The sequence below is a fragment of the Tachyglossus aculeatus genome, chromosome 11, assembly GCF_015852505.1.
Source record: "Tachyglossus aculeatus isolate mTacAcu1 chromosome 11, mTacAcu1.pri, whole genome shotgun sequence".
NCBI classification, from domain to species: Eukaryota; Metazoa; Chordata; class Mammalia; order Monotremata; family Tachyglossidae; genus Tachyglossus; species Tachyglossus aculeatus.
The window spans coordinates 51,092,303-51,236,481 of NC_052076.1; the positions used below are offsets into that span (position 1 = coordinate 51,092,303).

General features: G+C 43.6%; 1 long non-coding RNA gene across 1 annotated transcript; it reads right to left on the reverse strand.

The window, feature by feature from the left end:
* Positions 1 to 30,213: 30,213 nt before the first annotated feature.
* On the reverse strand, positions 30,214 to 90,115 carry LOC119933983. The gene is made up of 3 exons (XR_005452827.1): positions 89,968 to 90,115; positions 37,589 to 37,786; positions 30,214 to 30,245 (listed from the first exon to the last, which is right to left on the reverse strand). It is a non-coding gene; the product is annotated as an uncharacterized LOC119933983 (long non-coding RNA).
* Positions 90,116 to 144,179: the final 54,064 nt, after the last annotated feature.

Here is a 144,179-nt window from a genome sequence, read left to right on the forward strand (position 1 = left end):
CCTCAAGTGATATAAAGGTGAGATCAATTGAATACAGCTAATGGAAGCAGAAGTAGACTTAATTCTCCTCTTAATAGTGATATGTACATAACTCTTATTCAAAGTAATGAGAGCTAGACCCAGATTACTCAGGGGGGAATTTGATCGGGGGTGTTTTTGAGTGAGTACGTAAAGTGTGAGATCATGTGGATTTATTTTGTTTTAGAGCGTAGTTTCTTCAGCTCCTCTTAGCCCAAACTAGATTTTAAATCTTAATCATTTTAGATTTGGCAACTGATGAATCAGAACCTGAGTTGAAACAGCTCCTTTATTGCATTCTTTTCCAGAAAATACCTTTGAAAAGTTTGAAAATGACTCATATAGGCAACACACTCTCCCCTTGTTTACACCATTGAACTGCAAGCCTCTCAAAGGCCTGGGCGCTGCCTTTGCTCCTTTTGAATATTTTCCAATTGCATGGGTCAGTGATCTGTAGTTTACAACATACTCTCAGTGAATAATAATAATAATAATAACAATTATGGCATTCGTTAAGTGCTTACTGTGTGCGAAGCACTGTTCTAATCAATCAATCAATCAGTTGTATTTATTGAGCACTTACTGTGTGCAGAGCACTGTACTAAGCGCTTGGGAAGTACAAGTTGGCAACATACAGAGATGGTCCCTACCCAACAGTGGACTGGGGAGGTTACCAGGTGATCAAGTTGTCCCACGGAGGGCTCACAGTCTTAATCCCTATTTTACAGATGATGTCACTGAGGCACAGAGGTTAAGTGACTTGCCCAAAGTCACACCGTTGACAGTTGGCAGAGCTGGGATTTGAACCCATGACCTCTGACTCCAAAGCCTGTGCTCTTTCCACTGAGCCATGAATACTAGTTGATGGATAGAACACTGTCCAAGGAGTTGTATGTAAGGCAGGAATATTAATACTTTTTCTGCTAATACAGTGTTGCTTTTATGCCCTTTGGAAAATCACTCAACCTCTGTCTATCTAAACTTCCTCATCTGTTCCTTGGAAATAATGATCAGAATCCAAGGGCCTGAAGGAATCCTGAAGAGTGATGGAGGCTTTGGACAGGACCATATAAACTATCCATAATATGAGAAACCCTCTTATTTTTGAAAGACCATGTAACAAAGAGACTCTGGGGCCTCTTTTGCTACCTCACAAGGATATTTTTAGAACTTATGAAAGGCATACCCATAATTTATTAAACCTCTGTCTCCCTTGCTAGATTGTATGCCCATTGAGGACAGGGATCTTGCCTGCTAACTCTATTGTACTCTCCCAAGAGCTAAATATAGTGCTTTGCACAGATTAAGTGCTCAGTAAATACTATTGAATGATTGACGATGTTTGCCCATGTATCGGCCTTGTTGATAGTGACTTGCCCTCTTAACTGAGTTAGTAGCTGTTTATGATGGACCAATAGAATATTGTTTGTTGTCCTATCCTTTCAATACAGGCTGTGAAAGGGTGATGGGCTGGTAAAAATATTTCATGGGTTGTTGCATTTTTATGTCATCTACAAGATGGATATAAATACTGAAAAATTAAAGGACTTTGTGGCCTATTTTTACAACCAAACAATAAGGCATTTTCAACCAGTTGTTTTGGTTGTGTGTTATATGAATCAGCTGAAAATGATCAGTTTGAGGCCCCTTCAGACATATTTTTTGGCCCTTCCTCCTGATTGACTCAGGTGTTATATTGATTGGCAACTGGTGTTTGAGGTTACTGGTGCTGAGCTCTAGGGGCCATCCACCCAACAGCTCCCAGTTATTCCTCTTGGATCCTAGAACTGCCATGAGGACTTTCATGGTGGCAATGCCTCAGGGCTAAGGGCAGAATAGCCCAGAATGCTTTCAGGTGGGTTGGCGTGTTGGAATTGAAGCTTTGGAGTGAGCTCTGAAGCAGCGGCTACTGGACCCAACTCTGAAATCATTATACTTGCCTGCACAGCACTCTTCCCACAAATGCCTGCTTGGTACCGAGGGTTAGAAATGACCTAAACAAATTCAATACTATGAGAGAGAGAATTTGGTGACATTACAGAGACATATCAGTTATGTCATAAATTACCCTTAAAGAAGCCCTGTAATTGGAATCTGGCAGCTATTGTTCTCTCTACTCAAAATGACCTGCCTAGATTATGCCATCATTCTAATGTGATTATGCATGCAAATGATGCAGACATTTGTACCATTTACAATTTGCCTGGAACTGCTAAAGAGACTGGCAAGTAGACTTCGACAAATTGCAATTTGAGGGTTTAAATATGAACTTTTATCAAATAGCATTCATCCATGACTAAGTAAATACCCCATCAGATGACAAAGGCAAGACAAATATATACATACCAATCGCATAAAAATGATGTAGCCATTTTTTATAGTATTCGTTAAGCACTTACTATGTGCCAGGCACTGTACTAAGTGCTGGGGTAGATACAAGCTTATCAAGTGGGACACAGTCCCTGTCCCAAGTGGGGCTCACAGTCTTAGTCCCGTTTTACAGATGAGGTAACTGAGACAAAGAGAAGTAAAGTGACTTGCCCAAGGTCTCACAGGATGCATGTGGCAGAGCTGGGCTTGAAACCCAGGCCCTTCTGACTCCCAGACTCCTGGTCTATCCACTAGGCAACGTTGCCTCCATTTTTGTTGGAAATTCAGCCATTTCACTTTAGTTTTTGCTTATCTTTCTGGGGTCTTCAGTTCCCTCTTGCCTTCAGAGCAGGGCTCAAATCAGGATTTCAACACTGTTGAAAGCAGCATCTCCCAAACTTTCTGCCAAGGATTCCTTTGGGTGGCTGTCTCTTCCTTCTTTTAAGCCTAGGATTTCCTCCCCATTCCTGTACCACAACCTTTCTTTTATAATCTCTCCAGAAACTTGTTTTACTCTCTTCTCCCCAGGACATAATTCCAAAGCTCTGCTGCTCCCTTTCTCTCTGAACCAGCATCTGTTGTTTCTACCCTTCCTGCCATGAGGGACCTCCACATTTTCCAGACTCCACTGGGAGGGTTCATGGGATTGTGACATGGGGACACAGAGCTAGTAGAGATTTACAAAAATATTCTGGTCCACCTTCAATGTGGAATACAACTCAACTGCTTCAGAGAGGTGAGGATCTAACTAATCAATCAATCAATAATGTTTATTGAGTGCTGAGTGCAGAGTATTGTACTAAGCACTTGGAAGAGTACAACAGAGTTGATAGACATGCTCCCTTGCCCTCAGTGAGCTTACATTCTAGAGGGGGAGCCAGACATTAATATAAATATGTTATGGATGTGTATATGCGTGCTGTGGGACTGAGGGTGGGGTGAATATCGTGTCCAAAGGGTACAGATCCCAAGAGCATAGACAACGCAAAGGGAGAGAGTCAGGTAAAAAGGGGCTTAATTGGGGAAGGCCTCTTCAAATCCTTTTAACTCAGTTTAAAGGAATCAATACACTTTGAATGTCATGGTTGGGAGGTTCTTCTCGTGTCTACGCCTTGACCCAATTTCTGCCATGTAAGCCCATCTTCTCTTGGTTTGTCCTCAACAATGGAGTTGAAGAACATCATTCCCTTTGAACTGACCACCACATGCATTTCAAGAGCATTATTATTAAAGACAATGAGATCTTTTTGGTCTGGTGAAGCTATGCACTCTTCATTTAGGCTGAAAATTACTTTACTTACCTATATGACAATTCTTACTTTCCCACTTTTTCTTTTAAATTCAGTAATTTGGGCTAAAAGGAGCCCAGCTTCTCCTTTCCCTTGGCTGTAGTTTTATTGCCTTGGAGTTGCTTCTTCTGGCAGGGGATCACACCTACCTATTCTGTTGTATTATTGTCCCCCAAGCACTTAATGCAGTGCTCTGCTTTGCAAATGACAAGTGCTTAATACCACTAATTGATTTGGTAGGTTTGACTGAAGCAACACTGCTTAGTGGATAGAGCAGTGGCCTGAGAGTCCGAAGGTCCTGGGTTCTAATCCTGGTTCTGCCATGTGCCTGTTGTGTGACCTTGGGCTGGTCACTTCACTTCTCTGTGCCTCAGTTACCTCATCTGTAAAATGGGGATTCAGAGTGTGAGCCCCATGTGGGACAGGGACTCTGTCCAACCTGATTAACATGTATCTACCTCAGTGCTTAGAACAGTGCTTGGCACATGGTAAGTGCTTAACAAGTACCATAATTACTGTTGTTGGCAGAGCAGCCTTCAAGTGTTTTTGTGCTAGCCTCCTGAAGGGCCATGGCCATTTGAGCCATGTTAATGTTTTCTCCTTAGGTAAAGAGTCTCTTGAGGAATCTCTCCATCTGTTCTAAAGCTTTGACTACAGCTCAAGGCAAGGTGGAGAAGGAAAATAAATGAAGAGTTAAATGATGGTTGGCTCAAATTGGAGACATTCTTCTTATCAAGTTGCATTAATTTAAGACCATTATAGAGTCTCAAAAATGTTAGGCTAAATCCAGAATTTGGCCACATGTACTAATTCAGATTAGCTTGGGGTTCTTACTCATGACATTGAGGTGAGGAGTGGGTGTTTTGCCTCAGCATCATTAGACTGAGTAATAGTGAGCTTTGATCGTCCCATTCATATCCTTTTTTAGAAAAAGATCACAAAGGCTAGGAAATGAAAGGATGTACCAGCTGTGTAATGTTCTTTGGTGTTTTCTGAGAATTTACTTGAACACCAGAGGACAGTTTGACCATTTTGAGGATATATTAAATACTCCAGCAAAGTTGTGTCCCTAATATATATGTATTATATATATAGTCCATGACAGATTACATATCCTGCTGAATGGAATTGTTTTTTTTCCTCCATGTTACCTTTTTTCTGTGCTCTGAATACAGAGAGTAAATAATATGTGGTAGTTACTGCCCATAAATGAAGCAATTACATCCAATACCACTTTTCTCTCAGGATTTTCCAGCATTTTTCCTGAAATCCTTTATTGACACTGCATTTTAATCCAAAGTCATTTGAGAGAAGCATCTACATTACACTAACATTTTCTTCTCAAATGAATATAAGAAATGGTAGAGTGGATAGACTAAAAATATTCAGATATTTTTCTGTTCTGGTGGACATTTCACATGAACCTTCCAGGCCAAAAAAAAAAAAATCCTTATGCAAATAAAATGGGAATGCAACCAACTAACAGACTGGTTGCCAAAATATCAAGATAATTTGATAATGCAGCTGTGTGGCATTAGAGACACCAGGTTTTCTAGGTCAGATATTGTGATTTTATTTTTATAAATCTCTTAATGTTCGCACTTCCCCTCAAGACCAACTGAAAACAAATCCTCTAGGGGGCATCTTTTTTATAATAGTTTATAAGGCCCACTTATATTCTGTTAACCTTACATATAGCGATCCGTTTTCATGATAGTTTTTAATCATGTTAAATTTTTTTCTCAAATTTATCATTTCACATGCTGCATCAAGTCTTAGAATATTGAAAATAAAAGCAAGGAAATAGTTTAACAGATAAAACAGAATGTCATTTCTAGTAACTTAAAATAAAATAACTGACTGAATCATAAACACATGAGTGCCAGATAATACCATTTTGTTATGAAACACTTCAAAGATGTGAGGTGAGAAGTCAGGCCTAAACAAATTAGGTTTCCCTCCCAGATGAAGGTCTGAAACTCAGCGCTTATGTCAGACAGACTGATTTAGTCATTCCACTTGAGATTCTCTTTTAGGGTGTGATGAAACATTAAAAATCTTTCATAACATGTCTGTCTTTTGTCCTTCAAGTTCCCTATTTCTGTTTTTCCCATATGAAATTGGAGAGCATCAAAGGGTATCTCCTTCCTTGCCACAAGCTGATCAATTCATCAGAATCAAAGTCTGTGGTATCCTAAGTGTTGTGGAACTTCTGTAGGCCCGTTATTAATTTCTCCCATTCATAAGTCCACAGTCTCTTACTATACCCTTCAGCTTGCTCTACCCTTCATGAAAAACAGTCAATGAGCCCAACTTTGTGCTCAAAGGGTCGGATCTAGAGGTCATTCTTCTTCCCAACAGCAAATGTTACTCATTCTGCTACCTCTCAAACCACAAGGAAACTTTTTAAAGCCTTGATGGTGGCTAGTAAAGCACCATTTACTGCCTCCCTTTGTCTTCCAGAGTTTGCCTTGTAATTTCCAAATTTTCACATTTTTCCATCCTCCATATGAAGAGGGAAGCCTAATTCAGCCCTCAGTGAACTCATAGAATTCACCTTAAGGTGTTAAGGATCACTAAGGGCTGTAAAGACTTTTGTAAATTACAGCCATGAAGAGAGCATGGAGAAAAATCAATAAGTAATGAAATAGTACTGTCATGAAGTAGCCAAGAGAGCATTGAATGGGGAAACCCCAGAAACTCAGTTTCATTTTGTCAAAATATAAAAGAAAATGTTCTGGTGTGTTTCTAGAAAATTACCTCACCTAATTACCTTTCCATCTACACCCACTTCTTTGGAGAAATCATTTGCTCCCATAGCTTGAACTGCTATCTGTACGTGGATGAATCCCAAATCTGTACCTCCAACCCTGATATTCCTCCTCCTCTGCAGTCTTGTATATCCTTCTCCCTTCAGGACAATCTCTATTTGGAAGTCTCGCCCACATTTTAACTTTACATGTCCAAAATAGAATCTGCATCTTTCTATACAAAACCTATCCTCCCCTTGACTTTCCCATCACTGTAGATAGCACCACTATATTCCCTGCCTCCTAAGACAGTAACTTTGGCCTTATCCTCAACTCATCTCTCTCATTCAACCCAAAGCTGTCACCAAATCCTGTCAGTTCAACCCTCACAACATTGCTAAAATCCACCCTTTCCTCTCCATCCAAACTGCTACCACATTCTAGACTGTTCTCCCCCTTCTAGACTTTGAGCCCATTGTCGGATAGGGACCATCTCCATATGTTGCCGATTTGTACTTCCCAAGCGCTTAGTACAGTGCTCTGCACACAATAAGCACTCAATAAATATGATTTAATTAATTAATTGATTAATTAATCCAAACACCTACTGTATCTCACCTTGATTAGCTTTCTCAGGGAACCCCCTGCTTCCTGTCTCTCCCCACTTTAGTCCATACTTCACTTCGCTGCCTGGATCATTTTTCTACAAAACCATTCATTCCATGTTTCCCCACTCCTCAAGAACCTCCACTGTTTTCCCATCCACCTTCACATCAAACAGAAACTCCTTACCATTGGCTTTAAAGCATTCAATCACCTTGCCTCCTTACTTTAATTATGAATTCCTACTACAACCCAGCCCGCATGCTTCAATCCTGTAATGCCAACCAATTTCAATCTCATCTATCTCAGGGTTGATCTCTCACCCACATCCTGCTTCTGGCCTGGAACTCCCTACTCTTTTGTATCCAACAGATAATCACTCTACCCACCTTCAGAAGTCCTATTAAAAGCACATCTCTTCCAAGAGGCCTTCCCCGACTAAGCCCTCATTTCCTCTTCTCCCACTCCCTTCTGCATTGCCTTTACACTTTGATTTGTACCCTTTACTCACTCCACACTCAGGCCCACAACCCTTATATACATATCTGTAATGTATTTATATTAATATCTGTCTCCCCCTCTAGACTGTAATCTCCTTCTGAGTGGGGAACATTTCTACTGACTTGGTTAACTGTACTCTCCCCAGCATTTAGTACAGTGCTTTGCACACAGCAAGCACTCAATAAGTATGATTGATTGAGTGATTCATTAATAGGGACATTTCCCACTCGATTTCCCTCCCCAAAGCTGTAGTGTCTCATTCCACCAAATCCTTCCCAACCTTTCGCTTTACCACAATGCAAGAATGACAATAATTCACCCTCCTCCTGCTTAGATGCTTTTTGGACATTGGGTTTAAATCTCAGCCATTGCCTCAGTGCCCAAAGATCCCTAAATCCTTCAATCCTAAAGCTCGGTTATGCGCACTGTCCTCACAAGTGGCAAGATCCATTTCCTGTGGCATTGTGCTGTACTTCTGAACTCTGGCCACTTAGCTAGAAATGTTCCTGCAGGACATTATGGGGTGTGTGACTTTGATCCTGGATGTTGATACCAAGGGTTTGCCCCTGATCCATAGATTACTACATTCTGAAAGCTGAGAGCATCTGGAGTAGGCGTAATACCTGAAAGTGGTTTGTTTCAAAAGGAAATTTGGTCAAGTTGAAAGCCCTGAGCTGAAATGAGCTTTTCCGACTTTGAGGCTTGCTGTCATTTAAACTTGGGAGGTATTTCATGAGCATGTTCTTAAAATGTGAATGATCTGCCTAAGATTATAGGATTGATTAAAGATTATGGCATATGTGAACAGAGGGAGGAAAGAAGCAAGGAAACGCAAACAAATCCAGTTGAACTTGCCAAGGAGAATCTACTTTCATCTAGAGCCCCGGATGGAAGGTCCCATCTACCCTTTCCTGTTAAGATCAGTCCCTTTCTCTATTTTCATATCTGTCTGGCTTGTAAATGAAGCAGTCACTGAGGTGTGGTGATCTGCCAGCTTCCGCTAAAGGTCTAGATCAAGGAGAAAGGAGCCATAAAGATGTCAGAAGGGAATGGATTGAGATGATGGTGCTTCATTTGTTTTTTTGCATGTAGCCCTTGGCTCTTTCTTCATTTCTCTGTAGAATGTTGAAAACAGAATGATGCCCCTGGGCTCTCTTCAGGGTCAAACTGTATCATTCCCCAGCCATGGGTGTTGAAACTGGAAGAAACAGAAAATGTGGAGAGAAAAAAATGGAAACCACAGTCTGAATCATGTAATGGCCTATCCAAAGGATTTTCTAAAGACAGCTACCTGGGGACTGGGGAGATGGAGATTTTATTCTTCTAAATGCAGTTAAATATCTCTTTTAATCTTCTTGAACCTCCTTCCTAATCCTTCTTCATGAATCTTTTAATGTCTACGGGGTCTTCCATAGATGAGCAACAAGGCACTAACAGTGGCATGAATATTATTGGATTTGGACTCTGATACTAGTGCAAACCATTTTATTAGTGCTTTATTTATATTTTAATTCTCAGCAGTTGGCATTCTTGATGTTGTAAGCACCTTGAGGGTAGGGATTGAACCACTTATTTCATAATTTTTAGTGATACTTGTTAAGCACTTACTCTGTGTTAAACAGTATACTAAACGCTGGGGTAAATACAAGTGGTAAATACGGACCCTGTCCCACATTGGCCTCACAATCTAACTCCGAGAGAGAGCAGGTATTAAAGCCCCATTTTTCTAATGAGTAAACTTAGGCACAGAGAAGTTAAGTGACTTGTCCAAGGCCACACAGCCAGCAAATGGCAGTCATGATTAGAACCCAGGCCTGTGCTCCTTCCAGCAGTCCATGCTGCTTCTTCCAAGTACCTATTATAGGGCTCTGCATACATAAGACACTCAATAACTGTGATTGATTGATTGATATATTATTCTATTTGGCCACGTACCCGAAGAGGAAATAGCCAATTGCCAAATTATATAGCTACCAGTACAACCACTTTATAACCTTTATTCTCACTAGGCTCACTTAACAGCTAATATGTAGCTGTCCTTCAAATTCACAGATGATGCTACTGACAGTGACATTGATACATTTACCACTTGCAGCAACTATCACTCTTCTTGAATCTGTCTCTTCATATCCTGATCTTCCCAAAGTCTTCATTCAAGGGAAAAAAACCTTTCTTTTTTAAGGTATTTGTTAAGCACTTACTATGTGCCAGGCACTATACTAAATGCTGGGGTAGATACAGACTAATTAGATTGGACCCAGTCCCTTTCCTGCGCATAAGGCTCACAGTCTTTATTCCCATTTTACAGATGAGGTAACTAAGGCACAGAGAAATTAAGTGACTTCCCCGAGGTCACACAGCAGACACGCGGCGGAGCCAGGATTAGAACCCAGGTCCTTCTGATTCCCAGGCCTGTGCTCTATCCACTAGGCCCCATTCATTGCTTCTTCTTTCTTGATTGTACATGCCAAGTTAACCGACTACTGGTGTTGTTTCTCATTGTTCTGCTGCTCAGCCATATTGCTCAAGACCATACTTCAAATTGCCTTTCAAAAGTCTTTTCTGTGAGTGCCCTGTTTCTTTTGGCCAAAGAGCAGCTGCTCAGACAGTGTGCTTCATCATCCATCCTCTTCATGTGGCCCATACAGCAAAGGAGGATTGACTCCATATCGGGCAGACCACATTCCAGAACTTCATCGTCAGTGAAGTTTGATATGAAATGTAAATTGAAGGTAATATTGATCGTGGCCTCCGCCTTTCCACAGGATGGAGGATGAACAGAAAGAAGCCAAAGAGTGGGCAGTCCCAAGATGCCATGCCCCCAGGTTAGGGCCCACCTAGGACAGGGCAACCTCCCCATCTGCCCTTGCTTGAGAGAAGTCCTACCCAGATGGGAGCTGGGGTGGAGAGCCATCTACATTTACAATACGTAGGACATTGGCAAGGTTATGGCCATTTTTGTCCTAGCACTGTTTCCCTGGATCAGCAAGATGCCAGGGGACTGGGCCCAGCTGAGAAGCAGTGAACTATTGCACATTTTGCATTTGATCCTCTTAAAATGTTGAATTAGACCTCATTTCCTTCTATAATTTATTTGATTTGTTGTCATCATCATCATCATCATCAATCGTATTTATTGAGTGCTTACTGTGTGCGGAGCACTGTGCTAAGTGCTTGGGAAGTACAAATTGGCAACATATAGAGACAGTCCCTACCCAACAGTGGGCTCACAGTCTAAAAGGGGGAGACAAAACCAAACATACTAACAAAATAAAATAAATAGAATAGATATGTACAAGTAAAATAAATAGAGTAATAAATATGTACAAACATATATACATATATACAGGAGCTGTGGGGAAGGGAAGGAGGTAAGATGGGGGGATGGAGAGGGAGACGGGGTGGAGAGGAAGGAAGGGGCTCAGTCTGGGAAGGCCTCCTGGAGGAGGTGAGCTCTCAGTAGGTCATTGAAGGGAGGAAGAGATGTGTTTTCCCCATGTGTTCTCAGCCTGTCCTGGATTAGAAAGCTCTTGTGGGTCACGAATCATGCCTGAGTCAGTGTCTGTGTATTCTTCCCAGCACTTAGTACAGTGCTTTGCACATTAGAAGCTCTTAATAAATGTTCATTGATTGATGGATGAAACTATACAAAAGGTCAGTGGGACTTCTGTGGTCACTTCAGTCAGAACACCATTACTACTTCGCAGACCTTCAGTTCATATGAAGCCTGATGTACCATTGCTGAAGCTGTCAATCATCATCATCATCATCAATTGTATTTATTGAGCGCTTACTATGTGCAGAGCACTGTACTAAGCGCTTGGGAAGTACAAATTGGCAACATACAGAGACAGTCCCTACCCAACAGTGGGCTCACAGTCTAAAAGGGGGAGACAGAGAACAAAACCAAACATACTAACAAAATAAAATAAATAGAATAGATATGTACAAGTAAAATAAATAAATAAATAAATAGAGTCAATCTCATAAGCCTCATGCTAACCTAGTAAAATTGGTTTTCTGCTTTTTTTTGGTTTCTCCACGCATCATTGGATAGAATACTGCCGTGTTAGCAGATTTTTGTAACCATATTCAGCTCCTTATTGCCGAAGAAAATCTTGGGTTCTGTGTCAGGCTTCCATGATGCAAGCTCGTACATAATCCCAGTCATCTTCAGGCATATAACAAATCCATATGTTTACTCCAAAAGGTGATTTATAACCATCTACATGTCTTTTTGGATAAGTGCCTCCAGAGCATAGTCATCAGCTACAACAGCTTAACAAATACCATAAAAAAAAAAACAAAATTTTTAAAAAAAAACAGTTCCTGAATGACTGTGTTCACGGCCGGTTGAATTGAAAGAGTTTCCTAGTGAATCAACAGTGCATTTCAAAACCAATTTCCAGATCCCTTGACACAGCCTCAAAAATGAGAACATTGACCAGTTCAAACAGAACAGACTCAGCCTTCCTTTACTCCAGCTGAACGGGAGAAAGTGTGGAACAGTTTGTCTTCGAAGGGGAGCTGGCCATCCAAACTATTAAGGTCAAGAATTCCAGTGAATTTCTTAGGGAAGCCAAATTTGCTTAGTGACTTTTAGAGTCCTTGTCTGCTGATCTTTTCAAATGTTTTGTAAGCACTGAAAATGCAGTACAGAGATTTTGTTTAGCTCCCTGAATCTGGGGGGATGCATTTTGCTCTATTACAATTCAGGGAGTGCCAATAGTTAAGAATATCCTTCAGTAATATTTCCAGAAAGAGTCTGACCAGACATCTCCAGTGGAGATCCTTGAGGTTATTTCCAGGGAACTCTCTTGCCTTTCTAGACTGTGAGCCCGCCGTTGGGTAGGGACCGTCTCTATATGTTGCCAACTTGTACTTCCCAAGCGCTTACTACAGTGCTCTGCACACAGTAAGTGCTCAATAAATACGATTGAAAGAATGAATGAATGATTACAGTGGCATCTTCGAAGTCCTCTGGCATGTCTTCCTTATTTCATATATGAAAACTATCCCATGTAGGCATGTAAGCTTTGCCCCAACCTTGCTTGAGGATTTTTTGCAGGCATACCATTTTTGTGGTTTTGACTGAGGTAGTGACTTTTTCGAAAGAATGTTGCAAAGCCCATGCTTTCAAGTAATAAAACTCCTGCTAGCTCCACCCCACCCCCTCCTCTACACTCACCTCAAATCAATACTCAAATGACATATTCACCTTCACCCAGCCCTTCCTTCCAGTTGTTCAAGTGATGACATTGCTAAAGTAACGGGTTGTTATATAGCACACTTTGAAATACATCATCACTGATTTGGACAAGAGGCCACTAATTATGAGAAAAACCTTCTGCTGAAGCTCAACTCTACTCAGGAGAAATTAGAAAAGATGTATAGTAGACCACTGCCTGACTGAAAGCCTGTGGTTTAATCCCTCCTGTCCCAGCCCAAGGCCCAACTAGAGAGAAGCCAACACATGACTTCCATTTAGGCCTGAACTCACTTCTAGGAAAACTGGATATCTCCTGTGTGATTCAGTGCATATACGCAGATGTCCCTCTAGACTTTCGAGCGGTCAATCAGTGTTCCAACTTGTACTTCCCAAGCGCTTAGTGCAGTGCTCTGCACACAGTAAGCGCTCAATAAATATGACTGAATCAATCAATCAATTGTATTGAGTGCTTACTGTGTGCAGAGCACTGTACTAAGTGCTTGGGAAGTACAAGTTGGCAACATATAGAGATGGTCCCTACCCAACAGTGGGCTCACAGTCTAGAATGGTTGATTCATTCATTCATTCAATCGTATTTACTGAGCGCTTACTGTGTGCAGAGCACTGTACTAAGCGCTTGGGAAGTACAAGCTGGCAACATATAGAGGCGATCCCTACCCAACAGCGGGCTCACAGAAGATGTCCCTATAGACTATCAGGATTTTTGGTCTTAGGGAATCCACGGGGTCGTCTTCACCTACCTGATGGAGCTATAGTCATCAGCTTGCCTGAAGAGGCCCAGAACCAAGGAGCAGATGAGGGTCCTTTTGGAGCGGGCATCATCCCACCCCATCCCATCCTTCCATCAACCGGCGGGCATCACCCCACCCCATGACGATGATGATGATGATGATGATGGCATTTGTTAAGTGCTTACTATGTGCGAAGCACTGTTCTAAGCGCTGGGGGGATACAATGTTATCAAGTTGCCCCACGTGGGGCTCACAGTCTTAATCCCCATTTTTACAGATGAGGTAACTGAGGCTCAGAGAAGTTAAGTGACTTGTCCAAGGCCACACAGCAGACTTGTGGTGGAGCTGGGATTCGAACCCATGACCTCTGACTCCAAAGCCCGTGCTCTTTCCACTGAGCCACGCTGCTTCTCTACCCATCCTTCCATCAACCGGCGGGCATCACCCCACCCCATCCCATCCTTCCATCAACCGGCGGGCATCACCCCACCCCATGATGATGATGATGATGATGATGACGGCATTTGTTAAGCGCTTTCTATGTGCAAAGCACTGTTCTAAGCACTGGGGGGATACAATGTTATCAAGTTGTCCCACGTGGGGCTCACAGTCTTAATCCCCACTTTGACAGATGAGGTAACTGAGGCTCAGGGAACTTAAGTGACTTGCCCAAGGTCACACAGCAGACTTGTGGTGGAGCCGGGATTCGAACCCATGACCTCTGACTCCAAAGCCCGTGCTCTTTCCACTGAGCCACGCTGCTTCTCTACCCACCCTTCCATCAACCGGCGGGCATCACCCCACCCCATCCCATCCTTCCATCAACCGGCGGGCATCACCCCACCCCATGATGATGATGATGATGATGATGACGGCATTTGTTAAGCGCTTTCTATGTGCGAAGCACTGTTCTAAGCACTGGGGGGATACAATGTTATCAAGTTGTCCCACGTGGGGCTCACAGTCTTAATCCCCACTTTGACAGATGAGGTAACTGAGGCTCAGAGAAGTTAAGTGACTTGCCCAAGGTCACACAGCAGACTTGTGGTGGAGCCGGGATTCGAACCCATGACCTCTGACTCCAAAGCCCGTGCTCTTTCCACTGAGCCACGCTGCTTCTCTACCCATCCTTCCATCAACCAGTAGGCATCACCCCACCGCGTCCCATCCTTCCATCAACCGGCGGGCATCACCCCACCCCATCCCACCCTCCCATTGACCGGGCGCGACTCGACCTATGCGGGGGCCTTACGCAGGTGAAGCCGTATTCACATTTACAGAGTTTTATTGCTGGGTAATGCCCAGAAGTTTGAGCAGTTGTGATAGACAGTTGAAGAGCATGGGCCTTACCCTTGGAGTTGGGATCATTCCAAGGAGTGGTGCTATCATCCTACGCTAGGGGTCGCCATGCTAATGCCAGTAACCTGGCTACTTTCTCCTCCAGGATGGCTACTACCAAAGGGTTCTTGGCTCCAATTAGCTCAAGCTTGTACAAACTATGTTGCCCAATGCCTATCGCTCGTTATATGTGTCCATTTGCAGCTATTTCAAGCACTACAGGTATAGAACAGAGTGCTCTCTAAAACATTTTCTGGCACCAGATTTATTTTCTTAAGCGCCGTCTGCGAATAGGTATTACCGTCGATCAATTATTCTGGACTAGAAGTGATTCCAAGGTGCGCGTAGGCCAATTTCACCGAATGGAAGCTTCTTAATGGGAAGCCCGCCCCAAATTCCGGTTCTGATGGGTACTGCTGAAGACTGATCGGCTCAACCCGGGAGGAAATTTAGTGTTGTCGATTTTTCACGGTCTGAGGTTAGAACTTCTTTTGAGTGCTGATTAATGATTTAATGTCTACCTCTCTCTGTCTTGGTGTGTAGCCATCTCTCTCTGGGTGTCTGGCATGCTCACATTTATTCAGATTCAGAGTTTCCTACCTCTCTCTGTCTTGGTGTGTCGCCATCTCTCTCTGGGTGTCTGGCATACTCACGTTTATTCAGATTCAGAGTTTCGTAACAGGAAATTTGTCCACACGCTCTAGACCACCAGTAGGTATCCCAATTTCCAGCTGAATGAGTAAGGTAGAGATGTTGCTTAATATTTTTTAAATGGTATTCATTAAGCATGTACTATGTGCCAGACACTGTGCTGTTATGTTCTAGATTAATCTAGAATACGTGCCTTTCAGCAACTGAATAGATGAAATACTAGTTAAAGGATATTGTTTTCTAAAAGGGTCATGTGTGGAGATTTGAAGTGAAATGCACCCAAGTCTGCTATAATGTGTGTTTTCATTCATTCATTCATTCAATCGTATTTATTGAGCGCTTACTGTGTGCAGAGCACTGTACTAAGCGCTTGGGAAGTACAAGTTGGCAACATATAGAGACAGTCCCTACCCAACAGTGGGCTCACAGTCTAGAAGGGGGAGAGAGACAACAAAACAAAACATATTAACAAAATAAAATAAATAGAATAAATATGTACAAATAAAATAAATAAATAGGGTAATAAGTACAAACATACATACATATATACTGGTGCTGTGGGGAGGGGAAGGAGGTAAGGTGAGGGGGAGGAGAGGGAGAGGAAGGAGTGGGCTCAGTCTGGGAAGGCCTCCTGGAGGAGGTGAGCTCTCAGTAGGGCCTTGAAGAGAGGAAGAGAGCTAGCTTGGCAGTTGTGTGGAGGGAGGGCATTCCAGGCCAAGGGGATGACGTGGGCCGGGGGTCGACAGCGGGACAGGTGAGAACGAGGCACGGTGAGGAGATTAGCAGCAGAGGAGCGGAGGGTGCGGGCTGGGCTATAGAAGGAGAGAAGGGAGGTGAGGTAGGAGGGGGCGAGGTGATGGACAGCCTTGAAGCCGAGGGTGAGGAGTTTCTGTCTGATGCGTAGGTTGATTGGTAGCTACTGGAGATTTTTGAGGAGGGGAGTAACATAGCCAGAGCATTTCTGGACAAAGACAATCCGGGCAGCGGCGTGAAGTATGGATTGAAGTGGGGAGAGACAGGAGGATGGAAGATCGGAGAGGAGGCTGATACAGTAATCCAAACGGGATAGGATGAGAGCTTGAATGAGCAGGGTCGTGGTTTGGCTGGAGAGGAAAGGGCAGATCTTGGCAATGTTGCGGAGGTGAGACCGGCAGATTTTGGTGGCAGCTTGGATGTGAGGGGTGAACGAGAGAGCGGAGTCGAGGATGACACCAAGGTTGCGGGCTTGTGAGACGGGAAGGATGGTAGTGCCGTCAACAGTGACGGGAAAGTCAGGGAGAGGGCAGGGTTTGGGAGGGAAGACAAGGAGTTCAGTCTTGGACATGTTGAGTTTTAGTATGGATTTTAGCTAAAAGTCTATTCGGGAACATTTAGCCAGCAGCACAGATCCGTTTGGCTACAGCAGGCATGGTGTTGGAAGAATCTGCTTGTGGCTTCAGAGTGAGCTTTCCTTAATAGACACTTTGCAAGAACAGAACCCTATTGTTAAGAGAAGGGGGTGTATGTGTTGGGGTTTTTTTCTAACAAAAATGGAAATTCATTGGGCCATTCCAAATTCCCGCCTAACTTCTAATAAATCCACTATCAACAAAATTGTATCCAAGAGCACATTTACTCATATTTAATTAGTTCCTTACAAACTCTGCCCTCTAAGAAGTATGCTTAACAAGCCTGCTCACTTTGGTGGGCCAACCAGAGAAGGAAATCTTTGACTGGACCTTCAAATTTGGGGCTTCTTTTTTCTGCACTCAAACCTTAGGAAGGCACCCTTTACAAAAGCTTCTTGGATAATTGCTGCTGCCAGGAGGATTGACCTGGAAAGAGATATTCCCTGAGAGAAACAAAGCCTTATGGTTTCAGAGCAACTAAATTGTCCTTAGAAGCAATCATGGAGAACACTGAGAAAAAGCCAGTTAGAGCTCAAGAATATTACAGAACCCATATTTCCTTTGAGATCTCTATGGCAAACCAGTTTCCATTGTCCGCTACACGTCTAGAGAAACTGGATAATAACTATGTTACTTATTAAGCGCTTACTATGTGCCAGGCACTGAATTAAGTGCTGGCATGGATACAAGCAAATTTGTTTGGACACAGTCCCTGTCCCACTTGGAACTCACGATCTTCTTAATCCCCATTTTACAGATGAGATAAATGAGGCACAGAGAAGTAAAGTGACCTGCCCAAGGCCACACAGCAGACAAGTGGCAGAGTGGAATTAGAACCCTTGACCTTCCAACTCCCAGGCCCGTGATGTATCTACTGCACAGCGTGGCTCAGTGGAAAGAGCACGGGCTTTGGAGTCCGAGGTCATGGGTTCAAATCCCGGCTCTGCCAATTGTCAGCTGTGTGACTTTGGGCAAGTCACTTAACTTCTCTGGGCCTCAGTTCTCTCATCTGTAAAATGGGGATTAAGACTGTGAGCCCTCTGTGGAACAACCAGATCACTTTGCAACCTCCCCAGCGTTTAGAACAGTGCTTTGCACATAGTAAGCACTTAATATAATAATAGTAAGCACTTAATAATAATAAAGCACATCATTATTATACTACTTCCCTGAATGATGTTGGTGACCCAGTAAGTAGAAAACAGTGACAGTGACTGAATGGACAATGCAAAACACCTTGGTTTTAAATTTATTATTTTATGGTCTTTCAGAATGATACCAGCATGCTGCTGGTGAAACTCTATACCAATTTCTTTCCTCATGCGTAATTGAGCACTTATTGACCTAAAGGGGTGGTACTTGCATATGCTGAATTGACTAAAACCAAGAGCCTGGCCAAATATCTAGCATAGCATACTAGCTATACTGAGCTAATTTAGCCTATATTATAGTTCCTGATCCCTCAAAGCAGCATGGCTTCTTGCTCACAACTGCCAATTCAGTGGAATACTTGGAAGAACTGTAGGAAACAACTTGGTAGTTCTCAGGTAGCTTATGGAAAGAGGTTGGTGAAGAGCAAAGGAAGACCAAAATGATATAATAATAATAATAATAATAATAATAATAATAATAATAACAATAATAATAATAGACCCATGAGGGGCTCTGGTAAAGGAAAAGGAGAAGCAGCGTGAATCAGTGGAAAGAGCATGGGCTTTGGAGTCAGAGTTCATGGGTTCAAACCCTGGCTCTGCCAATTGTCAGCTGTGTGACTTTGGGCAAGTCATTTAACTTCTCTGGGTCTCAGTTACCTCATCTGTAAAATGGGGATTAAGATTGTGAGCCCCCCTTAGGACAACCTGATCACCTTGTAACCTCTCCAGTGCTTGAAACAGTGCTTTGCACATAGTAAGCGCTTAATAAATGCCATCATCATCATCATCAAAAGGGAATATTGAAGAAAAATGGGGGGGGGGCAATTCAACAAGGAATTAGTCTTGCTATAGGATTGTTCATTCATTCAATTATATTTATTAAGCGCACACTGTGTGCAGAGCACTGTACTATGTGCTTGGGAGAGCACAATACAACAATAAACACATTCCCTGCCCACAATGAGCTTACAGTCTAGAGGGTTATGAAATGTTGTAGGGAAGAGCCACTCCTTTCTTGATCATATATGCCAGGCTGATCTAACATCAGCAGTTGACTCCCAATTTTCAACTGGGATACAGCATTTTCTGAGGTTTTGTTTTACTGTGTCCTAAAAGTTTCTTCTTCGTTCCTGGCTTTAAGTTTTCCAGTTTTAGGTCACCATACAGCAATTGCTTGGGTATCTTACTGCCACTCACGTTCTCCACGTAGTAGCGATGGTTCGCATTGAGCTGTCCACACTCTCACATATGGTCTCCTTGTGCCCAGTAGCAGGGATCACAAGGCAGTTGCTGGGGTTGGAGGTGCAGTCTGGGACGATGAGATAAAAATCTCCAAGTGCTCACTGCTCATCTGCTTTTTAGAATGAGGCCCAGGTTCTATGCAGACGCTCTGAGACCCAGAGTAGATTGCAACAAGGGAAGACACTCCTTCCCCTCCGATTCGGTCAGCATTTGTACAGTGAGAAAGAGAATTCCCTCCACCATTCGATTCCCTTCGGAATAAGAGCGAGACTATCCTACAAAGACTCCCTCAAGCCGCTGACATGCAAACAGAGAGGCTGTGTTGTTGCCAGCAGTGATTCCAGAGGGTGAAGCTCTAATGCCAGATCTTTGTTGTACTCAGAAGGTTAAAATGTCTCTGTGGGGATTCTTCCTTGTTTCCAATACGATCTCTGCCAGAGAAGGCTTTTACAAAGAGGCTGAAGCCTGTCTGCTTACCAAAGCTGCACCTCGACTCAGCATTAAGTTCCCTTCCTCCTCCCATTCAAGATTTGGGGGCATCCAGAAAGTCATGCATTGGTCCAGGTAGCAAACCAGCCATTGGAGGATTTGGCTAATTTCTCTTCTAGTCTGAAAAGCGCTCCCTGGAATAGCACCTAAGCAGAAAGCTGGTCTCCACCCTGCTTGCCAGAGGTCAAGAGCCCATCTTGTTGCCACCGTGACAGAAAGGGAGAAAAACTGAAGAGAAATCGACTCGCAAAGCTTCTGCACCAGTTTCCTTTTTGGAGATCTGAAATCTTGAAGCGTTACGTCAAAGCTTTTTCCGAATGACTTGATGAGAGGTTTTTGTTGTTTTGGTTGCTGCACTCCCGGGACTCATTGGAGTGGCAGGATAAAAATTAATTAGAGGCTGTTTGGAGGGGGCTTTGCAAGATAGCCTAAGGCTACACTTCAGTCTAGTTGTTAGAAGCAATATCATCACCGCCTCCTCTCCCAGCGCTTGGGCCTGCACCGGTGCGGCCGGGGGGAGCCACAGAACATTCAACACAGACATCAGAGCAAAGACTTCCTCCCAGAGAGATTACTTACCACAAAACCAGGGGATCTACCTGCTGACAGCCCCAGAAATATGTCTTGTTTCATTTTCTGGTTTTTAAGAGAGGTTACAGATGAAGCTTAGAGAATTCTGATGAAATATCCAGAAGAGGAAAAGCTCTCTCCCTCCCTCTCCTTCTTTTCCATGAATTATGCCAATCAGGTTAGGCAGGGATGCAGATGGTGAGGGAGAGAGGAATGCAGGCATCTTTCCATCACTGGTTTTCTGGTGGAGATGGGATCGGTTGAAGGGGTCATGGGGAGATAAAGGTGATGAAACCCTCTCTCAAACTGAAAGGAAAGAAAGCAGCCTGGCCACCCAATTTTATTCTCTTGTCACCTGCTCCTCACCCTTCTGTCTCTTCAGCCCCCACTGCCCTCTTTGCTGACATCTCCCCTATTTCACTTTTCCTTCTCCAGACCTTTTTCTCGTTTGGATTCCCTTCCGTGTCACCTCTGTCCACACTCAGCTGCAGCAGCACTCTCTTGTGAATGAGAATGCTTCTGCTTTCTGTCTGTGCTATTTATATGACTTATAAAGGTGATGTGAGACTAACAAAATCTGCTGCATTTGGGCAGACATTTTGATGAGAGAGTGGGTCAAGGTCTCAGGGCTCTGTTTCCGCTGCCCTCTTATCCATGAATCAGTGGTATTTATTGAGTGCTTACTGCCTGAAGAGAACTGTCCTAAGCACTTGGGAGGTAGAGTTCAAGAGTTGGTAGACACATTACCTGCCCACAGGGAGCTTACAGTCTAGCATAAATACAGTCATTCTCCTTTGCATCTCCCTTTCACAGGGTGAAGCTTCAGGGCTCTTTTAGTTCTATTACACTTCCTTGAGGAGTAATCTATGGCCAAGGCCTTATTCCTAAGTCTGTATTTACTTTGAATTTTGTCTGTTTGACGTAAGGCTATCTTTAAGACATCTTCTCTTGTTCCAGAAGCTCTCCTTGGCTTAAATGCAAGCTCAACATTCACTTTGAGGCCTACACTCAGACATTCTGAACCAAGTCCAGTCCGACAAAGCTGAGCTTGGCAACACTTTGGTTTTTTCATTTTTGGTTTTGGTTTTTGGGGGGGTTTTGTCATTTGTTAAGCACTAACTATGTGCCAAGCACTGAACTAAGTGCTGGGGTAGATGCAAGATAATCAGGTTATGGACACAGTCCATATCCCAAATAAGCCTCACAGTCGTAATCTCCATTTTATAGATGAGGTAACTGAGGTCCAGAGAAGTAAAGTGACTTGCCCAAAGTCACACAGCAGACAAGTGGTGGAGCAAGGATTAGAACCCAGATCCTTCTGACTCCCAAGCTCCTGCTCTATCGACTAGGCCATACTGCCTCTCTTTGTTTTGTAAATAAACTTCTTGGATTCACTTTGCAATGGGTTCCACCCCTCACCTGTTGCATCCCTGTACCCCAGTAGGAATGTAACCGGCAGGAATGGCAGGGTATGGGCAACACTATGCAAATGACTAGCACTAGAATAAATCTTTCAAGCAGGTTTCCACCCCTGGAATCTTTGTGCCTGAACCAAGGCTTGTCCATCAGTTGAGGCAGGAGACTCCATCATTGGACACAGATTGTGTCCAATCTGATTAGTTTATATCTGTGCCAGCACTTAGGACAGTGCCTGGAACAAAGTAAGCACATAACATATACCATTAAAAAATATTGGTGGTCTTGTGGACCATCAGAAGAAGCAGTTCCGAGGAAAGTTTTGAAGCATTATCTAAGCCTGCTTTATTTTCATAATTTTAAAGGTTCTATATTGGATCCAGTAATAAAGGCTCCTAGCTACGATAGTCTATTGAGCAGTTGGCAAATGATGGTGATGAAAATTGGACGGGGTCAATTCAGAGACGTTCTCTTTAGCATTTCACAATTAACAGACTCAAAGGTCTTCTTGTTGTTTAAGGAAGACCACATAAGGACGGTTGTGTGGTCTTGTCAAGCAATGGACACCATCTCAATTGACCCTGTAGTTTACTTATTGGAGGAACTCTTCAGCCAGTGCGGGGAATCAGATCTGGAGGATTCTTGCACTGATCTTCCAGGTTATAAAAACAAAACAATGATTTCGTCTCCTATCTGGTCTAGAACAGAGGAGTGCATTCAGGACATGCAAGTCATGCCAGTGCATGACCAGGCAGAAATCCAAAAATTCAGCAATGACCCTCTTCAATACAAAAATGACCCTTGATTTTACACATATTCTTTATACTTTCTTTGAACTGAGGCAGTGCAGCAATGCCCTCTAATCTCATGTTATGCTATGTTAGAGTTGAATGCCTTTTTGGTGATTGCCCTACTATTGTGCTTTCTGTCTGACAACATAGGCTTGTCTTAGGAACATCCGTCTAGGCATTTGTATTAAAATTGTCCCAACAGAACAGCCATGATGGAAGTGAGAAAAGGGGACCCAGCAGCCTTGATGCTGCTTTGTTAGCAGGAAGGTGGATGGAGGGTGAGGGCATTTGGGAGGAACTCTAGGAAATTAAAATAGGACCCCAGCAGAAACAGTCACCCTTCTCTAGGTAGGTGGCAAAGATACTGGCTGGAGCTATTAGTGTCCCGTTTCTGTTCTGTATTATTATTATTATTATTATTATTATGGCATTTGTTAAGCACTTACTATGTGTCATGCACTGTTCTAAGTTCTGGGGTAGATAATAATAATGATGATGGCATTTGTTAAGAGCTTACTATGTACAAAGCACTGTTCTTGTTAGATACAAGATGTTACTGTTAGATACAAGTTAATCAGGTTGGACATAGTCCCTATCCCACTGGAGCTCACAGTCTTAAGTAAGAGGCAGTAGGATTTAATCCCCATTTTACAGTTAAGTAAACTGAGGGACAGAGAAGTTAAGTGACTTGCCCAAAGTTACATGGCAAGCAATTGGCAGAGCAAAGATCAGAACCCAGGTCCTCCGACTCCCAAGTGCATGCTCGTTCAAAGAAGCCATGCTGCTGCTTATTATTATTGTCATTATTACAATTATTGTATTCGTTAAGTTCTCTGGGTGCTGCAGAAGTTAAGGGGTCTTTCAGTGTAGCCTACGGATAAATGGCTTACTCAATTAATGATATTTATTGAGTGCTTACTGTGCTAAATGCTTGATAGACTACAGTTCAGCAGAATTGGTAGACGTTCCCTGACCACAGGGGGATAGATAAATCAATCAGCCAGTCAATCAATTGTATTTATTGAGTACTGTACAGGGCACTGTACTTAGTACTTGGGAGAGTACGATATAACAGAGTTGGTGGATCAATGTAAATATATAAATATAGAGCACATATGTATTTCCGTATATATTTTAGGTTCCTTCTGTTACACTCTCCTTACTGCTCGACTTTAAATTCCACCACACGCCTTGAAGACTTATTTTTATTGGAAATAGGCCTGTTGGACTGAATAAAATAGTTCAGTTCACGACTTCTGTCTTGAGTTTTCATCAGCTGCAATTTAACCCATGAAACTGAGAGTGCAGAGTGATTTAGATTTCTGTAACCATCAAAAAGTGTTCTTTACATTTACGTTGCACTGTTTGTCTTCAGAGCCTTTTACAGTGTTAGCTATGTAACCTTCCCCTTGGAATGCTGGCAGCAATTAAAATCCATAATTAACAGAAGGGAGACTGAGGGAGAAAGGTCAAGGGACTCTCCTGCAACCAGAGGGCAAGCCCTGTTAGAGCACAAAGTAAAAGTGAGCAGCCACCTCCTGATCACTTAAGGGTGGAAGTCGTAAGATGGGTGGTCTCTGAGCATAGATACCTGATAAATTGGAGGGTCAAAGAGGAAGCTTGAATAGAGCTAAGTCCTTCGTCCTTCTTCATTAAGTGCTTTCAAAACCAACAAGTTGGTCTCAAAAAATCAATCTGTCCCTTTATAGGCAGCCACCATATCAGAGAATCATGGAAATTAAAGACGGACAAGACCTATTAAGTCATCTAGATGATTCCCCAGAGTCCAGGGTATGACTGTTCCCTTTAGTGTGTTTGCTTGTGCTTTGTCAGGCCTAATGGATGTAAAGAAAGTAAAGGAAATCATGGCTGGCCACTGTGATGATATGGAATGATGGGAATATTCATCTAGTCAGGTGCTGTGCCTTTGGCCAACCTTCTAAATTCCCAAAGGCTTGGCCTAGTGGACACGGGAACTACTATAAAGGGAGAAAAAAGAACTGCTCTCTCCTTTTAATTGATCATGCTAAACTGGCACCTCTGCTCATCTAATTATTAGCCACTCCAGCTCGGTAGACTTAGATGGGAAGAAGGAAAATATGAGCACCAGAATTAGATTTAAAAAACTAAACTAAACCAAATCATATCCTAAGGATCACTACTTTATCTGTTTTAAGTTTTATTCCATGTTTGATTGGTAGTAGCAAATGCCTTCAGAATCCTAACTCCTAGCTCATGCTGGAAATGGAAGAAGGTGCATAGTACTACACTTCTGGAACCCTGAATCCCAACAGGTATGAAAATCATTTAACTGTTCAACAATCAGGAGTTCTGGAGAAAATCGTATTCCTTTATCACTGCACCCAGTTAATGAGTCAAACCCATAATTTTCAGGGGTGAGAGATCCTCCTCCTTGCCATTGGCTTTAAAGCACCTTGCCCCCTCCGACCTCACCTTGCTACTTTCCTACTAATAATGATGGCATTTATTAAGTGCTTACTATGTGCAAAGCACTGTTCTAAGAGCTACTACGACCTAGTCCACACACTTTGTTCCTCTAATGCTAACCGTCTCACTGTGCCTCAATCACATCTATCTTGCCATCAACCTCTTGCCTATATCCTACTTCTTGCCCTCCCTCCCTCCTCCTATCAGACAGATAATTGCTCTCCCCAAATTCAAAGCCTTCCCTAAGCCCTCCTCTCCTCCTCTCCCACTCCTTTCTGCATCATTATTAGAGAAGCAGCGTGGCTCAGTGGAAACCCAGGCTTTGGAGTCAGAGGTCATGGATTCAAATCCCAGCTCCACCAATTGTCAGCTGTGTGACTTTGGGCAAGTCACTTAACTTCTCTGAGCCTCAGTTACCTCATCTGTAAAATGGGGATGAAGAGTGTGAGCCCCCCGTGGGACAACCTGATTGCCTTGTATCCTCCCCAGCGCTTAGAACAGTGCTTTGCAAATAGTAAGCGCTTAATAAATGCTATCATTATTATTATTATTATTATTATCATCATCACCCTGATTTGCTCCTTTCATTCATCCTCCCTTTCATCCCCACAGCACATAGGTATATATTTTTATAAATCTATTATTTATTTATATATGTATATTAAGGTCTGTCTCCCTCTTAGGCTGTGAGCTCACTTTGGGGAGGGAATACGTCTGTTGTTGTATTGTACTCTCCCAAGCGCTTAGTACAGTGCTTTGCACACAATAAACACTCAATAAATATGATTGAATGAATGAATGAATGAAATCCTCAAATGGGAATAAACAAAAGCCAAAACTAAGAAAGGGGAAGGACAAAAGGAAGGGGAGAAACAAAGGAAACAAAGAGGGACTTTTTGTACTTAAAAACCTTGACCCGGTTGAGAATATCACTGGAATTATTGTGTTATAATCAAAGAACCTATTCTAAGACTGCTGTCACACTGGCTGTGACCCTTATTATTTGTAAAACATGAAAGGATCCATTTTCAATTTAGTGGTATTCATCGTGCACTTACTGTATGCACAACACTATACTAAGGGCTTGGGAGAACACAGTACAACAGAGTTGGTATCATGCAACAGAGTTAGTATCATGCCTGGGTAGAAAACGATGCATTATCCAGAATCCTGGCAAATCGTATTGTTCATGTGGCTAACATTAAATAACTGAAATATATCTCCCAAGATGCCACCTTCTGGGTCAAGACTTCAGGATGCAAAGTGGCTGAAACCATTCCCCTTGACTTAAACATTTAGGCCAAGCAACGTCTCAACTTTAAAAGAAACTGAAGTTGGACTGACATGATACGAGCACTTTCACTTCTGAAGGGTTCTCCCTCCCTCACCCTAGCCCTTTTCTCTTTCTCTCTAAGACATTATCTCATCTCAGCATTGCAGCTTTTTAAGTTCAATGTCAATAGCTAGTTAGAAGAGGCCAGGCAGGTCAGGGATTAGGACTCCAAACTGTCCTTGACGTCTCTCTGTAGGTTGATCTGCAGTTTGCATCAGCCCAATAGAAAAAAAAATCCGCTCTTCTCTATCTGAGGAAAGATCGGAACAGGAAAATGTCAGTTTTCGAGCTGACAGAATTCTGATAAGAATGAGCTGGAAATGAGAGAGAGTGAAATAAATACTATCACTCTAAGAAGTTTTTAATTTAATTTTTTTTTTGGAAAATACACTATGTGTATGTGTTTTTCACCCACAACTTTTCCATTCTGAGATTTCTTTCCCAAATATCTTTAGTGCGAGAAAAGCTGAGTCTATTTTTATTTGATTTGATTTTTACAGTCTTTCCACAACCTTTTAAAGATTGGGAAGGGTCAGCCTTCCTGGCCTGGAAGCTGTGAACGCATTGACTCCCACAGAATTACTTATAAGCACTGAAATAGTTTCCACTTTCAGAAGTATCTATATATATTTTTGGAGTTAGAGACAATTTGAATTCTCAGGCTTAATTTAACAGACACAGGATGGAGCTCTACAGATGGAAATGCTTTCAAAGTGAGATGACCTCTCAATCCAAATTTAATACCTACAGAATAGAGGTTTAAGATAATAATGGGAATTGTTTCTGTTTCCTTATTTTTTACTTATGCTGCAACTTTGATAGTAAAGGAAAGAGCTAATGTTTTCTGGAGACAGGGAGAAGTCTTCTCCAGTTAGGATACAGTTTTCAGAAGGAAAACCTAGGGGGTCAAGCCATTTAGCCAGAGTTAAATTATTAATTCAGAGCCAAGTGCTCCCCATTAGGAGGAAACTGAACTTCCAGGATACCAAGGACCTATTTAGTAAGATGGGTCTTTCTGCTCACTAAAAAATCCCTGATTGGCTAACGTTTCTCATACTTACTAATTCTAGAGTTAGAGTCCCAAAAGATGAATTCTGATCAAGACCAATACTCTTGACCTTGGGGACATCTTCCTTTTAAAAGGTTGAGGGAGCTGAGACTGACCAGAAAGGTTTTTTTTGGCGGCGGGGGGGAGGGGATCTTTATTGGTTTTTTAGGCACTTACTATGTGCCAGGCACTGTACTGAGTGCTGTGGTAGATACAAGCTAGGCAGGTGGGACACAGTATGGAATAATAATAATAGCTGTGGTATTTGTTAAGTGCTTACTTTGTGCCAAGCACTGTGTTAAGCGCTGGGGTGGTTACAGGTAAATCAGCTTGGACATAGTCCCTGTCCCATATGGGGCTCACAGTATTAATCCCCATTTTTACAGATGTCATAACTGAGGCCCAGAGAAGTTAAATGATTTGCCCAAGGTCACACAGCAGACAAGTGGTACAACTGGAATTAGAAGCCAGGTCCTTCTGACTCCCAAGCCTGAGCTCTTTCCACTAGGCACTGTGAGCCCACTGTTGGGTAGGGACTGTCTCTATATGTTGCCAACTTGTACTTCCCAAGCGCTTACTTAGTACAGTGCTCTGCACACAGTAAGCGCTCAATAAATACGATTGATTGATTGATTGATTGATTCTCTCATTATGTTATGAAAGGTTAGGAAAGAGAATTATGGGAAAGGAAGCACAAAAGAGAAAGACACAGAGAGAAACTGGCAAGAAACTGAGGGAGAGACATCAGCGTGAAGTAGACAAATTAAGGGGCACAAAGATCTTACCTGGGAATGAAAGGGCTCATTTTTTTAAATATTCTTTTTGTTCACTCTTTGAAAACAGTTCCAGAGTGTTTTGTGGGTTGATCAAGAAAAAAATCTTTGAATCTGCCCTTGAATTCCTCCAGACCGACTTTTACTGAGGATACAATTTTGCCTGGAACTGCTTACCGATTGATGTCTGTTTTCACTCCTTACTGTCAGTGACCTGGCTTCTGTTATCAAGTCAAGACAGGGAACTAAGGCAAATAAGTAGATCATTGAGGAAGAAACTCACTCTGCCTGAAATAATCAGATAAATTGGCCAAACTCCCATTGCAATTTCTTCAGTTTTACTTTGTCAGTGGAGACCCATTTGATGATGACTTTTAGCTGAATTTCTTTTTTTCAGGATCAAGCTTGAACTTTCCTGAACTTCGATATGGCCGAGCTTATTTTGGCCAAGTCCCTGGGTTCTTAAGGTTGGAACTTAATTTATAAATTATCAATCAGTCAGTGGTACTTATTGAGTACTTACCATGTGCAGAGCACTGTAATAATAATAATAATGATGAAAGCATTTGTTAAGCACTTACTATGTGCAAAGCACTGTTCTAAGCTCTCAGGAGAGTACAATGCAACAGAGTTGGCAGATGCATTCCCTGCCCACAAGGAGCATACAGTCTAGAAGTTTAGACTACAGTCTAAAAAGTTCCTGCATGGTTGAAAAGCTCCAGGCGGTCACTTCAGAAGAGTGTAAGGAGAGATCCAGGTATTGGAAGTAGATGACCCCAACTGAACTGAACCCCAGTTTATGAAGCACAAATATCTTCTGACTTCTAAACAGGGCACGTTATAAAAATCTTACTGAAGAGTCTATGTGGGTGAGGTCACCAGTCTAACCTCAAGTCACTACCCTAAATTACTTCTGGAGCCTTATCTTTGAGCTGACACAAAACACAAATCTTTTATGAAAAATGCAGCTTTTCGTTTTCAAAGTTCTGCCTGACATCATCTTCCAAGTTAGTGTAGCTTAACTCCTAGCTTCTCCAGCAAGCCTTGCCAGTAGAGTAGAGCAGCCTGGAAGTGTACTGTTCATGGCGCTTTGGGAAGGAGGAGAGAGGCAACCAGGCTCTTTCTGAACTGGTTTGAGGCTTCCGGGAAGGTCAGGGGAGGGGCTTAGCGACCACAGCTCTTCTGCATGAATCACTATGAGCGTCTGGTGGAGAGGGACATGCAGCAAAGAGGGGAAGCTAAAAATATGAAGGAGAGAAGTAGTTGTTTCAGTGTGAAAGGGAGGCTGCTTAAGACCTTTCCTTTGACAGGCACAGATCCTAGGCCCCCAGAACAGCCTGCATTCTGCCCTAAAAGAAAAAGAGCAAGACAAGAACTTGCTGAAGTGTTAAACACAAAAACATAAAACACCACCCTCATTTTCTCTACACACACACGAACTGCCTCCCTGGGGCTCCTCTCCTCAAGGGCTCACGTTCTGGCACAAGCTCTGTACTGTTGCCAGTCTCACAACTGTTTTCAATTTCAAGGGCTTCAGGCCATGGTATTACAGGGCAAGGCTGGGTCTCTAAGAAGGAAGAAAATGATCGGAGCGCCCCCGTGGCTTTCAATAGCCCGTTTCCCATCTCGTGAAACCGTAATTAGTTTCTCCATGTTTCAAAGATGTATTTTCATCCAGAGATAAATGCACATATTGGAAACTATTCAGAGGAAACTCAGAAGGGCAGAAGAGCAGTCATGCGCAGCAGCTATAAACATAACTTCCTTTAAAAAAAAAGCCACAGTGTTTTCCAGAACTTAAGACAGCGTGTGACGTCTGAGCTGTAACATCAACAATCTCTGGAGGCCGAGGGAATGAGATGGGCTCCCTGATGCAGTCCAGCCAAGGAGTGTTCTCCGACAGGGATAGACTTGATGGACTCCTCCATGAGGAAAAAAGCATAACAAAGCAACCCTCACCTCATTTCACAGTTACCCAGTTACAAAAGAACATGGGAGGAGCCAGGTTAATTGTATAGGAATTTTATTATTCACAGCTGCCTTTTAAAAACCAAAGTATGAACTTCTAAATGCTTTTTTGGGATTTTCTTCATTTCCTCCTCTTCACAGCACCTAGGGAAAAGGTCACAGAAATCAAACCTCAAGACATGCCTGCCTCCCGTTGTATTACCGTTCAGGATAGGAGTAGGCAAGCCTTTTAACAAGCCTTGGACACCTTTAGTCTTTGGATACATCACATGATCCCACCTCAAGTCAATTGGAGCTGCATATCAGCAACTGGGAGTGGGGGAGGATGGGATGTTAGCCGTTGACTTCAGAAGGAATTATATGCAAGACTATTAGGGCAGAATTTAGCACTGGGAACATCCATGGGAAACAGAGCCAAGAGTAACAGTAAGCATATTCCTGTACATGAACCATTCCATTAATAGACATACAGCAGGGCCTCTCCCCCTATCAGGCAGTCAGTTTGGGGTGATTGCATTACTAATGTCAGCTATCGTTAGCTAAAAGAAAATTTACAGCCACAGAGGATTGGACTACATACTAACAGAGTCCTCTACAGGCTCCCTGAAATAGCAGTACGGTTCTATTCTGACCCAATAAGAAAATTGAGGTGAATACCCGGCATGTGACAAATCACAATGATATGTGTGAAGATGGAATGGGGTGTAATTAATGCCTCCATTAGGAGGCATCATCAGAGTGTCAGTTCTACGGTTCCCCCCAGGGATCCCAGCCAAAGGCGGTTGGGATGATGGAATGGCAGAGGCCAGAGAGAAGTCTCCATTTGCCTTGGACTTGGGAGTTCTATCTCCCCATATCTCCCATCTTCTCTCCTCAGCTTTAGAATCATTTATTCAATCAGTCGTATTTATTGAGTGCTCACCGTGTGAAAAGCACTGCACTGAGCACTTGAGAGAGTACAATATAACAATAAACGGGCACATTCCCAATCATGGGCCAAAGAATGACTCTTGACCTTAGGGAGATCTACGACTTACTGTAGCTCTCAACAAGACTCAAGACTAATGGAAAAAAATAAGGATGTAGGAAGAGTATTCCATTTGAATTGATCTGATTTCTAGGGTTACCCGTCTTCCCACTGCTTCTCTCTACATTTTTTTTTACAAATATTTGGGGTCTGTGTATTGGTAAAAGCTGAGTTGAGTCAAGCAACTTGCTCTCTTTGCAGTCTTGGGTCACAAAGTTGGATGAAGGCAGAGCTGCCCACCTATGACTAGGAGGGCTCTAGTTCTGTTCAGTCCACTCAGGCTTTGTTCTTAAAGCTGCTTATACAGTTTCCCGTAGGAGTCTGTAATTTTAATCAGTAAATCTCTCTCTTGATTTATCACCTCTTATTGACACAGTGGTAAATTCAAGCGGTAGGACTGAAAACTGGATCTGTTCTTTCCCTTTCTTTGCTCTGCTTCTGTTTGATTTTCTCGACCCTCTTTGGTAATTGTTCTGTTTCTGACACTATCTGCAGAACACAGCTTTGGTCAGAGGTCAGTGGACCCTACCTCCAAGTAGTATGGAATGCTCTAACTCATAGGGACAGCAACTCCAGCTAGAGTTTACTAAAACTACAGCAGACAAACCACAGACTGGTGGAACCCAGAGTATTTCATTTTTGAAAAAGTGGAAAATCAAGGTGGTTATAGAGATGTTGATTCCCTACAGCCTCTAAGATAATACAGAGATACAGTCTTCTGATTTAGTCTATTGGACTGAGCATCTAGAACCTCCTGCCTCTAGCCTTTCAGCTTTGCCACTTAATCACTCCTATTTACTGAGCACTTATTCTGTGCAGACCCCTATAATGAGCACTTGAAACAGTACAATAATCACAAGTTTGTAGACACATTCCCTGCCCACCACGAGCTTACAGTCTAAAGGGGGAGACAGATATCAGTGTAAATAAATAAATTAAATTACAGACATGTGCATACGTGCTATGGGGCTGAGGAAGGCTGTGTTCCCTCTGCACAGCTTGGTCTCTTTCTAAACATGGCAGATTCTATTAAGCAGACATTGATAGGCATTTGGGAATTCAGGAAATTCCTGCTCTTCAGGCATCTCTGTCTATAAGGTTCATTTCCAACCACATAAGTGGAAAATCCTCCCTATCAAACAGTCATTTCAAAACATGAAATGACTTTGGAGGTTAGGTAGGCCAACTGGAATAAGGCTTCTCTTCCACCGAGATTCTTGCAACACTGGGGTAAGGTCATAGAGTGGTTCTCAGAATCCATTCTCAGGAATACTATATGCCCTTCCAAGCACTCAAATCCAGCTGGATGTCAAGAAAACACTAAGGTTCTATGAATTAAATAAACCTGCATTTCATTAGACTTACAATGACTGGACTGCCCTCCTTCTTCCTAGACTGAAGGGAAAAAGTCTTAATTCACTTCATTTTTATGAGATTTAAAAAATTCTTAATCAGGTTTTGGATGAAAAGACATGCTTCGGGCCCCTTGGCCTCCTTCAGGGATGGTTTTGTCATTGCATCTGAAAGCTGATTTAATATTTTGAAAATATTGTAGAAACAAAGTACCGTCTTTCTTTCTCCCTTCCACCAGTTCTACTTCCCTTCAGTCTCAGGAACAGGCGTGCAATTCAATCATCGTAAATCTAATCAAGGCCTAGGAAACTGTCATGACAATTTGAACAACTTGAAATTCAGGGAGAAAAACCTGTTTCTTTTGAAAGGCGGACCTTATGGGAGAACTTTGACCTCAGCTAATGGATCGGTAGTGTGCTACCAATGGTGAAGGAAAGTCGGTAACGACTTATAATAACACTGAATTGGTGTGTACCTTTCTGGATGGGATTCACGGGACTTTCCAAAAGCCGTGATTTGTCCCAAGGTGCCTCAGCAGATAAGGGCTAGAGTGCAGGTCCCCTTACTTTTTACTGTCATATGCTAACCACTGGACTAGGCTGTATTGTTATTGCTGATATTTAAAATATTAAACTGAGTATGATTACTCAATCTATCAATGGCATTTACTGAGTGCTTACAGTGTGCAGAGCACTGTACTAAGCACATAGGAGAGTTACATTTAACGGAGTTGGTGGACACATCCCCTGCCCACAAGAAGCTTACAGTCTAGAGGGTGAAGTGGACAATACTATAAATTATGGATATGTACATAAGTGCTGTGGGGCTGAAGGTGAGGTGGATATCAAGTGTGTAAAGGGTACAGATCCAAGCGCCTAGGCAACTCTGAAGGAAGAGACCTCCTCTAGACTGTAGGCTCCTTGTGGGCAGGGAATGTGTCCACCAACTCAGTTACTTTGTACTCTCCTAAGGGCTCAGTACAGTGCTCTGCACACAGTAAGTGCACAATAAATGCAGTTGAATAAATGAATGAGAGGAAGTAGGGGAAAAGAGGGAGCAGTTGGTGAAGACCTCTTGTAGGAGATGTAATTGTAATAGGGGAGGATGGTGGCCTGTCATATATGGAGGGGAAGGGAGTTACAAGTCAGAGGGAGGACATGGGCAAGGAATCAGTGGTGAGATAGATGAGTTAGAGGTACAGTGAATAAATTGGCAAAATAGTTGCTTGTGTTTCTATTGCACTTTTATTTTTCCAAAGTGCTTTTGTATCAATGATATCATTCTATCCTCACAGCATTCCTGTGAGGTAGAGGAAGGCGTTATTAACCCCATGTTTTAAATGAGGAAAGAGAGGTTAGGTGACTTGCCCAAGATCACCCAGAAGGCAAGTGGCAGAAATAGATCTGGAGCTAAATCCCCTGACTCCAGATCCATGCCCTTTCAACTAACCCACATTGCTTTCCACAGAAATGGGCGAAACAATCCGTCAATCAATAAATGGTATTTTTGAGCACTTGCCATATGCAGAGCACAGAGAATTTTGAAAAAAATTTCATTTCTTTGGGCTGCTGCTTTGCCATCTCATGGGTATACACTGACTTGTTCCCATCTTCTTCCTTCCCTCACACCTCTGGGCTCAGTTTTTCCATTTCTAGAATGGAGTTTATATCTTCGATTATTGGAGTGTGGTGAAGAGAAGGGCTGTAATGTAATGAACAGGACCTTGTGATGATGATGATGATTATGGTACTTGTTAAACTCTTACTGTGTGCCAAGCACTGCTCTAAGCGCTGGGGTAGATACAAGTTAATCCAGGTTGGACACAGTCCTGTCCCACAGAGGGCTAACTCTCTTAATCCCCATTTTAGAAATGAGGTAACCAAGGCCCAGAGAAGTTAAATGACTTGCCCAAGGTCACACAGCAGAACCAAGATTAAAACCCAGGTTCTTCTGACTCCTAGGCTCATGCTGCTTCATCTCACTGCTTGTGCTTTTTGAAAAAAGCCTACATATACTCCAGGATTTCATTGAGAAACAGGCTCTTTCTAGTGGAAAGAGCCCAGGCATGGGAGTCAGAGGACCTGCGTTCTAATCCCTGTTTTACTTGCCTGCTGTGTGACCTTTGTCAAGTCACTTAACTTATCTGTGCCTCAGTTACCTCATCTGTAAAATGGGGATGAAGACTGTGAGCCCCATGTGGGGCAGGGACTTTGTCCAACCTGATTATCTTGCATCTACCCCAGCACTTAGTATAGTGCCTGGCACATAGTAAGTGCTTAACGAATGACATTTTTTTAAAAAAAGTAAATATCTTGATTTGAACTGAAACACAACATTTGTGTAAGTCTTTTCCCTTTCTTCTTTAATGCTGCATTCTCAATTTTTCCAACAATCTATCAGAGCAAAGAGTACCAACTCTGGGTACTCTTCATCCATTTAGGCTTTGCTAGAACCTGTTCAGTCTCTCATACGTGTAACTGAGTAATAATAATAATAATGATGGTATTTGTTAAGCGCTTACTATGTGCCGAACACTGTTCTAGGCACTGGGATAGATACAAGGTTATCTGGTTGTCCCACATGGGGCTGACAGTCTTAATCCCCATTTTACAGATGAGGGAACTGAGGCACAGAGAAGTGAAGTGACTTGCCCAAAGCCACACAGCTGACAAGTGGCGGAGCCGGGATTAGAACCCACAACCTCTGACTCCCAAGCCTGGGCTCTTTCCACTAAGCCACGCTGCTACTGTATGCTTGCTGAAAAATGACTTTCCTAAAAAGCTTTTCCGAAAATACTCAGTGGCCAGTGGAATTGATATAGGAGTATGCGATCTGGACCTTCTGGTTAAGATCATTAATGTGAAGTCCTATCAAACTAAAGGATTCATTGTTTGGTGGCAATACATGTTCATAGAGCTTGTCACCTCTATATCACCTCAGCCTTTCACTCTTATATCAGCTCACTGGTTTCATTGCAAACCTGCCAAGAAAAAGAGTACTGGTGGAGGAAGAGCCAGCTTTTAATTGGATAGAAGTGTTTTCACATGGTCATCTCATCATTGGTTGAAGTTCTGAGGGTGGATTAGCTAAGGCAGCTAAGGTAGTCAAAAAGAGCCATCTCTGAGTCGGGCCTTGTGATATTTTTCATGATTCCCACCTTACTCCTGGCTGTAATTGAATTAAACTCGGTGAACTGAGCAGCACCGGGCTGGGCCAGGACTTGATGGGAGGCCTTTAGCAAACCTTAAGTTGTTACTCTAAAGGAGGAAGTGGTATTGACATGAAGGCCATTTGATGTGGTTCAAATTCTCTTCCATTGTACTGCTACATTCCACCCCAGAACGGCAAAGCAAAGCGATTCCCAGAAGAAGTAATTAGCAGAGTGCATTCAGCCTTTGCGAAAAGCAGGTTATCAATCAATCAATAATAAAAAATTCAATTGGAAAAAGTTTCCACCTTGCTTTCCTTGGTCATGGACGAAGGAGGGGGCGTTCATTGGGATCATTTGGTTCATATTACATCACTTTTAACATAATAGGCCCTTATGGGGAGTGATTGGGATCAAGAATATGAACAAAATAACTTTATCTCTAGCTGGTCTCCTGTGTTCATTTCATGTGTTCAAGTAAGGAAGCGCATGCCTAATCTTGGATTTTCCCTGAGTAATTGCTTAGACATTGATCTTTTAATGGGGGACAATGAGTTAATTCACCCCCAAACCCTTCTAGTAGCAGAAAAGGAGTGATTTCTTATTGCCATCATGCTAATTGCTCTATATTATTTGTCATTAGCATAGAAATGAATATGTGGAAGATTGAACTGTATCCTTACTCTGCACAGTCTGGTAGCAGAAGAGCAAACGGATGGGGGTATTTGGAGTGGTGGGAAATTAGGGATAGGATTTACCAAAGGATTGTGAGATCAAGCATCCCTGAAGGGACATGGGTCAGTGATGACAAGGATAAGGGAAACTTGGAAGCAATGGATTGTAAGTTGTCTCTAAACAGTAGGCTCACCGTGGGCAGGCAACATGTCTACCAACTCTGATATACTCTCCCAAACACTTAGTACAGTGCTCTGCACACAGTGAGCACTCAGTAAATACCATTGACTGATAGAAGGGGCTGTTTGAGAGAGAAGTGAGAGATTGCAAATCACCATTGGGATGAGAGAGACTAGGTGGAGAATGTCGCTGGTGAAGAAAGTGAGAGAATAAACGGTGGCAGGGGTGAGCTGGCAGGGGATTTTGAGAGAGACCCAAATTCACAGAAGCTAGGAGGAAAAAACTTGAGCACTCCATTCAGAAAGGGAGAAGGAAGAAAGGACAAAAGATAGGGAGAAGTTTGGGAATAAAATCCCCAGGACAGGAGTTTGAGGATCTTAGAAGGACTCCTGTAATGCTATTGTCAGAAGAAGTTGTGGCATGGCTATGTAAACCTCTCATCTGCTCCAAGTGCCTCTTACAGTGCTGTGCACTCAGTAAGCACTCAATAAATACCATTGATTGTTCTGCAGTTTCTTTTCCTAACCCACTGTGCCACATCTTGCCACCCTCCCGTGGCCCTTTCAAGAGAGAGTTACCTTCTGACTATAGGGAACTGTAGAACGATGTCACTGAGGAGATCTAATCAGGATAGGCCACCCTCAAGGAGTGAATTCAGACTATCCCAGTGTGGGATCCAGGTTATTCACATTTCCGAGAAGAGTGATCAGCTGGTAAGAAGCCACAAACGTACCTCTGGAGAAAGCAGTCAGGAAAAAGAGGTCAGAAGGATTCCACAGAGACTCGGGTAAAGAAGCTGAGCTGAGAACACAGACCTCAGCTCTACAGAGGCCTGAGACCCCCAAGAAGTTAGGCGGGAAATGTATTTTAGGAATAAAGCCTTGGGATGGAGGGGGGAAAATGTTCAAACACACTAGAAGTTTTTAAAGTTATCTGAAAATGTCAACCATTCAGACACGTTTCATTCCTTATTGAAAGATTAGGAGTAGTTTGAACTGATTTCTTGAAGAACTCTGTTAAACTCCATGTTATTGTCTCGTGCCCCAGCACAGTTCTATCACAGACATTGCAAACATTTTTAATGTGAAATGGATGGGTACAGACCTGTGTCCATTTCGCAACTTGGGCCAAAGCTGACTCCCCAAGCCTCATGTGGTGAGTTTTCTGGGCTGGCTGTCTGGAGCTGTCTGGAGCTGTTGTCTGTTTCAGAACAGTAGCCACATAGTAATCTCCTGGGATATCGTCTGCGCTTCGTGTGATACTGTTCTTCATCTCGGGTTTATAGAGAACAGGGGTCTCCGCCTTGGGGAGGCAAAGAGCAAAGGCTTATTAGAAGCTGCCCAGGGAAAACGCTAAGAAAAAAGGAATGTAGGGGAGGGAAGAGAAACAGGAAGGGTACTGGGAAAATGTATTCACTCCATTTGGTGTCAGTGACTAAAGGATTAACTGGGTGTGGTCTTTGGTGTAAAATGAAATCATTTCCAAATAGTTTGGATATAGCAGAGAGAGAAGGGATGAAAAACGTTAAAAATAAACTGTTTAAAACAATATAAAATGAGAGTGGATACTACAAGCTGTAGCACGTCGTGGATCTCAGGAAATAGAACTCTAAAAAGTACAAAAGGCCTTCAGTGTGAGGTAATGAGGCGCATCTAATTATATTTAAGAAAGAACAGTGAGGACTACTTAGGAACACACAGCCCTCCCCTTTCTCCTCTCACAGGCCAGTCAGAATTCCAGTTCCAGAGACACCGTTATTTCAGGGAAGGGTGAGGAATTTAGAGAGCATCACGGAAAACAAGGTTGTTATTTTCCCATAACTGAAAAAAAAATCACAAGTCCTTCCCTGTCCATTCCCTTCCCCCTCCCAAAAAACTCACATCAGGAAACAGAAAAAAAAAAATCCCCAAAACAAAACAAGCACCACCGCCATGAGAAATCAAGGCAGTCAGAATGACATTTGACACCACCAGGCCACAGCTGAAGAACAAGGGAAAAGTTTTCGGACGACTGTCACTGACCCATAGTCCCTCACTCCTAACCTTGCTCTCCAACATATGTTTCTCATTTCCTTGCTTATAGCTGGCCCAAGCTAATGATATGTGTTTTGGCAGCCATCCCGTGCTTGGCATACTGCCTGCCTTGTTCTCATTGTCCCAGCTACTTACAGAAACCTCTTTCTCTGTCTCTCTCTCTCTCTTAGAAAACCAGCTTTAAAGAACAGTAAATATGCAAAACAGCCCATGCTCTGTTCAGCTACCATCTTGAATACTCCCCCCTCCACCCTAACACACCCCATCAATAAAGGCATGAAGAGACTGCCCACGGGTGAGGGGTAAGTTAAACACAAAAGCAGTGGAAATTCAAACAAATTGGCCCATTAGAGTCTTGTGCTGCTATAAATACTGAGGAGCTCAGCTATTTTGAGGGACGATGGCATGGGAAAGTTCTGTCTGGAATCTTGAATCTGTCAGAGGAGACAGATCTTTCCAGCAGACATGGGAAGACTGAGCCTTCGGCAAGCAGAATGGAGGAGGAGGGCATCGAATGTGGCCAATTCCAGGGTAGATTTAAATTGGAATGGGAGATGCCATTACATCAGGTCTCACCCTGCTCTTTGGAGCTGCCGGGCCGTCTGAGACTTGAGGCCGTGATGTCACTTGGAGTGTCTGTGACCTCGGGGAAAGAGTATGTGCTCTTTTAGTTCTCAGGGTCAGTGGACTTCTTCATCCTCCCTAAAGGAATTGGCAAAGCAGTGGAGGAGGGGTGGGAAACAGCAGTGTGTGGCATACTGGGGAGAGGCCTGTAGCAGTAGTCCAGTTTGGCTTTTTCCGTCCATCTGGACGTGAGGTCGACCTGTACTTGGCCAAATTTTTGGCCAAACCAACCCCTGAAATTTAGCACCTGACCGTGTAAATTAAGTCATCATACATACCTTACCTGCATGTGTGAAAATCTAGGTGTTATATACAAAACAAGTGTGTCCGTCCATTGTTCAGGTAAAAATTAGTGCTCCCTAGGAGATCTCAGAAATATGATGACACTCACTCTAACACAAATAGATACAGAAATAGATACAAATATGCATATGTGCTCACACGCGCGGGTGCACGCACACAAACACACACACACACACACACAAACACACACTGCATAAATAAATACCTGCCTTTAATTCTCCTGCTAACGATTGTCTATTATTACTGCCAAGTGCTACTAGGTATGCTCTGCCTCAGGACATCGAACTTCTCTTTCAAAGACCCTCATACGGTATCAGAAAGGAAATTCACGGAGCGATGGCAAGGGTGAACTTGAAATAAGTGACCAAGGGTCAGGCATTTAAATAGGGAAAAATACATCCTCCCTCTCCCATGTGCTTTTAGAATGGCATTGGCTCTTCGTGAGTTGGATGGGTCCAAGGGGTTACTGAAAATATCAAGGAAATTACCTTGGCAGATAAAAGTATAATTAGTTTGGTTTTAATAGCAGAGCCTGCAGCAGGATTTATTTCTTGAGCTGATTGTGCAAACTAAAATGCTAAGTTCACCACCTGTTTTATTTCATTACAAACTTCCATTTTGACTGAGGTGACCATATTTTCTGAAGCACCAAGTGGGATAGGAGGCACGGATCAGGAGGGAGAAAAGGCAGGAAAAGGAAGTGGTAGGAAAGAGTGCCAGGGAGTGGGGAAAGGAATGATAGAGGATGAGAGGTAAAGAAAGGAAGAGTCGGGAAAGACAGGCACGCCAAAAAAATGGAGTACCCATATCTACAGAGTATTCTCCAAGGCGGCCTTTGCTTCAAACAGTTGAAAAGGCAGCAAAACCTGCCTCTACTCCGGGCATCTATTCCATGGTGATGGTTCCTTACTCTTCTCACCACTGCTAATGTGCTGGCTCTCTTCCTCCCTTCAAAGCCCTACTGAGAGCTCACCTCCTTCAGGAGGCCTTCCCAGACTGAGCCCCCTTTTTCCTCTCCTCCTCCCCATCCCCCCTGCCCTAACTCCTTCCCCTCCCCACAGCACCTCTATATATGTTTGTACAGATTTATTACTCTATTTATTTTACTTGTACATATTTACTATTCTATTTATTTTCTTAATGATGTGCATCTAACTTTATTTCTATTTATTCTGATGACTTGACACCTGTCCACCTATTTTGTTTTGTTGTCTGTCTCCCCCTTGTAGATTGTAAGCCCATTGTTGGGTAGGGACCATCTCTGTATGTTACCAACTTGTACTTCCCAAATGCTTAGTACAGTGCTTTACACACAGTAAGTCCTCATTAAATACAATTGAATGAATGAATGAATGGCTTGCATGTCACTATCACCACTTTAGGCAAAAACGAGACTTGATGGGTCCCACCAGCCCTAATTCAGATGGCGAGAAGGCAATTCAAACTGTAGGACCAGCTCACCTAATGTGGGATGTCTGCCCATTGTAATTATATTTCCCAGAATATTATTCATTTTTCTTGTGGTTTACTGGAGCATTTTATTCTCAGGCTTGGATTAAGTCAACACCAGGAAGGCATTTTGGGACAGGATTATTTTCAGGGGTAAAATCTGTTTTTCACCCAAACCTTAGCCTTCAGTGCCCAGCTAAAATTAACAGGAATCATCCCTCCGCCACCCAACAAGAGAGACTATGGTTTTGGAGTTAGGTGCTACTAGGGCCTGTCCAGAGTACCCTGACCTAATCACTGGGTCTGATTAATGAGCTTCATTTCAGGATTCCCCAACACCTAGCCCTGCCCTCTTACCCTAATGGCATCCTGAGGCAGTTCCCATGGCCCAAGTCAACTGACAAGGTGAGGGTAGGGGGATGGCGAAAGTAGTGAGGATCCTGCTCCTTGATAGCCATTTGTGGAGAGGGGAATGGGGCAGTTTGCTATAGTTATGGCTGTTGCTTCTGCTTTTCCCCCTTGAGCAAATACCAGGGTGGTTTTAACTGAACAAGGTCTCCTCTTCCCCAAGGGCTTCTCTTGTTCCCACGAGTGTACTGGCTGGCTGCAAATCCTGAGCAGATAAGAGCAAAAGGATCAGTCCCCTCAGCCCCCCAGGCAGCAGCTGTCAGTCAGGCAGACTCCCTGATTTTGAAAAAAAGGACGCAGCAATTCCTTCTTTCACTGGAAGGGAAATGAAGCAGCCAATGTTCACACCGTTAAGAAATGTGGATGCTCAAATTTTTTATTTGTAATGGACACTTGTTTTGCCTCAAGCACACTCGGACAATAAGTCCCTTTCAAATAAGCCCAATGGACTTGGGGGATTAAAAAATATATATTTGCCTCCCTACTTAGAAAACTGCTCTGACACTAAAGTTACCTGGCATGTATTGAGAAAAAGAAGAACCACAAGTGAATTCAGCTGCCGCAGAGAGATGACAAAAAGTAGAAAATAGTAGAGTAGGAAAATAGAACTACAGAGAAAAACCATATTCAGATGAGTGAAACAATAGGAGGAGATCAAGGGATGAAAAGAGATTTTCACACTAAGTAGAAACAAGTTCGAGAGGGAAAAAGGAAACTGAAAAGAGATATGAGTTGATGGATTAAATAATGAGTCCGTGATGGCAGCATTTAAACTAAGGGAAGTTCATTTATTCAATCGTATTTACTGAGCACTACTGTGTGCAGAGCACTATACTAAGCACTTGGGAGAGTACACTATAGCAATAAACAGACACATTGCCTGTGCACAACAAGCTTATAGTCAGAGGAAGTTATAACCAGCAAATGAAGTAAATGGTAAGTGAGCAGGCTAGTGTGAGGAGGAAGATGATATTTCTGCATTTCTCTATGTATGAACCAGCCAGTCATTGGAAACTGGTGTGGAGCCTGAGGAGGACAGGTGAGTGACATATCACTATCGCAGTGTTTTGAATTCGCACACAGTCTGGAGCACCGTTGCGGTTGGCATCGCATTGGTGTCACCTCCAGAGAGTAAATGACAGTGCTCCTGTGAGGCTGGGGGAAGACCAGTGCCACCTCTGCAGCCCCATTTGGATCCAAGCAAGGGTTCCCAACATTACTGCTCCATTCCTCTGCTCCAGAGCAGCCCTGCCTCTGAGTGGGAATTCTGGACGAGGCTGGAGTGGGTCTCCAAAGTGGTGGCGGGGCGGAACAGGCTGTAGCATTAATCAAAAGGCCACAGGAAGTCCTGTGGCTGCCTCAGTCGCTTTGGCCAGCCCCTCTCCCACCGCCCACCCCCGCCACCACTGCCATGACAGCAGTCCGCAACAGTCTCAAGCAGTGTTTCTCAAACGAGGCATCAGATGCCTGTGATGAGGAAGGAAACGGAGGAGATGAATTTATATTTTAGGAGGTTCCTCTAGTCTAAAAAAAGCAATTCTGTCTCTGGTACATTCAAGTGAAGGAAGTTAAGATGAATCTACGAGTTTACTTAATCAACTACTAGATGGGGAAAGGTCATTAGGGATGTTGAAAGATGCAACATATATGCAAGTATTACAGGCAGTTTTTTTCTTCAGTAAATTATGGGATAAATATCCCATCTTTTCGTGGGAAATGAGACCCAGGACTGGAAAAAAAAGAGCGGGAATCCCTTGGAAAGAAAAGCACCCTGATTTTTTTTTTCCCCACTAAGGGGCAAAAAGCAATGTGCATGTTTTGTTCAGAGATGCAACTCACATATATGGATTATGTACAGTTGAGTTCATTAGCATGAAAATGTCAGTTGAGGTAAAGGGTAAAGATGAGGAGCCATAAAGGATAACTAAGGTAGAAAAGATCAAAAGACTAAAATTGAACATTGTAATCTTTGGAAAGAAAATATTTCTAATGTTTTGGACAATTCTCTGCAAGGAATAAAGACAAGGTTGGAAATGGAGCTGCTTTTTTGACTCCCCAAAAGTTCATTGAGAAAATGGCAAGTTATGGAAACTATTTTAGCCTAATTTTTTTCTCTGTCTAATTGATGACATTGTTCATCAAACTACTTCACTAGCCATTGTTCATCTTGGGCCGCTGGACAAATATCAGGGCAGGGGAAAGGTCCTCTTCCACTCAACTTCTGGGAATAGAAGGTTTTGCCCTTAAGTGGTTAAAATATCAGCACATTTCACTGGTCTTAGGTTTCTCATAAACATTCAGCAAAGCAATTTCACTCAATCGCACATATTAACTACTTAAGTTCTCCTCTCCAAGGATGTGGATTGTTATTTTATGCCAAAAGTCCTGTAATTAAGTTTGACATAAGCGCATGGATTAAATATGTGGTTTGGGGGCCAATGGAAGATTTTTTTTCCCCTTCTCTTCTTGCCATATGGAGACTGTAACCAAATAATGAGCAAATTTAAGACAAAAAAAAAGAATTTCCAATCTCATTAGTCAGACTGTTTATCAGGTATGTCTCGGGGCTGCTAGTTGCAAGACCAGTCTCTTTTCGTGTGTGTGTGTGTGTGTGTGTGTGTGTGTTGTTTTTTTTTTAAAAAAAGGAAAAAAATTCAACTAAAAATGCCCTAAACTCTCAGACCCAGCTGTTGATGTGCAACAAATCCAGTGTCAGGCTCACAGAGCACCCTCTGATGGACACTACCCTGTTTATGGAGCTAGAGTAGTTTGGAGTTCATTCATTTATCACCTCTGACCACATTTATGGGAATCTTCTCATTGTCGGAAAACACTTACCAAGGTTGTTGAGCATTTCTCATATTTATTAATCACATTTAATATCCACATCAAGCCATCCATTTTTCTTTGCTAATATTTTCATTTGCTTCATGGCTTTTCCTGCTCTTTTCAAATTGCAGGGTCCTTGGGTGACTTTAAAAAGGGCCCTCCTCACCTAAGCAACATAATAGGTTTGCTTAAAATTTCTTGGTGATTGCTTATGATTTGGATAGGAAAGCTCTTGTTTCTCCATTCCTAAAAGCACCTGAAAATAGCTTTTTCAAATGCTTGAGATATAAAATCTCCTCAGTACTTACCCCAAGCCAGGAGCAGAAGTGCTGAAAACTGTAATGATAAGAGTGATAATATTCATTAAGCACTTCCTATATACCAAGCACTCTGCTAAGTGCTGGAGTAGATGCAAGATAATCAGGTCAGACACACTCACTGACCCAAATGGGCTTCTCAGTCTGAGAAAGAGGAAGAACTGGTATTTTAACCCTGTTTCACAGATGAGGTAACTAAGGCATGGAAAATCAATCATTCAGTGGTATTCATTCATTCATTCATTCAATCGTCTTCATTCAATCGTATTTATTGAGCGCTTACTGTGTGCAGAGCACTGTACTAAGCACTTGGGAAGTACAGGTTGGCAACATATAGAGACGGCCCCTACCCAAGGGCGGGCTCACAGTCTAGAAGGGGGAGACAGACAACAAAACAAAACATATTAACAAAATAAAATAAATAGAATAGTAAATATGTACAAGTAAAATAGAGTAATAAATATGTACAAACATGTATACAGGTGCTGTGGGGAGGGGAAGGAGGTAGGGTGGGGGGAGAGGAAGGAGGGGGCTTAGTCTGGGAAGGCCTCCTGGAGGAGGTGAGCTCTCAGTAGGGCTTTAAAGGGAAGAAGAGAGCCAGCTTGGTGGATGTGCAGAGGGAGGGCATTCCAGGCCAGGGGGAGGTTGTGGGCTGGGGGTCGATGGTGGGACAGGCGAGAACGAGGCCCAGTGAGGAGGTTAGTGGCAGCGGAGCGGAGGGTGTGGGCTGGGCTGTAGAAAGAAGGGAGGTGAGGTAGGAGGGGGTGAGGTGATGGAGAGCCTTGAAGCCAAGAGTGAGGAGTTTTTGCCTGATGTGTAGGTTGACTGGTAGCCACTGGAGATTTTTGAGGAGGGGAGTAACATGCCCAGAGCATTTCTGCACAAAGATGATCCGGGCAGCGGCGTGAAGTATAGACTGAAGTGGGGATAGACAGGAGGATGGGAGATCAGAGAGCAGGCTGATGCAGTAATCCAGTCGGGATAGTATGAGAGATTGAACCAGCAGGGTAGCGGTTTGGATGGAGAGGAAAGGGCAGATCTTGGTGATGTTGCAGAGGTGAGACCGGCAGTTTTTGGTGATGGATTGGATGTGAGGGGTGAATGAGAGAGCGGAGTCAAGGATGACACCAAGGTTGCGGGCTTGTGAGACAGGAAGGATGGTAGTGCCGTCAACAGTGATGGGAAAGTCAGGGAGAGGGCAGGGTTTGGGAGGGAAGATAAGGAGTTCAGTCTTGGACATGTTGAGTTTTAGATGGCGGGCAGACATCCAGATGGAGATGTCCTGAAGGCAGGAGGAGATGCGAGCCTGGAGGGAGGGAGAGAGAGCAGGGGCAGAGACGTAGATTTGGGTGTCATCAGCGTAGAGATGATAGTTGAAGCTGTGGGAGTGAATGAGGTCACCAAGGGAGTGAGTGTAGATAGAGAACAGAAGGGGACCAAGAACTGACCCTTTAGGAACCCCTACAGTAAAGGAATGGGAGGGGGAGGAGGAGCCTGCAAAAGAGAATGAACAGCTGGAGAGATAAGAGGAGAACCAGGAGAGGGCTGAGTCTGTGAAGCCAAGGTTGGATAGCATGTTGAGGAGAAGGGGGTGGTCCACAGTGTCGAAGGCAGCTGAGAGGTCGAGGAGGATTAGGATAGAGTAGGAGCCGTTGGTTTTGGCAAGCAGGGGGTCATTGGTGACCTTTGAGAGGGCAGTTTTGGTGGAATGTAGGGGATGGAAGCCAGACTGGAGGGGGTCGAGGAGAGAGTTGGTGTTGAGGAATTTGAGGCAGCGCGTGTAGACGACTCGTTTAAGGAGTTTGGAAAGTAATGGTAGGAGGGAGATGGGGTGATAACTAGAAGGGGAGGTGGGGTCAAGAGTGCTGAACACTGTATTAAGTGCTTGGGAGAGTACAATACAATTTTGTAGGTAAACACAATCCCTGCCCAAAAGGATCTTACAGACTGGTGGAGGTTGGGGAGGGGGGGAGCGGGGACGGGGATGTGGAGACAGACATTAGAATAAATTACAGATGGATACGTACATGAGTGCTGTGGGGCTGGGGAAGGGGTGAATATCAAATAACTTGAAGTGGAACAAACGTAAATGCATAGGCGACGCTGAAAGGAAGGCTTAAAAGGGGAAATGAGGTCTTAGGGAAGGCCTCTTGGTAGAAATATAATTTTAGTAGGACTTTGAAGATGGGGGGAGCTGAGGTTTGCCAGATATGAATGGGGAAGGAGTTCCAGGCCAGAGGGTGGAGGTAGGCATGGGGTCGATGGTGAAGAAAATGAAATCAAAGCATAGTGACAAGATTAACATTGGAGCTAAGTGTGCTGCTTGTATTGTAGTAAGAGATCAGCCAGGTAAGGTAAGAGGGAGAGAGCTGATTAAGTGGTTTAAAGCTTATGGAAAAGAGTTTCCATTTGACGCAGAGATGATGGGCAACCAGTGGAGGTTTCTGAGGAGAGAAGAGACATGGAATGAGGGTATTTTGAGAAAAATACCTGAGTATCAGAGTGAAGTATGGACTGGAGAGGGGCAGGGAATGTGTCCACCAATTCTGTTGTATTGCACTCTCCCAAGCACTTAGTATAGTGCTCTGCACACAGTGAGCACTCAGTAAATACCACTGACGATGAGGGGAGAGTCAGAAAACAGGGAAGTCAATGAGGAGACTGATGCAGTAATCAAGTCAGAATATAATACATGCTTGGATCAACGTGATAACAGTTAGGGTGGAGAAAGGGTGAATTCTAGAGGTGTTCTGAAGATAGAACTGACTGGAGCGGTGATAGACCGGTTATGTGCATTGAATGATGGAGATGAGTCAAGTATAATGCTAAAGTTATTGGTTTGTGAGACAGGAAGGATAGTGTTTTTGTCTACAGTTATTGGAAGGCCTGGTAGAGGTCAGGGTTTGGGTGGGAAAATGAGAAATTTTGATTTAGATATATTAAATGTGAGGTGTTAACAGGACATCTAAACTGTACGCTCCTTTGGGGCAGGGAACGTGTCTACCAAGTCTGTTATATTGTACTTTTCCAAACACTTAATACCATTCATATTTCACAGACATTCTAAATACCTCATTGGAATTCTCTTCTGAATAGTCTACTTCTATGGACTCAACCTTGAATATCTTCCTTTCGGAAGTCTACAAGCCTTTTTGGAATGGTTTCGGATAAGGAAGTCCCATAAATCTCTAGCATTCTGGTTGTTTATGTTATACCACTTGCTGATCTAGACTATCCATTTTATAATAAGGTGGCCAAAACTGGGCTCAGTATCCAGATAAGGACTTGGAAACCCCCTCTTTGAGAGTTAGCATAATTCATTTAGACTTGTTACTGCTATCCTCTATTTGTATTCCCCTTAATTTTGATAATTGTTTCTTTTATTAGACTGGAGGTTTTAACTTATCTGCCGCATCTCTCAAGTGCTGATACTAAGCCCTCCAGGTATATTCTTGTTTCTTAGGTTATCTTCCTAGTTTCATAACTTACATTTCTGTTCATTAAATTACGTAAGCCTTTTACTTGGACCACGGTCCTAATGCATTCCAGGCATTGTGAATTGTACTCCCCTCCCTGTAATTAACCACTTTTATCCCCCAATTTTGTATCGAATTTAATTACCCTAGTGGGTATGTCATCTTCTGTGTCCAGTTTTCTGCAGTTACCACTCTGTCTCCAGTTGCTTTCACTTCCAAGGGCCATACCTCTTCTAAACCTTGGCTCCTTCTTTTCCTCTCCAGGAACTTTCCACAGAATTTCTAACCTTGGCAATTAGTCCCAAGGCAGCCATTTTCACTGTTTTTGCTCCTATCCTTTCAATCCTGAGAAGCAGCATGGCCTAGTGAATAGAACACGGGCCTGGGAGCTAGAAGGACTTGGGTTCTAATAATAATAATGATGACATTTATTAAGCACTGTTCTAAGTGCTGGGGAGGTTACAAGGTGATCAGGTTGTCCCACGGTGGGGCTCACAGTCTTTATCCCCATTTTACAGATGAGGTAACTGAGGCATGGAGAGGTTAAGTAACTTGCCCAAAGTCACACAGCTGACAATTGGTGGAGCTGGGATTTGAACCCATGACCTCTGACTCCAAAGCCCATGTTCCTTCCACTGAGCCATGCTGCTTCTAATCCCAGCTCTGCCACTTGCATGCTGTGTGACTTGGAGCAAGTCGCTTAATTTCCCTGTACCTCAGTTGCCTCATCTGTAAAATGGGGATTAAGGCTGTGAGCCCCAGGTGGGACATGGACTGTGTCCAACCTGATTAACTTGTATCTACCCCAGCGCATTATACAGTGCTTGGAACATAATAAGTACTTAGCAATACCAATAAAAAATAAACTCCTAAAAAAGTACTGGCTAGTAACTGCCCTTCCATTGCCCACAATCCAAACTTAAACCCACATCTTTATAGTTTTTTTCAAGACTTTACAGGTCTACTACTGCCATTTTTATCATTTTCCACTGTTACTGGGTAAAACAACCTGTAGTGTTGAATAGCATGCAGATGGTCAGCTCCTTGTGGCTATTGTACTGTTCTCTCCCAAACGGTTAGTAGAGTGCTCTGCACACACTGACTGAATGATTGATTCCAATGCTCTAAAATTCAAGAACCCTCAGTATTGCTGGTGAAGTAACCAAAATGAAACAAAACCCTCCAGATTTGTTTGCTTCAAACATTACTTCCGCTGTATCAAAAATTATCATCCATTTAATAATGACTCAAAGGGCCAGAAGCCAGACTTACTAAGAGACCACTATGTAGAGGAAATAGGAAAAAAAAATTGACTGGCACCACGAGTATTTAATTTTAAAATTCATTTTTTTCTATTATATGCAGTTGTGGTTGCAAGTATACTCCCTGGTATAACCAAGGCTTCGTCAAAATTATCCAAAGTTCAGCATTAACGTAACCTTCCAGATTTTATTTAAAACTTCAAAGAGCTAGTCAAGATACTTGGGTTGGTTTAATTGCTGAAATATTTTGAAAAATTGTATTTGCCTTTATATTCCTTGTAAATATATGAACACAGGCAACCAGAGCAAAACTGATAGTTTACAGTTGGGTTGTGCTCTTCCGAGCTCTGCACACAAGAAGCGCTCAATAAGTACCATTGATTGATGTTAGAAGGGAAAGAGCATATCAACATTTCAAAAAAAAAAGCGGGGGGATTTAAAGGTAGCTCAAACTCTGTGACCCCTACTCCTCTGTCTCTTTTGTACAACAAATCATGGACTAGAGAGCCATTCAGATGATGTGAATATGGGAAACACTCCTTGGCACTTTGGAGCCTATTACTTATAATTCCTCATGAGTTATGGAGATGAGGCTGCCATTTCACTTCCCTTGTGCTTCTATGCCTCCCTTCCGTGTGGGTATTTCTTGGCTGTACATACATGTGGCTGTACAGTATTCTAAAATAAGTACCAAGGAAGGGAGCAGGTAAGCAAATCCCGAAGCAAACATAAAGGAGGATGGGAGAGGGCAAGCGAAATGCGAACAAAATAATAGTTTTTCCACTAGGCCTGGAAAAAGGTTGATGAGAGAGTGTCAGAAAATGCTCAGAAGCAACCAGCCATTCTACTTTCAATCCACCACCACCCCCAAAACCTTATGCCAAAAATGAATAATTTATAGCAATGAAGGTAAATATGGAAAAAGTTATACAAAAATTCAAGAAATAGTATTTACCGCCTCCCTGCTTGAAATTTACATCATCAAGGACCCTGAGAGTGCAGTCACAGTGGTTCATGAGGATGTGGTTCTAGAGTTCAAGTTTGACAGCTAGTCCTGAAAGACTTATAGAGATAACAGACCAATATCTTTGGGGTGAAGGTTGATTATCAATAGTAATGCATTCTAAATTAATGGCTATGCAGAATTCCTGAAAGTTTGTCAGAGACACAAGAGGAATTCAAGGATTTCCTTAACAAAACAAAATTAACCAGAAACATATTGTCAGAAATAAAGTTAAGATGCCTGTCATTGTAGTTCTAGGGCTGGGCACGGCTTCATCCGAATACATAGCTGGCTGCGTGGAAATTTTTGTCCTTCTACAATTACATTGGGAAAATACTAGCTGTAGTGCATAAATAGCCCCTAAACAAAAATGAGCTATTAGGCTGGGCTTTAAACCTGTAGTGGTAACTGAATGTAGCAATTCTAGATAATGGGCAGGTAGTCCAGTGAATTGTGAGGTTGCAATCAATTGCAGAGAAAATTTTTAATATGTAAATGATATGATATTCTTACCAGAAGAGGAAGTTCTGTAAGAAATGTAATAGTAAGCTGCAGTTACAGTCGAGTACTGCAATCCTAAATCAAGAGCAGGGCAATTCAGCATTTGCAAACTTGCCCTGTCTGCTTGCACTGCTCTTGGGGACCAGGCTGGAGCAGAGGCATGCTAGTAGTTAAGATCTAGGAGTGGGCACAGAGAGAACCCATCTTCCCACTCTTGTTCCATCTTATGCCCAGTCTGCCAATGCACTAGGAGCACTTACCCTGCCATTGCGAGCAGAGTTCAAAATCTAGAATCCTGAGAAAAATTTCAGTAAAAGCTAACTAGGTTGTTCTCTAGGTCCCTCAGATCTCCCTTCATTACCTAGAACAACTACTGGTCTTAGAAACCAGATAATCTAGTGGGAGAAGATAGATAATAATTATTTACTGATCGGAGGAAAATGTCCTTAAATAGCAGAGCATCTAAATCAATATATACACAAGTACCACAGGAGATTGGCAGTGCAAAAGTGCTGAGATGAACGATAGTTGTGAGGATATAACTTGGGGAGAAGAAAAATGAACTAGGGAAAGCTTTCTGGAGGTGGGAATTTCAGAAGAGCTTTGAAGATGGGGCGAGTGGTGTTCTGGTAGATTTGGAGGTCCACATCAGGTAAGTGATTTCCCAAATTGCTGTTTGGTTTGGATCATAACGACTTCCTTATTCCATCTTTGGAAAGGAGATGAACAGGAAATCTTTGTTTGCCAAAGAATACAGTGGGATTTCCCTAGGAGCTGGAACTTCATAACTCCCAGGATAGCCCGGCATCCTATGAGGTGGTACCTTCAGCCTAGAAACTCCTATTGCTCTTGTGACCAATAAGAGTTGACTCAGAGCCTACAGACCAGGGTGGCAGGCAGGGTAAATAAATAATAAATAATGATGGCATTTTTTAAGTGCTTACTATGTGCAAAGCACTGTTCTAAGCACTGGGGAGGATACAAGGTGATCAGGTTGTCCCACATGGGGCTCACAGTCTTAATCCCCATTTTACAGTTGAGGTATCTGAGGAACAGAGAAGTGAAGTGACTTGCCAAAAGCCACACAGCTGAAAACTGGCAGAGCTGGGATTAGAACACATGACCTCTGACTCCCAAGCCCGGGCTCCTTCCACTAAGCCTCGCTGCTTCTCCAATGGCACTTGTTAAGCACTTACTGTGTGCCAAGCACTGTTCTGAGCACTGGGGGAGATACAAGGTAATCAGGTTGTCCCACGTGGGGCTCACAGTCTTAATCCCTATTTTACAAATGAGGTAACTGAGGCACAGAGAAGTGAAATGACTTGCCCAAAGTCACGCAGCTGACAAGTGGGGGAGGTGGGATTAGAACCCACGACCCAGATCTGACTCCCAAGCCCGTGCTCTTTCCACTGAGCCACCCTGAACTGACTCTGATCTCCCCTGAGACCATTTTAATTGTTTGCATAACTGCAAACAAACACTGAGGCAGGAAACCTTTCCATGACTTGTTAGGCGATGCCAATTTGAAAGAGGTGCTTTCAGAGACTGTTTCATTGAATATGAATTCACTGGTGACTACACCTGGAAGTATATCCGTCTTTTCCTTTTCAAAACATTTATATGCTATCAGATTGGCACATCGATAACCAGGGAAAAGCTGTCCCTGCTGCTGTTGAATACTGAATATGTGTTAGGCAACCACGATGAGTGAGGAAAAGAGCACATGTAGGAATACTATTAAAGGACTTAAAGAAAGTCTCAACTCCCATGCAGTTAATGCAAGTGCTGAAAGGAGGAGGTGAATTCAAGAGCAAATGAAGATATGGGCTGACAGTGTCTGGAAGTTTGCTCAGTGCCCACCCTTCATGGGTCAGAATGGATATGGTCTAGTCCAATGCACTATGTCGTTCATAAATATTTCTAAATATTATAGAATGTCCCAAAATCCTTCCCTTGGCATATCCAACTCCCTTACATTTCCAGAATTTGGCCTTACAAGTCTTATAAACATCCTAAACTCTTTAGTTGTCATTACTTACCTTGTGAAAATATCCTTCCTATCTCTTGAACTCCTGTACAGATCAGATTTCTGCCATTAGTGAGGAGCTTAGCAGTTTGAGTCCTCCAGGGGATTCAAACACAGAATCATATATTTGCTTTAATCCCAGTGATGAATGTTATTTTTGTTTGGCAGTCTTGGCAAGGGTGCAAATTTAGCAATGAAAGTTCAGTGTATCATTTCTAAGATGTAATTAATGCTGATGTTAATTTTTTACATAAACAAAGAGTAACCAAAACACCACATGATTTCCTTAAAAAATGTGGGCCTCCCTTTCCTGTCTCAATTTTCTTTTCCTGGATTAGATGCGGTTTCCATTGGTTTTACAAAAAAAGCTATTTTTGCTCATTTTCCTTGACTCATTTCAGCCCCCCTCCTCATGCAACAGCCTCAATACCAGAAAGTCCAGCAATGCTGACTATTAGAGGGGATTTATTTGGGCTGCTTCAGTGGTTCAGAATCCCTTCAGCTCCATTTCTTCTTGATGAGTCTGATGGCATCTCTTTAGTCCCACAGCAAACCTCATGTTGTTATAAGAAGCCAACTAACTTAATCATACCACTCCTAACTACTGGGGTTAGATTCCAAACAAAGCAACGCTGAATTTTTCCAGAATTTAAACTTCAAAATAATAGCATCCAACCTCATTTCTTTTTTTTTTTTATTAATGGAATCAGATGTAATTGCTACTGTGCAAAGTTTGAAAGCAGTTTGCTCATTTTTAATTGTGCAAAGTCAGACATAACGAGCTGCCACCAAGAGTTAGTGAGTTGCCTTTTACTGGAAAGGGAATCGTCTTACTAGTTCTGGTAACTTTCTATTGTTGCCTGGCTTCTTTGTCATCCCTGGATGTCTCCTCCCTTAAGCCTCCAGCCCATAGTTTCCCCATATTGGTTTCCAGCCTAAGTGGAAATTTACCCACTAACGAATTCTAGCGACTGCTCACTGTAATGCCTGCTTGATAGCTAGCAGGTACCTGGGAATCAAAGTGTAACACCGTTGAGCTTCAAGCCGACCTTACTAATGACCTTTCCCTTTAGCCATGGGCAGCGGGATCTTGGGATCAAACCCATCTGGCCCTGCTTTATAAATCTGACCATGTTTGAGTAGCAAAGGCAGATTCTGAGAAGCTTAGTTCCAGGAGAATCCTAGAAATTTAGGAAATGCCTCATTGGATCAGTAATGGGTTCACAAAAACCATTTCTATCCCACTTTATTTCAGAATGCTATTCAGGCTATCCCATCTCCTTTAACCACTGGGTTTAGAGTTTCATCCACATCTTCTTTTAGGCTCCAGAACCACATCTTCAGATAAGCATTGTAATTTATCTAACTCCTCGTACAATCAGCTAATTGTGGCAGCAGACACTTCCTCTCTCAGAAGGAGAGGTAAGTGGACAATCGTGTCCATAACTGTTAGGCAATTTTTGTGCTCCTTTAAAACCAGACTGAAATGCACCGCAGCTTTTGATTGACTCTTAAGGGATCATTTGCAGAGTCCTATCCCAGACAATGAGGGTGGGAGGCAAAGTGAAGATCTGATATCTTTCTGTGGTAGGCGAAGGAACTTCGGGGGAGGACCAAAAACCAGGACCCTTTTATCTGTCACTAAAACCCTGGCACATGTGTGATGAATTAATTGCTTAACAGGCTGGATCTCCTTTGGTGAATGAATCTGTGTTTGTTTACCTCAGAAAAGCATCTCCTAATCTGCCATTATAAGGAACTCAGTAGTAGCTTCTTCAGTTTTACAGACTGAATTTGCAGGGAGAAACGTGGGATTTCCCTAGACACATTCTCCACACACCGCTTTCTTGTTAACTGTGAGGATCTGGTCCAATTGGATTACATGTGCAGATAACCTCCTCAAATGCCAGAATATGAATAGTCCCTAAAATTCTAGAATATCTAGAACGGCCCGCACAATAAAATATGTATATTGCTATATACTATATATTCATTCACTTCAAAGTCTCCCTCTTCTCAACACACATGCATACACACAATCTCTCTCCCTCTCTCAAATCTCTTCCCCAAGATATCAACTGCATAGATTATACTAGGGTAGTAGTGAATGTAAACAGTGCCTAGCAGTGTTTTAAAAACGAAATCGTGGATTTCTGTCTATCAGTGGTTCGGAGTTGATTTGGATTGGCAATCCTAAAAGAAACATAATGGCTTCAATTCAGACTCCCCAAGTTCCTTACCAAATGGGAACAACTAGCCCATTGGTGTGTGTTTCCCCAGCTTGGTGGAGAGAGCGAGAAAGAAAAAGAGCAGGAAGTGCTAAAAAACGGAACAGGAAACAGATGGAAGATATGATTTCTCAAAACTCCAAGAATTCTGAGAAACCTCAGACCAGTTTGGCAGCCCAGAGATTGGGGCAGTGAGGACAAATGTTAAATTTGCACTATCACCAAAGGAAACAGAAAGGAAGAGCATTTTAAGAGTTCATCTCAGGTAAGCATCAACCTTCAGTTGAATCCAGTATGCTAATAGCTTAGTATCCACAGCAAAAGTAAAGCAGAAGATTGACACAAATAGCCAGATAATTCACCTCCCAAATTCTGAGTTAACCTAAAAATTGCCTAAGTCCTCTTCTTCATTTTGGCTTTGGAAACAGTCTAGGTGTGCAGTAGAGAACTCCACCAATCTCCCAGTTTACAGGAAAGAAAAAGAACTGGGTTCCAATATGGAAAAGAATGTGGTGACATTCTTTGCAGGCATTGAGGGCAGGGGGCAGAGAGAGAGTAAGAGACACTGACACCATAAGGCAAGGGACTGTTGGAAATGGGAAAGTGTTTAGTTGTAAACTTCATATTGACAGAAAGATGGGATTTTCCATCACCTGCAGACTTTACCCCCGGCAACCAGCAGAGAATGTTGCAAAATCCGGAGTGAAAGCTTTGGGGGCGACATTAGGGACATCATGTCAGGAACATCAAAGAATTCAAATAACTTCATTGGAATTCATCCCGGGATTTAGATTATTTGCTATAAATGACTCAGACACCAGAGTATGGAGCTGCTGCGGCATTGGGGTGAAACGATGACTGCACTGTGTCAGCCTTTTCATTTGGAAACTTACTTCGGAGGCTTTAATTTTCTTTTCTCTTGTTGTTTGGGGAGGAGGAAGGGTGGCTCAGTTTACCGATGACCAGAGAGGTTGAATCTGCTTGCAGATCGGAGGCTAAAATCTAGCCATGTAACCAACCTCTTGAAAATAAAGGCAAATAGCAAAGCTGTCCAAAAAGCGGAGACACCCCTCCCCCTTCCCTGCAACTGCATTTCACTTGTGACCTTGCACAGTCTGTGGTCAGACAAGATCCTTTGAACACATCCCCAGAGCTGCAGTGATTAGAAGTTCTTTGATTACCCAGCTCAGCTGGCCCTCGGTCCTTTATAATACAACCTCCCCCTGCCCCCCTTCCACATGCCCTCTCACCCGTTAGCACTGGCCGTTTTTCAAGTAAGAGATTTTTTTTCCCCTCTTTTCATTTTCCTATAGCGTACTAAACCTCAAGATTCAGTTAACACTAATCCTGATATATTTAGGATTTATCTGCATTATTAATTCCAGTCATGTTGTGAAAAAAGGACTAAGGCTATAGGTTGTATACAAAGTTTACTTGTTTGGAAAGAGGGTTTACCACAGGTATGAGTCCCTTTAAGGGATACCTTTTAACCCCAAACAACGTATTTTCCATTAGAAAATATTTTTAGGTGAGAAATTGGCCAAAGCAGTTTCCCTTATTGTTATTTTTTCAGTAAATATCCTATTGGGCTGATTCCTGCATTAATCTGGATTTAATGTGGATTTGAACATTTACAATGCAAAATAATTTGGGTTAAAAATAATCCCCCTTGATAAAGCTAGAAAAACCCTACAACTGTCACCATCCCTGACAGCTAGGAAGGGAATGAGATCCTTGCATATGCAAATTTCAGAAAAGGAAAGAGAAGATAAAATGATCTATATTCTGTTTTGTATTTTAATCGGCTGTTAGGGATGATTAGTGTACAGTAAGATTCGGAGACTTCAGAGACAATGCGATTGAATTCTCCTTTATTACTTACACCTGGGTCATGACTTGATGCCACTGCAGACAGCACATTTCCTGCTTGCACTAGGTAGGTCATGACTAGATTACGTCAAACTTACCCCAGGCAGAACCACAAGCTGGATCTTTCTTTCCCCAATAGGGCTAGGGGTTGATCCAGTAGTGTTCAATGTATTCAATGTTGCAATATTTGAGGCTGCAAAAAATGACCTAGATGAATGTGTTTCCGATCTACGGGGAAAAGTTTCCAAGCCAACAGACTTCAGGCACCATTGAAAAGACCTGAAACAGTTATCCAAGAATTGTTAAATGCTGATGACTGTACCCCTGAGACACACACACAAGATGTGCAGATGATTAGCCTGAAGAGAACTGTGGCGATGTGTCAGTCTACACCTGGAAAGTTCTACTCTCCCTCCCTGCTACCTTCAACCTCTCACTCTCTGTTGGCTCATTCCCTTCAAACACGCCCAAGTCTTCTCCACAATTAAAAAGCGTTCTTTTCATCCCAGAACCCCTTCTGGCTTTCATCCCATCTCCCTGGCTCCCTTACCTGTGCAAACTCCTGGAATGACTTCTTTACACCCGCTGCCTTTACTTCCTCTTCCCCAACTCTTTTCTTAACCCACTACATTCAGACTTTTGACCCCTTCACTCCACCGAGGCTGCACAATCTAAGGTCATCAATGCCCTCCTTACAGTCAAATTCAATGGGCTCTACTCCATCATAGCCCTCCTTGACCTCTCAGCTGCTTTTGAAACTGTGGGCCACTCCCTCCTCCTCTTAAAACACTATCTGGCCTCGGCTTTGCTGACCTGGTAATAATCCGATCCCACTCCTTCCTCTCTGACTGCTCCTCAGTTTCGTTTGCTGGCTCCTCTTCTGTCTCTCATCCAATCAATCAATCAATAGTATTTACTGAGCACATGATGTGTGCAGAGTACTCTGCTAAAAGCCTGGGAAAACACAATACAACAGAATTGATAGACAAGATCACTGCCCCCAGAGAGCTTACAATCTACAGGGGCAGACAGACATTAAAATAACTGTCGGAGCCCTGCAAATTCAATTCTGGATACCCTGCTCTTCTCATTTCTACATCTACTCCTTCGAGGAGTTCATCGCATGATTTCCCCAATTAACTCGAAGCAGGTAATTCCCAAACCTACCCCTCTAGCCAGAGCACTTGTCTAACCTGCAATCCCACATCTCTTCTTATATATAAGGTATTTGGTTGGCACTTGGGTATTCGGTTGGTACCTCAAAATATGTCTAAAACCAATCCACACATCTTTCTTCTTAAATCTACTCTTCCTCCTAACTTTCCTACCTTAGCCTCCCTGTTCCAGAAGCCCAAAACCTCAGCCTCATTCTCCAGTCTCCTTCAACTATCACATTCAATGCACTTTCTCTCTGAGCCAACCCTTCCTTTCCACCCAAATAGCTATCACTTTCATACATGCTCTAGTCACAGATAGGCTAGACTACTGTATCAGACTCCTCCTCCTCCTCCTCCTCATCATCATCATCATCATCATCAACATCATCAGTGGTATCTATTGAGTGCTTACTGCATGCAGAGCACTGTATTAAGTGCTTGGGAGAGTACAATACAACAGAGTTGGTAGATGTATTCCCTGCCCACAATTAACGTACAGTCTAGAGGGGGAGACAGACATTAATATTAATTAATTACTTAATTCATTAATTAAACTAGTAATTGAAATGAGTCTTGGGAAGTTTCAGGGAATTTCATTGAACCAAGGTACCCTCTTTCCAAATATTAAGGAAAAGTGAGAAATAGCTACCATTTTATAAATCTCTATTAAATATATAAAGTGTAGATTAAATTATTTATTTTAATTCCTCTATTTTCAAGTGTTTTTATGTGTATGGCTTTATTACAGTGTAAGCTCCTTGCGGGCAAGGAATGGAACATTTGTTTGTTTTGTAATTCCCAAGCATTTAATACAGTGCTATACCCACAGTGGGCACGTAAAAACTACTACTACTACTGTTGCAACAATTGTTACCACTACAACTGCTGCTACTACTACTACTATAATGACTCCCTACACACAACCAAGTATTTTCACAGAAAACATAAGAATGATAAAAATAATAGCAATTATTATAATTGTAATAATAACGATGGTATTTGTTAAAGGCTTACTATGTTCTAAGCACCGTACTAAGCTCTGGGTAGATACAAATATTAAGGTTGGACACAGTCCCTGTCCCTCATGGGACTCACAACCTAAGTAGAGGGAGGAGGAGATAATTCCCATTTTGCAGATGAGGAGACTGAGGCATGGAGAAGTTAAGCCCATGATCACACCACAGAGAAAGGGAAGAGCTGGGATTAGAACCCAGGTCCTCTGAATCCTAGGCCCATGTTCTTTCCATTAGGTCATGCTGCTAAATGCAATCACTAAATTCTGCTACGTAGATATTAGACTATGTAAGGATGCATAGAGAGAAAAAGGTGGAAAACAGAATGAAGGATGTCAGCATGGCTTTTGGCAGATTGGCATGGTTGATGACAGCAGGACAACAGGTTGGTTTTTTTTGTTTTGGTTGTTTTTAGCAAACTCAAGTTCTGTAAATCCATAGTGATATCCAGTGGTCTATATGAACTGAGTATAGGCTAGGCCTTCTCCTGCGTGTGTCTGCCTTATTGTCAGATTACCCAAGAAATTTGAATTCCATCTCCAAACCCTGGTCAAACTGGAAAAGACCCATCCAGCTTCTTAAGCACCTGAAATACCTATGAATCTTAGAACCGCACTCACCCTCAAATGGTCGGACAATAGAACCAGGACCAGTAGTGAGGTCCTGGAAGGAAGCCAGATCTCCAGCATTGAGTTAACACTTACTGTACGATATTTGGCTGCCAGGTACCTTGGAAGAATGAATAATAGTGTGATTCTTAAACTACTACATTATGGTACAAATGGGACAGATGCAATCAGGAGGAGAAAACAAACACTTTAAAAACATAGGGAAGCTCAGTCTCAAGTGATGTGATATACCAAGGAACTGATAGGAGACAAGATCAGCAGGCTGGCCAGCCTGGCTGGCAACAGTCAGTTTAGGGGTTATTTTCCTTAAGCAAAGAGACAATCTTGCTTGCTCCATAGAGCACTATTCAAAAGTAATGAGGAAACCTATTGCTAGCCCAAACCCCTTGTATGTCTCCAACAAGTTTATCAAAGAAGCTCATGTACCTTGGATTAGACTGAAAGCACTTGAGGGCAGAAATGATGCCTGCCAACTCTGTTGTATTGTACCAACCCAAGCGCTTAGGTCAATGCTCTGCACACAGTAAGCACTCAATAAATACCATTGACTGATCAATTGATTAATAATTCAGGGTTTGGAGGTGAAACCCAAATTTCATGGGTAGTCTAACAATAAGGCAGGTATACTCAGGAGAAGGCCTAGGAGAACATTGCTTCATTTCTTTCTCCCTAGCGACACATCCCTAGATCTTTCCTGATCCCAAGGATATCTCCGAAGGTAGGAGGGTTTTAGGACGGACCCAGGGTTTCAGGTTTATCTGAGGGTTGTCCATTATAATGTAAGCTAATGGAATGTGTCATTTGCTTGTTTCAAACCCAGTAAGTGCTCAGTTAATTACTACTACTACTACTTTATTCACCACTCCCTCAGCCCCCCAGCACTTAGGTACCTGTCTGGAATTTATTTCTTTTTATTCAAGTCTCTCTCCCCCTCCAGACTGTAAGCTTGTTGTGGGCAGGAACTGTGTCTACCAACTCTTATATTGTACTCTCCCAAGTGCTTAGTACAGTGCTCTGCATACAGAAAGTGCTCAATAAATATGATTAAGTGATTACTACTACTGCTACTACTACTACTATTGCTTCTACTACTTTCTCTTTGAACTCTGTACCCCAGTGGAAACATGTCTGACAGGGACAGGAGAGTATGAGTGGCACTATAAACACTAGCACCAAGGCTCTTCTGTCAGTCTTGATGGGAAACTCCGTCATCATCATCCACCATCATCTTCATCAAAGTGTGCCTGGAGTGGCTCTAGGGTTAGCAGTTGAACTGGACCTTCCTCAGCATCTCTGAGAGTTAAAAGCTCCAATTGGCAAAGGAACTTCCATAGCCTTCTAACGACCCTTCAGACCAAGGGAAGGCATAAGTCAGGTCAGAAATGAATAGATTCTCTGAACCCTCTCTAGTCCAGACCAGTTGCCTCCACAGCTAAGCTATAGTATTCATTCATTCATTCAATCATATTTATTGAGCACTTATTGTGTGCAGAGCACAGTACTAAGCGCTTGGGAAGCACAAATCGGCAACATATAGAGACGGTCCCTAACCAACAACGGGCTCACAGTCTAGAAGGGGGAGACAGAAAACAAAACAAGTAGACAAGTGAGAAGCAGCATGGCTTAGTAGAAAGAGCATGGGCTTGGGAGTCAGAGGTCATGGGTTCAAATCCCCGCTCTGGCATTTGTCAGCTGAGTGACTTTGGGCAAGTCACTTAACTTCTCTGTACCTCAGTTGCCTCATCTGTAAAATGGGGATTAAGACTGTGAGCCCCACATGGAATAACCTGATAATCTTGTATCCTCCCCAGTGGTTAGAACAGTGTTTTGCACATAGTAAGTGCTTAACAAAGGCCATCATTATTATTATTATTATTATTATTATTATTATTATTATTATTATCAGAATTAATAGAATTATAACTATATACACATCATTAATAAAATGAGTAATAAATATGTACAAATATACACAAGTGCTGTGGGGAGGGGCAAGGGGTAGGGCAGAGGGAGGGAAGGGAGTGATGGGGGGAGGAGGAGGAGAAGAAAAGGGGGGGGCTCAGTCTGGGAGGGCCTCCTGGAGGAGGTGAGCTCTCAGTAGGGCTTTGAAGGAAGAGAGCTATTTTGGCAGATGTGTGGAGGGAGGGCATTCCAGGCCAGGGGAAGGACATGGGCCAGGGGTTGATGGCGGGACAGGCGAGAATGAGGCACAGTGAGAAGGTTAGCGGCGGCAGAGGAGCAGAGGATGTGAGCTGGGCTGGAGAAGGAGAGAGGGGAGATGAGGTAGGAGGGGGCGAGGTGATGGACAGCCTTGAAGCCCAGGGTGAGGAGTTTTTGCCTGATGTGTAGGTTGATTTGTAGCCACTGGAGATTTTTGAGGAGGGGAGTAATATGCCCAGAGCATTTCTGGACGAAGACAATCCGGGCAGTGGCATGAAGTATGGATTGAAGTGGGGAAAGACAGGAGGATGGGAGATCAGAGAGAAGGCTGATACAGTAGTCCAGACGGGATAGGATGAGAGCTTGAACGAACAGGGTAGTGGTTTGGATGGAGAGGAAAGGGCAGATCTTGGCGATGTTGTGGAGGCGAGACTGGCAGGATTTTGTCACGGATTGGATGTGCGGGGTGAATGAGAGAGCGGAGTCAAGGATGACACCAAGGTTGCGGGCTTGTGAAGGATGGTAGTGCCGTCTACAGTAATAGGAAAGTCAGAGAAAGGACAGGGCTTGGGAGGGGAGATAAGGAGCTCAGTCTTGGACATGTTGAGTTTTAGATGGCGGGCAGACATCCAGATGGAGATGTCCTGAGGCAGGAGGAGATACGAGCCTGGAGGGAGGGAAGGTGAACGGAGTGGAGATGTAGATTTGGGTGTCATCAGTGTAGATAAGTTGAAGCCTTGGGAGCAAATGAGTTCACCAAGGGAGTGAGTATAGATGGAGAACAGAAGGGGACCAATAACTGATCCTTGAGGAATCCCTACAGTTAAGGGGATGGGAGGGGGAGGAGGAGCCTGCAAAGGAGACTGAGAATGAATGGCCAGAGAGATCAGAGGAGAATCAGGAGAGGATGGAGTCTATGAAGCCAAGGTTGGATAGCATATTGAGGAGAAGGGGGTAGTCCATTGTCGAAGGTAGCTGAGAGGTTGAGGAAGATTAGAATAGAGTAGGAGCTATTGGATTTAGCAAGAAGGAGGTCATTGGTGATCTTTGAGAGGGCAGTTTTGGTGGAGTGTAGGGGACAGAATCCAGATTGGAGGGGGTCTGTGGGAGAGTTGGAGTATAGTACTTAGTCAAAAGCCATCCCTGAATTCCACAAGCTTAGAAGCAAACTGTGAAATGTTAACGCACATCTTGTCAGATTAGCTGGTAGTGTGAACAAGATACCAAGATTCAGGTCTCAAATTAAGGGTTTGAGTCTGAGAGACTTGTTTCACGGAAAAGAGACTTGAATTTTCTGTCATTCTCAACTGCTGGAGGGGCTTCATCTGAAACACCTTCACACCACAATATTTAACAAATATTAAATAATTATTATTGTTTCAAACCATCTTGTAAGATATATTTACCAGGAATGAGGCTTCAAAATGAATTTTCTTCACAGGCCTTGAGGAACTGTGAAGCAGTCAGAGAAGGAGTATTAGACTTTGAGCTGTAGTGTCATACAGACATGAGATAAAAAAAACTGAGCTGCAAACGATAATAGATCTTGCAGGGAGAGGCCGGAATTATCATTCAAAGGCCAGACTATGAGGGCAGCTAATTTGGGAGGGGCTGTGGCTCATGCACTGATCTCCTTAATTACATTCACTTCTGCAGAAAGATAATGTACAATGTGTGGGGTGGGCTGATTATACATAATCTGAGAGCAAATCATCAGCAAATTCCAATTGTCTCTGTTTCCAAAAATTAAAATTACATCATTTACAACCTCATGAAAAAAATCTCAGGCCTAGACCAGGAAATCATTTCACCGATGTAGGCCGCCAAAGGTATGGCCGGATCCCTGACTCCAGCTGTGGAGGACAACACCAGTGGCGTACATTGCATTAACACTGGATTTGAGCCATGATTGGCTATTGAAAATGCAATGTTAGTTGACATGGCAGTTGGGATCCAAGTTGCGTGACCTTGGGCAAGTCACAACTTCTCAGTCCCTCAGTTTCCTCATCTGTAAAATGGGGATAAGCTCATTGTGGGCAGGAAACATGTCTACCAACTCAGTTATAGTGTACTCTACACACAGTAAGTGCTCAATAAATATGATTGATTGATTAGATTCCTGTACTCCCTCCCTGTTAGACCGTGAGTCCTATGTGGGAAAAGGATTTTGTCCAAGTTAATCATCTTTTATCTAACCCAGTGCTTAGTATAGTGCTTGGCACATAGTAAGTACTTAATAAATATTATTATTATTATTGTTAATTCTTGACCCCTCTCTTAGGTTTGAAGACTCAGTATTGTACTCAAGTAAAGGTAGGACCACTGTTGAGCATATGGAGTGTATGGATCTTTTCTGGTATAGTACCTTTTAATGTATCACTATCTCAAAAATAGCATTCTATTGCTTGACACATAGTAAGTGCTTAATAAATATTATTATTATTATTATTAATTCTTACCCTTCTCTCAGGTTTGAAGACTCAGTATTGTACTCAGGTAAGGGTAGGACCACTGTTGAGCATATGAAGTATATGGATCTTGTCTGGTATAGTACCTTCTAATGTATCACTATCTCAAAAATAGCGTTCTATTGCCAGCTCATGATTAGCTTGCCATCCACTGTGCCCCTTATATCCTTTTCTGTCCAAGCACCCAAAGCTAGTCACCATTTTGTATTTCTGCATTTTCTTTTTCTTCCTTTTGTGAATTACGCTGTAGTTAAGGGATCAGCGAACTTCATCCCATTGGTTTGCAAGACCGCACACTCTCATCAGGGTCATTTTGATTTCTAATCCTGTCTCGCTTTCGTTGATATACAGTAAGGTACCACCATCAGGCAAAAGCAATCTTTATCAGGCACATGATGAATTGGAAATAGGGCCTCCCTTCCCTACGCTCCTCCACCCCCATCCCAGAACAACACCAAAATGGCTAGTTGTATCCCAAAATACATTAATGTGCTTGTCTCCTTTTCTCAACCTTTGGGCTATTCTTACCATTTGTCATCTTATTGAGGCCCCTCCCTTTCAACCACAGTTAAATGTCTCGCACACACTGCCCACTCATCCCTCCTGTTCCATTCTGAAGAACGAATCAGAGCCACATTAAAAGAAGTTGAACTACATTCAAGAAGCCAGGGAGACTGGCATCTGTAACCGCTCTATGATCCAGAGAAAGCTATATCCCGACCCAGCATCTGCCCGGCTAAGCAGACTGCTTCCACAACCGAACAGTGTCCCAGCTACACACAAAGCTCAAGAGAGATTCGTCAAGTGAGGAAAACCCAGTCATCAATAAGCAGCTCTGCAGGGTCGGTCAATGAACTGCCTTTCAGATGGTTACCAGCCACCGAACTGGTTCTCCAGCAACAATCAAACAGTCTTTAGCTGCTATCAGCCATTTCCATCACCTCTGAGACTGGCAGTTTTCCAATAAAGCCAATATCCCCCTCCCCCAGGGTAAGGTCATCAGCGGGAGGTGGGCATTGTCTTTTTACTCCAGCAATTTGACAACAATGTTAGCTTACACTCTATTAGCAAGCAGCTACACCCTGACCCTTGACCCTGACATTGACCGCAGAGGGTCTCTGGTAAGGTAGACCCCCGGTCATTTAAGGTGGACTGACACAGTTCTATCACTCTGCCCTGATGGTTAGCAAAAGGGAAGGTCCATCAGGACTGATCATTGTGTTGAATGACACAGCTGGAGTCTGTGATCTTCCCTGTTCCCAACAGGAAGTGTAAGTCATGAAGTGCAGAAGCACATCAGAGCTGAACCTAAGTCTTCAGAGGTGAAAGTTCAGGAACGTATCCATTTCAGGAACGTATCCATCAAGCGACTGTCACACAGGGCTGTGGTGGAACCCGTCCTGGATTCTGAGCTTTTACCCCGGGGGATGACAGTTTGTCTTCAGTCATTCCTGCTCCATAATGAAAAGCACAGACCAAAACATAGCTTACAAAATACAAAATAATAGACTAAAATGAACCTTATATGGGGGTGAGAGATTGCAATGTATTTTATAGTGAGGGAATTAGATGAAGTGTTATGCCAGGGTAGTTAGGTTGAAATATGTATTATTCTAGGAATGTTAGCTTGAGATGGGCTTTATTCCACAGTTGTTAAATTAAGATGTGCACTTCACCGCAGGCATTAAGCCTGAAATGTGCATTATCGCAAGATTGTTAGACTGAGATGTGTATTACACTAGGGCGGGAAGAGGGGCTCTAACTCAAAATGCACATGATTCCAGGTTCTAGAATGGCTCTGATATTACAGGAGTTAAAGAAATAAGGGGTTAAAATGACGGGGAAACTTTCAACATAATGTTCCTTCCAAACCAAGCTCTCTCAACTCTTTCTCCCCCTCCTCAGGCTCCCTCTTACCCAGACAAACAATCTGCCACTTTCCCTGTTGAGGACTTAAAGGCCTCCCCCATCAATAAAAACATTAGCTCACTAAACAGTCTGATGGCTTTTCCTTCCCAGGCTTAACCCTTTGGGAGCTGGGGTTTCCTTTGGATTTGTAAAGATATTGATCACAGATAATGTTTGCCTTTCTAACGCTCTCTTCCTTTAGACTTGATGGATAGGTTCAGGGCTGCAACTAGGCAGCAAATTCACCACAGCTACCCAGGGAAAGGGGGAGAGAGAGCCCGGGAAGTCTTCAATAGTTAGCGTCATTTGAAGTCTTTTCAGTGGATGGGCAGATAGGGACACCATCACTTAAGAAGAAATGGACTGATCATGGTGGCTTTTAAGCAGCCCACGAATTGACTTGTTGATTTTGGCTTTAGGGCCTCCTCAGCCTACATACACCTCCACTATCATTCTGTTCACTTCTGTTAGAAGAGTGCAGCACATGAATTTCTAATTAATTAAATTCTAGTTCACTTTGGTGGCAGTGAGTTTTACCAGATAAGCCTCCTTTGTGTGCTTTGGAGTCACTTTCTCCACAATATTTCTATCGAATATGAATGCGAATGAAACCATTGTAGATCAATACGGGGATTGAGTTACCTGGAGAATGGTGGAGGGTTGTATTTGTTAAGTGCTTATTATGTGCAGTCCTTGCCTCTTTGGTTTTCAGGTCAAACTGCTGAGCATTTAGATCATGAGGAAATTTACTTTCACCCAGGGTGTCCTTTCTGAATTCCATCCACCCCTACCCTTCTTTTTTTTTTAATGGTTTTTGTTAAGCACTTACTATGTGCCAGGTACTGTAGATAGATACAAGCTCATCAGGTTGGACACAGATCATTTAATTGTATTTCTTCTGACGATTTTGACACCTTTCTATATGTTTTGTTGTCTGTCTCCCCCTTCTAGACTGTGAGCCCGTTGTGGGTAGGGACCGTCTCTATATGTTGCCGACTTGTACTTCCCAAGCGCTTAGTGCACTGCTGTGCATACAGTAAGCGCTCAATAAATACGATTGAATGAATGAATGAATGTGCCAAACACCGTACTAAGCAGTGAGATAGGTACAAAATAATTAGGTCTCTCATGGGACTCACAGTCTAATTAGGAGGAAGAACAGGTATAGAAACCCCATTTTGTAGATGAGGGAACTAAAGCACAGAGAAGTTAACTGACTTGCCCAAGGACACAGCAAGGACGAGGTGGACTTGGGAATAGAACCCAGGTCCTCCGACTCCAAAGCCCATGCTCTTTCCCACTGCTGCTGGTGGCACTTGTATGTTTGGAGGGTTTTTTTAGCTAATCGATATCACAAAGATGGCTCTCCATCCCCAGTGTCTGTTTTCTGTAAAGATGACCTTGAAGCTGGATTACTATATTAAGGGATTCTGAACTATCAGCCTAAATGGCCAGTTCATTCATTCATTCATTCAGTCGTGTTTATTGAGCGCTTACTGTGTGCAGAGCACTGTACTAAGTGCTTGGAAAGTACAAATCGGCAACATCTAGAGACGGTCCCTACCCAACAACGGGCTCACAGTCTAGATGGGGCGATGGACAACAAAACAAAACAAGTAGGCAGATGTCAATACCAACAGAATAGATAAATAGAATTATAGCTATATACACATCATTAATAAAATAGAGTAATAAATATGTACAAATATATACAGTTGACCTAGAATGGGTCACAAAACTTCAGCCTCACCTATTTCGCCAACTAGCAGTTTTTCACTTTCCACAATTCCTTAGGACCTGATGGAGCAATTCGCATTCTGCATTGGGTTACTCCAGCCCAGTTAGAGAACATCTGACTTTGTGGGAATCAACAGTGGTGGAACTGAATATTTTTGCACCCAGTATTGGGCACCTGGCTTTGAGCCAGTTCCATCCCCTCACAAAGATCATAGCTAGAAGTGGTAGAAAGAGGAGCTGATGGAGTCCTCAGATTCCCCTTTCCTATCTGTTGTTCCTCTGAAACTGCAGCCCACCGAGAGAGACCCCAGAAGTATCTCCTGGCATCACAATTTTGGGAGGTCCTTCTGGGTAGCCAGAAGGTCAATTTATTTTTTTTTTTCCCTGGCCTATGCCTCTGATAGGGTTACTCCTGGGGCAGCCTTGTCACTCTCCCCTTCTCCCCACTCCTCAAGAGCTTCCAGTGATTCCCACCCACTGCTGCATCACACAGAAACTCCTTTCCATTGGCTTTAAAGCATCCCATCAACTTTCCCTTTCCTATCTAATCTTGCTGATTTTCTACTACTACTACTATTAATAATAATAATAATGGCATTTATTAAGCACTCACTATGTACAAAGCACTGTTCTAAGCACTGGGGAGGTTACAAGGCGATCAGGTTGTCCCACATGGGGCTCACAGTCTTAATCCCCATTTTACAGATGAGGTAACTGAGGCACAGAGAAGTTAAGTGACTTGCCCAAGTCACAGCTGGCAATGGGCAGAGCCGGGATTTGAACCCATGACCTCTGACTCCAAAGCCCGGGCTCTTTCCACTGAGCCACTCTGCTACTATAACCCATCCTGCACACGTTACTCCTCTAATCTCAACCTAATCACTGTACTTCGATCTCATCTTTCTCATCAGCTATCCCTTAATAACAATAATAATAATAATTGCTTTATTTCATTCATTCATTCAATCGTATTTATTTATTTATTGAGTGCTTACTTTGTGCAGAGCACTGTACTAAGCACTTGGGAAGTACAAGTTGGCAACATATATAGATGGCCCCTACCCAACAGCGGGCTCACAGTCTAGAAGGGGGAGACAGACAACAAAACAAAACATATTAACAAAATAAATAGAATAGTAAATATGTACAAGTAAAACAAATAGAGTAATAAATATGTACAAACATATATATAGGTGCTGTGGGGAGGGGAAGGAGGGATTGTCTCTCTTCATTGCTGAATTGTGCTTTCCAAGTGCAGAGAAGCAGCGTGGCTAGTGGAAACAGCCCGGGCTTTGGAGTCATATGGGTTCTAATCCTAGCTCCACCACTTGCCTGCTCTGTGACCTTGGGCAAGTCACCCCACTTCTCTGTACCTCAGTTCCCTCATCTGCAAAATGGGGATTAAGAATGTGAGCCCCATGTGGGACAGGGAGTGTGTCTACCTTGATTATTTGTTAGGTGCTCACTATGTACTAAACACTGAACTAAGCGCTGGAGTAGATACAAGGTAAGTGGGTTGGACACAATCCCTGGCCCACAAAGAACTCAAAGTCTAAATCCCCATTTTACAGTTGAGGTAACTAAGGCACAGAGAAGTGAGGTGACTAGCCCCAGGTCACACAGCAGACCAGTGGCGGAGCTGGAATTAGAACCCAGGTCTTTCCTACTCCCAGGCCTGTGCTGAATCCACTAGGTCATGCTGCTTCTCCCTTGCCCCTGCAACCCCTCTGGCTAGATCTCCCTCCCCCTTCATATATGACAAACGACCGCTTGCCCCATCTTCAAAGCCTTATTAAAATCTCCTCTCCTCCGAGAGGCCTTCCCCGACTAAGCCCTCATTTCTCCTCATCCCTCTCCCTTCTGTAAATTGGATCTCCACCTTTAAACACTTGACATTCACCCTCAACCCCATAGCACCCATGTACACGGCCATAATTTATTTTAATGTCTGCCTCCCCATCTGTACTGAAAGCTCCTTGTGGGCAGAGAATGTGTCTACCAACTCTGCTGTACTCTCCCAGGCACTTAGTACAATGCACTGCACACAGTAAATACTCAATAAACACCATCAACTGATGGGTTGGTGCTACAACTGGGAACCAGAAAGAGGATGTATGGTCTACTTATTTGTCTCCAAAGGAATTGTTTGGAAAGAATGGAATGCCTCGACCTGGCTAGAGAAGCTGGACCTCTTAGCAGTGGTGTTAAGTAAACCAAAAACAATTTTTTTAAAAAGCTCATGTGTTCTCAGTCGCTTCAATATTGCACAATAAAGTCATCCAAGGGAGACAAGCAGCGTAGCAAGGGCATTTAAGCTTGCATGCTTAGGGCAGAATTCCTCTGACTAATTAGATTCTGAAATTGAGTTGGATCTATGATTCTGTGACTCTGGCTTATGCTCACACTCATGAGTTTTAGAATTAGTGCAATCTGGGACTTAGATTTGTCCTGTCAAAATAAGCATGAAAGAAAAAAGAAACCTGATAGAACTAACTATTCAAATAACTTTCTCCAGAAAAGGAAAGTCTTTTTCTGGATTAGTCCCTTTGCTTTTTGAATCATCCATGAGCAAATGAATTGCTATAATAGTCATCGCTTCTAAGAATCATCTTATCATTGACATTTAGTCTACCTTGCCGTTCAAAACTGGTATGTTTTCTCTTCTTCCGGGATTCAGTTTTTCTCTTACTCATTTCATTTGCCTTAGGGGTGGCTTAAAGCCATCCAGTTCTGAGTTTCCAGCCTTTCAGAGGGCAGAAAGGATCCTGAAGTCATTCCCTTAAGGATGTTACTAAAACATTACTGAGAAGCAGTGAGAAGCAGCATGGCCTATGGAAAAGAGCGCAGACGTGGGGAGTCAGTAGATTTGGCTTCTAGTGATGGTATTAGATAAGCATTTACTATGTGCCAAGCATTGTGCCAGTTATGCCACTCACCAGCTGTGTGATTTTGGTCGTCACTTAACTTCTCTGTGCTTCAGTTCCCTCATCTGTAAAATAAGGATTAAGCACCTTCTCTCCTTCTTTATACTGTGAGACAGGCACTGTGTTTGATATGCGTCTGTGTCATTGTATCCGAGAAGCAGCGTGGCTTAGTGGAAAGAGCATGGGCTTGGGAGCCAAAGAACATGGGATCTAATCCTGACTCCGCCACTTGTCTGCTGTGTGACCTTGGGCAAGCCACTTAACTTCTCTGTGCCTCAATCACCTCATCTGTAAAATGAGGATTAAAACTGTGAGTCCCGTGTGGGACAACTTGATTACCTTGTAAGTACCCCTGCACTTAAAACAGGCAGTAGCACATAGTAAGCACTTAACAAATACCATAATTATTATTATTATCTGCATACATTGTATCTACCCCAGTGCTTAGTACAGTTCGTGGCACATAGTGCTTAACAAATAACTCATTATGATCATCATTATTATTATTACTGCAATCATTCCATTCTGAGATAAAACTCTTTTTGCCATCTCAGGAAAACGTGGCAATCCCTTTCATTCGCTCATTCAATAGGAGAAGCAGCATGGCTCAGGGGAAAGAGCATGGGCTTTGGAGTCAGAGGTCATGGGTTCAAATCCTGGCTCTGCCAATTGTCAGCTGTGTGACTTTGGGCAAGTCACTTAACTTCTCTGTGCCACAGTTACCTCATCTGTAAAATGGGGATTAAGATTGTGAACCCCCTGTGGGACAACTTGATCACCTTGTAACCTCCCCAGTGCTTAGAACAGTGCTTTGCACATAGTAAGCGCTCAACAAATGCCATCATTATTATTATTATTATTTATTGAGTGCTTACTGTGTGCAAGACACTGTATTAAGCATTTGGGGGAGTACGATATAACAATAATCCCTTGAAGAAAAGGTCTCTTTGTTTCATTATGTTTAATGAATAGCAACAACTCTGGCAGTGACTGCTAACTAGTACACTATGTCACTGGGGTGTCTTACAAGTGGATCCACCATCCTCTTGGTTCTTGGACAGGCCGAGAGCACAGAACTATTGCATTCAAGACTTCCCTCTAGAGCAACAGAGATACAAAAAATTAGGGAGGAACTGGGCACAGAAAGAAGAGAAAACACACAGAGAAGGGACCAAGATGGGTTAAAAGGTTTCACAGAGGAGGCCTATCCAGTTCAGGGTCTCATTCTTTTGGAAGGTTGTGTTTTAAGAGGATTTCTCTGATTCAAGGATGGTCGCATCCCTGCCCGTGCGGGTGGAGGCAGATTATGGAGGCTTCATTGATAGAATGTAATCCCCACTCTGTACTCCATTGATCTGGTGATGATTGTATTTCAAAGGTAGCAGCCCGTCTCCATTGCAGAGATTGGTGCACAGTCCGTAAATAGGGGCTTAATGAGATCTGACAGGCATGATTTCTCTGGTGATATATTAAAACAACATGCCCAGTACTGATGGCTTGAAGGTCCTGACCTTTAACAAGGACTTGTGACGTAGGGCAAGCTGCCCAGGAGAGCTAAAGGGGCAGAAGGCCAGAGGGACAAGGTCATTGGATAATGAAGTGGTCAGCATTGAATTTCTGTCACTCTGCCTGGAGAGAGTGAGACCAAGAGGGGAGGGAGAAATGGGTCAGGAACACATAAGGTAGAACGAAGGGCCAAATTTAAGCAACAATCGGTGAGATAGTTGACATATACAGAAGATGGAGCGATAAGATGCATTATCTGTTGTATTGTTATAACAGCTGGACTGAGACCCTATCAGGGTGAATCAGGTAGAGCCGAGGGAGAGTTTCGAGAGGAGAAACCCAGCTGCTGAAAGAAATGTCAGCAGTGTTTGACCACATTCCCCTCTTCTCCCCATCTCTCCTGACCCCAATGTCCCTGGCACCAGTTGAGCTCGTGGAGGACCTTTCTTTTGGATAAGATGGGAAACCTTCTTCATGACTACTGGTAAATTAAGATCCTCAGGTATCAACCGCCATCAACCTCCAGCATGGCCTAGTGGAAAGAACATGGGCCTGGGAGAACTAGTTCCATCTCTGCCACTTGGCTACTGTGTGACCTTGAGAAGTCACTTAATTTCTCTGTTCCTCAGATTTCTCATTTGTAAAATGGGGATTCAGTGCCTGTTCTCCCTCCTACCTAGACTGTGACTGTGTCCGACCTGATTACCTTGTATCTATTGCGGTGCTTAGTATAGTGCTTGGCACATAGAGCATTTCTAGATTGTAAACTCCTTGTGGGCAGGGAACATGTCTACCAACTCTGTTGAATTGTACTCTCCCAAGTGATCAGTACAGTGCTGTGCACACAGTAACTGCTCAATAAATACCATGGATTGATTTAGCAAATACCTTATGACCTGGCCAGATTCCAACTCAAATAATTGCATTGTGCCTCTCCATTCCCTTTGCAGTTTTTTTATTAGCACTGAGGTTATTCACTGACTCCCTTAAGGTAAACCTACTTTAAAAAGTTCTTTTTCTCTATCTTCTTATTCTTCCTAAAGGAGTTGCAGTGAGATCTAAAGTCGAGAGCCCTGAATGGGGTTCAGGACATCTTGCAGGCTAGTTAGTGCCTCATTTGCCCCATAAAATGGGGACAGCAACCTAATAAATCCTTACCCTTTCTACCTCACCTCACAAGAGCACGGTGAAGGTACATCAGAATAACAGGTCGGAAGTACTTTGAGCTCTTGTGAAGAAAGATGTTACTTGAGGTAGCAAGTAGTAATGAAAGAATAAAATTGAGAGGCTCCAGTTAAACACTGGAGTTAGAGTAAGGTCACCTGAGATCAATTCTCTCCTCTGTCCTCTAGACTGTAAGATCCCTATGGGCAGGGATTGTGACTTCCAACTGTGTTATAGTATTATTATTATTATTGTATTTGTTAAGTGCTTACTATGTGCCAAGCACTGTTCTAAGCACTAGCGTAGATACAAAGCAATCAGGTTGTCCCATGTGGGGCTCACAGTCTTCCTCCCCATTTTACAGATGAGGTAACTGAGGCCCAGAGAAGTGAAGTGACTTGCCCAAAGTCACACAGCCGACAAGCAGCAGAGTCGGAATTAGAACCCATGACCTCTGACTTCCAAGCCCGTGCTCTTTCCGTTAAGCCATGCTGTACTCTCCGAAGTGCTTAGAACAGTGCTCTGCACACAGTACGCACTCAATAAATACCATTGATTGATTGATTGACTTTGGTCAAGTCGGTTAACCTCCCCATGCTTCATTTCCCTTGTCCGTAAAATGGGAATTGTGGTAGTTAGTTCTTAGCCAATAAGTGCCTATTGTACATCAGAATAGTCCAACCTGTCTGGAATGGGGACTGTCCCAGGAGAGGAGGTGGGTACAGCCATCCGCTTCCGAATCACCTGTCAAGAGGGATTCCCCTCCATTCTTGGCTCTGGAATAATTCCCTCTCTGCCCCCAACTGGGCTGTGATGTCAAAACCGTTTCTAAAATGAGTTGAGGCCTCTGCCGACATCCAGGCGGGTCATGCAGAGAACTCCCAAGGTCCATTCTCAGATCAAAATGCTGGTCAATAAATCAGAGGAATTGGAGCTACAATAAACCACACTTCTTCCCTCTCTTTAACTTCTCTCTATGCGCCAAACTCCTGGCCCTGAGTGTTGTAACAGGTTTTATAGAACAGTGAAACCTAAAGTTAGAACCGCTCAACTTCGGCCAGGGAGCAGAGGGGCAGGTTTACTCTCTGGATGATTTTCTCCATCTGGGGCTCAGGGTGGATTTCTTCCTTTGGGTAAAAGTGAGCACTGGAGCCAGGCAAACAGTTAGTGATTTGAATTGTATGATTACATTGCAATGTTTTAATTTGCTTCGGACAAATTCTCATAAGCTTTCATGAGAAAATCTCCCATTAGATGTATTCATTTAATTTAAGAACAGTTGGGAGAGGAGGATGTGCTAGCTGACAGATGGAGGAATATACGTGTCTTAGAGGGACTAGAAAACACTTTCAGAATTTATCCTTTTGTATAACACAGTTGGTTTCTGCTGTTCCCACTGCTAGTATCTTTTTGAACTTCAGAGACTGTCAATATTTTTTGGTCAATAAGTCACATGAATTTTGTTGAATTTCAAACTATGATATCGGTTGGTTTCATTGTTGTTTCTTTTACTGCCTGTGAAAACGCAATATTATCAACAAAAATATCTGTTACCGTCACCATCCCATCTCATCCCCAATCCAAAGCAAAGAATTAAGCAGAAGAGAAAAAAAAAAATTAACACTCAATCCCAAACTGTCCAATCTCAATCCAGTATTAGCTAGAGAAATAAAACACAGAGATGCTCTTAGAGGAGATTTTATTTAAGAAATGCTTCTGTTTGGCTTCCAGAAAAAAGGCATTGTCATCCTAGTTGTGGCATCTCCCAAAACAGGTTTTCTGGATAACCTAATATCTTTCCACATTCTAAACTTCTTATTATTTCATGAGTAGGATTATTATTTTAATTGTAATTTATTGCTGCTTAATGCCCAGAGGTCACTGGGCATCTTATCTGAAATAAATAGAAGCAACTTTCAGTTTTAAAAGGCAGTATGTTTATTCAAAAGTCCCAGGAGCCTCTCAAATAAAACATCATAAAGTCCTCAAACAACAAACTAAAAATGAAGTTTAAAAAAAAATCTGTTCTAAATCGCCTTAGAAGGCGAAAATCATCTTCTGTCATCTGAAATTTGGCATCTAAATTCTCAGCCCAAGCAGATGGGACCACATTTTTCACCCTAGTATAATTGTCCATTTTGTATACAGACATTTTTTTAAGGACTTGTGATTTGTCATACTGTTTTGGGTGGGGGTGGGGAGTTTGTTATATTTTTAAGCACTTACTGCATACAAGGCACTGTACTAAAAGTACTGGGTTATTCTGATTGGACACAGTCCCTGTCGCACATTAGACCATAATCCTAAACCCCATTTTATAGACGAAGTAACTGAGGCACAGAGAAGTTAAGTGAATTGCCCAAGGTCACACAGCAGGTTAGTGACAGAACTGGAATTATTGCCCAGGTCCTTTGACTCCCAGCCCCATGCCCTTTCCATCAGTCCATACTGCTTCTGATACACTTTCTGTACATTTTGTGAGCAGTTTGAGTGGACACATGGTAATGAACAGCTTAGGTACACACTTTGTGTACATTTTGGGTGGTTGTCTCAGGTGTATGATCACTGGGTTGGGACTGTAAAATCAACCCATAAGATTTCAACCCAGCCATCATTTACGGCATAAAAATAGTAATTGTCATATCTGCTAATCACCTGCTATGTAACAAGGACTGTTCTAAGCACTGGGACAAATTCAAGAAAATCACTGTGAACACAGTCCCTGTACCCCACAGAGGGCTTATGGTCTAATTAGGAGGGAGAAGAAGTATTTGATCCCCATTCTACAGATCCCCATTCTTCATTCCCATGAAGAATTCTCATTCCCATGAGAAGCAGCGTGCCTCAGTGGAAAGAGCCCGGGCTTTGGAGTCAGCGGTAGTGGGTTCAAATCCTGGCTCCACCAATTGTCAGCTGTGTGACCTTGGGCAAGTCACTTAACTTCTCTGGGCCTCAGTTCCCTCATCTGTAAAATGGGGGTTGACTGTGAGCCCCCCCGTGGGACAACCTGATCACCTTGTATCCCCCCAGCGCTTAGAACAGTGCTTTGCACATAGTAAGTGCTTAATAAATGCCATCATTATTATTATTATTACTATTCCCAGACTGAGCCCCCTTTTTCCTCTCCTCCTCCCCATCCCACCCGCCCTACCTCCTTCCCCTCCCCACAGCATCTGTATATATGTTTGTACAGATTTATTACTCCAGTTATTTTACTTGTACATATTTACTATTCTATTTATTTTGTTAATGATGTGCATCTAGCTTTATTTCTATTTATTCTGATGACTTGACACCTATCCACATGTTTTGTTTTGTTGTCTGTCTCCCCCTCCTAGACTGTGAGCCTGCTGTTGGGTAGGGACCGTTTCTATATGTTGCCAACTTGTACTTCCCAAGTGCTTAGTACAGTGCTCTGCACACAGTAAGTACTCAATAAATACGATTGAATGAATGAATGAATAAGGAACTGAGACACAGAGAAGTTAAGCGACTTGCCCAAGGTCATGGCACAGTCCTCTGATTCCCAGGCTACAGCCTTTCCGCTAGGCCATGCTACTTCTACAGTCTTGAACCTACCCTCCACCTGACATACTCCAGCAACACAACTTTGGTTTCCTCCTCATCTCATTTGTCCTGCCATTTCAAAGTCCCTAGAAGCAAACCACCAAATTTTACGACATAATTTCTGTCTCCGAGAGGCAGAAACTTTGAAAGGAAATCTCAAAACAGTTTTATCACTTTTCTAAAAGTGAGTTTCCAGGATAGAGAATGAGAATAAAATCCCTATGTCAACTGTTCATTTAGCTATTTATGTATTTATGTAATGGCTTTTGTTATTAGTAATAATAATAATAATTGTGGTATTTGTTAAGCACTTACTATGTGCCAAGCACTGTACTAAGCACTGGGGTCCCTATCCCACATGGGGCTCACAGTCTCAATCCCCATTTTACAGATGAGGTAACTGAGGAACAGAGAAGTGAAGTGACTTGCACAGGGTCACACAGCAGACATGAGGCAGAGCCAGGATTAGAGCCCGTGACATTTGGACTCCCAGGCCTGAGGTCTAGTGGATATGTCATTGTTAAGGACTTACTATATGCCAGGCACAGTACTAAGTGCTGGGGTAAATAACAAGCTAATCAGGTTGGACACAGTCGCAATTCCCATTTTTACAGATAAGGTAATGGAGGCACAGAAGTTAGGTGGTTTTCCCAAGGTCATACAGCAGACAAATGGGGAGCCAGGATTAGAATCCAGGTCCTTCCGACTCTCAGCCCATGCTCTATCCACTAGACCACACTGCTAGTCATGTGATGGGCATGTCATCAGAGCTGTTCTGGTTGGTAAGCTGCCCTAATGCATGGTGGTGGAAATGTGTGGGCAGAGGGAGCATCCTGGACCCCCCTGTCTATAAATGGTGTCACACAATCTGAGGACTGAGGACAAATGATCAGCCTTATCAGGGGAAATCTGATCTATTCCCATCACTGGAAAAATCTAAATCCAGGAGAGTGAAAATTTATTGCAACTCCCTCTGGTGAAGCTAAGGAAGGGCCTTAGTAGGTTTTGGAGAGGGTTGCCAGTGGTGAGCTAATGACCCAGTAGGAAAGTTTCCTGCCCTAGGGCATGGAAAAGTGAGGGGAGAAAAGGGGGCATCCAGAGCCCATTTGGCCAGAAAGCAGGTGTGCACCAAGGAAATTAAAACAGCCAAGAGTTCTACACCGGATTTTAAGGTGTGGAATGATTTGGGAAAAGGTGCTTAAGCATTAAAAAATATGCTTTTGAAAAGGTCTTTGATTCTTTCTCTCTGCCTGTCCAATAAACTAGACAGGCTCTCAAAAGTTGTTGGATTAATTCTCATTAGAGAATCATCTCACCTTTCTTTTACTTTCCTCCATCTTCTTTCTGCCTTCTTTACTTTCCCCTGCCTCTTCTCTCCCCACTTGTCTTCTCTCTCTTACCTCCTCTCTCTCTCCCCTCCCACATCTCTCTCTCTCTTTTCAGGTCAGTCAAGCAACATACCACAACTCCTCCTGCCTCAGCCCTAGAATAAATTAATTAAGATCTATTTTCCCTTGGTATTATCTTTCAGTTCGGTTTTCTTGGGAATTGTGTTCTTAATCGGGAGAGGAAGGGAGTGATAGAAACGGGTAAGCTTTGAACTGGAAGAGGAAAAGTTTGTTTTGGGTCAGGGATTGACTTGGTTGGGGGTAACTAGGCAAAGATCAGTGAATATACCAACTACAAGGAGTGTGAGAATAGATGTAGCCAATAGAATCAATTCAATTAGTCTCACAAAAGATGAATTCATGAGTGCTGAGGTGGCTGATGGGATGAAGGGGACAGTATTCATCGGAGTAAGTATGTGATTAGGACAGATACTGAAAAATCTACTACATATAGACATAGCCCAGATCTGTGAAATACTGTAAAGGAGGAGCAGACAGGATTTCTTCTCCCACTTCTACTCTTTTCCCACTCGCTTCTGCGTCACCCTTGAATTTGTATTTGCTCCCTTTATTCATCCCACCCTCAGACCTACAGCATTTATTTATGTATCCATAATTTATTTATTTAGATTAATGTCTGTCTTCCCCTCTAGACTGTAAGCTCCCTGAGGGAAGGGAATGTGTCTCCACTAGGCAGCATAACCTACTGGAGAGAGCACTGGCCTGAGAATCAGAAGGATCTGGGTTTTAATCCTGGCCTAATGGAAAGAGTATGAGCCTAGAAGTCAGAGGACCTGAGTTCTAATCCCATCTCTGCCAGGGGCTTGCTGTGTGACCTTGGACAGATCACTCAATTTCTCTGTGCCTTAGCTCTCCAGTTCTCCCTTCTGCTTAGATTGTGAGTCCCTTGGGGAGCAGGGGTGCATCCAAAATAATTAAATAATAATGATAATAATGATGGCATTTGTTAAGCACTTCCTATGTGCAAAGCACTGTTCTAAGCGCTGGGGGGGATACAATGTCATCATGTTGTCCCACGTGGGGCTCACAGTCTTAATCCCCATTTTTACAGATGAGGGAACTGAGGCTCAAAGAAGTTAAGTGACTTGCCCAAGGTCACACAGCAGACTTGTGGTGGAGCCGGGATTCGAACCCCTGACCTCTGACTCCAAAGCCCATGCTCTTTCCACTGAGCCACGCTGCTTCTACTTGCCCCAGTGCTTAGAACAGTGTTTGACACATAGTACGCATTTAACGAATACCATAAAAAACTCTGTTAAATTGTACTCTCCCAAGTGCTTAGTACGGTGCTCTGCACACAGTAAGCACTCAATGACTGTGATTGATGGAGAACAAATTGAATACGGGAGATAAATAAGAGAAAGAGAAAGAGGAGTCAGAGATGACACCAAGATGAGGCTGTGAGCTTGCAGGTTAAAATGATGGTGTTGCCACCGATGATGTGCAAGGGTTAGGGTGGCAAGTTAAGTTTAATTTTGGTTATATTCAGTTTAAGGAATTGGCGGTTCGTCTTGGTGGAGTGGTCCTAAAAGAAGGAAAACATTTGGCAATGTCGAGTAGGTGAGAAGTCTGGTCTGGAGATGTTGATTTGGGAGTCATCTACATAGAGGTAGTAGCTGAAACCATGGCAAACTGATGGGTTTCCCAAGAGAATGAGTGTAAGCCTTCTTTAAAGCATTGAACAACACAAGAAATCCGATCCCCGGGGTACTATGTCATTATTAGAGTGGTCTGGCGTTCCCTCGAAGAGCAAGTAATTGAGAGGTCAAGTAGAAAGTCTGACCTAACTCTCAGCCCCTCTAACCCACCCTGGTCCCCTGGCCAGTTGGGAGGGTTCCCAGTCGCCATTTGTCTCAGTCGCAATTTGTCCTAGGCCTGGTTCAAATCAGGCTGCACTGACACGCTGGCATAGCCATGCCAAGATACATGTGGACAGCGTGGAGAGGGAAAGATGGCCCAACAAAATCCAGCACTCACCTTTTCTCCCCTCATAATTCATAACTGTATAAAATAATAAAACTTGAAAAAGCTTGAACCTGAACTGGAGCTCCGATTGTGACACTATTAATCAAACTCTTGGAAGAATCATTTTACATTATGTGCCCGAAGCATTGATCCAACCCGCTAAAAGTTGGCTTGAAATACAACCTAGATCGTGGATATCAGATCCAGGAGGAATGGCAGGGCTGCTTTTGATTGCTTTGTGTCTTGTTACGATATGTGGTCGTGCAACAGAACAGACCATAGAGCAGAACTAATCCCAGCGATTCAGAGAGGAAGACCGAGAGTGACTGACTTGACCTGATTGGCTCAGGGTGTCGGCAAAGGGAACAGAAGAAGAGCTCTTTTATTGGCTAGTTTTGTTTTCCCTTGGGCGACATGAGAATGAGTGTCAACACCTTTTTCAGATGCCCAGAATGGGATTTCCCACTTGGAACTGAAGTATTCTCAAAGCAGTGGTTGTGTTCCAGGCCTGACAAACTTGGCTCCCTAGAGAGTCATTTGGGACATCCTTTTGACTCCAGGAAGCTGGGGAGTGGTGAATCAAATCAATCCATCAATCAAGTGTATCTATTGAGTGCTTACTTTGTGCAGGGCACTGTACTAAGCCCTTGAGAGAGTTTAATACGAAAGGATTGATAGATCCCCGCCCTCAAGGAGCTTAAACTCTAGTGGAAGAGTCCCACCTCTTCCCCTGCCCCAAGAGGGTGAGGGACTTGGTCTGATCTAACTGCTTTGTACCGACCCCAGCACTTAGTACAGCGCATGGCACATAGTAAGTACTTAACGAATATCACAATTATTATCATTAGTTATAGAATTTAGAGTTCAAGAATTTTCCAAGCCAATCAACATTCAGACTGTCCAAGGAGCAACAGCCCTAGGAACAAAGGCCCTGGGTGGCACGGCTCTTTCTTGGAAGTAAGGGCTTCAGAGGAAGACTGAAGACAACTCTACTACTATAACTGCTACTAAGGCAACTATTCCTATTAATCAATCATTTATTGAGCGCTTCTGGGTGCAGAAGACTGTACTAAGTGCTAAGTACTAGGACTGGACCACAGGAAGAGAGGAGAAGAAATGCATGACAGGAAATGAAGAAGATGGGAAGATGATCACTTCTGATTTTATGATCGGTAAATAAGCAGATCTCCAAACCAGAATTTAAATTTGAATGGTAACTTCCACCTTGAGATCACAAATTACCCTTGCCTACCGAGCATGCCCAGTGTGACTGCCAGGGGCAAACAGAATTCACCTTCTGCTTTGAGTGAGGGTTGAGAAGGGGAGGGGAGGAAGCATGACCTAATGGAAAGAATATGAGCCCGGGAGTAAGAGGACTTGAGTTCTAATCCCATCTCTGCCAGTTGTTTGCTGTGTGACCTTGGGCAAGTCACTCAGCTTCTCTGTGCCTCAGTTCTTCTGTCCTCCCTTCCCTTAGACTGTGAGCCCCATACAGGGCAGGGACTGTGTCCAACATAATTAATTTCCCAGAGCTTAGAACAGTATTTGACACATAGTAAGCACTTAACCAATACTGTGAAAAAAAGGGACAAAATTAGAGCCATAGGTTCTGTAGGACTCCATCTGATCTGATTGTCTTGTACTATCCCCAGAACTTAAAACAGTGCTTTGTTTGTATATGTTGCCAACGTGTATTTCCCAAGTGCTTAGTACAGTGCTCTACACACAGTAAGCGCTCAATAAATATGATTGAATGAATGAATGCTTTACATAAAGTAAGCTCTTAACAGTAATAATGATGGCATTTATTAAGCGCTTACTATGTGCAAAGCACTGTTCTAAGCGCTGGGAAGGTTACAAGCTGATCAGGTTGTCCCACGGGGGGCTCATAGTCTTAATCCCCATTTTTACAGATGAGGTAACTGAGGCACAGAGAAGTTAAGTGACTCGCTGAGGCAAAGAGAAGTTAAGTCACTTGCCCCAAGTCACATAGCCGACAATTGGCGGAGCGGGATTTGAACCCATGACCTCTGACTCCAAAGCCCGTGCTCTTTCCACTGAGCCAAGCTGCTTCCCCACAAACAAATACCATGAACTAACAGACCTGATACTAGAGAAAGTGATCTCTGGGTCTGTGCCTGTGATTGTTTTATTTTGTGACTAACAAACCTCTATCTAGGTCCACCCAAGGTTTAGGAGGTTGTTACCGTTCAGACCCTAGTAAATAGAGTTTCTAGATGAGTGGCCAGACTGGGGCTTGGAGGAGAGAAGAGAGATAGTGGGGAAGCAGGAAAGGGAAGAGTGGGGCACAAGGGGAGCAGTAGAATTTAAGGGAAAGGAAGAAGAAGGGCGTTAGGAAAGACCAGGGAAGGGAAGAGAGAAAAAAAAGAAAGGAAAAACAGTCTGAAAAAAGAAATTTCTGGGGGAAGGGATAAGACAAACTCAAAAAGAGAAACAAAAAATAAGTAAAAGTGACAAAAAGAAAAGGGGATGGGGAACAAAGAAGACACGAATAAAAATAAGTAGATGAAAGACTAAGGAGAAGGAACATTATGGGAGAAAGAATCAGGAGGGGACAGGATAATTTGGAGAGCTTGAATGGGCAGGTGAGAAGAAGAAAGGGAGGAAATATATTGGAGAAAGTAGTTGATAGGTGAAATGACATGGATTTTTATAGTGGAGATGTATGGAGATTTTTTTTTATTTGAAAATCATTCATTAATCCTCAGGAACCTTTTGATAGCCATATATTGAAAATTCAGTTCATGAATCTAGTTTAACGAGTTTCAAACCTCCCCTTCCACCCCCCCGGTTCCCCCCCGCCGCCACCACCACCCCTAAAAGTGCTGATAATTTGGCATTCCCTTTAACCAACGCTCACTGCAGTTATATAAGAATACATGGCCACTGACCTGCCTGGAATCCTTTCATCTGCTAGGTTCCCCAAAAGCTTTGCATGGTCCGAGTACACATAATTATGAACTGTTTATCTGACTGTCCACAATTCTCTCTACCTAAAAATCCCCCCTAAAATCACATCTCCTCCAAGAAGCCTTCCCGGATTAAGCCCTTCATTTCCTCTATTTGCCCTCCCCTCTGTGTCCACTGTGTACCAACTAAAGCACTTCGATACTCATTTCCCCCCAGCCCCACAGTGTTTATGTAGGTAGTCTTATCCTGTACTATTTATGTTCTGTTTCATCTATTTTAATGTCTGTCTCCTCCTGACCTCGTGGGCAGGGATTGGGTCTCCTCGCGGAGACGGGCGCCGTGAGGCGTCCAGTCTGGAATGCCCTCCCTCCACACATCTGCCAAACTAGCTCTCTTCCTCCCTTCAAAGCCCTACTGAGAGCTCACCTCCTCCAGGAGGCCTTCCCAGACTGAGCCCCCTTTTTCCTTTCCTCCTCCCCATCCCCACCTCTGCCCTTCCTCCTTCCCGTCCCCACAGCACTTGTATATATTTGTACAGATTTATTACTCTATTTATTTTACTTATACATATTTACTACTCTGTTTTGTTAATGATGTGCATATAGCTATAATTCTATTTATTCAGATGGTTTTGACACCTGTCTACATATTTATTTTGTTGTCCGTCTCCCCCTTCTAGACTCTGAGCCCGTTGTTGGGTAGGGACCTTCTCTAGATGTTGCCAACTTGTACTTCCCAAGCACTTAGTCCAGTGCTCTGCACACAGTAAGCGCTCAATAAATACGACTGAATGAATGAAATGCTCAATAAATATCACTGAATGATTGCTTGGCTATATTACAACATTTCCAATAGGTAATAAGCTAATCAATATTCCCACTGAAATATTTTCTTTTCTGATATACTTGCAGGGAAAAAAATGTACTCCTCCTAACTCCCCCTCCCTAATTCTATTCCTCTCGTGACCCACTCTTCCTGCTTCCCCACAATCTCTATTCTCCCCTCAATGTGACCACTCTTCCAGAAACCCTATTTACCAGAGTCTGAACAGTAATAATAATTGGCAGTTATGGTCTTTATTAAGCACTCACTATGTGCCAGGTACTGTACTAAACCCTGGAGTGGATACAAGCAAATCAGGTTGGACACAGTCCCTGTCCCATGTGAGGCTCACAGTCTCAATCCCCATTTTACCAATGAGGTACTGAGGCACAGAGAAGTGAAGTAACTTGCCCAAGACCACACAGCAGAGCTGGGATTAGAATCCATGACCTCCTCACTCCCAGGCCGTTGCTTTATCCACTATGCCACGCTGCCTCTCAGTAGCAACTGAGAACTTAGTAGCAATCGTAGCAATCTCCCAAGCCCTGGGCTGGGCCTATCTTACTTGTTCCTATTTTATAGGTTTGCTTTTGTTTTATTTTTTCTTATTGACTTTGTCTAATATAGTTAAAAAGCTTAAGTTAAAGTAGCTTACCCTCAAAATTTTAAATGTGACTATAGCTAATCATCGCGGAAGAAAAGTTTTGCTGTAAACCAGAAGAAAAATGTTCCTCCTCTGGAGCTCAGTGAAACTCTAAGTGATTTAAACATTGTCTTTTACATGTTCTGAACATGTTTTACTTCCATTTCTCTCCACTGTGCTGTAGACGTTCGCAGCTTCACATTCTCAAATTGAGTAATCCTTCACAGTGCCTGTAATGTAGTTGTAGTTGCCTCCAATTTTTAGCCTCCTCTCCTTCAAAAATGATGATGATGACAATCAAAACCAAACCGTGGTAATTAACTGTGCAACCTCGAAAAATGCATTATATTCAAGTGGCAAATTAGCACATAAAAATTGAAGCAAAATGTGGTTGGTTAAAAGCAGAGAATCTGGAAGGAAGTTTATACAGTCATTAAATCAACTCCCCTGCCTTCAGGCAGGACTATATCTAGTGCTCAGATGAAAATTAGACGTATATTTATTAATAAAGGTCACTACTTCCATGAGAGCCTTACACTTGCACAGTGAACATTTTTTCCATTCTTAATTTCAGTAATGTAATTCTGATCAGTTCTAAATTCTTCAATTATGGCTAGAATTGTTCAGGTATTATCTTATATCTACCTCCAGCACTTAATACAGTGCTTGGCACACAGCAAGCACTTATCAAGTACCACAGTTAGTGAGAAATTTATCTACCAGGTACCATTCATTCATTCATTCATTCAATCGTATTTATTGAGCGCTTACTGTGTGCAGAGCACTGTACTAAGTGCTTGGGAAGTCCAAGTTGGCAACATATAGAGACAGTCCCTATCCAACAGTGGGCTCACAGTCTAGAAGGGGGAGACAGAGAACAAAACAAAACATATTAACCGAATAAAATAGAATAAATATGTACAAGTAAAATAAATAGAGTAATAAATATGTACAAACATATATACATATATACAGGTGCTGTGGGGAAGGGAAGGAGGTAAGGCGGGGGGATGGAGAGGGGGAAGAGGGGAAGAGGAAGGAGGGGGCTCAGTCTGGGGAGGCCTCCTGGAGGAGGTGAGCTCTCAGTAGGGCCTTGAAGGGAGGAAGAGAGCTAGCTTGGTGGATGTGGGGAACCACATGTGATGTACCATACATCAGGCTCATCGCCCTACTGGAATAAGGAAGTGTGCCTGGTGGGACTGGGCCTCCTGCCCTTTCTCAAGATACTCTGTGCCCTCTGCCCTGATAACATTTCCCTCCTGCCTGAAATGAATGCCCTTTACCAATCTCTCAATTTCTGAGAATAGGGAGAACCGCTCTCCTACCTGTATTTTATTTTAATATCTGTCTCCCCCACTAGACTGCAAACTCCTCAAGGGCAGGAACCATATCTACCAACCCTAAAAGTGTGTCCTACCTCTGGCCTGGAATGCCCTCCCTCCTCAAATCCACCAAACTAGCACACTTCCCCCCTTCAGAGCCCTACTAAAAGCTCACCTCCTCCAGGAGGCCTTCTTGGACTAAGCTCCCCTTTTCCTCTGCTCCCCCTCCCCTCCCCATCGCCCCCACTCCCTCCCTCTGCTCTACCCTCCTCCCCACCCCACAGCATTTGTGTGTATATTTATAATTCAATTTATTTCATTAATGATGTGTATATACCTATAATTCTACTTATTAATATTGGTGCTATTGATACCTGTCTACTTGTTTTGATGTCTATCTTCCCCATTCTAGACTGTGAGCCTGTTGTGGACTGGGATTGTCTCTATTTGTTGCTGAATTGTACTTTGCAAGCACTTAGTACAGTGCTCTGGACACCTTAAGTGCTCAATAAATACTATTGACTGATGGATTGATTGAGGTTAAGGAGCAGCCTTAAACTGTGAGTTACAATCTATTCCGAGACACATCAGGATAAACCCAGTACACTGGCTATTTAATGTTTATGTTATTTTAAGCAGGGGCATGGGGGAACAGGGGAATAAAACATATATTTTTAAGTCCCATCCCTGCACCGCACTAAAGACCACTCAATCAATCCATCAATCAGTAGTATTTATTGAAAGCCTACCTCATGCAGAGCACTATACTAAGAGCTTGGGAGAATAAAGTGGAATTAGTAGACACCAATGTTTGGCCTCAACCAGCTTTCAATCTGGTTTACGCACTTAACTATGCGTAAACCCTTCTCGATGTCCTAGTGCATGCAGGACTATCTGTTCACCAAGCCCTAGGAAATAGTCACCCTTTCTCTTAGGCGGGGTTTGAATTGCACTGTCCTGACATTAATTTGTTTAGTTTCCAATCAACAATTTAATGGCTTAATGGAGTGGGTGTTCCAAGCGGAGGGCAACTTGCCTATCAAATTCAAAAGAAATTGCATTGTCTTGTTTGAACAAAACAATGCATGATTAAGTCCGGAAACATCTACTTTTTTGTGTTTTCTTAGCCAGGAAAAAGTTGCCGAACCTTTGAAAAGCAGAAAGGTAAGTTTTGAAACCAAGAATAGATTGTTTCACTGCAGAAATGGAAATTTTCCAGAGGTTCTAAATACCTGTATATGAAACTAGGGAGTTGAGGTGAAAAACAGCCTACGGCCCTAACTGTTGTAAATGCCATTATGATTCTGATCGTGTCCATCATACCCCGCTGACACCTCTGCACTGGAACATAGGAACTTTCTCAGCCATACAGTAGACTTTCCAGGGGAGAAAAAACCACTTTCAACTGAAACTACGGTGCCCTGAAATTCATCTGTATTTCAGATTGGGTGGGGTTTCCTAGAATTATTGCTCTCCCTATTGATCTCAGCACACTTGATTTTTGAAAAAAAAAATCAAGTTGATTTCTTAGTGCAGAGGAATAGCTTGCTTAGTTCAGTTTTATGGAACCAAAGTAAAGCAGAAGACTCCTAGGGAGTTTGGGCATCCGATCTGAATCTTAGGGCTGAAAAATGAAGTTTTGTCTAGAACAACCTGTAGATCCTCTCTTTCAGCTAAATTCCTGGATATTGGAAGCAGCAGGCAAGAGATTTGAAACATGATCCAGTGTCCCTAAATCCAATGTCCCTAAATTTAACCCAATAATAATAATGATGGCATTTGTTAAGCTCTTACTATGTGCAAAGCACTGTTCTAAGCACTGGGTCTGATGCAGTGGTCCCCTTGAAGCATCCAGTGCTTAGAACAGTGCAATGCACATAGTAAGCACTTAATAAATGCCATCATTATTATTATTATCTACAGGAGCATGCAGAGGCCCCTGCACCAGTAGTTCAAGCGATCATACCTGAAATAGCTTAACAGTCTTGAGCACCCCAGCGTCATTTTTCCAAAGAGTCTTGACTGGAAAAATTGAAATCATGGCCACAAAATAAGACAAGAATTGCCATTCCTGGGTTAGACCAATTGTTCTGTTCAAACTAGTATTCTGTCTATTGAAAACAACAAGATGCATGGGGCGGCGGGGGGCATGTGGGCAGTGTAGCTTGGTAGAAAGACCACAGACCTAAGAGTAAGAGGACTTGGGTTCTAAACCCCGCTCTGTCACTTGCCTGCTGGGCGACCTTGGGCAAGTAACTTAACTTCTCTGTGCCTCAGTTTCTTCAACTGTAAAATGGGGATTCAATACCTTTTCTCTCTCCTGCTTAGAATGTGAGCCCCATGTGGGACAGGGGCTGTGTCTGACCTGATCAATTCGTATCTACCCCAGTGCTTAGAACAGTGTTTGACACATAGCAAGCATTTAACAAATACCACTTTAAAAAAAAGTCTCGGTTGATCTCCTAGACATCCATCTGTGCAGAAGTCTAGGATATCAACATCCAATTTCAAGGGGTGTTATGCCATCCAAAATCCTAAATTTTTCTCATTTACATCCCTTAACCTCTAATAACATTACAAGCTACTCAAATAATAATAATGGCATTTGTTAAGCGCTTACTATGTGCAAAGCACTGTTCTAAGTGCTGGGGAGGTTACAAGGTGACAGGTTGTCCCACGGGGGGCTCACAGTCTTAATCCCCATTTTACAGATGAGGGAACAAATGCCAATCTCCTCAAGCATCTCTTGAACCTACTGATATTTTTCCTACCTGCACCATTTCTTGAGATAACAAATTCAGCATGCTTACCATATTCTGTGTGATACAGTGTTTCTCAACCAGACACGTGAAACCGATTCAAATCCCGTTGCCCAGCCTTCCAAATAATTTTTAAAGTGTTTCAATAACCTTCCCTCTCTCCAAATAGTTGCATTTTGAAGATACAACTAATCTACCCTTTATGATTCAATCTAGTCTCACCGTTGACCTCTTGCTTAACCTCTCCCTCCTGCCTGGAATTCCCTCCCCCTTCACATTCTGCAGATCCCTACCCTCCCCATCTTCAAAGCTCTACTTAAATAACGTCTTTTCCAGGAAGCCTTCCCTGACTCATCCCTCATCTCTCCACTCCATTTCCCTCCCTCCTGAATCACCTAAGCACTTGAGTCCCCCTCCTGAGCACTGAAGTAGTCACTCCACCCCCTCTCCCCAAAGTCCTTTTATAGATATCTTTATAGTCTGTTGTTTTCCTTACCTGACGTGTATTTTCTCCCCAGCTGGATTGTTAGCTCCTGGAGGGTAGGGATTGTGCCTATTAATTCTATTTTACTCCCAAGAGTATTCTTCAGTGCTCTGCAGAGTAAACATTCAATAAATGCTAGTGATTGATTGGTTGAAGATAAAAATGAAATCATGTCTTTTTCATTTGCTTCAACTACATGGTTAGTCCCCTTGGGTCAGTAGACAAGTGACTATTTCCAGACCACCATCAGAATCCATCTGTGGTGGGGCAGACTCTTGTGATGCTTTCCACGGGGCAGTCGGTTCTGAAGGTACTCACGTAAGGAGGGGGGTGTCCAGGAAAGGGATACAACATCCCCAGTCTTCTGGATTTCCCCCTTCTGTCCCGGCCCTCATCCTTTTCCATCCTGTCAGTGCCATCCTTGGTCACTGGTGTGCTTGGTCCAGCCTGGCAAAGTGCTCGGCCTGGCAGAACACTCAGCCTGGCAGAACCAAAATGCTCACTCTGGCAGAATGTTCAGCCTAACCCACAGGGCCGCCTGGGTTTCCCCTCTCTGCCAGTCATCACAAGCGTCTTTGTTATCTCACCTGTCGATGAACAGCCCCGGCTTGATGTCTCAGTTCCGGAACAGAGACGCTCCAGCTGCTATCTAGGAAGGCTCTGGCCCCCAAAATATTTAGTTAGCAGCCATTCAGTTAAGTGGAATTGACTTTTTATCGGCTTTCCTCTGTACGGCTGCCACCAGTGAAGACTGTTTCCTCCTTCCCTCTTCTCTGCCTGTCAGTTCGCCCCACATTCCTATCGGCAGACTTTAGCTCTGATCAATACTAACTGCTGTGTAACAGCTCACGCACGGCTGCTTCAGTTTGCATCGATCAGACCCTTTTTCCAACAGGTAGCAAACTATTTGAGGCAATGATTTGAGATAAACACCTACTTTTACTTCGGGCTAATTCATTATAGGCGGATTTCAAGAAGGCCCTCCACCCTGCCTCTGAGATCAACTCCTCTTAAGCTTGTGATCTTTAAGATCTTTCTTCATCTTGCCCTCATACCAAGGGGTTGCTTATAAACATGCTGTCATTTGAACTTCATCTCAAGACCTGCTGAATGCCACCTCAGAAAACACACCCCTCCTTTTATTTTAATTAGAAGTATTGTTACTCCCTCCTCAGATCTGATGGACAACTCTTACCCACTTCAAAGCTTTATTGAAGGCACATCTCCTCCAAGAGAACTTCCCTGAATAAGCCCCCCTTTCCTCTTCTCCCACCCCCTTCTCCGTCACCCTGATTTGCTCCCTTGTTTCATTCACCCTCCCAGCCCACCGCTCTTAGGTACATATCTGTAATTTACTTATTTATATTGGTGTCTGTCTCCCCCTCTAGACTATGAGCTCTTGAGGGCAGGGAATGTATCTGTTTATTGTTATATTGTACTCTCCCTAGCACTTAGCCCAATGCTCGGCACACAGTAAGTGCTCAATAAATACAATTGAATGAATGAGCAATTAATCAATGGTACTTACTAAGCGCTTACTATTTGCAGAGCACTGAACTCAGTCCTGAGGAGAGCAGAGTGCCATAGAGTTAGTAGATACAATCCCTTCCCTCAAGGAATTTATAATCTAATGGGGAAGGCAGTCGGTAGAATAAATTACAGATAGGGGAAGCCGCAAAATTTGAGGATATGTTCATAAGTATTTGAGGATATGTTTATGTGTGACTGGGGTCGAGTGAGTATCAAAATATTTAAAGAGTACAGACCCAAGTGCACAGATGACATAGAAGGGATGGCAAATAAAGAGGGGAAATGAAAAGTTAGTCATGGAAGGCTTCCTGGAGAAGACATGATTTTAGTAAGGGAAGGCTTCCTGGAGAAGACATGATTTTAGGACAGATTTGAAAATGGGAAGCGTGGTGTTCTGTTGGATATCATCAGCAGCAGCAGCAGCAATCGTATTTATTGAGCGCTTACTATGTGCAGAGCACTGTACTAAGCGCTTGGGAAGTACAAATTGGCAACATTGGATATGAAGTGGGAGGGAGTTTCAGGAAGTGAGAAAGATGAGATCTCTAGGTACAGTGAGTAGGTTGGCATTAGAGGATTGAAGTGCATGTTCTGGGTTGTAATGGGAGATGAGTGATGTTAGGAAGGAGCGGGGTGACCTGCTTTTTCAAAATAAGTGAAGTCCCAGGCAGCGTGATGCCAATAGGCCCTTTCAAGCTTCCCCAAACTCTGCTCTTCCCCTGTGATGCCGATCAGGGTCTAGAGCCCAGCACAGTCTCAACCAAGGCTGTAGGGCTAGATGGGACTGGGGCAAAGTCAAAACTCTTAGGGTATGGTCAGGTTCTGTCTCCTCCTCCTACTGCTGCCTGCCCACTGAGGGTTAAATCAATATTTAAATATTCTCCTCTGTTTTGGCTTTATCTCCCCCTGAGCTACACAAAAAGGCCAAACAGAAAAGCACATGAAAATCTGTATTTGCCTCTCCAGTTGAGGCCTTGCTTCAGGAGAATGCGGGATGAGGGTGGTGGGGAGGGTGAGGGGATGGGTGGGCACGAACACGCATGCATGGGCATTCTTCTGAGCCACCAAAGCTTCCAAACAACCCATTGAAAGGGCCACAAGCCCTCCCACAGGTTGACCTGGCCAGGTAAACTTGCAAAAATATGGGGTTCAGGCAGACTGGACCCAGACTTTTTCGGAAACAGGTAGCCCCAGTCTGGACTGAAGCCAACCCCTATGATCTGGCCAGTGCAGGGATCTACCACAGGTTGACCTGGCCAGGTAAACTTGCAAAAATATGGGGTTCAGGCAGACTGGACCCAGACTTTTTCGGAAACAGGTAGCCCCAGGCTGGACTGAAGCCAACCCCTATGATCTGGCCAGTGCAGGGATCTACCTTGAACTCCATCTGGCTCAATCAGTGCTCTTTGATCCTGCCCTGCTTTTTGCTGCCAAGATCTCCCCTGGGCTAAGATTGCAAAACGCATCATGTTCATTGTAATACACTTGTGGTTGTGGCTGCTTCCCTCTCTGGGTTTATGACAGAGTTGGAGAAGGCTCCAAACTATGTTGAGGTAGACCCTGGCACCCACCCATAGCGATAGCCATGGCCTTGACTCTGTATTGTTTGTAAGTCTGGCTGGGAGGGGGTAGTTGAGGCATTCATGGTGACAGCTAGGCCTGCTGCTGCCACTGCCACCCCTCCAAGTACACACAGAGAGAGAGGCATGGGGGGAAGGGTACAGCTGCTGTCAGAGAGGCAGCAGCCTAGGCACTTCATTCATTCATTCAATCGTATTTATTGAGCACTTACTGTGCGCAGAGCATTGTACTAAGCACTTGGGAAGTACAAGTTGGCAACATATAGAGACGGTCCCTAAGTTGGCAACATATAGAGACGGTCCCTACCCAACAGTGGGCTCACACTTGCCACTCCGGGAGTGAATCTCTTTTGAGAGCGAGGGTAAAACTGCTTGAACCAGGGATTGTGGAATTGGGTGGGGAGGGAAATTATTTTCCCCTGCAAGTGACCACGAATCTGATTAACTTGGGTGGGACAGGGTGAGGCAGAGTGGGATCCAAAGGAACTGGAGTTGGAAGAGGAAAGAGAAAGCGGGGGTGAGCGACGAGGGAAAGAAAGGAGAGTGAGAAGGGGGAACAGGAAGAAGGGGAAAGGAAAAGAAGAGAAAGGAGAAGGAAAAGAGAAAATTGCGGGATGGGAAGAGGGCAAGAGTTAGGGCGGGAAGGACTTGTGCCTCTTCTTCTACTATGGCCACCTGCCATACTGAAGCCTGTGGCAAGTGGCAGGTGGAGGACAGCGGATGTGATGGGCAGCAACCTAGGGCAAGCAATCGCATCCAGTTGGCCATGCCCACAACTGCTCCTTGAGGTCTGTGATGTGATTTTCTAGATTCTTCCCTTCTTCAGCAGAAAGAACCTAGAAAACTTCAGCATTGGCAGTGCAGTCACTACCATCATCAAGGGTCCTGCCTGCCCCACACTGAAGTCTAAAATGGGACCCTTAGTGGATTTTGCCTGAAGCTTGTTGGTTCGTGGAGCAGAACTACAGAAAGGGTGACCTTCCCACCCTTTTCAGAGAAGCAGCGTGGCTCAGTGGAAAGAGCACGGGCTTTGGAGTCAGAGGTCATGGGTTCAAATCCTGACTCTGCCAATGGTCAGCTATGTGACTTTGGGCAAGTCACTTCACTTCTCTGGGCCTCAGTTACCTCATCTGTAAAATGGGGATTAAGACTGTGAGCCCCCTGTGGGACAACCTGATCACCTTGTAAACTCCCGAGCACTTAGAACAGTGCTTTGTACATAGTAAGTGCTTAATAAATGCCATTATTATTATTATTATAATTATTATTATCATCGAGGGGTCCTGCTGCCCCACACTGAAGTCTAAACTGGGACCCTTAGTGGATCTTGCCTGAAGCTTGCTGGTTGGTTAAGCAGAACTACAGAAAGGGTGATCCCCCCACCCTTTTCAGAACATCTGATCTCCCAACCTCCAAAGCTGCCAAAGACTGGCAGCTTGGATGAGAATAAAATGCCCAGTGAGCTGCCACCATGGGTTAGAGTCTATACAGAACTTTCAACTCCATCCCCTTCCTTTGAGGAGCTGATATTCTAAGGAGTTAATTGTTCAAAAAGATATTTAGCAAAGGCTTCTGAACTCACTGTTCTTGTAATCCAACTGCCTAAGTAAACAAGTGTATACTGCCTGGGCATACAACATTCTGTGCTTTCTTCAGGACATCCTCCGTATAGCCTGGTGAACATCTGACTTTAATCCTGCCACTCACTGCTGGTTTGAAAATGCTCCTGAATTGAATGTCTCTTTAAAGTCTGATGGAGAGCAAGGAGTGTTCTAAGGACTCTTTGTTTTACTAAGTTTCAGATTCTCACTCCTCCCAGGAGCTTACCACACCGCTTTGCCTTCTCCCATTCTTTTTCCCTATGCATCTGCCCCAGTACTTTGACAAAACCTCTATGGAGAGGAAAAGGAAGTTCTTTCTCTCATTGCCTGCTTTCTTCTGCCCCTTTCCCCACTCCCTCCCCATTTCTGATGGGCCTGTCTAACCTTCCTCTCACACTGCTCCCCCTGAGATGCTGCAGTATAGGCACAGGACACTAGAGCAGAGAGGATGCTGAGAGAGTGATCTGGGCAGTGGATTGAGCATCCAGAAGCCCCCAGTAAAGAAATAAACTATAAAATGGCTCACAGAATTTCTTGATGAATGACATGAAAGGCTGTGAATCTCTTTTTGTCCAACTGTCTTACATCCGTCATTCAAGTTCCTTAAGGAGCTTAACATATATTCTTTGCCAGAAGTCAGAACTTAAGTAGTTTCAAAGGAGAACCAATCAAACGTCCCTCCATGCAGGCCACCTCTATCATAGAGGCAAATTAGGCAATTACCCTTGGCTCTGTTTGGCTAGGGACATATCTTTTCCCTTTCCGACTCCCACTTCTTGTCTCTTTGGTTCAGTTGCATCCGAGATCTCTTCCTTCGGCTTTGGGTGTCGAAATGCCTCAAGCCCCTCTTGCTTCCTGGTCAGTTGAGGACCCGTGATCCAGCTCTGTCATGCCAGGCACACCCCCAAAAATGTACCAGTTCTGAGACTCTGTCCAACTTTAAACACCATTAATTCCCCATTTTACAAATGGAGGAACTGGAGACTGTAGAATCGGTCATACCTATTGAGTGATTACTGTATACAGAGCACCGTAGGATGTACATGGGAGAGTACAATTTACAGAGTCTGTAGACACGTTCAAAAAAAAATTATATAACCATGACTCACATATCCTGGCCTTTACCTAGTGTTCTATTCAGTAAACCATTCTACCTCTTGAAAGTGGGCAAGGATCCCAAATTAGAGCTTCTGCCCAGTGAATTTGTAAGAGTGTGTTCTGGAAAGTGTTCTAGTTTGCACTCAAACAGTAGGTGTATGATCCAGCATTTCCACCTTGTCAGCCATGGGCATGTGGTGTACTAGTGGCCTTGCCTGTTTAACAGAAGTCTCTTTTCACAGGGGAAAGCTAATTGCTAGCACAGAAGAAAAAGCAATTTCCCCCATGACCTGAATCCATGGCCATCCCTAGGCAGAAAGAGGCCCAGAGCAAGTTGGTCAGTACAGAATTGTTGCTTTCGGGCTTGATCTGATTGGGATGGTGGGGGAAGGGTGAATTTAAAGAAGGTAAATACTCAGCAGTGATATAGGTCAGTAGTTCTCCTTAAACCACCTTTTCACAACCCCCATTTGAGCTAATAATAATAATAATAATGATGGCATTTATTAAGCGCTTACTATGTGCTAAAGCACTGTTCTAAGCGCTGGGGAGGTTCCAAGGTGATCAGGTTGTCCCACGGGGGAGCTCACAGTCTTAATCCCCATTTTACAAATGAGGTAACTGAGGCTCAGAGAAGTTAAGTGACTTGCCCAAGGTCACACAGCAGATATAACCAATGAACTAATGAGTCATTGATCCCAAAAGCCCCACTAGTCACATCCTCTCAGACCAAACAGCTCATGTTTGGGAGAGGTGGGTCTAAAGTCCAGGGCCTGAAGCAGTTGCCCCAGTTCATCTTACTCTAGAGACAGCCCTTGACCCTCCAGGACCACCTGACAGCGTTTTCCCCCTGCTTCAACTAGTTCCTGGCTACCAGAAGCAGAGACTCGAAAATCTGTTAGCTATCTTTTAGACTGTGAGCCCACTGTTGGGTAGGGACTGTCTCTATATGTTGCCAACTTGTACTTCCCTAGTGCTTAGTACAGTGTTCTGCACACAGTAAGCGCTCAATAAATACGATTGATAAGATGATTTTTTGAGGAAGGAGGTTGACTTCGTCCAACTCTATTTCTGAAGAGTGAGGATCCCCATCCTCTTCTCTCGATTTATGCTATGAACACCAGAGAATTGGGACCCTTAGCTCCTGGTGACCAACCTTACTGAAATTAGTGTTTCCCCCTCTCCAGCTAGATCCTATTTGGTCCCACAGAACCTCCCAAGAAGCTAATTAACCAGCCACAGATGCTCTTAAGGTTACAGGGTAGCCAAGGCAGTCTACTGCTTCCTGCAACTGCTCTCCATACCAGATTTAACTCGTATCATCAATCATCAATCGTATTTATCGAGCGCTTACTGTGTGCAGAGCACTGTACTAAGCGCTTGGGGAGTACAAATTGGCAACATATAGAGACAGTCCCTACCCAACAGTGGGCTCACGGTCTAAAAGGGGGAGACAAAACCAAACATGCTAACAAAATAAAATAAATAGAATAGATATGTACAAGCAAAATAAATAAATAAATATTTATGTATCTATATATAAATAATTATATAAATAAATAATGAATATATAAATAAAAATAAATAAAAATAAATATGTATAATAAATAAATAAATAAATATTGTATGTGACCATCCCACTAGATTGAAAGCCCCTTGAGTGCAGGGATTGTCTCTACCATTTCTATGGCATTGTACTCTCCCAAGCGCTTAGTACAATGCTCTGCACACAGTAAGCACTCAATAAATATCACTGCTTCATTGACTCACCACACTCTCTTGGCCCAAGTCTGTCAGGGCCAGCTCTAGAGGACTGTGGAACCCCGGGTTGTTTTGATTCCTAGGAAAGGCCCTTGAAGCCAAACCTCCTCTAGACTGAAAGCTCCTTGTAAGCAGGAAATGTGTCTACCAACTCTACTGCCTGTTACTCTCCCAAGTGTCTAGCACAGTGCTCTGCACACAGTAAGTGTTCAAATATTCAAAGTGTTCAAAGTGTCGAAGCAGCGTGGCTCAGTTGGAAAGAGCACGGGCTGGGGAGCCAGAGGTTGTGGGTTCAAATCCCGGCTCTGCCACTTAGGTGTGTGACCTTGGGCAAGTCACTTAACTTCTCTAGGCCTCAGTTCCCTCATCTGTGAAATGGGGATGAAGACTGTGAGCCCCACGTGGGACAACCTGATTACCTTGTATCTACCCCAGCGCTTAGAACAGTGCTTGGCACATAGTAAGCGCTTAACAAATGCCAACATTAGTATTATTATTAATAAATATCATTGATTGATTGATTGATTGTTGCTGGCTAGCAAGGTACAGTCTATTAGATTGCAAGTTCTTTGAGAGGAAGGAATGTATATATCTTGCTTCTATTGTACTTTCCCAAGTTCTTATTTGAGTTCTCAGTCGGTGCTCAATAATTGATGGATTGATTTACTGATTTGTTACTGGGAGTATTGGAAGCTGTTAGGGGACCCAGTGTTATGCTCCTGGATGCTCAACATAATAATAATTATTATTATTATGGTATTTGTTAAGCACTTACTATGTGCCAAGCACTGTTCTAAGTGCTGAGGTAGGTACAAGGTAATCAGCTTGTCCCACATGGGGCTCATAGTCCTAATCCTCATTTTACAGATGAGATAACTGAGGCACAGAGAAGTTAAGTAGCTTGCCCAAGGTCACACAGCAGGCAAGTGGCAGAGCCAGGATTAGAACCCACATCCTCTCACTCCCAAGCCTGTGCTCTTTCTACCAAGCCATGCTGCTCAGTGCTTAGAACAGTGCTTGACACATAGTTAATGCTTAACAAATTACATTTAATAAAAATCTCTATGGCCTCCCAAATTGAGTCCTCCCAGGAGAAATTGAAATGGTTTCCTCCATAGACCAGTTCTCCTTGGGAGTGACCCAGCAATCAGACTTTCATTAGTTGGCTAAGTTCATCACTAAAAATTACTAAGTTCGTTGCTAAAAATGTCAAAACTACAACTTCAGTCAACGACTTCAATTAAGTGGCATTCTAGTAGTCACTGACTGAAATCAGCCGAGCGACAACTCTTGAATTTCAACGGGTCACTGACTGCAGTATTCAGTAAAACTATCTCACAGCACTTATCATAATTTAATTTTTAATAAAGGGGTGGAAGATAGCCATGTAAATATTATACCAGGATACAACCTCTCTTTCAATCTCTTTAGAAACAAAGTCCTTGTAATAGGGATCACAGCTAGATTGGGGCCTAGATCTTGGAAAATCAAGCACCTCCAAGTCACATTAGCATTTCAAGGACAAACTATCAGCCTAGGGTGATTCCTCCTAACCACTCTCTTGCAAATAACCTCACCTTCCCAGGGCATTCATGACTCTCTTTCTTATTCGCCTCTTCCAAACAGGGCAAGTAAAAGGTGTGCTTGATTATACCCTGTGGTATGTTCTTGCTTAATTATAATTACACTCATTACAGCAACACCTTTGATAACCTGGCTTTGACAAGCTGCTGTAATATGGACATGGGTGTGGATAGACATTGGCCATGTATATCATGTCAGGCAATTTTAATTTCCAGCGGGCAAAGATTTTATGGCAGCTGGCAGAAGCTTTTGTTCTTCCTCGGGCCTTTTACTCACCCTTTACTACAACTCACTTTCAGTTTCCCTGCCCACTTTGTTAACCTTCCAGGAAAGGTGCAAGGCCTATCTTTGTTAACCCAATCTTTCCCTTTAGCTAGAATCCGGTTTTCCTATTTCTCCAGTTTTGTTCCTTCCTTTTCTTTCTTTTCTTTTCTTTCCTTACTTCCTTTTCTTTCTTTTCTTTTCTTTCCTCTCTCATCTCTCATGCAGTTTTTGTTTATCATCTCTCTTCTTTCCTCGACTCCTTCCTCCCCAAACCCTTTTTTCCTACTTTCCTCATTTCCTTCTTTCCTTTATTTTTAATGGTACTCGTTAAACTCTTTCTGTGTGCCAAACACTGTACTAAGCACTAGGGTAGATACACGATAATCAGGTTGGATACAGTCCCTGTCCCACATGGGGCTTACAGTAAAAATAGAAGAGAATGGGATTTAATCTCCATTTTACAGATGAGGAACTGAGGTACAGGAAGTCAAGTGATTTGCCCAGAGTCACACAGCAGACAAGTAGTGGTGCTGGTAATTAGAACCCAGGTCATCATCATCAATCGTATTTATTGAGCGCTTACTATGTGCAGAGCACCGTACTAAGCGCTTGGGAAGTACAAATTGGCAACATATAGAGACGGTCCCTACCCAACAGTGGGCTCAAGACCCATGCTCTTTCCACTGGAGCATGCTATTTTCCACCCTGCTTATCTCTTTCTTTTTTTCTTCCTCCCTTTCTTAGAGGGTATACTACTACACTATACTAATATATTAGAGAAGCAGAGTGGCTTAGTAGCAAGAACACGGGCTTGGGGTTCAGAGGTCAGAGGTTCTAATCCACGCCCCACCAGTTGTCGCCTGTGTGACTTTGGGCAAGTCACTTCACTTCTCTGTGCCTCAGTACCTCATCTGTAAAATGGGGATTAAGACTGTGAGCCCCATGTGGGACAGCCTGATTATCATGTATCTACCCTAGTGCTTAGAACAGTGCTTGGCACATAGTAAATGCTTAACAAATACCATTGTTATTAGTATTATTATAGTATTTGGGGTAATTGTTCTTTTCTTAACAACATGGACCCACAGACTTTCAAGCCACAAATAAACTCAAGGAATCCAAGAAGGAAAGTAACAGTCAAATACAGCAATTTCTTCCATAAAGCCTGTTTTCATTACCTGATTTGATAAAATGCAATAGAAATACATCAAATTCTCCCGTAACATGAGGATTGCATTTTTCAAATTCCACATTAGGGAAGGCTTACATTTCTGACACCACACAGGTATACAACTGTTTTGTCCATCATCAAGCCATGTCGTATCTAAAACCAGCTTGTCTTGTCAGAAGAATGTTCCCTACCTTCCTAAAAGCATTCTAGTGAAAACTCAAATTGAAAATATGCAGTATAAATCAATGGTGTTTATTGAGTGCTTACTGCATACAGAGCACCATATTAAGCATTTGTGGTAGAACTGAGTATATTAGGGATTATTCTTCCCCCCGTGTAGGTCGGTTCTAGGTGTGACAAAATCCACAAATTGGCACAGGATATTCAGTGTAGGAAAAAATGGTTGGTTGCATGTGTTTGCCCTCATTTAAGGTCAGATGCTGTTATGCTTCCCAGCCTCTGGCTCTACCTTACAGTTCTGTACTTTACAGTACCTGGAGTTTCTTTGGGCCTTGGCAGTATTTAATATAGTAAAATAACAATGAATGGCAAAGATGTAAAGCATTCTAATAATGGTGGGCCTAACAATATATAGGAATTTGTATAATAATTGCAATATCCTCTAGACTGTAAACTCTTTGTGGGCAGGGAACGTGTCTACTAACTCTATTATATTTTACCCTCCGAAATGCTTAGGACAATACTTTTCAGACAATACGTGCTCAATAAATACCACTGATTAATTTACAGTACTTATTAAGCACTTACTACGCAGCAAGCACTGTACTAAGCACTGGGGTGAGACAAGAAAAACAGGTCGGACGCAGTTCGTGCCTCACGTGGGACTCACATTCTAACTAGGAGGGAGAACAGCACTGAATTCCCATTTTACAGATGAGGAAAGCGAGGCTCAGAAAATTTAAGGTTACACAGCGGGCCAGGGACAGAGTCAGGATTAGAATCCAGATCCTCTGCCACTCAGGCCCATGATCTTTCCATTAGGTCACACTGCTTCTCATGGTGTCAGCCATGGTGGACTCTTAGAACCATCTATCCTCTAACCCATTACTTTCCGTTGAATTAATGGCTACAGCAGGATGATTTTCCCACAACATGAGATTCTTTGAGAACACGGTACCCATATTATGGCACAAATGACTGTCCCAAGACTGCTCACATAGATAACTGAAGGAAGCAAAACACCGCCAGTGTGTGTTAATTCAACATCCGAGACAGAGGAGGATCAGTAGGCATGAGTATTGAGCTTTGTTTTTCCTGAATTTCCTGGTCAGGTCTCCCCCTTAGCCATCCACAGAGCATTTCACAGGGAGGGGCAAGGCTGTGTCCACTTTATTTCACCAGCTAGCTATATCTCTAATGCCCCTCCAACTCCTCAGAGACATAAGCGTTTCACAAGAGCTCCACTTACTCATGAAGCTGGGGCTGTTTTAGGGTTTGGGGAAAGAAAAAAAAGAGAAGTAAGAGTCTTTGGCAAACAGGAACTCTCCAGTAGTCTTTTATCAGCTTGTTAAATATGCCATAGATCCTGCACCACCAAATCTAGAGGAAAAGCCTCCAAAATGGGGCAGCAAGCCTAAAATAAACACTGCCATTTCCAATTCCCACACAGTCAGGCTGCTGCACGGAGGCCCTGGGCCTGCAGGGCAGGTAGGGTTGTTACAAAGTTTCCAGTGAAGCGAGTGTTTATTATTGTTGTAGGTTTGATGCGGTTCCCAAAAGGAGCTAATCAACAAGTAATAAGGCCTCAAGAGAGCAATTAGAAACCTCGGCTTTAACTCTGTTATAACCGCAGTAGTGAAAGTAATAGTCACTTCAGCTCCTGTGCCGCACAGCATAGCTCCTTTCAGGGAAAGAACCGACAGCGAGGAGGGCTGGGAATCTCAAAGGGAGCAGGGGCGTATGGGCATAGGAAGAAAACTGGAGAGAGTCTAGAGGGGCAGTCTGAGAGAGTATGATGGTAGGGAAAGGAAAATTGTAAGTCTCACTCTGTCTTAAAGCAAAGTTGAAGTTTTAGGAGGTGGAAGAGGAAAATGCTAGATGCCGCAGAATATTTTGGTTTGAGTGCAATCTGTAATTACAGCAGAGGACTTTGCGAAAACAACTGCAGCACACTGAACCATAGGGTGGCCAGCAGTGGCACTCAAAACCATGGATATGCATAATAATAGTAATAATAATGGCATTTATGAAGTGCTTACTATGTGCAAAGCACTGTTCTAAGCACTGGGGAGGTTACAAGGTGATCAGGTTGTCCCACGGGGGGCTCACACGCTACCAGCTCACAAGCGTGACTTGATGACATCCCCCGACTGCCATTTTACAGAAGTCTGTCCATATCTGCCCAAATTGTCCCACAACTCAAATATTTCTTTGAGGAATGCTGACCCTCCCAATTGTCCCTGAACCCCTGTGTTCCTTAAAAAAAAAAAGGGTTTTGTAAGCGCTTTCTGTGTGCCAGACACCGTAATAAGTCCTGGGGTAGATATAGGATAATCAGGTTGGACAAAGTCCCTGTCCCTCATGGGGCTCACAGTCTTAATCCCCATTTTCCAGATGAGGAAACTGAGAAAAAAAGAAATTAAGTGACCTGTTCAAAGTCACACAGCAGACAAGTGGAGGAGTCAGGATTAGAATCCAGGTCCTTCTGACCCTTCCCACGTCCATGTGAACTCAGATGCCTTGTCCTTTACCCAGAACTTGGTAGCAAGAGCCATGTCTGGGAGTTGAAAATTTAAAACAAAATTTCTTTTTAATTATTATAATTGTGTTTCCAGTGCTGAATCTATACTGGACAGGGGACAGACCAACAGAAAACCAGACTGTCCATGATAAAACTGACAAATCATCACTCTACTGATCTGTCTGGCAGGCAACAATCAAGATAGGGGATTGGAAGCTTTGCAAAAATTGGGATACCAAATATGCAATCCCCAAACTGCTGAGCAGCAAATCCAGTAAAAGGCATCATGAAAACTACCTTTTGATGCACATAATGTGGAATGGATGGACATGCGTCAATTTTTTCAGCCAAATCCACATATATGAATAGGATTTCACCATCATTAGGGTCATCTTTAAAAACAAATTCATTCATTCATTCAATCGTATTTATTGAGCGCTTACCGTGTGGAGAGCACTGTACTAAGCACTTGGGCAGTACAAATTGGCAACGTATAGAGACGGTCCCTACCCAACAATGGACTCACAGTCCAGAAACGGGCTCACAGTCTAGAACTGTGACGGCTCTATGTGTATGAATGCACATAAACACATACGCACAAGTGCGCGCGTGCGTGCGCACACACAAACACACACGCCCTATACATACAGCATGCATTTAATTTAGCAAGTTATCCTGTCACCAACCAAACTGGTTTAGAATTAGTTAAGTAGGATGAAAGATACCAGGGCAAATGATGACTTTTATTGTCCCCTATTAAACTGTCAAGGCATAGAAGCTCTTTCCCATTTTACATACACAAATATAAGCCTCATTCTCAGTTCATTAACCCCCTGCAGATCATAATCCTACAACAAAAGCCATCACCTCTATACTCCTCTTTGCATATTTTCCCATTTTTGGATGACTACATGATGTCATTTTGGCAAAGGATTTTATTATTCAACCTATCCTGACCTAGCATCTATACTCAACGGAAGAAATTTACCAAAACTATGAAGATGTTATGTCTTCACTGGTCACATAATTCCCATGTTTCACAAAATTTGTACAGTACTGAAACAGTGGCAGAATTCCCATTGTACCAGATTGAAAATCATGTGCAGAATTCAACTGTAATAGTCATTTCAGCAAAGAGGCTGATTTGGCTGCTTGCTAAATGTCATTCCTTAGAAATGGGATAGAGCAGTAGTGTAGGCCTCATTTCAATTTCAGTATTTTAGTTGAACTGTCGATTTGTTTTGAAGACCACCCTTTATTACAGGGAGTAAGGAGCTGGGCAAATGTCTCTATAAAACATTCCAGCCCTTCTGTAGTTTTTTCAGTAATATACCCAAATGACACCGCTAGAGTTGAACTAAACTAATTGAAATTCTTGAGGGAGAATGAACTCAATTCCAAGGGACTGGAATGAACTCCAAGGTATTTCCCTTAATACTGACCTAGCCTCAGGGACAAGTTGATCAAATGAAGAATATTTTCAGGTAGAAACTAAAGGAAAGGAAAGAAAACTGAGGTTCTCCAGTCTGTGTTTCCATGTTATAGGACCTGTAGCAGTTTGGTTTTTTAAATCTACAAACCAAATTGTCCTCTAAGTTCAGGAAGTATCTTAAAACTCTTTCACCCATTAGGAAAAGGTATTTACCTTCCAAAGGATGAAAAAAAAGCCTAAAAAATGGGGGGAATTACTGAATTATTTTCTGCTTTATTCCCTGGGATGTTACTCAAGGACAGAGCATTCCAATTACCATTCAATTTAATAATAATAATAATAATAATGGTATTTGTTAAGCACTTACTATGTGCAAAGCACTGTTCTAAGTGCTGGGGGGATACAAGGTGATCAGGTTGTCCCACATGGGGCTCACAGTCTTAATCCCCATTTTACAGATGAGGGAACTGAGGCACAGAGAAGATAAGTGACTTGCCCAAAGTCACACAGCTGACAATTGGTGGAGCCGGGATTTGAACCCATAACCTCTGACTCCAAAGCCCGGGCTCTTTCCATTGAGCCATGCTGCTTACACCTTTTCTATCACTGATACCTAGTCACACAATAATCTCTCCCCACTAAATTATGCGATCTTTAAGGGTAGGTATCACGTTGACTATTTTATTGTAATATCCCTGGGGATAATTACATTACTCTGAACACAGTAGGCCCTCAGGAAATGCTGAGGAGGATAATGATGATTTGCACGCCTGCTCATATCCACTCCTTCCATCTCTCCATCTTTCCTTATACACCTGGATTTGCCACTGTTCCAGTCATGATCTATGAATCTGTTGATCCTCCCTAAACCAATGTCTCTGTTAGGGGGAACTTGCCCCTCCGGAAAGTCATCTCAATATAAAGAGATTTTCCAGCATTCATTCATTCATTCAATCGTATTTATTGAGCGCTTACTGTGTGCAGAGCACTGTACTAAGTGTTTGGGAAGTCCAAGTCGGCAACATAGAGGGATGACCCCTACCCAACAACAGGCTCACAGTCTAGAAGGGGGAGATAAACAACAAAACAAAACATGCATTTGGGTTTGGGGATTTCAGTGGATGCAAAGGAAAGACAAACATCCATGATGATGCAAGGTTGGGTGTGGATTACTCAGAATGTGGAATAAATTTTCAACATCGTTGATGTAACTACACACAACACATATTTGTTCCGTGAATATATAGGCTCATGACGAGCCCCGTGAATCTGGCTATGGGTTGGGCACTTGGTGCTTGGAAATAAATAATGATGATACTTATTAAGTGCTCAAGCACAGTCCCTGTCTCACATGACTATAAACTCATCATAGAGCCCTAGAGGGAAAATGTCAGTTTATTGTTATATTGTGCTCTCCAAAGCACTTCGTACTGTGCTCTGCACACAGTAAACGCTCAATAAATACGTCTCTTAGTGGAAAGACCATGGGCTTGGGAGTCAGAGGATGTGGGTTCCAATCTTGTCTCTGCCAGTTGTCTCCTGTGTGACTTGGTCAAGCCACTTAACTTCTCTATGCCTCAGTTACCTCATCTGTAAAATAGGGATTGAAGACTGTGAGCCCCACGTGGGACAGCCTGATTAACTTGTATCTACCCCAGCACTTAGAACGGTGCTTGGCAAATAATAAGCGTTTAAATACCATAGTTATTATTATCACGAGTGAGTGAGTGAGTGAATGAATTAATGATGCCCCTTCCCCTCCCTATGTCATTTGACTAGGCCAGAAGAAAGGGAAGGGAAAGCTTCCATTATCCAAATGCACTCAGTTTTTGATTATCCATTTTGTGGTTCACTCATGTCTTTCTCTTCTTCTCTTCCCTCCTGCTACCAACCTTTTGACCTGTAACTGAGAGTGGAAGGAGAAGGGAAAGACTTTGGAATGCTAATAAGTCAGTTTGGGTATTACTTAACAGCTCAGGTGAGAAGTTTAGTGGGGGAGGAAGTTGAAGCTGTTATCTAAAATGAGGTTTGGGGATTAGCTGTGAATTGCATTTATCCATGTTATCCCTGTTCTCTATCACTATGGATAAGCAGGTGATAATGATGATGACTATGATGGTGATTGCAAATTGGCTGCTGTTAAGTAGAATATTAAACCCTAAGGACAAATACTGAAGAATCTTAAAGAAGAGATGTAGCATGGGAAATGTTCCACAGAGAATTACCCTAAATAATTAAAACTGGAAAAGCCAAAGAGAGACGAGCAGAGCAGACCCAGCAAGAAGAGGAATTGGTCTATTGAAGGTCCAATATCAAGATAAAAGATGTAACTTTTGACTTGGTTTCCATGCCCTCATTCCATCTGCTTCTCTTTAGAGAAAAAATTAAAAAGATTACCCTTTCTTGGCTTTTAAATTCCCATAATAACTCAATATAAAAAATGTGCCTGTGTGGTATTTGGCAAAAATAATGAATATATAAAACAAAAATTAGTATTCAGAGAAAAGCATTATTTAAGTGATGCTATTTTCTAACCACACACTTTTATTTGCTATAACACTGTGAGCACAGAGATAAGATACGATAGATATTTGACAGTGTAGTTTCTGAATATTATCATATCGAAGAGAACGTTTCAGCAAGTATACGTAGGCTGACCCTATTAACCATTCATAATATTTTGTCTTGAATCCAATTCACACTCCATCGACATGTCCAATTCATATTACAGATCTCACACTGTTATTTTTTTAGGCTTTTTATTAAGAAGTAAATCCATAACATCAAATTTCACGACATCTGCTTTAACTGACATGATTGAAGGAGAATTTCACCAATTCTGGGTTTTCTGCTTAATTCACTCTTTAGCATGAAATGAGTGAATTAAGAAGCAGACATTGCATTAATGTCTCTCTCCCTCTGTAAACCACAAGCTTGTTGTGGGCAGAGAACATGCCTACCAAGCATGTTGTAGTCTCCAAAAAGATTAGTACAGTGTTTTGCACAATAGTAAAGGCACAATAAATGTCACTGATGATAGGGACACAAGGGAGTCAGAGGACTTGGGTTCTAATCCCAGCTCTGCCACTTGTCTGCTGGGTGACATTGGGCAAATTACTTAACTTCTCTGTGCCTCAGTTATCTCTAAAATGGAATCAAGACTGTGAACCCTGTGTGGGGCCCAGCGCCTAGAGCAGTGCTTTGCACATATTAAGCACTTAACAAATGCCATTATTAATTAATTAATATGGGCTGGGTCCAACCTGACTATCTTGTATCTACACCAGTGTTTAGTACAGAGCCTGGCATGCAGTAAGTGCTTAACAAATGCCCTTTAAGAAAAGGCACTCCTCATGATATTTCAGCTGGGGTTCCAAACAGTTTATCCAGCCCACTTTAAGGGACTGGAGCTACTGCTACAGCTATAAAGTACATCGCCTGGGTCTGAATATCAGTGAGGCCATAGAAAAGCTAGAAGTACCACCTGAGCGATATTCAGAGGCTAAGTACAGCACAAAACCAGGTGCAGGTGTCCTGTATATATGTATATATGTTTGTACATATTTATTACTCTATTTTACTTGTACATATTTATTCTATTTATTTTATTTTGTTAATATGTTTTGTTTTGTTGTCTGTCTCCCCCTTCTAGACTGTGAGCCCGCTGTTGGGCAGGGACCGTCTCTATATGTTGCCAACTTGTACTTCCCAAGCGCTTAGTACAGTGCTCTGTACACAGTAAGCACTCAATAAATACGATTGATTGAATGAATGAATAGTGTACTTGCCCTAGACAAGCAACCCAGAGCACTATCCAGGTATTTGTGATTGGCCAAACTCCCAGACTAAGTGGAAAGAAAAAGAATTCCTTTTAAATTACAAAATTGTAGATTGCTGAGTGACCTGATCCACCTCTAGAGGAACTACATTAAAGTGCTCAGCACTTAGAACAGTGCTCAGAGCTTAGAACAGTGCTTGGCACATAGTAAGCACTTAACAAATACCATCATTATTATTAAAGCCATATTGAATTGAGTCCCTTTCAAGCTCAGGCTCATACTTAATTCTCACCCATGAATTTTTTTCTTAGTGCTTAGTATAGTATAGTGCTTTGCTCCTGGTAGGTATTTAACAAATACTGCTACTACTACATCTGTGTGCTATATTACTTTTTCAATGATTTTCTGTCCTCTGAACTTGATTCTTTGTTCACTATTTTCCCTTCACTTTCCCTGCCAGCCCCTGAGTAAGCAGGGCTGAGTTTTCAAATCACTGTTCACTTTTAGCCGTATAATGGCAGAGGCAGAAGTTGGCCAGGCACAGTTGGATAGAGACTCCAGAGGAGTGTGTGAGAGGAGGAATGCTATAGGTGTATACCCTGAAGAAATATCTCTCTGATAACTCCTCCTCTTCCTCCATTCACTCCTCCTCTCACCCACATAATGTGTTTGACTGCTTTGTATTGAACCAAAGCGAATTGTCATCAGTATCTGAGAGTTGCTCCTTAACCCTTATGAAAAATGTCCAAAGAGCATCACAAAGATGGTAAGACCAACAGAATTGTTGGAGAGAGTGTTTATTCTACTAGCGTAGTCTAGGAGAATGATCATGGGCTTGGGAATCAGAAGACATGGGTTCTAGTCCAGGTTCTGCTCCCGTTGGGCTCAGGATCCCAAGCGCTTAATACAGTGCTCTGCACACAGTAAGCGCTCAATAAATACGATTGATGATGATGATGATGATCTCCAGTTAAATGGTCACCTAACCTCTCAGTTTTCTCACCTGTAAAATGAGGGTAATCACACCTGCTTCTCCCTACTGCACAGGGTTAAAATGAGGATTGTTGGAGATCATTGCTATGAAAGTGCTTTGGAAAAATGAAAGGTCTATACAAATTTAAGGTATACTCAATGCTAATCTAGTATTAACCTGTCCAGAACGCAATCCAAATAACCAGATGGTTACCGATTAAATGAAGTGAGCCCAATTCTTCCAGTGCCTAACGTTACTCCTTGGTTGTAAGTTGGGGATTTTAAAGGGGTGCCTTAACTCATTTTAGGCCATTTAGGGACTTTTATGTCCTTTGCTGGCTATATATTGTTGCCCACATTGTGCAATACACTCAAGTGGTCATGTTTCTCTCAAAGTGATTAAGATATTACCATGAAGCACAGACAGAATTGTCCTCAGTATTTATCCTCTTGTCTAGTGTTTGAAAGAGCAGTGCAGGAGGGAGCAAATGACCTGTGATTTGTTTGCAAATTGTTTAGTTTCAGGATCCATCGATGTTTCTGTCTGACCCACATTCCCCTTTCCTGAAATTGTCTCTCTGCTCCCTGTCAGATATTTATTCAGTTTGCTGAAGGGAAAAGGGCAAAGGGACTGAAGAGTGGATGGATGAGAGGCAGAGAGTGAGTGAAAGGATGTGTTGAAGTGTACACTGGCCTGTAAGAAGGGAGTGGAGGAGGGCATCAGAATGCTCCCACAATGGACACAGACCTACCTAGGCACCTCCTTGCACTTGGGTCTTTTATGCCAATTTGCAAGGCCACCGATCTCATTAGTGTTGCTGACACGCCCCAAGGACACTCTGAAGATACCTAGGATATTGGTGACATGGTTTGGGGTGCCTTTTCCTGAGCACGTTTTGACTATTTGGAAGACCACTAGTGGTAACTTCCTACTCTTCCCCCTATGGCGTTGGACCTCCATCTTGTAGCCTCCTGAAAGTTAACTTCAATTCTGAATCGTTTTCAATTTGCGTTGCAATGGGTGTTAGAAGCCAAAAGCGGGACCACTCATCGAAAGCCTGAGCTTAGCGGCCAGATGTTGGATCTGGCCTTGCATGTGATACTACACTGGGGTGCATTTACCCCTCCCCGGGGCCCTACTCCCCAACCCTGGAGAACCACTCACCCCCGCTGTTCACCTTTCAACATAATGAGAAGTACTACTGAAAGGAAACAAACCTCTCTGAAGCCCAAGCCCACCGCTGGCCTTCAGCAGAGCTTCTCCAAGTTGGCGTGTCAGTCATGTTGGGGATGGTAACCACAGTCCAGGAATCAGGTGGCGGGAGCATGTGTTGTTCCTTTCCAACACACTTGGAATGCATCCAACCCTTCCCCAGCCTTCCTCCACCTCCTCAGCTCTTCCCATCATCTGTCCAGCCAGGAGCTTGTTAACTATTTTTCCTCTCCTTTCTTTTGAATCTGAGTCACTTTCATGGGTTCAACTTCAAAGACAAGGTTCTTGCCGTGAGTGCAACCCAGTAACAAGTGGGAGCGCCAAGAGGTCCCGTTGAAATGGTTTGTTGTACGTGCTTAAAATGAAGGGGCTTGAGGGGCTTTTTTTCTTCCTTCAAATGAAATTGTGTTTGTGTCTGGATTAAGCTGTCTCGTATCAATCCTGAAATTTTGAAAGATGAAAAGCAGAACAGCCACAGAAGTATTTAAAAGATAAAATGATTATAAAATGGCATTGGGCCAATGTTTATGAATCATTGAATATGATCATAAAATCATAAAAAATAATCACCAAAAGGTAAATAAATTACCTAGCTTACTGTTTATTTTCACATACCGTTTGACACAAAAGCTACAGCTATGAATGATTTATCCCTGTTTTAACAATAATACTCATTTTACTGAAAGATGGTCCGCACTAAGGCTGCTGTGGGCAAGAAGCCAGTTGTCGAAAGGTTAATGTTTCAGCAGCAATACATTAAATTATGAATAATACCAGTCCCAAAATGGGAGGTTATTAGCTCAGTATGCTTAATTAGCCCAGCTAGGACTTTGCCATCAACTAACGTTGTCCATTGCTCCGGTGTGGTGATGAGGAATGCCGAGGTTTGGGTTCTAATGCCAGAGTGTGGGGGTGGAAAAGGGTGGATCCACTTCCGTTCGGTCCAGCCTAAAACACGAAAAGCACAACTGCACCATTCTGCAGTGCTAGGTCTCAGGGCTCTGGAGAAGTTGTCATCTAAAATGCAAATCCCCAAAATCATTTACCTGTGTAGATTGTAAGCTGGCCCCTCTAGATTGTAACCTCGCTGTGGGCTGGAATGTGTCTGTTTTATTTTTTATATTGTACTCTCCCAAGCGCTTAGTATAATGCTCTGCACTGTAAGTGCTCAATAAATATAATTGATTGATTGACCAACTAAAAGTTCCCAATCTGAACTCTGAGAAGAACCGTGCTGGTTAGTTTGTTTTACTTTGGTTTTGTTTTACTTTTGAAGGCATGGGTTCACAATGGTTTGGGCCACCGATGAAGTTCTTATGATAAACCCAATCCAGCCTCATGAAGATGCTACCCCTGTATTAAAGCAAGTCGGTTTGCTAACCAAGGGGAAGCTATGCCACAGAACTGCATGGATCCCAGGAAGACCTGCTTCACCAAGAGAAAGAACGTATATCAGTCAATCAATGAGTCAATCAGTCAGTCTCTATTGACCACTTACCGTGAGCACAGCACTGGTCTAAGCGCTTGGGAGAGTACAATATAATAGACAGCCTGCCTGCCAAAGCCATGGTTCACTATTCACTCTAAGTACCCAGATAGTACTCCCTTCTGCCATGCTTGCCCTCACCCAACTGGCCCCATCCCTTTCTAGAGTTACACTGCCAAGTACAAAGTATATGATCAGAGGGGGAGAGGCCTTTGGCCACAGATTATGCCACCCTCACTACAGCCATGCTGTCTGCACCACGACGGCTAGTGTTTATTAGTAGCTCATTTTCATAAGCCTTAAAATTCAGTTTCTTTTCCTGCCTTCCTCCCAGAAAAATAAATAGAACTGAACAGATCACTCATTTAAGAAAAGGAATGGAATTTAGGTTGCGTTTTTCTTTCTATTTTTAAGATTAGTTAGAACTTTCCTGGGAATACGGCCAGGAGGGCATTATGGTGAGATAATGTCCTGCATTTAATCTGTTCTATAACGGTGAACTGTATTCAGTGGTGAGAGGCTGATTTAACTCATCCTTTCCTGTCTTGTCTTTCTTCCAGGATGGGAAAGTTTAGTCGAAGGTGGGGAGAGGCCTGAGAAGTGCTGTTCCTCCATGCTTGTGTTCTGACAATCAACTGGACAAGATGTACCCATAATCCCCGTTTTCTTCTGCTGCCCTTCCCAGAATTAAAGGAGAGTGTACAATTCGGAAGGAACTGAGTGAAAAGAAACCTGCTGAGGTAACTAAATGAGGCTCTGCATCCACTGAACTCCTCTGGTTTTCATGTGTCTTGCCATTGTTTCCTAATTCAATTTCTCCAGCTTTGGCATACAGTGGCTCTTGGCCTCGGTCCCCTCTGGCTTTCAAGTAGCATTCATTCCTTTATGAGTCTCAAAAAAACTGAGGTTGAAGGGAAAGTACAAAGACTTCTAAGTAAACCTGAAAGACAGCATCAGGTAGGGCCTAATCACCTACTTGGTTTTTTCTATTTTGTGGTCCTCTAGAATTTCCAGTAATTTAAAGTGGTTTGGGAGTAGGTGACTTCTTTTTGTTTTTTAATTTGAATGATCCATTACAGATAAAAAAAAATAGTGCTCTCACTAAAGGCCACTCCGTGGGGTGACTGGGAGCATTCACCCCCATGACTGGTCAGCTGTGGGTAGAAGATTGCTCTCCAGCTTTTCACTCTCACAGATTCCCCCACCAGCGTCACCCCAAACCACTAGTGACATCATTAACATTCTTCACAGCAATTGCTTAATCAGTAGTAGTTATTTTGTGTCAACTGTACAAAGAGCATTGTATTAATCATTTAATATAGTACAATTTATGTACATATCTTTGTGATATATTATAAATCATTTATTTATATTACTGTCTGTCTCCCCTCTAGACTGTAAGCTTGTTATGGGCAGGGAACGTGTCTGCCAACTCTGTTGTACTCTCCCAAGCATTTAGTACGGTGCTCTTCACATAGTAAGCACTCAGTAAACTCCACTGATGATCATTTCTGATACATTAGTGGTAAAAGACACAGTCCCTATCCTGAAGGAGCCTACAGCCCAACAGAGGAGACAGACACAGAACTGACTACAGAGAGGAAGAAAAAGAGAATGGAAAAATTGATAAAAGATTAAGTAGACTATAGCTATTCTAACTTCTAAAGATTGGGAGGCCGGGGGTGCTTCTAACTTTGCCCCTTCCTACTGTCATAATGTTGCTGTCTACAAGATTTACAGGTGTTTGTGGAAAGAAGGAGGAAGAGTATGGCTCTGATCTGGTAGTGTAGATTAAACTCCCAGAATGCTCCAGCTGTAATAATAATAATAATTATGGTATTTGTTAAGCACTTACTATGTGCAAAGCACTGTTCTAAGCACTGGGGAAGTTACAAGGTGATCAGGTTGTCTCACGGGGGGCTCACAGTCTTCATCCCCATTTTACAGATGAGGGAACTGAGGCACAGAGAAGTGAAGTGACTTGCCCAAAGTCACACAGCTGATAAGTGGTGGAGCCGGGATTTGAACCCATGACCTCTGACTCCAAAGCCCGGGCTCTTTCCACTGAGCCACACTGCCCCAAGGGGACTATAAGGGTCATCCTTTCCACAAGTAGTAACCTATCCGGTGAAGCAGGCAGATGCAGAGGGGAAGCTCGGAGGCTGCCCAGGAAAAGGTAGCAATCCAAGGCTGCAGCTCATCCCCACCCGATGAATGGAACCAACTAGATTCTCCTCAGCCTGCAGCTCTTTCCCACTCTTTTCTTGGTCTCCAAGGCCCATCCCACTGTCCCCCACACTGATGCTGGGCCTAGGTGAAACAGGAACAGATGGCATCAAATTGAGGACTTCTTCTCCGTCTGCCTTGCCCAGGTACCCATTAGGGAAGGTAGACAAGAGAGCTAAAGAGGATAGAGTGGATCCAAGAAGAGGAAATTTCCCCTCCTTACCATTTGCACAACCTTCTCTCATCCTCTGTCCCTTATTTTCCCGCACTCACCAGGGTTTTAATGGGAGATGGAAAAAGAGGGTTTAAGGAAAAAAAGAGAGTAAGATGAAGTGTTAAAGAAGAAAATGAAAGGGGGAGAGAAGACAGCTGAACTTGAGCAGACCCAAATTTAGTCCACGCTATTAGCCCATTCATTCATTCAATCGTAATTATTGAGCACTTACTGTGTGCAGAGCACTGTACTAAGCACTTGGGAAATACAAGTTGGCAACATATAGAGACAGTCCCTACCCACCAGCCCATGTAACAAGGGAAGCAGAGTCTTGCTGTGTGCGCATAACTGTTCCTCTTTACTGGGGTTCCTAATAAAATCCAGTTCGGTAGTAATCTCATGCACAGGTAAGGCTAGCAGAGAGAACAGGATGCCCCCAAGCAACTCATAAATAGCAGGGTGAAGACAAAGTGTTTATTGCTCAGCTTCATGAAGGCTGTATAAGTGCTCTCCCAGGGTGTGCTAGAGAAAGTCAGAGTGAGTGTGTGTGTATGTGTGTGTGTGTGTTTGTGTGCAGATGTGTTTCTGTGGGTGTGAGGCCCAGGTGTTGAAAAGTCCAGCTCCTCTCTTCTTCACAAAACTTCATATTAAATGAAAGCTAATGCAATTTTTAAAGAGTCCATCTATTGAACTGCCTATGGAAAAATAGGTCTTTTTTTTCCTTTTTCCCTTTTCCACAAGGTAGTGTACAACATTGTTTCAGGCTGGAAAACATGTTTTCTGTACAAAATTTGTGTCTCTTCAAACCTGTGTTCTCTGAGGACTGTTGATTTACAGCTTCTCTACCTGGTCAGGTCCAACCCCAAAATAAATAATAATAAATAGTAGTTATGGAATTGAATAACTAATTTAAAAGTGCCAAGCACTATTTTAAGTGCTGGGTTAAATACAAGGGAATAATTTTGGATGCAATCCCTTTCCCTCAGAAGGCTCAGTCTAGGAGGGAAGGAGAGCAAGTATTTAATCCCCATTTGACAGGTGATGAAACAAGCACAGAGAAGTTAAGTGACGTGCCCAAGATCACACGCAGCAGGCAAGTGGCAGAGCCAGGACTTGATCCCAAGTCTTCTGAGCCCTAGTCCCGTATTAATTCCACTAGGTCACACTGGAAATCATTGGATGAGTTTGCATGGGAGAGGAGTATTTTTGGAAAGGATTTTTTTTTTCTGGAAGTATCTATTTTTGAACAAAAGTTGCAGTGGCAAATGTAAACTTTCAGCACCAAACAGCTGTTGCCAGGGAAGCTCTGTACAGGCAAATCTAGTGGTTTCAAAGCACACCACTAATCACGCTTCAGTGCCATTTTAGAAACTGGAACGCCTGAAACCACCCTTGTGCACACAGATGCACAATGCACAGTGAAAACTGACATGTACACTCACATGTTCTCCTACTTCTCTGGTCAATTTGGAAGGTACTATCAGCCCGTGGATAAATGATGAGCATTTATGGAACAAATGATTCTAGTGGGAAAACTACTCTCTGGAAGAATGTTAGGTATTTTTGGAAGCTGCATTAATTATTTCAGATCACTAGGGCCTATTTCCAGAAGCACCTAACAACTCCTGGGGGATAGCTTACCCAGAAAAATCTAACTCCATGAGGACTTAGTTTGGGGTAGAGTCTTATCTTTGATTAGAATTGAGTTTTGAGTACCTATTAGGTGTTTTTCTGTTCCTCTAGGAGTGTGATGATGTTGAAGTTTATTAGGAAGTGAGAAAAGAAAAAAAGATTTATATATATATACACACACATATATTTATCTATATAGATATGCATATATATATATATATATTGCTGTTTTTCAGTACAAAAGATGGCAGTGAAAAAACTGATGCATGACAGAATACCCCGCTGCATTATTGGTACTTAAGGACCGATCCTTGCTTTCCCATTGGATTTATCCCAAGTACGTCCTGAAGTTGCCACCAGTTATAAAAATTCATTCATTCATTCATTCAATCGTATTTATTGAGCACTTACTGTGTGCAGAGCACTGTACTAAGTGCTTAGGAAGTACAAGTTGGCAACATATAGAGACGGTCCCTACCCAACAGTGGGCTCACAATCTAGAAGGGGGAGACAGAGAACAAAACAAAACATATTAACAAAATAAAATAAATAGAACAGATATGTACAAGTAAAATAAATAAATAGAGTAATAAATACGTACAAATGTATATACATATATACAGGTGCTGTGGGGAAGGGAAGGAGGTAAGGCGGGGGGTGGAGGGGGGAGGAAGGGGAGAGGAAGGAGAGGGCTCAGTCTGGGAAGGCCTCCTGGAGGAGGTGAGCTCTCAGTAGGGCCTTGAAGGGAGGAAGAGAGCTAGCTTGGCGGACGGGCAGAGTGAGGGCATTCCAGGCCAGGGGGATGACGTGGGCCAGAGGTCAACGGCGGGACAGGCGAGAATGAGGCATGGTGAGGAGATTATCGGCAGAGGAGCGGAGGGTGCAGGCTGGGCTGGAGAAGGAGAGAAGGGAGGTGAGGTGATCTGAAAATCTTGGATTGTCTTCCCATCGTTTGACAACCAAGACCCATTGGTGGCCAGAGTACAGCGTTGTAATAATAATAATAATAATAATAATGACATTTGTTAAGCGCTTACTATGTGCAGAGCACTGTTCTAAGCACTGAGGGGATACAAGGTGATCAAGTTGTCCCACATGGGGCTCACAGTCTTAATCCCCATTTTACAGATGAGGGAACTGAGGCTCAGAGAAGTTAAGTGACTTGTGGAATTCGAACCCATGACCTCTGACTCCAAAGCCCGTGCTCTTTCCACTGAGCCATGCTGCTTCTCTAGAGAGTATAGTAACCTTTCCAAGGCCCAGGTATTGAGTGGATCAATGAGGCCCAACTCCTTGAATACTTTGATCCTCCCTCTAATCAGGGAGATCAGGTTTGAAGAAATCATTTCCCAGACATAAGCAGGAGAATGTATGGTTGTTCTTGATAACCCTTCATCTCATCAGGGATCTCATCTTTGGCTATAGGGCAAATGCTGTCCAAATCCTGACTCAGTGGTTCAGACAATTCAGTACAAGGTCAATGGATAATAAAGTTGCCTCCACCCATGATTTATTATTCATAGCTGAAGCTCTTCGTGTTTCGTGATTCACTGAGACTTTGTTGAATGATTCAATTGGTTTCATTATTGGCCGAGTTTTCTCCAATTAGGTTTTCAGTTCAATAAATGTTAAGAATGGATCAAGAAGTAGATGAAACTCTATTTATTACTCATATTTCTGGAGCTAAGTATACCAATAAGCACCTTGGCTTGATTAAAGCCTAGAGCTAAATCATGAGCTGACATTTGCTTTTGATCATAAATACAAAATATTTCCCACCTTTACATTAAATTAATTTGAGGGGTTCCAAGTCCAGGAATGACCTGAGACTCCTGTGCAGGAGTGAAAATAGATATCAAGCCTTCATTTTTTTGTCCAGTGAAATTTTTGTCCTTACTCTTTTCAAGGTAATACAATTCTCCCAACAGTGGACGGTGGAAAGAAGAGAAGGGTTTCATTTCAGGAGCTTTATTCTTTCGTACCAGAGAGTTCCAATAACACCATGATAAGATTCATTTACTCCAGGCCACCTCTTCTGGAATGACATAGTTTTCCAGTTTGTTACCCTCCTTTTTTCATTATTTTAGGGTCCTCTTTTTTCTCTTCCCATACCAAAAACAACTGAAAGCCTCAAGAAAATCGACCCATTGCTCTAGGCTATAAGAAGCCTGTTAGTAGCTAAAGTCATAGGGTTGACCCTGGTCTAATCAACTATAATAGCAGTCTGAGAACAATTTATTAAATCTTTTGGGGTGCTCAGGTGAATTCCCTATCCACCTCTTTCTTACCTAACCTGTTCACTGCCATTACACTAAGGGTACCTAGTATATCCTCCCACTGGTTCATTTTGCTTCGTGTTAATGTCCCATTTCAGATGCTTTGTGTTCTCCATCCACATCTTCTGAAAGTTGTCTTTTAGAGGCAGATTTATGTCAATGATGTCAGCTCATTTATGCTTCTTGTCCAAGATCATGATGTGTTGGCAGTTAGGATGAACAATGAAGTCAGTAATAATGGCTTTATCCCAGAATATTTTATAGCTGGCATCCTCAAGTACTTGTGCAGGCTGGGACTTGTATGGAATTTCCCTTTCTAGAAATTCCATGTCCTTAGAAATCTTTTGATAAACAATTTCTGAAACATTGTTGAATTCATTGTTTGAAGTCTGAATAATCCCTGGTCACTTGCCCCATTAACTCTTGGATGATTCCACAAAGGGGACCCTCTTCTGAAACGTTCTCCTTTAGGACGTGTCTCCTGTGGTTGCTGGTCATTACCATTTAGTCTTGAATAGTCTAAGCGTCTCAGAAATAAGGTCACTGTTTCCAATATGTGTGTTTTTACTGCTAGCGGTATAATGTATTTATATTTATTTATAAAGCACCTTCCTTCTTTGGGGCTCATTTGCCTGAGAAGTGGCTGGAGAAGGCAGTGAATTGTTTAAGGGTTGTAGTAATCTATAACTCATCTCTGTAGCTCCTGTTCCTCATATCTAGACAGTGTAGTCATTCAGCTTGACCAGCAATGTCTGCTGGAGACAAGGACAAAGCAAATGAATTGGAAGAAGCACAAACTAGCTTAAACAGAGTAATGCTTTAATGCTCATAGGTAGCCATAGGTGTTAATATATGATCTGTTAAGAGAAAAATCTGCGTATTCTGAGGTCTTTGTCGACCTTGAGTAAATAACATACCCATTTGCTTCTGCTTTTCCATCTTCCCATCAGCCGTTAGATCCTCAAACCTCGGAAGAACCAAAGGCGCACTTCGCAACTGCATTTTCTCTGAGGCTACAAGCCTTCGTGCCTTGTTTACACATTTTCTGAGTTTCAGTGTTCTGACCTCAGGTTTAGATCACTGCGGTGGACTCTCCAGGAATGTTATCTTTTAATACAAATCAAGGACATCAGGTGGACTGTACATTTGTTTTCCTTCATTTGTGTTATTTCACACGGTGTATGTTTTCCCAAGTGTTCCAAATAGTACCCACATGCTAATTGATTTTAAGTATAATCAGAAGCTGGGCTTTAGGTTGTATAAGATTTCCATGGCCTGCATCCTAGCTAACTAAGAGTGCATTTCTTTTTTTTTAATGGCACTTGTTAAGTGCTTCCTTTGTGCCAAGCACTACATTAAACAAAAGATAAGCAGGTTGGACACAACCCCTGTCCTACATGGAGCTCACAGTCTAAACAGAGGGGAGTAGAATTTAACCACCATTTTACAGATTTGGAAACGGAGGCACAGAGAAGTTAAATGACTTGCCCAAGGTCACCCAGCAGGCAAGGGTAGGAGTCAGGATTAGAACCCAGGTCCTATGATTCCCACATACTATTTCCATTAGGTCATGCTGCTTCCCATTTAATAATGATGGCATTTATTAAGCGCTTACTATGTGCGAAACACTGTTCCAAGCACTGGGGAGGTTACAAGGTGATCAGTTGTCCCACGTGGGGCTCACAGTCTTAATCCCCATTTTACAGATGAGGGAACTAAGGCACAGAGAAGTGAAGTGACTTGCCCAAAGTCACACAGCTGACAATTGGTGGAGCGGGATTTGAACCCATGACCTCTGACTCCAAAGCCTGGGCTGTTTCCACTGAGCCACGCTGCAAATGAATGGCCCTGTACATGAGTAATGGAGTAAAAGTCAACGTGTCTATAAAATGCATTTTAACAGGTCCCAATGTCATCCCTGCATCGTAAGGAGCACCATTTGGGAAGCTCCAATCCAGGAATTACAAATTTGCTAAGTACTGTAAAGTATGCAATGCCCTAGTTTAAATAACAAACCACAGTTCTGGAGTCCAAAAAGTTTCAGAGGGGAAGGACCCAGGAGGTAGTTCTCCCATTGTGTGCATCAGTGTACTATGTCCAGTTCTGAACTGTACTACTAAGGACTGACATGGAGAATGTAGAAAGAGCTTAGAGAATAACCCCAAAGATGATCCAAAGGTTGGAAAATAAGGCCTGGTAGAAAAGTTAAAGGAACTGGGACTATACAGAGACTGAGAGGCAGCCTTCACATACACATTGGCCTTCCATAGCAGATCTGAAGCACCAAGAAAGGGGCTTTAGTTATAGCATGAGGGATTTAGGTTAGGAAAACTCTAAGGATACACTACCAGAACGATTGCAGATGGAGAGCGGAGCGGAGCGTTCTGGGAGAGATGTGTCCAGTGGTGTCGCTACGGGTTGGAAATGACTCGACAGCCTAAGACAAGTGTTCTAGACTGTGAGCCTAGACCACACTCTAGGTGGGTAGGGACTGTCTCTATATGTTGCCAACTTGTACTTCCCAAGCGCTTAGTACAGTGCTCTGCACACAGTAAGCACTCAATAAATACGACTGATGATGATGATAGTAGTAGTAGTAGTAGTAACAGTATTCATTAAGAACTTACTTTGTGCAAAGCACCTTACTAAACACTGGGAAAGAATACACCTATGATAATTAAACAGGGTCCCTGACCCTCAAGGGGCTCCCCAATTACTTAACAAGTATCATTATTATTACTAAGAATAAATGGGGAAAGGAAACAGCATGGACTAGTGGATAGAGCACGGGCCTGGGAGTTCTAATCCCAGCCTTATTTTCCAATCCTTGGATCATCTTTGGGGTTATTCTCTAAGCTCTTTCCACATACTCCATGTCAGTCCTTAGTAATGCAATTCAGAACTGGACACAGTACACTGATATACACAATGGGAGAATTAGCTCCTGGTCCTTTGCCCTATGAAACTTTTTGGACTCCAAAATTGTGTTTGTTATTTTAACTATAGCATTACATACTTTACAGCGCATAACATATTTATAATTCCTGGATTGGAGCTTCCCAAATGGTGCTCCCTACGATGCAGGGATGACAATGGGTCCTGGTAAAATACCTTTTACAGACACGTTAACTTTTACTCCATTACTCATGTGCAGGGCCTCTCATTTGCTTGGAGGTTCTAATCCCAGCTCTGCCACTTGTCTGCTGTGTGACCTTAAGAAAGTCATTTAACTTCTCTGTGCTTCAGTTACCTCATCTGTAAAATGGGGATTAAGACTGTGAGCCCCATGTGGGACAGGGACCGTGTCCAACCTAATAAGGTTGAATGTATTCCCATGCTTGGTACAGTGCCTGGAGCATAGTAAATGCTTAACAAATACCATAAAAAAGTGGGGAAGTAGTGATGGACACGTGAGGCAAGAATAAAATGATAAGAACACAGAATCAGCATAAAGTATGAGGACAAGGATAAATGGAAAAAATGAAATGCAATCCTTACGATATTGTAACTACAAGAGCAGAGTTTTGTGCTTCTTGAGGTTGAGTCCACAGTTACAGCCACAGTATGCCTATTATAAGAAAGTATGCAATGAAAATGGTTAAACAGAATCCATCGCCAAGGGAGACAGAAAAATGTCCTTCTCCGGAGAACTTTAGAAATAGGGCATACTGTCTGGAATGGTTTGAGTGTGGTCTGGCTTGAAAACAGGAGGACAGACTAGTTGACTGTTCAGGAATTTTCTGATTGTAGAGTAACATTTCCTAGAAATGGTAGAGGTTTCCTGGAGACGATTCATGGGTTTGTCATTCATGGTTTTGATATTTCAGATGTGCTCCAAAGGCTAGCAGTGAACTTACATAAAATAAAATGTTTCAAAATGTGATGTATATAAGCTCCCACAGATCTATTGCCTGCACATCCATCCCTCTTTAAAATCCATAAGAACTCCCTGGCAGAATACCTTCTTAGGTTCCTCCTTCACTGGAGGTTGGAGGGTCAGAGAGGGTGAAGAGAGGGAGGGGGGAAGGGGAAAGCAAGTAAGGCTTGAGAAAACAAACCTTGTCAGACTCTACAATCCCAGGAGGAATTGGCTCTTTGGGAAATTCTACTTCAAATAGGATAAGTTGGAGCTGCTGCTAGTGGAGGCAGGGCGGAAATAGTATTGCTTTTATTACTATGACTTGGACATACACGTCCCTCCTGCTCCAGGGAGCTCTAAGCACTTTAATAACTTATTGGGAAATTTTTACCTAATAATCCTTACAACACCTAAGCAAAGAAGACTAGTGGACACTTGCTCTCTTCATATTTCACTAGTTTTATGACTAGAATTATGCACTGCCACAGCCAATTCATTGGGTGTCTTACATAGAGTCTAAGTTTACTCTTGATAATAGGGTTTTCTACCTTGTGTCCCCATTTCCCAATACTTTTAGTTCTGACTCAGTGTCAAAGAAATACGGCATTTATACTACCCTTTTTAGAGGAGAAAGTCCTTGCTACTTCTGAGAGCAAGAGGAGGTCTTTCTTATATTTTTTTCTTTTGTATTTTTACTTTGGTATTTTTCTTTCTTTGAAGTAGGTGATAGCTCTTTTATTCTTCTTCTGTTACTCAGATCCTTTCTCTCTTTCTTGGGAGCAAGCAGAACTAGATTTCAGATCCACCCAATTTTAGCCTTGGATCTCTGAGTTCCTGGGGCTGAGGCATAGGCTATATAATCAACATCAATTCTTTTTCATCATCATCATCATTATCATCATCATCATGATGTAATATTTTACTGAATAGCTACTAGTTCTGGGAATCATTATGGAAATTTATTGACTCTAAGATTAGGTGCCATCTCTGGCCTCCAAAATTTAACATTCTAGGGGCAAGGGAGGAAGGGCAATTTGAAGTCAACACAAATGCACACCTATATATATATGTGTGTGTGAGTATCTCTCAGGGCTTGGATCTGAATCCTCTTTTCTTCTCCATCTACACTCACTCCCTTGGGAAGCTCATCCACTTCCATGGCTTTAAATACTATCTATATCTCCTTCTTCACAATTTTGTATTTTCTCCTGCCACTGAGACCTATCAGCCTGGTTGTCCTACTGGCATCTCACCCTCAGTATGTCCTAAACTGAACACCACATCTTCTTGCCCAAATCCTCTCCTCCATCTAACTTTCCCATCACAGTTAACAACTACTGTCCTTCCCATCTCTTAAGCCTGAAAGGCATTTTCCTTGGCAAATCCCCCTCTTTCAATCCCCATGTTCAATCTGTCACCAAATCCCTGTCGGTCCTTTCTCCACTTTTCTGGAATCCACTCTCCAAACAGCCACCACCCTAGTGTAAGCATGTGTTATATCAATGAGTTAGTCAATCAATTAATAGCATTTATTAAGTGCTTACTATGTGCAGAGCACTTTACTAAACATGTAGCACTGTATTCATCCAGCTTGACTACTGCATCAGCTTCTTCACTGATATCCCGGCCTGTTCCCTCTCCAGTCCATACTTCACTGTGTTGCCTGGGTCATTTTTTCTAAAACATTGTTCTGCATACATCTCCCCACACCTCAGAAACCTCCAATGGTTGCCCATTCATCTCCGCATCAAGCAGAAACGCATGACCATTGGCTTCAAGGGACTCAGTCAGCTCTCTCCTTCCAATTTATCCATTCTCTTTTCCCACACCTCAGCTTCTACTTTTCAGTCCTCTCAAGCATGCTACTCACTATGCCCTGCCCTCTTCTCTCCAGCTGCCAATATATTGCTCACATCCTCCTTCCCATCCAACAAGCCACTATGACTTTCCCTGTCTTCAAAGCTCTTCTGAAATCACATCTCCTCCAGGAGGCCTTCCCAATTACTTTATAATCACCCAATTTCCACTCCTAGCACTTCCTTGCTATCTAAGCCCCTACTTTATGTCATTCATTCATTCATTCAATCGTATTTATTGAGTGCTTACTGTGTGCAGAGCACTGTACTAAGCGCTTGGAAAGTACAATTCTGCAACAGAGAAAATCCCTACCCAACAACGGGCTTGCAGTATGTATCTTTAGACACCAGTACTTTGGCCAATCTGTAATTTATTTTAGTGTATGTTTCCTTTTCATTCATTCAATCATGTGCACTTGGGAGAGTTCAGTACAACAACAGACACATTTCTGCCCACGGCGAGCTCACAGTCTAGAAGGGGACACAGACATTAATATAAATATAGATAAATAAATTACAGAAACATTATATATATATATGTGCTGTGGGGGATGTGATGGAGGATGAATAAAGTAAGTACGCAGAAGGCAGAGTACAAAGCACAGAGCGGCGCAGAAGGGAGTGGGAGAAGAGGAGAGGAGGGCTTAGTCAGGGAAGGCTTCTTGGAGGAGATGCATCTTTGATAAGGTTTTGAAGTAGGGGAGAGCAATTATCTGTCTGATATGAGGAGGTAAGATGTACCAGGCAAGAGGTAGGATGTGGGCGATTCCCTCACTAGAATGTAAAATCCTTAAGGATACGGATTACATATATTAATTCTTATGGACTCTTCTAAATGCTTAATACAGTGCCCTGCACATAGCAGGCACTCAATAATTGCTACATATGTACAATTATAGAGCATTCAGTTTAGTCTGAGAAACATCCGAGTCCTTTAAATAACTAGCACAGTCTCCAGTAATTTGATAACTGACAACCAGCGAGTCCTGGTTTTAGGGTAAGGATTTTAGAGTAACTAGAGAGCGACAAAGGATCTAAGAAGTAACCTGGAAAGGTGAATGGCAGAGGGGTATCTTCACTCCCTCCTGCTGGTAAAAACATTGTAAAACCCCCCCCACCCCATCATTCAGGTACATTTTCTTTCCTCTACTTGTCCTCCCCTCACTTTGCCCTTACTCCTACCTGCTGTCCCTGCATGCCCCACTTTCTTTCAGCATTTCATACCCATGACTCCCAAGCTCACTCCCCCATTGCCATGCTGGTCCCCTGAAACCGAGACCCTGCCTCACCCCAGCCTCCTCTGCCATGCCGGCTCCACACCCCCAAACCCCAAATCCATCCTTTGAGTTTGCCTTTCAGACTCGTTCTACTCTTGTCTCCCATGTCTCTTCCCTGCCATGCAGTTCATATCATCCAAGTCCCCCAAAGCTTCAGGATGGTGGGGTTGGGTCACCTGGGAAGGAACAGCAGTCATTCTCCTCCACAACTCCACCCAGCTCTGGCCCTGCCACCCGGAAGCTTTGGGAGTGCCTGGCAGTGTGGGCTTCCAGAGAACCATACACAGGAGAAAATTAAGGGCAGTAGAGGTAAGACAGGGCAGATTTGGGAGTTCAGAGAGTGGGACCCACACAGCTGGTGCTTGTGGTGGGAAGTGAGGGCAAGGATAGGAGCAGATTGGGGGTTTCAGCAGACATGCCCAGCCAGGCCATGGGGACAAAAGTATAAAGGTTGGAAAGGCAAGTAGTGAGCCAACTAAAGCAGGGTGAGTAAAGGAAAGAAAACAATGAAAGGTTTGCCTGGGCAAACGCAGCAGTGGTTGGGTGGATTACCTTGGAGTTGTCAGTAGTAGTAAATTCCACGACCCAGCTCTCATGAAACCACAGAGAATCCTCATACAGTGTGGCATAGTGTATACAGCACGGGCCTGGGAATCAGAGGGTCATGGGTTCTAATCTCCGCTCTGCCACTTGTCTGCTGTGTGACGTTGGGCAAGTCACTTCGTTTCTCTGGGCCTCAGTTACCTCATCTGTAAAACGGGGATTGAGTCTGGGAGCCTCACATAGGACAGGGACTGTGTCCAACTCCATTTGCTTGAATCCACCCCAGCGCTCAATACAGTGTCTGGTACATAGAAAACGCTTAACAAATACCAATATTATTATTATAAATGGATGCTAGGGGTATCCTTTTCCCACTTGCCTAGCCATATTACTTTCCTTGATAACTCTGCTGGTTCACTGATTCCTCCAATCAGTGAATCATATTTATTGAACGCTTACTATATGCAGAACTCTCTACTAAACGCTTGGGAGAGCACAGTATAACAGAATTAGCAGACATGTTCCCGACCCACAAAGAGCTTGCAGTCTAGCGGGGGAGACAGACATTAAAATGAAACTCTTTTATAGTGATATGAAAGCTGGTTGGGTGGCTACCCATCATCCAACTAGCCTCCTACTAATATCATCAGAGTTCCTGTCTCAAGAATCCTACCACGGTCAGCTCTGATTTGAGAAGTATGAGGTGATCCCTGGCTAAAATCAGTCATTGAATATCACAGATTACAAATTTTAAAATTTGAAACCAAGGGGCAGCTTCGACCTTCATATGACCCTCTTCTTTCCATTAGACTCTTTCACAAAGAGTACATGGTTCCTTCACTACACTGAGGTGTTTCTCCTTTCTCCTTAAAGCCCTGCACTAAGTGGTAAATGTGCCCATTAAAGTGCTAATGTCCTACAAGTGGAATCCCACCTCCAAGTGTATTAGGGTAATGAGTTCACACCTAACTAATGGTTACTTAATAGACTCACTAATGGTTGCCTTCTTTTCCCAACAGTTTATGAACCTCAGATTGGCAGTTGTGGGGGAGAGGAGAGGAAAAGGAAAGTGAGAAAGAGGGAAAAAAGAGAAAGAGAATTGGGTGTGTATGGGGGGTGGGAGGGGTGCAGGGAGGGGAGGAGAGAGGAAGAGAATGAGAAAGAGATTAGAGACTCAGCTCAACTCGGGCCTCAGGCCTCTGGCCCAAGCAATCCGGTCCCTTTGATTCCCTGAGTTTTCTCACCCTCTGGCCTCTCTGACTTGCTGTCAGCTCTTGAGGCAGTTTCCAGGGACACGGTATCTCCACCTTTCTGTGAGGATAAATAAACAGTTTGAGGCTCCCGTGTCTTTATTAAACATTTCCTCTAAACTGCATACTTTGGCTCTGTGCCCAAGTGCACCAAGAAAGCTTTCACAGAGCAACAGAACCCCAGAGCCCTGCCACATGGTTCCTAATATAAATAACCCTTTGAAAAGGCGAGAGGCACCTGTATTGCGGGCTCCCCTTCCCTCTGCCTCCAGGGGTTTTCCCAGTTTGTAAGGTTCTCTACTGAGAGACTATTTCTGAAGCCTGCTTGGTACCTCAGCTAATACCCTCAGTAGATACAAGGCATGAAAAATAAGAGAGAAAATAAGGCCGTCCTATGCACAGAAAAGGAAACTATGAGTCCTCGGTTGAATTTTCCTTTTGATGCAGAAAGCTGCTGAGATATGCGGTTTGGCTTTGGAGAGCGGGAAAGGGAGGAAACCTATTGTGGCTCAATTTTCATGGTGATGTTAAGGAGAAGTGATGAAATTGATGCTAGAAGATGAAAGACTAAATAGAAAGTCATTTTTTACCAAACCCCAAGCTCTTCAATTCTTCAGTCCACTAGAGCAATAGGCCGTTCTATCCCTCCCTCTCCCCCACCTATCCCCACTCCATCCTGCCTGAGACTGGCCTTTTTACTAGGCCTTAAAAGCCTGCTTTGTTTCGAAACCCTGAAACCACGAAAGCGGAGAAAAGAGAGGCAAAAGGCACAAGTGAATGTAAACGGTCACTCCTGAAAGAGAATGCGAGAGGTGGCAAGATTCGCCCCAGAAAAGTGGAGAGTTCGAAGGCAAAAGAGTACGTGTGGGAAGAGAGGCAAGGCAGGAGCATTGTGAGACAAGGGAAAGAATACAGGAATGTTTGAGAATGTGTGTGAATGCAGGAATGCACTGAGGGAGCCGCAGCCAGGGAGGGAACAGAGCACATGTGAAAGAGAGACAATGATGTCAGCGTTTCCTTCTGGATTGGTCATGTGGTCCTTGCCAGGTAAACAGACTGGAAATAGACTCCATAAAGGCAGCGCCTGCTGGGTGGAGGAGTGTGAGAGTAGCTCAGCCTTCACGCTTTCCTTTCTGCTAAATTCTAAACAAGGAGGTTTCCAGGTCCCAAGCAAAACGATCTGTGAATGGAATGGTACGGAAAGCAAACTCAAGAAGGCAGTTTGTTCCACTGTAAACTTAAAACTTCCGCAGTTGGAACTATTTTGTTTTGGAAGAAGCAAAAGTGTGTGTGGGGGGGGGGGGGGGAGTGATGAAAGAAATGTCATTCTGCGGTCAAATATTATTAGTATCTACAGAACGGATCCTCTCCCACCCCCATCTGTCTTTCTGAAAGAGGTTAGATTGCTCTAGAGAAATGGGCTTGAAGGCGGCAGTCTGGGATGAAAGGATCAAATAAAGTGATTTTCAACATTAGGAAAGAGAAACGTTAGGGGCGTAATATGCTAGTAGGGAAATAAAAACCCTGATCCCACAGGGGAGAGTTCACTCCCCAGGGACCAGTTTATAAGGGGAACAGCGTAATAAACATGATTTTTAAGCGGAGTCAAATAAGGGTGCAAAGGAATCTTAGCACAGGGTCAAATGCAACGGACAGTAAATAAAGAGAACTGGGGAGTACTTTTTCAAATCCAACCCAGCGATTTCGGAACCTGTTGAAAGTAAATATTAACGATCTCTTTGCCGCACTTCAAGGATAGGCCTCCACAGCCACAGGGATGTGAAGCGAGCTCATTATCCAGGTAATTTTTTGAAAAGCAGATAATTTAGAAAAAAGGGACCGCTGCTTTCAGCCTTAAAGTAATTCAGGCCACAGCGTTAGGGAGGGCTGAATGAAGCTGAACTCTAGGGTGCAGTAGCACCTGTGAAGTCAAAGAAATTAACAACAGGCCCTTGGTCTCTGAGAATGGAACTCCTTGTTAGGGGGGTACATAGAGATCTGTGGCCTGAATAGGCTATTTGCCCTGGGGTGGAAAGATGGATACTTGATATCTTTCTCTGCTAATGAAATACGTCACCCTGACAAGACTCCCGGATCCAAGTGGAGTTATTTTTTGAAGCATTATGTAATTGGATTGCATGGTCAGTAGTGCTTCCTTAACAAGCCTTTCAGCAAACCCTCTGTGTCAGCCACAGCCAATCCTGCCCTGTTATACACATTCTCACTTACACAGGCCCAGTCTAGAGTAAACTCTCAGCTAAATACAGTAAAGGGAGATGAGATCACATCTCCAAACTGACAATCTTCTCCCCTCCCGATATAATAATTCTTAATGGTTCAGTCCCCGATGCTGCCAAAGCTAAAATAAATACGGTCAGTGCTAGTATTTCAGAACCGAGGGGCAGCGGGACTCTTTGTGTTCCTCTCTTACTTCTCCACCCTTGTTCCTTCCTTTAAGGTGACTCTTGTGGGGGGGGGGGGGGCGGGCCTCTTGGAAAGCTCCCTCTGAAATTTCAACCTACTAGAAAAAGCAGCAAGAGGGTATATTAGATGCTATTTCACTGGCCTTCGGTCCCTTATTGGCGGTTACCAGATTCTCTGATTCTTTTATGGTCAGTGAGCCAGCTAGTCATCCCTTCCTGTTAGCATTGCTGACTCAGATGAGATGCCCACCAGCATCAGAAACAATAAGAAAATTACAATAACACAGTGTGAACTTCCCTTGGAATCATGGGGTGCGGTGAGTTGCAATGCCAGCGTATTAAATACAAAACACTGGACAGTTGTTCAGGGGACATATGTCACTAGACTGTGAGCCCGTTGTTGGGTAGGGACCGTCTCTAGATGTTGCCAGCTTGTACTTCTCAAGCGCTTAGTACAGTGCTCTGCACAGAGTAAGCGCTCAATGAATACGATTGACTGAATGAATGGAATGTCGCTGCCATCTTACTCTGCCTTAAGGAAACAAAACAATATATTCTACCATTCTCCTAACCTTCCCTGGCTGCTTATTTGTTACTGGAGTCGTATCAAAAGTGGACAGCTTCTTTTTTCTTCTCCCCCTTCCTGTCACCAACTTTTCACTCTCCTAACTTCAGTCTATCCCTGAATCATTCCCATCACCTCTTTATATATTCCCTATGCTCTGCTAACCCAGATCTCTTTTTCCAGATTTTGCCGCATTTCATGGTTCAGGGAAGGAGGAAGATTTCCCTTCCACTTCATCTGTCTCATGTAAGCCACCTTCCTTCTATACTCCCCTCCTTTTCCCCTTGCCAACTGATCATTTTCTCATTGCGACATTTCAGGAAGTAACATTCAGAGTGGGAATCAATGCCCTTTGTCACAGCAACAGTTTTGTGAGGGACACAGGACATCCTCGTGGTTTTCCAGTGTACAGAACTGTTTGCTCTGTTTCACGATCTGAAAATATTAGGATCCCCATTTGAAATCCAGTGGAAGCAGTGTCTACACCACTCAAAATCTGAGAAATTGGAAGCAATTTTTATTTTTAAGTTTCCCAAACTGTGGCCATTCTCTTCTGCTACGTTGTACCAGTATGGTTATCAGAGAGGTGAAGGGTTTGGATGGGAGTAAAGACGAAGATTTCCTAATTGTCCATTTCTACCAACGTTGATTAGTAGATTCTTATTGGATACGATTGGTTTGACCTCCCATTGCTGAGATCTAAAAGCAGGAACTCTCAGCAACAGACAGGTGATTGCAAAGGAGGGAGATAGGAACAGTCCCAAAATTATTCATTCAATCGTATTTTTTGAGTGCTTACTGTGTGCAATCAATCAATCAATCAATCAATCGTATTTATTGAGCGCTTACTATGTGCAGAGCACTGTACTAAGCGCTTGGGAAGTACAAAATTATGGATTGGGAGTGAGAAGGACTGGGGAAGTGAGTGCAGTCCAGGAAGGAAAAAAATAATGCAACACCAACAGCAGCTCTCAGTTATTCCAAGAACTGGAAACTTTTGAGAGGGAGTGGGAAAGGGAAAAAAAAAAAGGGAGAGGGAGAGGGCGACAGGCCCATGGTGAACACACATCACAGTTCAAATTGGCAGTGAGCCCTTTCTTGAAGAATGCAAGTTTAACCTTTAGCATTCAAGTGTCTGGGCTTAAGTGTCTTTATGTCGTTATGAGCAATACTTTCCTCCAGCAGCTTCCCCTAACTGCGGAAAGAGGGTTCTGCACAAATCCAGCCAGCGGCTTTCCGAGAGCTTCTCCTAACTGCGGAAGGAAGGTTTTGCACGAATCCAGTCGGCGGTGGCTGGGGGGAGAAAGAGAGGGGAAGAGAGAGAGAGAGAGAGAATCAGTGGAGTCAGAGAGGAGTGAAAAAAGACAGAGACCGGGAGAATCAGTCCCGGAGGGAGTGGGGAAAAAGAGTGAAGGGGGTGTGAATGACCCAGAGGAAGACGGATAGCTCCTTCCCAGCCCTAACTTCCCAAGCCGGCATCCTGCTTGGGGCTGTCGCCTTGCTGTCCGCGGAGGGCCCGGAAACTCCTCACCCTGGGCTTCAAGGCTGTCCATCACCTCTCCCCCTCCTACCTCACCTCCCTTCTCTCCTCCTCCAGCCCAGCCCGCACCCTCCGCTCCTCCGCCGCTAATCTCCTCCCCGTGCCTCGTTCTCGCCTGTCCCGCCCTCGACCCCCGGCCCACGTCAATCAATCAATCAATCAATCGTATTTATTGAGCGCTTACTATGTGCAGAGCACTGTACTAAGCGCTTGGGAAGTACAAATTGGCAACACATAGAGACAGTCCCTACCCAACAGTGGGCTCACAGTCTAAAAGGGGGAGACGGAGAACAGAACCAAACATACCAACAAAATAAAATAAATAGGATAGAAATGTACAAGTAAAATACATAAATAAATAAGTAAATAAATAGAGTAATAAATATGTACAACCATATATACATATATACAGGTGCTGTGGGGAAGGGAAGGAGGTAAGATGGGGGGATGGAGAGGGGGACGAGGGAGAGAGGAAGGAAGGGGCTCATCCCCCGGGCCCGGAATGTCCTCCCTCTGCCCATCCGCCAAGCTAGCTCTCTTCCTCCCTTCAAGGCCCTGCTGAGAGCTCACCTCCTCCAGGAGGCCTTCCCAGACTGAGCCCCTTCCTTCCTCTCCCCCTCTTCCCCCTCTCCATCCCCCCCATCTTACCTCCTTCCCTTCCCCACAGCACCTGTATATATGTTGGTACATATTTATTACTCTATTTTACTTGTACATATCTATTCTATTTATTTTATTTTGTTAGTATGTTTGGTTTTGTTCTCTTTCGCCCCCTTTTAGACTGTGAGCCCACTGTTGGGTAGGGACTGTCTCTATATGTTGCCAACTTGGACGTCCCAAGCGCTTAGTACGGTGCTCTGCACATAGTAAGCGCTCAATAAATACGATTGATGATGATGATGATGATGGGGAGTCCAGCCCGGCGGTTTAGACGTTCAGGGCCGCCTGTTGTGAGGACCTGCCCGAAGGCACTTGTCTAAGCAACCCAGGTGTCCGGTCCCTGACCTCCTTGCCCTTTCTTTCCCCCACTCCCCCTCAGGGTCTGTGTGGGGCGGCCCCCCAGGCCTGTCAGGCCTCCCTCTGTCTTCCTCTTGTCCTGCTCTCCCTCCCCTCTCGGAACATTTGGTCAATCAATCAATCGTATTTATTGAGCGCTTACTGTGTGCAGAGCACTGTACTGAGCGTTTGGGAAGTCCAAGTTGGCAACATCTAGAGACGGTCCCTACCCAACAGTGGGCTCACAGTCTAGAAGGGGGAGACGGAGAACAAAACCAAACATATTAACAAAATAAAATAAATAGAATAGATATGTACAAGTAAAATAAATAAATGGAGTAATATGTACAAACATATATACAGATGCTGTGGGGAAGGGAAGGAGGTAAGACTTGGGGATGGAGAGGGGGACGTGGGGGAGAGGAAGGAGGGGGCTCAGTCCGGGAAGGCCTCCTTCGGGAGGAGGACCAAGGAGACAGACAACACTTTTTTTAAAATGGCATTTATTAAGCGCTTACTATGTGCAAAGCACTGTTCTAAGCGCTGGGGAGGTTACAAGGGGATCAGGTTGAAGCAGCGTGGCTCAGTGGGAAAGAGCCCAGGCTTTGGAGTCAGAGATCGTGGGTTCAAATCCCGGCTCCGCCGATTGTCAGCTGGGTGACTTTGGGCAAGTCACTTCACTTCTCTGTGCCTCAGTTACCTTATCTGTAAAATGGGGATTAAAACTGTTAGCCCCCCATGGGACAACCTGATCACTTTGTAACCTCCTCAGCGCTTAGAACAGTGCTTTGCACATAGTAAGCGCTTAATAAATGCCATCATCATTATTATTATTATCAGGTTTTCCCACGGGGGGCTCACAGTCTTCATCCCCATTTTACAGATGAGGGAAGTGAGGCACAGAGAAGCGAAGTGACTTGCCCAAAGTCACACAGCTGACAATTGGCGGAGTCGACATTTGAACCCATGACCTCTGACTCTTTCCACTGAGCCACGATGCCTCTCGTTTGCTGTGTGACCTTGGGCAAGCCGTTTAACTTCTCTGGGCCTCCGTTACCTCATCTGTGAAATGGGGACTAAAAGTGTCAGCCCCACGTTGGGACCTGACCTTGATGACCTTGCATCTCCCTCAGCGCTTAGAACAGTTCTTGGCCCACAGTAAGCGCTTAACAAATACCGCAATTATTATTATTATTATTATTATTATTATTATTATTATTATTAGGAGAAGGGGTAGGGCAGAGAGGAGTCGCTGAGGAGCCCCCCCCCCCGAGAGTGGCATCAGCCCCCTTTCCACTGAGAAGCGTGGCCCAGTGGAAAGAGCACGGGCTTTGGAGTCAGAGGGCGTGGGTTCGAATCCCACTCTGTCACATGTCTGCTGTATGACCTTGGGCAAGTCACTTAACTTCCCGGAGCCTCAATTCCCTCATCTGTAAAATGGGGATGATGACTGTGAGCCCCACGCGGAACAACCTGATCACCTTGTATTCCCCCAGCGCTTAGAACAGTGCTTTGCACATAGTAAGCGCTGAACAAATGCCACTATTATTATTATTATTATTATTATCATCCCTGCTCTGCCAATTCATTCATTCAATCGTATTTATTGAGCGCTTACTGTGTGCAAAGCACTGTACTAAGCGCTTGGGAAGTACAATTGTCAGCTGTGTGACTTTGGGTAAGTCACTTCTCTGTGCCTCAGTTCCCTCATCTGTAAAATGGGGATGAAGACTGTGAGCCCTCCCGTGGGACAACGTAGACTGTGAGCCCACTGTTGGGTAGGGGCCGTCTCTGTATGTTCCCAAGCGTTTAGTCCAGTGGTCTGCACACAGTAAGCGCTCAATAAATACGATTGAATGAATGAATCCCCTTGTAAGCGCACAGTAAGCGCTTCATTCATTCATTCAATCGTATTTATTGAGCGCTTACTGTGTGCAGAGCACTGGACTAAGCGCTTGGGAAGGACAAGTCGGAACATATAGAGACGGTCCCTACCCAACAGTGGGCTCACAGTCTAGAAGGGGGAGACAGACAACAAAACAAGTAGACATCTTAGGTGTATAAGTCACTTCTCTGTGCCTCAGTTCCCTCATCTGTAAAATGGGGATGAAGCCTGTGAGCCCCCCCCCCCGTGGGACAACCCCTTGTGAGCGCATAGAAAGCGCTTAACGATTCCAATGCCTCATATGTTGCCAACTTGTCCTTCCCAAGCGCTTACTACAGTGCTCTGCACACAGTAGGCGCTCAATAAATACGACTGAATAAGGCGGCGTCGACAGGAGCCCGGGGAAGGGGCTGAATCAATCAATCAAGAGAAGCAGCGTGGCTCAGTGGAAATAGCACGGGCTTTGGAGTCGGAGGTCATGGGTTCAAATCTCGCCTCCGCCAATTGTCAGCTGTGTGACTTTGGGCAAGGCACTTCACTTCTCTGGGCCTCAGTTCCCTCATCTGTAAAAAATGGGGATAAAGGCTGTGAGCCCCCGGTGGGGCAACCTGATCGCCTTGTAACCTCCCCAGCGCTTAGAACAGTGCTTTGCACAGAGTAAGCGCTTACTAAAATGCCATCATTATTATTATTAATAAATGCCATTATTAGTAGTATTATTTCCTCGGGGCCACTGTGGCCCGGCCCCCTCATGAAGCCCTTCCCTTGGCTGTGGAAGCCCACTGTTGGGTAGGGACTGTCTCTATATGTTGTCAACTTGTACTTCCCAAGCGCTTAGTACAGTGCTCTGCACACAGTAAACGCTCAGCAAATACGATTGATGATGATGATGTGGAAGGCTTTCTTTCGTTCCCGGGGAGGGGGCGCCGCTATAGGCCCCGCGGGGCTGCCGCCGCCGCCATGGCGCTTTCCTCAGCCGCCCGTCGCCTCCTCAGCAGGTGGTAGAGAAGGGCGCGCGCGCGCGCTCTCCCTTCCCTCCGGGCCTCGCGAGGGACCGGGGGAGGAGCCCAGGGGAGGCCCGGGCTCGGGCGCGGCCTGACGGGCAGCACCTGTAGGAAAGGGCGGGCGGCCGACAGGCTTCGCGCCGGGCCTTCCCTCTCGGTGGGAGGGAGGCCCCACCCAAGCCCCGCCAATGTTGCCAACTTGTCCTTCCCAAGCGCTTAGTCCAGTGCTCTGCACACAGTAAGCGCTCAATAAATACGATTGATTGATTGATTGGAAGGGGCTGAATCAATCAATCAGTCGTATTTATTGAGCGCTTACTGTGTGCAGAGCACTGGACTAAGCGCTTGGGAAGGACAAGTTGGCAACATATAGAGACGGTCCCTACCCAACAGTGGGCTCACAGTCTAGAAGATGGTAAGCACCGTTATTATTATTATTATGCTCTTTTTCCACCCTGCTGGCGGCTCCCCCTTCCCTTCTAGACTGTGAACCCAACTGTTGGGTAGGGACCGTCTCTATATGTTGCCAACTTGTACTTCCCAAGCGCTTAGTACAGTGCTCTGCACACAGTAAATGCTCAATAAATACGATTGATTGATTGATTAATGGCATTTATTAAGCGCTTACTATGTGCCAAGCACTGTTCTAATTGCTGGGGAGGTTACAAGGTGATCCGGTTGTCCCACGGGGGGCTCACAGTCTTCATCCCCGTTTTACAGGTGAGGGAACTGAGGCCCAGAGAAGTGAAGTGACTTGCCCAAAGTCACCCAGCTGACAGTTGGTGGAGTCGGAATTTAATAATTCCCCCCTTCCTCCTCTCCTCCCTGTCCCCCTCTCCTCCCCCGTCCCCCTCTCCATCCCCCCATCTTACCTCCTTCCCTTCCCCACAGCACCTGTATATATGTATATATGTTTGTACATATTCATTACTCTATTTATTTATTTATTTATTTATTTTACTTGTACATTTCTATTCTATTTATTATTTTGTTAGTGTGTTTGGTTTTGTTCTCTGTCTCCCCCTTTTAGACTGTGAGCCCACTGTTGGGTAGGGACTGTCTCTATATGATGCCAATTTGTACTTCCCAAGCGCTTAGTACAGTGCTCTGCACACAGTAAGCGCTCAATAAATACGATTGATGATGATGATGATGAATAATAATAATGATGGCATTTATTAAGCGCTTACTATACGCAAAGCACCGTTCTAAGCGCTGGGGAGGTTACAAGGTGATCAGGTTGTCCCACGGGGAGCTCACAGTCTTCATCCCCGTTTTACAGGTGAGGGAACTGAGGCCCAGAGAAGTGAAGTGACTTGCCCAAAATCACACAGCTGACAATTGGCGGAGTCGGAATTTAATAATAATAACGATGGCATTTATTAAGCGCTTACTATGTGCAAAGCACTGTTCCAAGCGCTGGGGCGGTTACAAGGTGATCAGGTTGTCCCATGGGGGACTCACAGTCTTCATCCCCATTTGACAGAGGAGGTCATTGAGGCCCAGAGAAGTGAAGTGACTTGACCAAAGTCACACAGCTAATTGGCGGAGTCGGAATTTAATAATAATGATGATGGCATTTATTATGCGCTTACTATGTGCAAAGCACTGTTCCAAGCTCTGGGGAGGTTACAAGGTGATCAGGTTGTCCCACGGGGGGCTCACAGTCTTCATCCCCATTTGACAGAGGAGGTCACTGAGGCCCAGAGAAGTGAAATGATTTGCCCACAGTCACCCAGTTGACAGTTGGCGGAGCGGGATTTGAACCCATGACCTCTGACTCCAAAGCCCGGGCTCTTTTCCATTGAGTGACTCTGCTTCTCTAAGCATCGTGGCTCAGTGGAAAGAGCCCGGGCTTGGGAGTCAGAGGTCGTGCATTCAAATCCCGCCAATTGTCAGCTGCGTGACTTTGGTCACTTCTCTGGCCCCCAGTTCCCTCATCTGTAAAATGGGGATGAAGACTGTGAGCCCCCCGCGAGACAACCTGATCACCTTGTAACCTCCCCAGGGCTTAGAACGGTGCTTTGCGTATAGTAAGCGCTTAATAAATGCCATCATTATCATTATTAACTTCCGACTCCGCCAACTGTCAGCTGGGTGGCTTTGGGCAAGTCACTTCACTTCTCTGGGCCTCAGTTCCCTCACCTGTAAAACGGGGGTGAAGACTGTGAGCCCCCCGTGGGACCACCTGATCACCTTGTAACCTCCCCAGCGCTTAGAACGGTGCTTTGCGTATAGTAAGCGCTTAATAAATGCCATCACTATTATTATTATTATTATTATCAAAAGAGGACCGAGAGGAAAAGAAGGGGCTCTAGGAAGGCCGAAAAGGCTGCGACCTGTTCCTCGGTCCGGAAGGAAAGCAGCCTCCAAGTTTCCCAAGCCCCCCGTCCTGTCAAGTCCTTAGGACAACTGCTGGGATGGGGATGGAGGGAGCCTGGAAGGGTGGGCCAGACTGGCACCCACGGGGCAAGGGGAGGAAGGAGGCGCTCAGTTTACCTGAGCGGGGCAGGGGCTGCCCCTTTCTGACAATAATAATAATAATAATAATAATAATAGTGAGCCCCAACTCCATGCCCTCCCTCTGCCCATCCGCCAAGCTAGCTCTCTTCCTCCCTTCAAGGCCCTGCTGAGAGCTCACCTCCTCCAGGAAGCCTTCCCACACTGAGCCCCTTCCTTCCTCTCCCCCTCGCCCCCCTCTCCATCCCCCATCATACCTCCTTCCCTTCCCCACAGCACCTGTATATATGTATATATGTTTGTACATATTTATTACTCTATTTATTTGTACATATCTATTCTATTTATTTTATTTTGTTAGTGTGTTTGGTTTTGTTCTCTGTCTCCCCGTTTTAGACTGTGAGCCCACTGTTGGGTAGGGACTGTCTCTATGTGTTGCCAATTTGTACTTCCCAAGCGCTTAGTACAGTGCTCTGCACATAGTAAGCGCTCAATAAATGCGATTGATGATGATGATGGTATTTAAGCGCTTACTATGTGCCCAGCAGTGTTCTAAGCGCTGGGATGGATACAAGGTGATCAGGTGGGCTCACAGTCTTCATCCCCGTTTGACAGATGAGGCCACTGAGGCCCAGAGAAGTGAAGTGACTTGTCCAAGGTCAAGTGGCAGAGGCGGGATTAGAACCCATGACCCCTGACTCCCAAACTCGGGGTCTTTTCACTGGGCCAAGCTGCTTCTCTGTGTCGGCCCCCCGAGACTCCATCTCCTCAGGGAAAGAAGTGGAGGGGAACCACCTGCCTGGTTTTCTGGGTGGTTGGAAGGAGGAGGAGGCGTCGGGAGACCAGGACGCATCCCAATTCCTCTCCCAGGAGGGGCCCCCTGCCCCATCCCGATCCCTCCGCCCAGCTCGTCGGCTTAAGCCAGAGGTGCGGAATTCCGCGGGAATCCGCGTCGGGAAACATCGGGACGGGTCTCCTCTCTCTCCCCGCTGGTGGAAAGCAAACGAATCGGAAAATTGTGGCGGCGGAAAAGACTCTCTTTGATGTTGTTCGTTGCCGAAATGGCCTTTTGATTGTTTTTCAGCTTCATGTGGAAAAGAGAGGGAAAGTTGGGTGCGTTCCGCCAAACACCATCGTTTCTCTCCCAAACCGATCGCTCCGAGGGGCAATTTGGTGTCCAGCAAATGGTTTCTGGGGCAGGGAGCGGGGGGGGGGGGGGGGGAGGACGAGAAGGGAGGGATGACCAAGGCCGGGAGTCTTTTCCTTTGAAATCCCACTGAATGAAAAGTAGTTGGGAAGAGGCACGAAAAATCGGGAAAGGATACATTCAATCCCCCTCTGATTTTTTTTTCCCCGCAAACCAGAAGAAGTGACCCTACAGCGCGCCGCATTTCTCAAGAAGAAACGCACGTGTCCCTCAAGGAGACAAACAGGGAGAGGTCGCTTTTTACATTTTTCCGCAATATAGGTTCCCCGTCCATTAAACAAGGAATGCTTCCAACAGATGCATACATGTGGCTGGCATTGCTCAGCAGGGCATCTCTCCATCCTCAACTCTGGTGCCATTTCTGCCCCCCAACAATAAAGGTGGCACCGTTGGCATCCCTTTCTCCCCCCTGTCTCTCGTTGGATCAGCTGGGTGCAGGGGGGGCACAAAGGTCGCCCTCCTGCAGCCTGCTCCAAGTTCACTTTCCGCGGCGGCAGCCCGCTTTATTTTCCCCCCAAATTGCGCGGATTTCCCGCAAATCCCGGCGCTAACCTTCCAAGTCCGCGCACCTATGGCACTCCAGACGACAACTTCGTTCCCGAGTTGGGTGTTCCTCCCTCTCTCCCATTCCCATCCGCCCTGGTTTGGAATCTGGGACAGGCAAGGAAGTTTCTCATTCCCAATGCGGGTAGCGCGGGCAAATCCGAGTCCTAAATACGGGGGGACCCCGCAGCCCCCCGCCTGCGCCCGCGCCCAAGGTTTGATTCCAGATTTCCCTTCGCAAAGAAGGGGGAGGCAACTGGGAATCTGACAAATGCTCCGGAATGGACTCATTGCCCCGGATTTTCACCGTGCGCCCGGTGTTTGAAAGGAGTGGCATTCCCGATCGTTTGGAAGTAGATGCAGGACCAGGTTTGGGGGGCAGTTCTTCGGAGGTTTTATTTCGAAGAAATGGAAAAACACATCCACCGTCCATGTGCTAAGGGATGTAACCCCTCTCTAGTTGGGCGTAATCTCATTTGAATCGGGAGTTCAAAAGGAGAGAAAAAAAAAAAAACCAGGCTGAACTTGTCCCCTCCCCCTTTGGCCCCAGGGATGAAACCTCTCCGCATTCAGGATTTCAGTGGTTTGGAAGTGGGTAGGGCGGATCTCAGTTCCCTTTGGGACCAGTTTATCTGTTTTGTTTTGTTTTTTTTCGTCTACCCCAGTCCCAACTGCGATCGGTGTGGATGTCTCTCCTCGCGGGCAGCAGGAGAGTTTAGGAGCGCAGCATTCCCCCAGACATCCCAAGTCTTGGAATTCGACTAAATCCCCCAACCCGTCTCCCTCCCAGCCCCGCCTCCTTTCCCCAGGGTTCCGTCCTCACTCTCTCGGGAGTTTGGCTATTGAGGGGTAGCTTCCCCTCCCACGAAAACTTCTTTTTCTTGAAGCAACTTTTTTTTTCCAAGGATATTTTCCTACCACTCGTGCGTGTTGTGAGTGTGTGTTTGGAGGGGTGAGGATTCAGCTCCATCTCCTGCAAAATAACGTGGAAATTAGCTGCATCTGTGCACATCCCTGCATCCAAACCCGTACTCGGTACACGCAGATGCACAATCTGGGGGGACCTGCGGAGCACTGGGCGAGGGATGGAAGAATAAGCAATTCCCAGTGAAGTGGCTGAGAGAGAGAGGAAAAAAAAAAGTATTTGGTTTTCGTTAGTTCTCGGTGTTTTGATAACGTGTTTTCCAGACTTATAGGGTTTGGGGGGAAAACTCTTTATCAGGGAGTGTATTGATAAGATACGAAAAAAAATGCATGCAAGTCCTCCACTTGGAACATTTTTATGTATTAGAACGCGAGTACTAAGTATGTGTGCCACGTATAAATACCTCTAAGCCTTCACACCCCCAACCCAAACTAGCTGAACATATGGTACACACCCAAGCTCCTCTCTGTATATTGCGTTTCCACCTTCGTATTTGGGATCTGGCGTCTTGGGTGTAAACCTGTTGTGGGAAAAGCCGAATGGGACTGGAAGACAGCATTCCAAAGTTAACATTTCTTATTGCTCAGGAGGTTTGGCCCCCCCGGTGGGGAAAGGGAACTATCCCATTTGTTCTCAGACTATTCCTTTATTCTGGGGACGGGGTGGGGGCTGGAGGGGGTGTATGTGTGTGTCGCAACTGCCTAGTCTAGTTGTATTGCTCTCTGCGCCTGGTGTGTGTGTGTGTGTGTGTGTTTTCCTCCCTCTTTCTGCCTCCTCTTCTGCTATTTCCAGAGGCAGGAGAAAGGTGTCCGAGGACTTGACCCCTAAATCAGAGCTGCCTGTGGCTGGACCTCGCTCTGGGAAGAGGAGCGGCCCCTTCCTCTTGCCTGGCGGCTTAACCCTTTAGTCGCCTTGCACAAAAAGGGCAGGGAGCGGCCGTGCTCCCTCTGACCCCAGCGGTGCACCGGCCCGCCTCCTTTTCTCGGCACTTTGGATCACTTGAAGAGGCCACAAAAGGACAAGAATGCGAGAGCGGAGAGCGAGTGACACAGAACGGGAGAGCCCCGGCGCAACCCCAGGAAGAGCAGGGAGTTGCCGAAATGAGGGATGTTTGGTTTGTGTTAACTACCCAGACAGATGCGCTTCGGCATCTTTGCATTTATGGAATCCATATGTTGTCTTGGGAAATGAAAGGACGGCAACACATACACGCACTAGACCTAGAATAACAATACAAATGCGAAAAAGGTACCAGTGTATTGTTCTTTAGCTAATCCACTGGATAGCTAGAGATGTGCAGATATGTGTCTTTTCGACCCTTCCTGTCTCTAAACCTATCTTTTCCCTGCCCTATGCAGAAAACTCCTGAGGGCCCAAGAGGTAGGAACTCTCTCCCGCTCGCCCCCCACCCCCATACCCCCTTCTAGACCGGCCCATGAATCTTCAATCCTTGGACCAAATATCCTCCTCCAACTCCAATCTCCCTTCCCTCCTTCCCGACCACTGCAAACCCTATCCAGAAAATTAGAGGGGAGCAGATTGTTATTAAGATTCAGTATGCACACCTTCATCATTAACCAATGTTCTGTTTTATTCTTGCAAAAACAATGGAGGCTACATATCACTTAAGTCTTTTTCACACCCAGACACACACATACATATAGCTATGTTCCATGCCTAATTTATTCCCTGTCCGTAAGCATTTATATACATACACGCATACGGTAGGCACATCCACATGGAGAAGTATACATATGGATATGCCTCCATTAATGCGTATATCTTCGGTCGTATGTAGTGTGTTATATATTCATTCCTCTGGGAGACAGGCATATGAATATACACATAAATATAATATTGAGTATACATGCCAGTTTTCCTGAACTGCAAATGTCTTGGAAGTAGATTTGCCAAAAATTCCCCGCTCGCTTGCCAGATAAACGTGGGTTGGGGATCTGAATTTCTAGGTATCTTTCTTTCTTTTTGGTAAAAATAATACATAGGGATTTGGGATGATCACCCAACCAATGTTCAATTTAAAAAGCCTGGTCTCCCTCCCTATGATGAATTTACTTTATAAAATTAGCATGAGTTTTTTAAAACAAATTAGGCTGCCAATTTACCTTTATTGCAAAATGAACTACATCCATAGCCAGATTTTCCCAAACTAAACCTATGCAAATGGAGTCATTAACTCTCTCCGGTTCCTTTTGTATAAGAAACAGTCTACAAGTTTAGTCTCTGTTAACACTGGTTTCTTGGTACGATTTACATTTTTTAAAGGAAAGTAAATACATGGCAATTAAATTACTTTCTAGGTCTGCAGTCAGAGAGATGTAATTCCATTGTATCCTTTTAAAAAGGTCCCTGAAGCTAGACGAATACGAAGAAAAAACATACTTCCGAGATCCTTAACAATTTCCCTTACCTGATGTATTTTTCCACAAATTCAGAGAGCCCAGGTTCCCTGCAATCAGCTACATTTTACACTGACCTGTACTTTGGGCTGAAAGAAAAGAGCGATTAACTACTGCAAATGGAAATTTTAAATGATAGTAAGAAACCAGAAAAATTGAAGGTTAAAAATGCAACTGTTACAATAAAGATAAATATTTATTTAATCAAAGTGGAGGATGTGTTTGGACTGTAGGAATGTTACATCCTTCCCTTCAAAAAAAAAAAAGTAAGAAAGAAAAAAGGCACAGGCACAGCAGCCTCCTGGAGATCCCCATTGTCCAGAGCTATAGAGAGTCCCAGAATGGCATTAACCTCACAAAAGGCACATTGTGCGGGGGACAAAAAAAGCCCCTTCTTCTACAATAACTTTTAGCTTTTTTATTTTTAGAAAATGACAAAGGTTTTGCAAGCAATGACTGGTGAAACCTGTAGCAAGACAGGCTGGACTTGGCTTTATTGATCAGCTGTCCCGCATGGAAAAGCAGCCAGGAAAGTTTGAATGGCAACTCGGATTTGGCTCATGGAGGGGAAACCCCCGATTTTTCAAAATGTATTTTAAAAAAATAAAAACAGCATCATTTCCAGCATGAATTCGGTAGGATTAGACGGGGTAACCAGGCAAACTTCAAAACCCTTTTCCTGGCTTTGCAGCGCGGCTATGGGTTCTTAAAATCATTGTAAAAAAAGATCTCTTAAAATTAAGAATCAAATCCTGATCACACAGTTTTCACTCTCAGCATCGACATTTCTTGAAAAAACAAATAAGTAATACAGCTAGACCGTGGCAAAAATACTAAGAAAATTAAGTTTTAGGCGCTTTCTCTGCTCCATGTTACATGGTTTGCTAATAATGCCCACAATAGCACAAATGTTGTTCTTATGTTTGTTTGCAGTTCGCTTAAAGTGCAAATTGCATTTTATTTTATTCCAGACATTGTAATTTTGACGGTACTAATTCATATTTAGAACTTACATAAATACATACTTGTCATTAAAAAATCTATTGCAGCAGCAGTGACGTTGAGGCTGGGGTTTGTTAAAGGGAGAGAGAGGGACACAGAGAGAGAGAGAATGAGAGAGAGAGAGAGAAAAGGAGAATTTCTTGTTCTTCCTTCGTTTGTTTGCTTGCTTGCATGCTTTTTGGAGGTACTGTACACTAACCTAAGTGATAGCTTTGATGTGCTGGGAGCAGGTACAGTAGCAGTATCCCTGGCTGCTGCCTCCTTTGATTTCAGGGATCTCCTTTGGGCTCTGTTGGGATGTGCAGCTCCTAGTCTTTATCTGAAATCCATCCCTTCATTTCAAGCCCTTTGGCTTTAAGACTCTACTCCAAACTCTTGGAGGTAGCTGTATGACTCTTTTTTTTTTGGCACTGGGAAAGGGGTTTTTAATTCCTTCCCCCTCCCTTTTCCCTCCTCCCCATCCACACTACGGCACTTTCCTCCCCATTTAAATACATTAGCTTTCCTTTAAAAAAATAGTCAAATTA